Raw genomic sequence first — 144,179 nt, forward strand, 5'->3', positions numbered from 1 at the left:
GTACTCATAGTGCCCGCATCTAGTGTTAAATGCCATTTTCCACTCATGATTTTCCTTGATTCTTACCAAATTGTATGCACTCCTGAGATCCAGTTTGGTAAAGATCTTAGCACCCTGGAGTCTATCAAACAATTCGGAAATGAGAGGAATAGGATAGGCATTCTTAACAGTAATCTTATTTAATGCTCTTTAATCCAGTGGTGTATCCTGGTTTTGTGCTGCCCTAGGCAGGACAAAACTCAGGTGCCCCCCCCTCCCCCCGCGCCACCCCCACCCAACCTTTCCCCCCGCCCCGCATTCTAAATACACACACACATTCACTGACAGATATGCATACACTAGCTAACAGAAACACACACTCGCTAACAGAAATACACACACACTAACAGACACACTCACACTCAGTAACAGACAAACACACTCACTAACAGACACACACTAACAGACACACACTCACTCACTAGCAGACACAAACTAGCAGACACACACACTCACAGGCAAACACACACTAACAGACACACACACACACACACACTAACAGACACACACACACACTAACAGACACAAACACTAACAGACACACACTGACACACACACTAACAGTGTGTGTGTGTCTGTCTGTTAGTGTGTGTCTGTCTGTTAGTGTGTGTCTGTCTGTTAGTGTTTGTGTCTGTTAGTGTGTGTGTGTGTGTCTAACAGACACAAACACACACACACACTGACACACACACTAACAGACACAGACACACACTAACAGACACAGACACACACTAACAGACACAGACACACACTCACCCACCCACATTAACACATTTTTTGAACATTTATTTTTAACACATTTATTTTTAATTTATGTTTAACACATTTTTTTTTAATTTAACTCCCCCCCACCCCAGCCTCCTTACCTTTGGGAATGCTGGAGAGGGGGGGTGTCTCTTCCTCCCTGGTGGTCCAGTGGCTGCTGGGCGATCGGGCGGCACTGCCTGGCGGGCGGCTGGCGAGGGAGCACTTCCCCTGAGCTGTCTGCTCAGCTCCCTCGCCGGCCGCAGAGTGAGGCTGGGAGCCGGAATATGACGTCATATTCTGGCTCCGCCTCCCAGCCTCACTCTGCGGCCGGCGAGGGAGCTGAGCAGACAGCTCAGGGGAAGTGCTCCCTCGCCAGCCGCCCGCCCGCCCGATCACCAGGCAGTGCAGCCCGCCGGCATGTCTGTTAGCCGCAAGGCTAACAAGACATTTGCCTTGGGCATTTGGGGGCGGCTTTTTTTGCCGCCCCCTGGAAAATGCCGCCCAAGGCAAATGCCTTGTTTGCCTCGCGGCTAATACGCCCCTGCTTTAATCAATGCATGGACGTAATTCTCCATCTTACTTTTCTACAAAAAAGAAGCCTGCACCAGCAGGTGAGGATGATTTCCGTATATGGCCCTTTTTTAGTGAGTCTTTGATATATTCTTCCATTATTTTACTCTCCTGTGGCGATAAGGCATATATGACCTGTGAGGAGGTAAGATATTGGACTGACTCTTACTAAATACTTCCTTAACCTCCCAGTATTTTATGGGAACTTCAGGGGTTTGAGGTATAGTAGTGGGTAATGTAATGGTACCCACTCTCTTGGTGAGGTGTAACATACACTTCCCATTACAATCCTTGCCCCGTTCCAATATTTCCCCATTCGCCCAGTCGATATGAGGGTTGTGCTTACTAAGCCAAGGAAAGCCTAATATGATAGGGGAAGAAGGAGATGCAATAACTTGGAATATTATATCTTCTTTATGTAAGGCACCAATAGACATGTTAATGGGCAAGGTTTCATGGGTAATTAAGGGTTGAGAGAGTTGTCCCCCGTCAATAGCCTCAACGGCCAGAGGTGATATTCTCTCCTTGATAGGTAAAGCATTACTTTTAACAAAATGAACATCAATGAAATTTCCTGCTGCACCTGAGTCCATCAGGGCCTTGCATGAAAAGTTCTTTTTGTCAACTATGATCGTAATATCAAGGAGAAATCTATTATTGTTATTCCCAGAGGACGTATCCATTACACCTAAGACCTGTCCCCTTAAGGTTCTTAGGTGCGGTAGTTTTCTGGACTTATGGGACAAGTACTCCTCATATGTCCTTTTTCACCACAGTATATGCATAGACCCTCTCTTCTCCGATGTTGTCTTTCTGCCTCGGACAGTCTAGTGACCCCCAACTGCATAGGTTCAGGTTCGGGTTCGGACTGTATAGAGAGGTCAGGAACAACTGGTCTGGAGAAATGAGGGGCTAATGGCAAAGTCATATGTCTGGTTTTATTTCTGGTTCTGAGTCTATTGTCAATTAGCATAATAAACGTAATAAACTCATTGAGTTTTTTGGGTAGTTCTTTGGCAGCAATCTCATCTAACATAGTCTCAGATAATCCCTTCTTAAATGCTGAGATTAATCCGCTGTTAGTCCAGTCTATCTCGGAAGCCAAGGTGCGAAATTCTATGGCATACTCCGAGATAGACCGGTTCCCTTGTCTAATATGCATTAGGGCAGTGGAGGCGTCATCCTCCCTGCCTAATGGTTCAAACATAAGTTTAAATTCCGCAAGGAATTCCTGGTAATTGTGTGCAATGCTCCTACTACTCTCCCATAACGGACTAGCCCAAGCTAAAGCTTTACCTTTAAGTTGGTTCATCAGGTAACCAATTTTAGCTCTGTCAGTGGGAAAAGATCCCGGTGAGGCTTCAAAATGATACTCAATTTGGTTAATAAATCCCCGGCATTCTTGAATATTACCATCAAAATGCAGGGGAGGAGATAGGGAGATAGTAGGTGCCTTATGTACTACAGGTGACACAGTTGGAGAAGCCGCAGGTTGCAGATGCGCTGCTCGAGTAAGGAACTCAAAGCCTGGGCAAACTGATCCATTCAGTGATCATTCTCCACTAGCTTTCTCTCGCAAGCAGCTATGTGCTGACACAATTCTACAGGATCTATGTCGTTATGTCAGGATTACTAGTTGATCCAGCACGTAGAATTGTGTCACACAGATGACTAATAGGTAACGTATTACCGGGCCTTAGAATACCAAAGAATAGTCAGGATACTTGCCGAGGTCAGGGGATACAGAGAGAGACAACGATAAGAGAAAGCCAGAAGTGAGGGATACAGAATACAGACAAAAGTCAAAATCAAAGCCAAAGTCAAAAACCAGAAGAAACTTGAATCAGGAACGCGCTCTCGACAACCACACGGAAAACCGCGACAGGGCACTGAGCAGGATGAGAACTGGGCCTAAATACCCCTCCTCTAGATCTGATGGGCTGTAACCGGCCTTTGACCCCAAAGGCAGTTACCAGGTTCCCATTTGCATAATTGCTGCTCAGCATTAACCCTTCTGTGGATTTGGTTGCTGCTCGGCACAACTTTTTCTGTGAGGACAGTAAATTCCATTAACCACATTTATTATAAGCGGATGAATACGTGACAAGAAGCTGTTGATGATCAACAGTGTCAAAAGCCACAGAAAGGTCAAGGAGAATTAGGATAGAGTAGTGACCATGAGATTTTGCAGTGAGTAGATCATTGGATACTTTGGTCAGTGCCGTTTCCACAGAGTGCTTAGCTTGGAAACCAGACTGAAGAGGGTCTAGCAGAGAGTTGTCTTGAGGAAGTCTGTCAATCTCGCATACACAACTCTTTCAAGGATCTTGGATGCAAAAGGCAGTAGCGAGATAGGATGGTAGTTGGATGGGGAGTTAGGGTTAAGGTTGGGCTTCTTTAGAATTGGGGTTATAGTTGCATGTGTGAAGGGCGATGGAAATATGCCAGAGGAGAGAAAGAGATTGAGAATTTTAGTTAGAGGTAGAGAAAGAGAAGACAGGGTATGGATGAGATGCAAGGGAATTGGATTTAGGGAGCAGGTGGTGGGGCAGGAGGACTGGGGCAGGGCAGAAACCTCTTCTGCTGTAGCGGGTGCGAATGAACAGAGAACAGCAGAGGGAGTGAGGTTAGGGGAAGTATTGTAAGGGGAAGAAGGAAGATGAGAGATCTCTTCCCTGATTGTAGAAATCTTGTCAGTGAAGTGAGTTGCAAAGTCTGAGGCGGTCAAGTTAGTAGGTGAAGGAGGAACAATATGGTGAAGAAGAGAGTTAAATATCTTAAATAGTTGTTTGGGTTCGCAGGAGAGTGTGGTTATGAGTGTATTGAAGTAATTTACCTTTGCTGAGGAAAGAGCCAAGCTGTATGAACACAGCATACATTTATAGTGGAGAAAGTCAGACGCACAGTGAGACTTTCTCCAACAGCGTTCAGCAGTTCATTATAAGTGTATTTTAATATATATATATATATATATATATATCTCAAAATACAGTTAGAATAAAATTACATATATATTTATATATTTATATATATATATATATATATATAATTAAAAATATATATTTTTAGTTTTTTATTTCTTTTTAATTATTAATTTTTTATAATATATATATATATATATATATATATATATATAGAAACTATACAATTTCTGGCACTCTTCCCAAACGATAGTACATACCAGGTGCTTCTCTGTGCAACCAGTGCCCACAATCAAGTATTATCTAAAGGACTTACATTTGTCCCGACGGCCAAACCAGACGAATTCAAAATCCAGGTTGAATTGTTCAAAATGAACAGAATTTTAAACATGCAGGCTACTCGGGATACAACGACATCAAGACCACTCTCACCATTGAAAACTGACATGGATACTATACTCGCACAACAACAAAAGAAACCGGATAATTTAACCCGGGCAGAAAGAACTGCTCTCATAGATTTGAGCAGGGACGATCAACTTGTGATTCGAGCAGCAGACAAAGGGGGAGCGATAGTCCTACAGGACTATACGGATTACAGGGAAGAAATTTTAACTCAATTGTCTGATACCCAGACATACAGAAAGTTAACTTTTGACCCTACGAGTAAGATCAGCACTAAAATACAGGAGTGGATAACATTGGGAACAGCAGCAAATTGGCTGGATCACAATACAGCGGAATATTTACTCAATATACACCCTAAAATTCCGATCCTTTACACACTCCCTAAGATACACAAGGGCGCAAGGAAACCACCTGGGAGACCAATTGTATCCGCTCGAGGAGGTTTATTGGAACCCATAGCTAAGTACGTGGATTTTTACTGTAAGCCCACAGTTTCCAGATTACCCACATGCCTAAGGGATACCCAAGATTTCTTTAACAAAATCACCAGCTGTGAATTAAATGACACACAGTACATCTTCGCAACGGCAGATGTAAAAAATTTGTATACAGTGATTCCTCACAATATGGGGGTGGATGCGATGCGAACACTGCTCTCACAATCAGATGTCTATGAAGGTCCCCCCATTGAATTTTTGTTAGAAGGGTTACAACTCACATTGGTTAACAATTATTTCCGGTTTGAAACATTTTTTTACATTCATGAGACAGGGACTGCGATGGGATCGGCCATAGCTCCAACATATGCTAATAGTTTCATGTATGCATATGAGAGCAGATACATTTTGTCCACATACAAGGAACATTTGATACAGTATCACAGGTTTGTGGACGACATTTTTATTTTATGGCAAGGCACGGCAACAGAATTGGAGAAGACGATTGAGGAACTGAACAATTTAGATTCTACCATTAAACGTACTCTGACGCACAGCACGGATAAGATCCAATTTTTGGATGTTGAGATATATCGGAAGGGTCGAAACATTGGATATCGATTATTTAGAAAACCCTCAGACCGTAATACGCTGCTACACACCAATAGTGCTCATCCCAAAGCCTTGAAGGAGTCTTTACCTATTTCTCAATACTTAAGAGTGTACAGAAATAACTCAGATGAAAGTACATGCAAGACTCAACTGGAAGATATGACCAGATCCTTTGTGGAACGGGGATATGCACACAAAGTGCTTCAAGATTGTCGAATAAAAGCAGAAAACATATTCAGAGGCATATCCACTAAACAACTTCAAAATCTGCCCAGAATCACGATCCCTTTATTATACCACGCGGAGAGCCAGAGATTCTCCCATAGGATTAAAGGGAGATGGGACATCTTATCCAGCGATAAGACACTTAATCCGATTTTTATACAGAAACCAAGGGTTGCGTATTCACGCAACAGAAACTTGAAGGACATCTTAGTAAGAACAGATACACCGCGTCAATACAGCACACGAACACTGTACACCAAGAAAGGCTGCTTTAAGTGTTCAGGCTGCGTTACCTGTGGGCACATGCTAACAGGATCTTCCTTTGCACACCCACACACAGGCAAGAGAATTCAGATCAAACATCGGTTAACTTGCATGAGTGATCATGTGGTATACCTCATTTCATGCCCGTGTGGCAAATATTATGTGGGAAAGACAGACCTCACAGTGAGGGATCGCATCCGCGGCCACAGATCAGGAATAATGACGGCATATCGGGATGGGAAGACTGATAAACCTGTGGCAAAGCACTTCCTAGAATTTCAACATCACTTACCCACGCTTAAGTTCACAATGATAGACCATATCCCACCGCTAATTAGAGGGGGCGACAGATCAAAGCTATTATTACAAAGGAAAACCTTTTGGATCAAACATTTGGACACTGTCCAACCGAAAGGACTGAACGAATACAATTAATTTAGCTGTTTTTTGGATATCCGCTGATCTCGCTGATCATCAAACGACCTTGATAGACATATGAGACTTTGACTCAAGGTTGAATGGCTATCTTGTAACAACGATGAGGCTGTGAACTATTCCTTTCTGGTTACTTTCCGCTGGGATTTACAATATGCAGCTCCAAGAATTGATTGTGGACTTTAAATGGGTGATTGGGGATACTATACACACCCCTTTATCTTTGCACCATTTTTCCTTTTATAATACCTAGTGGCATAAGGTTCTCACAGTATGGCCCCGCCTCCTTTTGCCTTGTCTTTTCTTTACGATCTAGCATTCTCAGTATGGAGGCTTAACTGGAACACAGTTAGATTTATTACTTTATCAATCTTTCTATTCTATTTTCCTGACAGCGTATTCACATTGTTCACAGTCCACAAGTAACAGCACATACAGGGCACATCACACTTTATAATTATGTTTAAGTCGCACATTTCTCTCATTCCTTATGGCCCAGCTTTTAACCTTTAGAGGTCTGGCAGTAAACACACTCCTCGTTACATTATTCACACACACACCGTAGATTGGTCTAAGCAACATGAGTCTTACGTTCCCTCTTTGCAGCTTTACACATCCAGAGGTTTCACTACTTTATTTCCTCACCATTTTTTGTGGCAATTATAGTTCAGTATTTATTTATCACACATATGCTGACCACTTTACATCACAAAGGATAGCGGTAGATATGTGGTCAGTATCACACACATCCATTCACTGTCACACGCTGGCAGGTTCTAATCATGCTAAGCCAGCCCGTTTTTTTACTTATTTCCATTTTATTTTAGTTTTGTTGCTTGGCAATACACATGTTGCTCCAGCTATTGTCTTCCACTTAGTAAGGAGTTAGGCAGCATCAGAGTCTGTTGAACACGACCGTACATGTCCATAGTTGCAAACGCACCAGATTCTCTAACAGAGTCCCGGCATAAGTAATCTTCCAAAGTTACTTCTAGTTCACTTTATCGTCTAAACTATCATCTAGGTAGTTGCCAAGGCACTTAGGAACATACACATGTAATATGCAATTTTACTTTTCCTCCGTATTGATTTTAAATCTTTTTTGAAATTTGTTTTTTATACAGCTTCGCCATCTCTAGGCAACACATGGTGATTTCACCACATATTACTTTACGGCAATTAACACAAAGGCCCGCGATTTGCGGCTTCATTCACATGGCAGATTGGACACATAGGGAGCACTTGGTGATTGGGTAAGTTTAACATGGGTTTATGTATATATTTGAGGTTTTTTTATGTCACAGCATCTTGATAAAGACCGCTAGACGGTCGAAACGTCGATTTTTTTGCGTGTTATTTAAATATATTACTTACTTTGATTTACTAAATCCACGGAGTGCTCTCATTTTTTGCTTTGCTTATATATATATATATATATAAGCATTTGACACTGTTGATCATCAACAGCTTCTTCACATTCTTCGTAACTTTGGTCTACGGGATACTGCTCTCTCCTGGTGCTCCTCCTACCTCTCCCAGCGCTCTTTCCGTGTTTCTTTCTCTGGTTCTGCCTCTTCTCACCAACCCCTCTCTGTCGGCGTCCCCCAAGGATCTGTCCTCGGCCCCCTATTGTTCTCTATCTATACTGCCTCCCTTGGTAAACTCATCAGCTCCTTTGGTTTCCAATATCATTTATATGCAGATGACACGCAAATCTACCTGTCCTCCCCTGATCTCTCTCCGCCCACCTTGACTCGTGTTTCTGACTGCCTCTCTGCTATTTCCAACTGGATGGCTGCTCACTTCCTTAAACTCAACCTGTCCAAAACAGAACTTCTAGTTTTTCCTCCCTCAAGTGCTGCTACTCCTGTTGTCTCCATCCAAGTCAACGGCGCTACTATCACCTCTACCTCGCAGGCTCGCTGCCTAGGGGTTCTTTTCGATTCTGACCTCTCTTTTACTCTCCATGTCCAATCGATAGTCAAATCCTGTCGCTTCCAACTCAAGAACATAGCGCGCATCCGCCCATATCTAACGCCGGACGCGGCTAAGATATTGGTTCATGCTGTTGTTCTCTCTCGCCTCGACTACTGCAATCCCCTTCTGATCGGTCTTACATGTTCCCTGCTTGCACCGCTGCAATCTGTAATGAACGCGGCTGCGAGGCTTATTTTCCTGTCCGGTCGCACCTCCCACGCCTCCACGCTCTGTCAGTCCCTGCATTGGCTTCCAGTTAGATATAGGGCCCAATTCAAAATTCTGGCACTTGCTTACAAATCCCTACATAATGCTGCTCCAACATACCTATCCTCCCTCATACACAAGTATGTCCCGTCGAGACCCCTGCGCTCATCCCAAGACCTACGCCTATCCTCTGCCCGGATCCCCACCTCTGACGCTCGCCTTCAAGACTTCTCTAGGGCTGCACCTATTCTGTGGAACTCACTTCCCTCCTCAATCAGACTTTCACCCAGCCTCCACTCCTTCAAAAAATCTTTGAAAACTCACTTCTTCGTTAAAGCGTATCAATTAAACTGTCAGCAGGCTTCTCAACCCCCACCCCATGACTCCTTTCCTGCAACTGTCAAAAATGACCTACCAAGCACTCAATAAACCCTTCTCTAACAAACTATTTAATTCCCCTACTTTAACCCGTTTGTGTCACTATACCCCACTCCCTCTAGCATGTAAGCTCATTGAGCAGGGCCCTCAACCCCCTCTGTTCCTGTACGTCCAGTGGTCTGATCTCAATTATGTGTCTGTTAGTCCACCCATTGTACAGCGCTACGGAATTTGTTGGCGCTATATAAATAATAAAATAATAATAATAATAATAATATATAAATGCCCAACCTCTGGCACTCGACCTCCAATGCGTTCACAACCAGTAATATAAACCCAGGTGCTTCCCAGCAATTAAATAAACAAAATAGGAAACAGGAGCACTCACTTGGATTTCAAAAAATATATTTAAAAAAATCACCACCTCCACATCAACGTTTCAACCCTTCAGGGTCTTTATCAAGATAATGATAGTGTCAAACAATGCCAATATATACAGAGATAATAAATCAGTAACTTACCCCATCTGTGTGAAAAGATTTCTGTCTGATTCCGTGTTTGGTGTCAGTGCGCATGTGTGAAAACGTGTTCCAGGGCGTGATGACGTAATCATTGTGCATCCAACAGAACTAGCGCACTGACGTGATAATTGCGCGTCCCGAAAAAGAAAGAGTGAATCGTAACCATGGAAACACCAACACCTCCGTGAAAACCCTACAAGGAGGAAGCTTAATTGTTAAAAATAGAGTAGTAGGACAAGATACAATCCGCTGAACAGAGCGGACTAGAAGGACTGGCCAGTGTTAGAGGCAATAATGAAAGTAGATAATATACATTATATATGGGGCAGCCATGATTTACATTATCTACTTTCATTTCATTATTATTCAAATGTATATATTAATAAAAAAATACACTTAGTATGACGTCATATTTAAGAAATATATATGTATATATATTGTATATACATATTTATTTTTTAAATTGATTAACTTTATTTATTTTTTAAAACTTTTTAAAAACAATTTTCAACAGCAGGGGGATAGCACAGGACCCTCACCTACTTTACGAACACCTGTTTTGGACAAGGACTCTCCTGGGCAATCTGGGTTTCCTGATCAATTATGAGAAGTCGGTTCTCGAACCTTCTCAATCCATAGAATTTCTGGGATTCACCATAGATTCCGTGTGTGGGGCACTCCTACTGCCTCCCTCCAAGGTCAAGTCCATAAAGAACGAAATTCGTTGCACGCTAGCCTGACCTATACTGACCTCGAGACAATTGGCCAGAATCATCCGCCTTCTCTCAGCATCGATTCAAACTCTATTTCCTGGCCCATTACATTACAGAGCATTTCAACGCCTAAAAGCCAAACACCTTTGCATGGGTTCCTTGTATTCAGACTCTGTTCCCCTTGAATGCACAGCCAAAGAGGATCTCCAGTGGTGGCTAAAACACATGGAAGTGTGGAACAGGCGAGCAATCTTTGGAACCACGCCGGACTTCGTAGTAGAATCATAAGCAAGTACGCTCAGCTGGGGTGCGCACTGCGGGCCTACCTCCACCAGGGGGAAATCGTCCATAGAAGAACAGAGGATGCATATCAATTGCCTCAAATTACTGGCAGACTTGTTTGCCCTGCGGAGCCTGGTGGGTGTGGCAGTCAACTGCTCCATCCTATTGCGTATGGACAACATATCAGCGGTTCGTTACATCAACCATCTTGGAGGTACGAGGTCAACAGTCTTGACAGACCTGGCGAAGGAATTCTGGCAGTTCTGCCTAGATCATAATATCTCGGTACAAGCAGAGTACATTCCGGTGATGTCCAACGTAGTGGCAGATTGGAACTCCAGACATCTATGTGATGCCAGTGATTGGCGACTGGATCCTTCCATCTTCCTATGTTTGCAGTCAGAATGGGGACCTCTGGACATTGACCTATTCAAATCTCGCTTGAACTCCCAATTACCAACGTTTTTCATCTGGAGACCAGATCCAGGCGCCCTGGCATCAGATGCCTTCCTATAACCATGGCCGAACAGGACCCATTACCCTTTTCCACTATTCTCCCTGATTGCCTGGACGTTACTACACCTCAGACGTTCTCGGAACTCCTTGATCCTCATAACCCCATTCTGCACAGTTCAACCACGGTTCCCTACACTCATGGAAATATCCATGGATATTGGTATGTACCATGGATACAAACACACAGATACACATACAGGTATACAGACACACACACTAACACACATACAGATGCACAGATACACACAATGAAAATACAGATACACATACTGACAGATACATTGACACACATACAGATGTAGACACACACACATATACAGACACATACAGATGTACAGTCACACACAGATACACAGAATGACACAGAAGTACACTAAGACAGATACAGATGTACAGACACACACACACACTGACACACAAACATATACAGACACATGGATACACATACTGACACATACAGATACAATGACACACATACAGATGTACAGACACAAATACATACAATGACAAACACACAGAGATGCACAGACATACCGATACACACAATGACACACACACATATACATACTGACACATACATATGGACAGACACACAGACAAATACACACATAGATACACATACTGACACAGATATACAGACGCACACACACATATGTACAGATACAAACAATGACATATACACAGACTTACAAATGCAACAATGACACACACCGATACAATAGACACACAGACGGATACAAACACAATGACACACAGACATACAGGCACAATGACACACACACAGATGTACAGACATGCATACACATACAACCACTGACACACATACATATAAAGACACATAGATGCACATACTGACTAAAATATACAGATGCACACATACTGACACACAGATACAAACAATGGCCCCAGGTACAGCCATACTATATACAATTGCAGTGAAGATAGTAAAGCAACTGAGCTATTAAAAATTTGAATGTGTACAAATTTATTTGATTGAAGTAAAAAAACAAAATAGGCAGTCATACAGTACTCACTTTGTGGTAGACCTACCTATTGTGTTGGTACAGTATGTTACAGGTATAACTGTTAGCGCCTTTTCTCTAAGAACACTACCACTTGTAAATTGGAAACCTGTTGATGTTTTTTTGTACGCTTTTCTATGCCAAAGAACCTTGTAGCGTCTTTCCTGTAACAATGGCTGTCCAAAAATAAAGAATTAAAATAAAAGGATATATTTTGTCCATTAAACTAGCATTAAATTGGTCAGAAATACAGTGTAAACATTATTAATGTTGTAAATGACTATTTTTAGCTGGAAATGGCTACATAGGTGCACAGAAGCCCATTATCAGCAACCATCTGTCCCGTGTTCCAATGGCACATTATCTTTGCCAATCCAAGTTTATTATTTAAAAAGGCTAACTGATCAATAGAAAACCCTTTTGCAAATATGTTAGCACAGCTGAAAACGGTGTGCTTATTAAAGAAGCAAAAATAGATTAGTTTCAATAGACTAGATGAGCATCTGGAACATCAGCTAATGTGAATTTAATTACAGGGTCAAGATGGCCAGAAACAAAAATCCTTTTTCTGAAACTTGTCATTCTATTCTTGTTCTTAAAAATGAAGGCTATCCCATGCAAGATATTGCCAAGAAACTGAAGATCTTTCTACACTACACTGTGTACTACTCCCTTCACAGAACAGTTCAAACGACTCTAAACAGAACAGAAAGAGGAGTGGGAGGCCTCAGTGCACAACTGAGCAAGAGGACAAATACATTAGAGTGTCTAGTTAAACAGACGCTTCTCAGTTCTTCAATTAAATAGTAGGAGCAAAACACCCGTCTCAATGTCAGAGAAGAGGCAACTCCGGGATACTAGCCGTGTTGGCAGAGTTGCAAAGAAAAAGCCACATCTGACTGGCCAATAAAAAGAAAAGCTAAAGATAAGCAAAAGAACACAGACAATGGACAGAGGAAGATTGGAAAAAAGTGTTATAGAAAGACAAATCTAGGTTTGAGTAGTTCGGATCACAAAGAAGAACATTTGTGAGATGTAGACTTTATGAGAAGATCCTGAAGGAGTGCTTGACGCCATCAGTAAAGCACAGTGGAGGCAATGTGATAGACTGTGGGTGTTTTGGTGGTGGTAAAGTGAGAGATTTATGCAGGGTACAAGGAACATTGAAGAAGGAAAGCTATCACTCCATTTTGCAAATATTTTGTGGATTTCTATTTTTACTGTCATACTTTTGTCATGTCATAGAATCTAAATATACAAAACCAAATACAATACAAAGTTATATATAAAAATAAAGCAATGCAAAGTTAGTTGTCCATGAAGACATATAGCAGAAACTTCGTTTTCCTGGTTTAAAGATGGTTGACTATGGTGCAGAAAAAAACCCAAACCCTAGCCTGATGTCAAAATTGTCATTATACCAGTAATAAAGATGGCCACTATTGTAAGCTGATAAGAGCATTAATGATGGGGAACTCACACTTTGAAAAAGACTAACTTTTGAAAATAAATGATGTACTACTTTTCACAATACTCTTCATTTTTGTACATGTTCACCTATGACGATCACCTGAAAGATGGGCTTTTACATGATTGAACTAGGCTAATTATATAGAGCTGGAACTCTGGCTCTTGACAAAGTGAGTGTATTGTGGAAACGATAGCCATTACATCTCTTAATAGAAAGAGCTATTGCATATTGCATTAGGGGACAATTGCTTATTAGGAAACTGTCCAGCAGAGGGTTGTTACTGGAATAAAAGTATCTTTATTTATTTTGATTGATTTTATTCTTGTAAGTGCATCGCTGTGATAAAGGTGTGGCTTTCTACATATAGTGTTGCACGGTATTATTTTTTTTTTTTTTTTTTTTTTTTTTTTTGACTTCAGAACAATTTTATTATACTTGTACTAACGTGGCAAGCAAATTGAATGTCAGACAGCGGTAGCAAAAGCCAGTATGGCGATGTCATGTGTAAAAAGGTGTGTTCATTCAGTGAAGGTGAAGTTGTAACTTTTTATAAATTAGTATTAAGATCCCACCTTAAGGGTTGCAATTTTGAAATTCAGTTTTCAATAGTGGCATCTAGACATATTGATCTGGAAAACATGTAAATTTAGGTTTCAAAATGAATAAAGGTAATGGAAGATTTTAGTTACGAAGAAAGGATAAAATAAAATTTAATTTGTTTTCACAGCAAGCAAGATGTCAACATTATACAAATACATACAGGGCCAATACAAATGGCTCTCCTGTGACCTATTCATTTATATGATTCTAGAAAGGACGAGAGGTCATCAATTGAGACTGTGTAAAGACGATTTCTGCTACACCAGAGAAAACGTTTCTTCACAGTGAGAACAAAAAGTAGATACAATATTCCTATAGACGTTATAGTCCTGTTTTAAATTCAGTGGGCGTCTTTAAAAAAAACATGCATGAATGTTATCTGATTTTATTTGCCTTTTTTTTTTTTATAATTCTTTATTTTTGTAGTGCATTTGCGGGAACAACTCACATGGGGTACCCCGACGGCAATCCACATGCTTTTTCACACAATTATAACAGTAAGGGTATGTTAGAACTTGCACAATTTTATAGTTAGTATGCGATTTGTCTAGAGCATTCACATTTTAGTTTCTATTAAGCGTAAAGTCGAGATATTACATGGGTATGTCAGGGAAAATAGGCATAACATTAATAGGCTTGCTTAGGTATTAAGTAAGTAACGAGTACTATGCTAGACAATACATGACTGTCGTTACTTGTGTAATTTCCGTTCGGTTACATGCTAAGTACAGTATAGTAGGTATTATTAAACTAATATTTGGTTGATTACATGTTAGACCATTAAGATTGTCAAGAGTTATAACGTAGAGAACAGACTTAACCGGCTGGTTCTCCTAGGAGTGGTTGGGGACAGAAGTCCAGCAATGCGAGTGCGGGTGAGTCTTAGGTCAGAGAGTTCAGTTTGCCCCGCAGCATCTGGGATCTTAGTGCGTTCTCAGCCGATTCCCAGCTTGGGGGGGGATTTCAGGGCTCTCCACATTCGTGTCCTCGCTGGTGGCGTGTCGCCATTTCGGAGTGCTGCTTGGGTGTATGCACCATATTGCGACCTGTACTGTGGTTGTTGGGAGTTGCTGTCTCTGAGCACTTTTGGGGTCGCCGCCCCTGTATCTTGGACCTTATTCCGGGTTTCCGCTGTGGTCTTTCCCCGGCGCCTCAGGTGACCAGCTCCTTGGTGCTTTCTTGGCATCCGCCTTGTATGTGAAAGGACTCGTAGTAGGCCTCCCAGCCGCTGTCTCCCACGATCATGGCTCCGGGCTTGAAAGGGGGCCAGTGCCCTGTGTACATTGGCCCGTCTACTGCCCGTGGTAAGACCTCTTGCCCCCAGGGGTCCTGTTACTCCGGTGCCCCCTAGGGTGTATGGACGGCTACCTGGTGTGTGTTCCAGGAGGGACCCCGGCCCAGGAGAGTGGTGGGAAGCTGGCATAGCTGTGGGCATTGGAGCGGTAGTACCTGGAGGGGTGAGTATCTGTTTCGTCCCTGCACCGGTGCAGTGGGTCATCGCGGTGGCTCTTAGTGTTACAGCGTTCCCAGGCTGCGTTAAGTGGCTGTTCTCCGCCAGTGCGATGGGGACATACCGCCATTTTGGGCCCTTCATCCGTGTTGGGACTGCATGCATCCGTCGTTTGGTTAGCAGCGGCGGTGGGGGAGAGCGTTCGTTTACTTGCTGTTGGGCAGAGAGCTGCATTTTCTCCTCCAGGTTGCGCCAGAATGTTGCAAAGGCTCTGTCCAGTCTGATCTCGATGTCTGCCATTACTGCTGCATTGTCAGGTTGCCTCGTGGCATCCGCCATGTTGGCTGAGTCAGTAGATGTGCCCATAAGTGTAGCCCCTCCGTCCCCCCTATGCTGTGGGTCGGAGAGTTCTCCCAGGGCTGGACCGGGATCACCCCCGCCGGTCCAAAGGGGGGGGTAACGGGTTGCCTGCTCCACCATGTATGTCCCTGTGCCTCTCAGAGCTGGGAGGTCGGCCGTCCCTCCCGCCCGGTGGTCAGAGGGCCGCATGGCTCGGAGTGTGCCGCTCGTCGGTTTCGGTCAAGCTTCTGCCCTTGGTGGTTCCTTGCTGTTCGGTTCCGAGGCAGGGAAGGTTGTAGCAGGGTTTGTCTCCGATTTATTTAGGCTAAAAATCGCTTTTTTGCCAAATGCTATGAGGAGCTCATGTAAGTCACTTCTTTACAGCTCGGCGGTCAGGCCCCGCCCCCCTCTGCACGGTATTATTTTATCCAAGTTTCATATCGATGTGAATTTGGAGGAAAGAAGAATTGTTCATGCTACCTTGTCATAGAATAGCAAAAATATATTATTTTTGTTATGAACAATGCTATTGTAAGTATGGTTTCTTAGCCTTTTTTTAATATTCTTTATTTTTGCAGTGCAAGTATTAAGAAACATACTTGTTGTGCCACAACAGCAAACCAAGCATAATATTGACAGCCAGTATAAGATATAGCATTGCATTCAGGGTAAATGCACAACTTTTAGTAGTAACACGTTAAATCAGCTATTGAAATCTAAAATGTTTTGAACCACTGGGTACTAACAAGACAAGTGAACATACAAACAGGCATCTCTGTATCACAGAAGAGTATCATCCTGGTTTGGTGAAGATTCTGCCTAGGTCAATCCGCCTATGGCAATCAAAGTCCTGATTAGGTAGGGCAGTTCGGAATCTGATTTTTCTTCCCTCACCTCCACCACTCGATGCGGAGATGGGCTGGCTTGCACCTTAAAGAGCAGGAACAGTCCCTCATGCCAGGTATGTTCAGTACTTCAAGCCCAGACCTCATTAGGAACTAGTGCCTGAGGTCCAAGGATCTCTTCTTCCCCAATGGAAGGCTTGCGAGCCCGCAGATGTTTCAGCCTTTGGGTTGCCCCTCGGTAATGTGGACGGCGATGTGGGATAGCTAGTAAATTTGAGTAGTACTTTTACAGCACACTCCTTTCTACCAATGTCTTCAATTGTAAAATCACTGGTCTGTCATATCGATGTTCACATTCTTTACTAATTGTCTAGGTCAGCTAGTCCTCCAATGCCACTTTAGTTACCTACTGCCCAATAGACTTAATTAAAAAATACATTCTACCATGCACCACAACCGTGCAGTTTATTATTCCCATTTGCAATTTCAGACCCTTGGCAAAGGTTAAGATCACAAAGGTATCATCACTACTACCACTAATTAACTGGCCCTGTTTAGGCAATTCCAAGCCAGTAAACAACTGCCAGATATGCTGGTATAATTACCAGATTTTACTAATTTCATGACGTAAAGTCATGATTTTATAAAGGACACGGAGGCGAGTATTATGCTTATCTCTTTCTTTATTCCTCAGCAGCAAAATAAAGGATATTTTAAATATTGTAGATATTCAACGAAAAAAAATCAATAACATCATTTACCCTAAAGAGTTAACCACACATAACATATTAACCAATGAGAGTATTCCTAGCACAATAATGTCCCATGTGACCCTAAGCCACTCCTCTTTCTTGATGTTGCCGATGAACACTCCCATAGACAGAAACAATGTAATCCAACAGATGTGTAGAAACTGTGATTCCAGGGAGATTATGGTAACGGAACTCCGGAGAACTGGCAATCTTCTGCGTGCACTTGTATGGACAGACATGGACCAGTATGACAACCCAATTAGGAGGCAGTAAGACAGAGAAACTAAATGGTAAAATACGTTCTTGGATAGTATTTCCACATCTATATTACAATATTAACCTAACAATATGTCAGTTCAGTACTAGTCAATCAGGTGAAAACAAAAATCACATTACCACACGGCTCGTGCCCCATTACGTGACAGTATATTCACAGGGAGGGCGCAACTTACCTGGATTGGGTGGGATAATACTCGCCTCCGTGTCCTTTATAAAATCATGACTTTACATCATGAAATTAGTCAAATCTGGTAATTTTATTAAAGGACACGGAGGTTCCTATTATGTTAGTTCAAAGCTGTGTGATCACTGAAGTGGAAAAATGAGAAACTTGACGAAAATAAAATTCCCGGAACGTAGATTCACTGGATCCAATCAGCTGCACAGGGGAGATCTTCCAGTCTACATCCTAGAGAAAAGGCTTTTGATGTCATAGCACCCCTCACTGAGTGTGCTCCGTACGTGGAGGTATCAATGCCAGCCGACTCCATGATCCATTTAACCCAACGAGATATGGTAACTGTAGAAACCGGATGGTGCGGTTGTCGAATTGCCAGAAACAGATCTGGATACAGGGAATCACGAATCGAAGCTGTCCTTGCTTCAAATTTCTTGAGTCAGACTACTGGACACAGCTTAACGTTATGTGGAAAAGCTGGGTAGCAAACTGATGTTTTGACAAACTGCCATTTGCCACTGGGCATTGGAGAGGACTTATTGCTAGCCTCCTGCCCTGCGACTATGGCCCTGGAAGGTATTGCCCTTTGAGACTTGCATTTGGGCCTAATGGATCTTGGTATACTGTTTCTGGCCCTTTAACTGTGTTGTACAAAGAAAGGGTTTGTACTTTTAAACTGGCACTTCGAATGCAGTCGAAGTGCCGAAGCCGTCGAAGTACCGAAGTCGTCGAAGTGGCCGCCATTTCAGTCGAACACATGGCGGCGGCCATTTTCATCCAGTCGAACTCGGTGAGCTGTACCTTCCCCTACCCTTCGACACTGCAGCTGGAGACTAAGTCCCGTTCGAAGATTCGAACACACGTTCGAACGGGACTTTGTCATTTCTGGGTGTAAAATAGACCTCTGGTAGACAATATAACATCATGGAAACACAACCCCGGTTTCACTTCGACAAAAGTCGAAGTGAGTTCGATAAAAGTCGAAGTGAGTTCGATGATTCGAACGCCGCCTTCGGATGGGACTTTGTAACTTTTCAGGGCAGAAATAGACCGACCGCACAGCCTGAATCTGTGGAACTATTTTGGGCATGAAAATGTGCTTGCGGTCGGTCATAAAGGACTTCCAGTTAACTCTTTAACCCCTGCATGGAATTAGCTGAATTTTGGATATGTTTGTAAGTAAAGTATGCTGATTATTAATATGACGTTTTTATGAAGATTGAATGTATAGTTTTGGAGTTATAAAAATGTATAAGTTTTAGCTTGGAGATAATTGAGTAGATACAGTAAGAAACTCAATTATCTCCCAAGCAGAGGGGAGGGAATATGTGGGATGTAACCGATATGTGATTGGTTAATGCTTAATTGCCTGTGGGCGTCTCCCTTGCAGGGGAGCACTGCATAAAAGCAGATTCCCTGTCATTAAACATCAGAGTTCTTCTTGACCCTCAATACGTAGCCTTGTCTCGTTATTGGAGGGAGCTGCTATATCACACTGGGGATTGCTATGCTCTGCATACTAGCTTTAATCACTTAGCTCTTTTGAGAGCTTGTTCTTGTTCCTGATACGCTCTCCTGGAGGAGAGGTCTTCCCCACACAGTCCTGAATGCTGGAGGATCATTCCAGGGTGGACAGAAGACGGCGCGGCTCCAGTTAAGCTACGGCGGTTGTGGAGTCTGTGGTGGTTGTGGTGTCGTCTGCAGTGCTAGGAGTCCTCAGGAAGCGCTAGGAGCATCCGTCAACGGAAGGCGTCCGTTACAGATGTCTTTGTGCGTCTCGATATGTCGAAGGAGACGCCTTCTGGTGTAAATGAGCGAGGTCCAGTGCTCGGACATCTGAGACACGTTTACTGCAGATTAGACAAAACATCATAACCAGTTTAGCGGTGAGTTGCTTGATCAATAGGTCCTCATTCTTTGGGCAATTTTCAAAAAGTCGGAGAACGAGGTTAACATCCCACAAGGCTGCGTGTTTAGGTCGTGGTAGGCGTGCAAACTTGATGCCACGTAGAAGTCGACATACCACTGGGTGTTTCCCTGCTTGAAGTCCATTCCAGCCTTGGTGGCCTGCCAAAATAGCTGATCTATATAAGTTGATTGCATGAAATGCCAGGCCATGGTCGAAAAGTGAAGTAAGGAAACTTAGACCCCGACTCACATTTGCAGATATGGGATCCACGTGTTATTCCATGCACCAACTATTCCATGCGTTACAGGCATGTAGGTTGTTCCTGGGGCCCAAGCCCCTGCCAGGAGGTCCAGAGTTGTTTGTGGAACATTTGGGATGTAGCAGGGTCCCCTAAAAGGAGATGTCCCTGAAGTAGGAGGGGGTGTGAGTTCCCGTTGGGGTCCAGTACGAGGTTGGTGACCACCGGTAGTAACCTCGGGAGATCTATGGACATTTCCATGAGTGTAGGGAACCAGGGCTGAGACGTCCAGAAGGGGTATATGAGGATCAAGGAGGTTCGGTGGCACCTGAGGTGTAGCAGAGTCCGTGCGATGAGAGAAAAAGGAGGGAAGGCGTAGTGGCAGGTATTCGGCCACCGCTTGGAGGAAAGCATCCGTTGCCAGAGCTTCCGGATCCGGCCTCCAGCTGAAAAACTTTGGCAAATGAGTGTTCAAGCGTGATGCGAACAGGTCGATGTCCAAGGGGCCCCAAAGTGACTGTAAGTGGCTGAAGATGGCAGGGTTCAGTCGCCAGCGTCTCATAGGTGTCTGGAATTCCAATCCGCCACTACGTTGGACATCCCCGGAACTCCGCTTGTACTGAAATGTTGCGATCCAGACAGAATTGGCAGAAATCTTTAACTAGTTCCGCTAGTGTTGTTGACTTTGTGCCCTTGAGGTGGTAGATATAGCGGACCGCTGATATATTGTCCATGCGTAACAGAATGGAGTAGTTGGTCGATATACTCAAAAGACTCCGTAGGGCAAACGATCCTGCTAGCAGTTCAAGGCAGTTGATATGTAGTCCCTGTTCCTCTAGGGACCATTTTCCTCCGGTGGAGGTAGATCCGCAGCGCGCACCCCAGCCGAGCATACTTGCATCGGACTCCACTATGATGTCTGGAGTGGTTCTGAAGATCGCTCGGCCGTTCCATGCCTCCATGTGTTGTAGCCACCACCTGAGTCCTTCTTTGGCGGTGCAGTCGAGAGGAACAAAGTCTGAGTACGAGTGCCCCAAACAAAGGTATTTGGCCTTCAGTCGTTGAAGTGCCATGTAGTGCAGAGGGCTGGGAAATATGGCTTGGATTGACGCTGAGAAAAGGCCGACAATCCTGGCCAGTTGTCTGAAGGTAAGAACAGGACGTGTTAACGTCCGCCTGATTTCCTTTTTGATGGATTTGACTTTGGTTGTTGGGAGGAGTGCTCTGTTCACGTGAATTCTATTGATTGAGCGGGTTTGGTGACCGACTTCTCCCAATTGATTAGGAAACCCATCTTTTCTAGTAGAGTCTTCGTCCAAGAAAAATGTTCGTGGAGCAGATGAGGGTCCTACGCCATTATGAGGATATCGTCTAAGTATATAATGAGTCGAACTCCTCTGCTGCGTAGGAGGGCGACCACCGGTTTCATGAGCTTTGTGAAGCACCAGGGTGCCAACAAGAGGCCGAACGGTAGGCACGTGAATCGCCACACGGTCTCCTTCCATTGGAATTGTAGGAATTTTTGGCAGTCTTCGGCCATTGGAACCGTGAGGTACGCGTCCTTCAAGTCGAGCTTGATCATCCAGTCCCCTGTAAGCAGGAGGTCTCGGAGAGAGTGTATACCTTCCATCTTGAAGTGGTGGTATGTGACAAACATGTTTAGAGGATGTAGGTTGATGACTGGACGAACGCCTCCGCATTTTTTGCGGACCAGGAATAGGTTGCTTAGGAAACTTGGTGTGAGAGGGTGAATTGCGGAAATTGCACCCTTGGAGGCTAAGGCCTGGATTTCCTGCGATATCAGATATTGATCGTGAGTGGGAAACACCAGGTGGTTGGGGGGCTGCATTTGAACAGGGTATTGTACAAAATCTATAGAGTAACCCTGGACAGTGTGAAGGACCCAGGCATCTGCAGTGAGCATGCGCCATACATTGACAAAGTGACACAGTCTGCCCCCCACCATAGTTAATGAAGCCAGATGAAGTGGCATTGAACTTACCATAAGGTCGTCGGCCATAGGAAGAACCTCTGGGTCCCCGAGACTGCCATGGTCTGCCCCGAACTGGGAAGAACGGTGAGGTAGGTTTGGACTCAGGTGCTGTAAGCCTGAACTGTATGGGGCCTCATTAGCCCCGGTATGAACCCCGGGGTGAGCGGTCGGCCCCGATATCTGCTGGCCCCGCCAAAAACTCTCTGGTGGAACACTCGTTTCATGCTGGCTTGAGCTTTATCAAGTGCTGTAAAGGTGCCTTCATACGTGCTTAGCTCTTTAACAAAGTTATCTCCAAATAGGAGGGCTTTTGCCTTGGGTCCAGGCTCTGAAATAGCTAGGTTCACTAGCTTAGGTTCTATTTTAATCAGGATTGCCTTGCGCCTTTCAGTGGCCACCGCAGTATTGGCGTTGCCCAGCAGACATACGGATTGCTGGATCCACCCCCTGATGGCTTCCAAGTCCACCGGTGTACCACCTGCTAGTGCAATTTTGACCATGTCGAACAATTTTGCAGTTGGCCCCAGGACATCCCAGGCCTCTGGCAATTCCGCCAGGCAAAGTCCAGGCCCTTCTTGGCCTTCCAACCTGATTTCCCCAAGAATTTGGCGATCTTTGGGTCTATGTCAGGGGTGGCGCATGCCATATCAGGAATAGTGGGGCGTGGGCATTCTGCCCGTAGCTTGTTTCGTGCCACCTTGTCAAGTGGCTTTCTAATGCGAGCAGCGATATATTTCCCTACGTGTTCTAGGGGATACCACTCTGAGGATCTCGGGTGTTGTAAGGTGTCGGGATCAAACATCGTTTCGCCCTTAGGGTCAACCAGGGTAGAGTCGTTAACTCCATCTTTGGGGTCTGTTCCCGCTACTGTCAAGGAGCTGTGCTCTGGAAAATAAATGCTGGAATCATAAGAGTCCTCTTCATCGGACTCGCTCTGTGCCTCCTCTTGCTCCGATTCAAATTCGGAGGATTCAATCAGGGCTTTTGCCCTCTTCCAGTTCCTCACCGATTTTTTTGCCCGGTTGGCGGCTCTTAGTTGTGGTGCAACCACAGGTTCTGTGACAGGATATACCCTGTCAGTCTGTAGGATTTTGGAGGCTTACGCATCTAGATGGTGAGACTTTTTGGCGGCTTTACGCCCACTAGGGGTCACCGGTTTACTCTCCGGGGGGTTAGCAGTGAGAGTAGGAGGTAATTGAGTGGACCTCCGAGCACTGGTGATTGACTGGGAAATATTATCTGACATGGCTCCCATAGCAGTATAAATGGCTTGAGTTACAGACTTTGCCATAGCAGCATCTAGGAGGCAATGCAACTCTTCAGAGTCCATTTGCTCTTGTGACGCTTCAACTGTGGGTGGTTTGGACCCTGCTGGGGGCGTTGGGGTTATGGTGGCACTAGTTGCAGGGCTGGAGATATCAAACTCTTTACCGGATTGCATGTTTCGGAATTTTAATTGTAAGTGTGACAGACGGCAAATTATTAAAAGGAGGGCCAGGCACTACAGAGATTGTAGGGCAAGGATGATTTATCCTAGTGACAAGGATTACAGTGGGAAATGTAAGACTAATAGGCACACTAAATCTGTTAAATAAGCACAGTAGTAATAGTAAAGCAAGCTCACCGAGTGTTCCCTCAGGAATAAGCTCCTGGGGAGCACGGGTAACTTGCCTAGCAACTGAGACGTCTAAATCCCGCCCCCAAATGAGCAGTATTGGCCGCGTTAGAAAAGCGATGTAGACACGAGCGGCATTAGCCACGGCCAGAGCCGCGAACTGCCGGGACCGCGGAAAACGGTACCCAGTGCGAGGAAGGAGCTTCAGGCTGAGGTTTCCAACTAGGCAGGAGGCAGAGGTTCCCAACCTGGTCGGAAAATAATAAAAGAGACCAGGTGACTGAGGGAAAGCAGGGGTGGGGGAAGGAGCGAATGGAGGAAAAAACTATAATTTACCACAAAAGGACAAGTAAAAGCATAAATAATGCAAACAAGGGTAAATTAAAGGCAAAAGTACCCAACTATACAGACATAATTAGACGATTTTCCAGATCATGAGAGAGATGTAAAAATTGTACTTAGCTGAGGAGGCAGCAGCAAAAGAAAGAGGAGTGGCTTAGGGTCACATGGGACATTATTGTGCTAGGAACACTCTCATTGGTTAATATCTTATATGTGGTTAACCCTTTGGGGTAAATGATGTTATTTAATTTTTTCGTTGAATATCTACACTATTTAAAATATCCTTTCTTTTGCTGCTGAGGAATAAAGAAAGAGATAAGCATAATAGGAGCCTCCGTGTCCTTTAATAAAATTCAAGTCCTCTAATTACTGCCGCCACAGTATGCTAGTATGCTGCTTATTGCAAATATGATCATTGTGTTACTAGCTGTTTAACAAGGGAGAGACATATCCATGAGTTCATGAGAATTCAAAGATGTCAATATCCTACGATAAATTGAAGGGAGCTTATTTCATAGAAAGAGGCCCAACAAATTGCTCCTCTCAACTATCTCACCTCGCCAGCTTTCTGCCCACAGACTATAGTCCTGATCTCAAGAGCCCCTAAAATGGGTATGGGGCCCAGAACACTTACTGTGCTTGCCAGCTGGATACTCTGGATATATATTGTGTGGTGGTATGGTCTAGGGCAGGGGTAGGCAACCTACGGCACGTGTGCCATGCACGGCACTCAAGGTGTCTTTGCACGGCACTCAAGGCTGCTACAGCCAAACAGGCTCTGGCCTTTCAGGAGTCCCAGTGAAACTTCAGATATCTGCTAATACGAAAAGGTTGTGAAAGACAATCCTCAATTTATGCATTGCAGCACATAGAGGAAGTGATCTCAGATCACTTCCACCCAGCGCTTGTGAATGGCAATCCACACTATTGTAGAGCAGCCTTGCAGCTCCTGTCCTTGACCTGTACCTGGCCAGCCTCGTTCCCACTGGAACCCAGGGAAGCCACCCACACTGCTAGATTTACACAGAAATGCAGAATAACCCTCCCCTCATACAAATAAGACGAACAGCCCACAAACAAATATACCTACAATCCGCACAAACGTAACCTGCTAACAATCCACATATATGCACACAACCCCACATGCAGCCTCTCACATGCAATACCCCAAACAGTCCCCACACATACACACACTACCAAACACACAATGTGACATGTCCATCCACACACACAATTCCACAAGCAGCCCCCATACACAGCCCACATTCATATGTATCATACACGATACCACAAACTACTCCTGAGCATATACAATATAATAGCTCATATAAGCACAAATACAACAATACAAAGCAATTACAGTATAAATAACACAAACAGAATATGTCAGCATACACACCTCAATTTAAAAAAATAGGACTGGCACGCTACGGGACATCACAATCCTATATCGGCACAGTGCTGCTAAAAGGTTGCCTACCCCTGGTCAAGGGAAAGGGGGTTCAGGCAGACATTTTTGCTGGCCATCTTCTGGCAGGTGGGGCTCCGGGGAGGGGGTCTGCCTTCCTCCCCATCTTCAGTTTGAGCTTCCGGGAGAAGTAGTCAGCCTCCCTTCTCACAATCTAGGGAGAGAAAAAAGTTGGCCTCTCTCCCCAGCAGGAGAATGGACTCCAGGCCCCCTAAAAGGGTATGGGGGCCACAGATGCTTTCTGTGCCTACCAGCCATACTTTATGAATTGGACTCTTTCCACAACGAGTGCCTGACTAGGACATACTCAAACTATTCCTCGTATTGGGACTGTGTCATGGTCTGGTCAATCTTTAAGCTCTGTTCTCCGATATCCAATGGAGGTCAATTGTGCGGTCTCTAGGACTGCGAGGGCACAAGAGGAAGCTGATTGTATGAGCTGTAGATAATGTCATTAAATCCCCCTGTCAGAGCGATTGCTTTATATGGATCAGCCACTACATTAAAATTACTGACAGGTGAAGTGAATAATATTGATAATGTTACAATGGCACCTGTCATAGGCAAGGGGTATATTAAGCAGCAGGTGAACAGGCAGATCTTCAATTCCATGTATTGGAAGCAGGAAAAAATGGGCAAGTGGAAAGATCTGAGTAACTGACAAGGGCCAAATAGTGATGGCTAAACAACTAGGTCAGAGCATTTCCAAAACGGCAAGTCTTGTGGGGGAGCTCCCGGTACGCAGTGGTTAGTATCTACCAAAAGTGGTGTGAGGAATGACATACATTATCAGAGTCATGAGTGCCAAAGCTCATCGATGCAAATGGGGAGCACATGGTCCGGTCACACAGGAGAGCTACTGTAGCTCAAATTGCTGAAAACCTTAGTGCTGGACAGAATATAAAGGTGTCAGAACACACAGTGCACAGCAATTTGCTGGATATGAGGCTGCAGAACTGCTGACTGTCAGAGTTTCAATGAGGACACCGCTGAGAGCGGCTTCAGTGGGAACATCAGACCTGGATTATGGAGCAAGGTTGATAATTTACGCTTTCTTTTAGATCTGCTGGATGGACAGATGCGTTTACCTGGGGAAGAGATGGCAGCAGGATACACTGTGGGAAAAAGGCAGGCCGACAGTGTTATACTCTGGGCAATGTTCTACTGGGAAACCTTGTGTCCTGGCATTCATGTGGATGTTACTTTGACACCTACCTAGAGATTGTTGCAAAGATCATGGCCTCTTTCAGCAGGATTATGCACCCTGCCAAAATTGTTCAGTAATGGTTTGAAGAACAGAAAGAGTTCAATTTATTACCTTGTAGGTATCAACCGATTGTCGGTTTTGAACCTGTGCTATAGACCAGGAAATACCCTCTAGTGGCTGTCTAGTAGACAGCCACTAGAGGAGGAGTTAACCCTGCAATGTAATTATTGCAGTTTATGAAAATTGCAATATTTACAGTTGCAGGGTTAAGGGTAGTGGGAGTTGGCATCCAGACCACTCCAATGGGCAGAAGTGGTCTGGGTGCCTGGAGTGTCCCTTTAATAAAAAGATTTGCAAAAAAAAAAAGTTTCTTCTCAAAACGGTAAATGTACAGAATATCGGTAAGCTATCAGCCTGAACGTTCACAGATTATCAGTATTGGCTCGATCCCTATTACCTTGGCTTACAAATTCCGCAGATCTCAATCAAATTGAGTATCTGACGAATGTGCTGAAACAACAAATCCGATCCATGAAGGCCCCATCTTGCAACTTGCATGATTTAAAGGATCTGCTGCTCATGTCTGGACACATTCAGAGGTCTTGTGGAGTTCATGTCTCGACACATCAAAGTGTTGTGGCCACACAATATTAGGCAGGTGGTTTTAATGTCGTGGATGATCATTGTAAGAATATATGGTCAATAGACCGAAGCAGTGTTTATTTAAAACTATAATTTGTGTAGGATGCCTATGTATTTCACTGAAGAGTAGGCCCACACAGGAACATCTTGCTATGGTATCTCCATACTACACCTGTATGTCACAGAAAAGTTCATGATTTCACAAACTCCCTCACTTTCGCTTCCCTACCCCACAATTTATCATATTAAAAATGCCAGAACCAAAACTTTAACCCCTTAAGGACCAAACTTCTGGAATAAAAGGGAATCGTGACATGTCCTTAACGGGTTAAACAAGTAAGTGAAACTAATTGAAATGCTCTCAATTAAAAGATGTCAGAGAGGTATATATATATTAGGGTTAGTCATTGAAAGTAGGGCATTACTGAAATTCTTATTTAAGTAATTAAGTCTTATTTACTCAAACATACTACTTCAAAGCAGTGTTGCTCTCAGTATTATTGCTGTATGGTGCAGCAGAATATTGATTTGTCTAGTTTTACATTTATTTCCTACACTTCTAGTTGGTAAAAGAGGTTATATAAATAATAATAATGGGAAGTCTATTACAATTTGAAGGTCTCAAGCTGCAGAATGCACCAATGATCAGACCCTAAGCTGCCAGTTCGTCCAGGAGGGAGGGGAACCTGCTCAGTGTGCCAGTACTCCAGCAGCCACATGGTGTGAGGGGTACAATAACACAAGGCGGCCATTTTTAAAACGGGCAACCTCCCCAATATATGGGGGGAGGGGAGAGAGAGAGAGAGAGAGAGAGAGAGAGAAAAAAAAACAAAACAAAAAAACGAACGAACGAGAACGCGGGTGAGTCGGGCAGTCATGAACCGCGCGCGCCTGCTCTAATGGCGGGAGCCGCGCTCTCGCGCTACTTACTCTGACTCCACCCACTCCCTGAATCCCTCCCACACCCCACCTCCCGAGCGACGTGAGCGCGCGTGCACCGTGCGCGCCCCCGTGCACTCTCCTGGCTTACGCGCGCCCCCCGTACAATCTCCTGTGTGTGTGCGCGCGCGCGTGCTGTCAAGAGAGGTCTGGCGGGCAGGGGGAAAGGCTCTCGGAAGCTCAGTAACCGGAGATCGAGGAGTGAGAACGGGAGAGGCTCAGCGCCACAGAGTAAGTAAGTGAGTGAGTGATTGACTGAGTGAGTGACCGTCCTATCTAACCCCCCCACCCGCATTGCCAGCACGCTGCCCACAGTGATCCTCCATCCGCCTGCATGGCAAGAGAAGCACACGGAGAGTCACATGTCTCCCCCGGTGCTGTGCGGGCTCTGATACCGGGTTGTGATACCGGGCTCCTGGCTGTAGCTGCTGTGCGAGCCTGGTAACGGGAGGTGTGATTGCAAGCTTCGCGGGTCAGTGCTGCCAGCCCAGGCAGCTGCTATCACTCAGACATCCCATGCATTGCTATATGTAGCTATAGATATATAGAGTGAGAGATATCATGTTAATACTGAAAGGAGGAGGCTGGATCCCACATAATAGGCGAGGATGTGACTCATGGGCTGCAGAGCTTGCAGTCTGTTCCTGGAGGCTTTTTTTTTTTTTTTTAATTATTTTTTTCAGGGAACGGAAATCGGGCTTGTCATTTCTTGCATGGAATGGGAGTATTGCACATGAAATGTGCCCAGTGGTAGCTTTAAAACTGAATTTGACACATATATATATTTATTTTTTTTATTATTATTATTATTATTATTATTTTTTTAGGTCTGAGAATTGTTCTATAAAACTCCCAAGCTGGCGATTTCGTTTTTTTAAAATTATTTTACATGTCACAAATTGGTGGCTTGTGCTTTTTGCTTCTGCATTTTCTATTTGTCACTGCAGCCTTCTTAGCAAATAGCTATTGGTTGCTCACAAATGTCACAAGAACTGCAGCTAATGGATGCAGTCATGATAGTTGTGTGTTTTTATTTTTTAATCTTCAAATAGATTGTTGCATTACATTAACTGCATGGAAGATCTTAAAAGATCATTTTAAAATGTCATAGCATTCCAGTATCCCTTTTTTTTTTTTTTTAAACCTGTAATCCTCCCGAGCTGTATTTTCCTGAATGATATCCTGTTTCTTAGTGTGTGTGCATGCGTATTTTTATTATTAATATTTTATAATGTTTGGGTAGCATCTGTAGTCACATGTATGTTTCAGAAATATTCAATTGTTTACATTTAAAATACACTGCAAAAATGTCAAATCAAATGCAACATGTATGAGTTATGTTGAATGTTAACACCCAGTATCCCCAGTACTTGGTCTTAGGTTGCCTTTACTTATATATTTAATTTTTACTAAATACATATACAATGAGGAGGAATAATTTTGTCATTTACAAGGTCACATAAGCTCAAGATGAAGTTCGGTTCTCGGACCAACTCTTTATGCTTTGTTGTGCATGATCACACATACCCATACGAGCAGCTAGCTCATCAGGAGTCCTGACGTACTGAAGCGACTCTAAGACACTTTGTCTTAGTGTAGAATGAATCACCTTGAAAATGACCCACGGATGAATTGTTATTCTTCACAAACTTGTTTTCTCATAGACATTGTTTAGAAATGAACCAGTCAAACATTTTCTAGCACCTTGTGATTTTATTTTGCATTTATTTATAAAAAAAAAACCCAAAAGGTCAATTTGAAGATGACATTGACACTGTGCATGTTTTACCTGTTAAAGGCCTGTGATGAGTATTAAACGTGCTCTTCCAGTCATTGAAGGGCTGCAATAAATAGCTTTTCACAAAATAAACGGGTAACTCCATATAGCATCATCGTAATAAATTACTCCACTCAAAAGAAACCTCTGGCTGGCTTAGATTATTTGATATAATTTGATGAGCTATCCCTGATTGTGAATGCCCTCTAGCATGTAGGCTCATTGAGCAGGGCCCTCAACCCCTCTGTTTATGTGCATCAAACTTGTCTGGTTACAATTACATGTTTGTTAGGCCACCCATTGGAAAGGGCTACGGAATTTGTTGGCGCTATATAAATATAATTGGTTGGGAATTCCTTCTGTGGGTTGGACATGTCCAAAAATAATATATTGGGGTTCTCCAACCTTAGAAACCTCTTTATGTGTGCGTGGATGTATTTTCCATGTGTCTGCCTTTGGCATATGTACATGTAAGTGTAATATTAATAAAAAGGTGTTCCGATTTTGTATGCAGCAGAATGACTGTTGCGCAGTGGTGAATTAGGCAGTACACTATCTGTAAAAGGGTTAAGTATTTTCAGCAGTTTATCTCCTCCTGTCTTGTGTTTCATATCTGTAGAGCTCCTGTCAGGATCTCTGGCATGGAGTTTGGGAGTAAATTGGAGACTAATCTGTGCCATTATTTCCATTGTACAATTAATAAACAAAATCTCCCCGTTTGCAGTAGTAATGCTTTATACAAGGCTGCTATGTGCATGTTTGAATAGGTAAGCTCTCTGTCTTGAGGGAGGGGAGCACTAATGTTCTATTAAATCTAGGAACTTAGTCTTTTTTGGTTTACAGCCAGGAAATAGCACATGGAGGGAGAGAAATGTTATGAGGCCAAAGAACTCAGCAACTTGTTAATTTTTCTAAATTGGATGGAACATTAGAGATCCCATAACTACTTAATCTCAGGGACGTTGTTATGGTTTTTGGAGGACGTGTGCACCGTCTTACTAACGGTTTAACACCCAAATTACTTTAGATAGTGTACGTATGTTTCCAAAACATTTCTCTCTATCATAGGCGAATAATAGGCTGAGAGAATCAGCTGACGCTCTCAGCCTATCACCAGCACTGAATGAAAGGTGTCTGCGTTGAAACCAGAGGAGGACAGGTGCCATCAAGAGCACTTTAACCCCTTAAGGGCCAAACTTCTGGAATAAAAGGGAATCATGATATGTCACACATGTCATGTGTCCTTAAGGGATTAACGCTAATCTGCTTATAAATTGTTCAACCCTTCACGGCAAAATAGGGCCCAGGACCTCCAGGCACCATAACAACTTCATTGAGATGATGTCAATATGGTGCTTGGAGTGTTCTTGAAGCTTGCAGACATGGTATACCCACAACATTGACTGCAATGTTTACTTTGTGGCATGGTACTGAATATATTGCTATAATTTGTTGTCATAACATATGGGCAAAAGAAAATTCTTTGTTATATCTGCAGGGCGCGCTAACCGCTGCCCCTGTGTCGGCAAAAAAAGTAAGTGCTTTTTCCTAAAAGTGTTTTGCGCTCTAAATTTTCAAGTATCTGAGTAGCTGTCAAAGCTCAGGGGTGCTTGATCGTTTTACATGAAGATTCGGTACAGTTTTTCTGACATTTTTTTTTTTTTCCTCTAAATTGTGATATCCAGTTATAATCATGTGCTGTGAAAAAAGTCCAGCAATACAGTAAGCCTCTAGTTTCCCCGGGAAGGCTTACCCAAGCACGTGTTGGAACAAGAAGTTTAAAACACAGTATAGATTTGTTAGCACAGGCAAGAATTCACAGATTGCCTCATTTTTGCTAGCTTTAGAAACGCTCATGTTTGCTGAACATAAGGCAGTTCTTGGAAAGATTAATACATTTTGTACACCGGTGCTTAAGAGGAAAAAAGGGAGTGTGCAAAAGTTTTAACTGTTTTAAAAACCTGGATGTTGTACTAGTAACTTATAGATGACATTGATAATTGAATAAGTATATACTATTGCCTGTAAAATAACAATTTTAAGCGCAGTTTTGGGGGAAAGTTTTATTTGAGCAGTAACAATGGAGACAAACGGTATATACTAGCTTATTTCTCCACTTCACTTTATTTTTTTTTTCTTTGCCCCGTGATAATTTCTTATAAATAACCTACATCGAAATCATCTGTTTCTGACTCATTGTGTAGGAGTTTTGGAAAAGTTTAGAAGATTAGTGTTTGCTTGCACTGAACTAAAGAAACCATGGAGAAGGTTCCTGTACCAACATGACTGTGCTGTTGTGCACAAAGTGATATCTATGGAGACATGGTTTGAGGAGTTTGGCGTGGAGGAACTTGAGTGGACTCAGACAGGGCCCTTATGTCAATTCCACTAAACACCTTTGGGTTGAATTGGAACCCTGGTTGTGAGTCAGACTTTTTCGTCCATCATTAGTATCCAGCCTCACACATGCTCTTCTGGCTGAATGGCTCACAAATTCCCTCAGACACATTTCTATATCTGTAGAATAAAAGGGGGAGGAAATTCAGGTAGGCGAATATGTAAAAGAAAGTAAGATAAAGTGCAGAATATAGTATGTTGAAGTTCATGAGAATTAAATCAGAAGTAATGCACTTGGTTTTCTGGAGCTGATAACTAGCTCCAGATGTATGCGCCTGTACGGTACAATCCCCGCCTGTGGATATACTTGGTGTCTTGATCTAATGGGGGAACTCCGGATGGTATAGAACAAAAACAAAAAGAACAATGTAGTATATTCAAAACACCAGAATATAAAAAAAAAGTATTTATGTGGATGTACACTAACAATTTACTGAGCCCACTATTGGCTCTCAGTGATGATATATAAAAATATAGTGCTCACTGTTAAAACAGGTAAAAATAATAAAAGGAGATGTACTCACAAGTGGAGAGCAAGACGGTTTGCTCAATTCATATGGCATAGGTGACATAATCCCCTCCAAGGAATTTGCTCGTACAATCTTCTGGTTGAAATCAGGAAGGTCCAAAATTAGGTGTACAAAAACACAAATTTTATTGAAAATAAAATGTAAAAGCATGAAAGAGTAACACACTAACGCTTTTCACCTTATTGACAGGCTTTCTCAAAGTGTCTTGTATCTAAAGCCTTCCCAGAAGGCTTCATATTTAACTTCATATTCATATCTAAAAAGTTCATATACATGTAATGAATGGCCAGTTGTCCACCTACTTAGGCCATATAATGTATGTCACTGCTTTGGAAAAGCATGCTGTCTCTGCCGGTAGTGATATATTTAAAGGTTGTATTCTGTCAGTGTGCTGGGAGGAATTGATGTCCTACTGGCACTGAGTTAGAATTTCCCCCAGTCTTTTCTTCCCAAGGAGAATATTTCTGGGAATATATTCCTATCTCTCCTTACCATTGTTTCCAAGAAGGGAGACACATTTTTGACATCTTGACCCATTTATTACACTGTAAAATTGTCAAGCTCTGCATAGTTGGGTTGTTGTGGTGTTTTTTTGTTTTTATTACCCATTAAGAGAGAAATTTGTTAAAGCAGAAGTCACTGTGAAAACCTATAGTGTTATTCACTCTTCACCTTTAGAACTTTACCCTAGAATGTCATTTTATAAACAACCCCTATGTTTCCTATCCAGTTCTACTTGTCATTGTTTTCTAAAGTGACTTCCACCACACGTCTCTACATTAGCGATATACCTATGCTGAAACTAAATCCTAGCAGAATAAAAAAAAATTAAGCTTTACATTTTTTGTTAGATGTAGGATGAGATTTGTCGTGTAGGATTTAGATTTAATCATGGTCTTGAATCAAGGCGTAACACATTTCCCCTAGAATCTTAAGAAATCTGTATGTTCATACCACCAGCAGAGATGGCTTTGGGGTTCAAATGTACTTCTGAGCACCTGCATTCAGTTAGTGACGGGACAATGTAACATTACATCTTCTTGACGGGCTGAGTCTAAATGTCTGAGCCAGCTGTATGCATGCGAAACCACTGATTTGTTTCCTTCACTTGTACATGCGTATTTATGTCGTCACCTGCCTACCTATTCTGCAGCATGCTTGCAAATTATGCTCACTCTTCTGTAGGGTAACAACAATATCAATTGATTCAATCGTCCATCCACACATGACTGTCCTTTATGACCCACACTGGAGTCAGAATCAGATGTGGTTGTTACTCTATCCTGGGAATGCATTAAAGGGCCTCTCTGACTACCATACTAACTTTTCAACATTGCAAAGTTCTTGGGGTATCAGGTACCCTGTCTTACTTCACAGTGTTGTTTATTAAGTGCAGCATTTTGCGACAAGCAATGCATCCATAAGACTTGATGGAATAAAATTGCTTCATACTTTGCCATTTAACTTTCATGCAATCTGGATGGATACGCCACTCACCCATTTCCTCTCTTTATGTAGTAGACCATGAGATTAATGCCCATAGCCTGGTTCACAAAACTGTGACCTGAGTTGTAAATCGGCTTGTAGCAGCCATGGTACTGCCAGGTTATTCATCAGGTCCTCTCATTATATGTTGAGTGGAATTCTTTTTTGGGAGGTGGTTAATTATCTACATAAAGCACTAAAATGTCAGTCACATCTTGTCTAATTTTTATAACCACTCTCATGTTTGTCTACCCTAATTCATCAGTATGGTAGCTGGTGCCTAGGATTATATATCTTTTTATCTGTGTTTGCTCTAGTAGCAGAGATCATTTCAAGAAGCCCATGCACTTATATTCATGTGTACTTAACTTAATATGGTGCTGGGGTGTTTTTATTTAATTCATTTGTCACTTTTTGGAGAACCACCCGTAGGAGGGTTTTCCTTCTGTCTTCTGTAACTCTGTTGTAGATTGTAGATCGCTATGCCATCTAAAGCACAATATATAGGTTAATGGGAAACTCCATGCACCAAAACAACTTAATCAAATTTAAATTGTTATGGTGCCATGAGGTCCTTGACACTTCCTTACCTTTAGGGATTAAACTGTGCATGAACGATTTAACCCCAAAGTCTGCTCTGCAGTGCCATTTCTCTCTGTCCATGTACATATCCGCTTTCAAACAATATTCTAAAGGAAGTCTACTGGCTTAGATTGGCTCCTCATTCATGAAAACGGCTTGAGAAAGTTGCGGTCAGCTGATACTCTAAGCCAGTCAGTAGCTCCCCATTCATAAAAATGGCTTGAAAAAGGAACGCACCGTGCAAGGTTTGCTCACTGGCTAAGCGCGTCAGTGCAGGGAGTTTCTTGGTCACAAGAGGAGGCTACCAGCACCTGGTGGACAGCAGGTAAGTTGTCATTGTGAAGGGAGGGCACTCTGGTTCCCATCCTACTACAGCAGTCTTTAGTGGTTAAGTTGGTTAGAGAGTTTTCCATTAACCCCTTAAGGACCAAACTTCTGGAATAAAAGGGAATCATGACATGTCACACATGTCATGTGTCCTTAAGGGTTTAAGGGGGTTTTCAGAACAGATAACAGAACTGTCACTAACTGATTGTCTTTTTTGATGGAGGTTCCAAGAAAGGGTTGGCCTTCACTCAACAGAAATTGAGAGAACACTTACTTTGAGTGACTATGGACACTATATAACTTGTGATGTGCTGAGATCCATGCTTTTGGTAATGCCCATAGTGTCAGGCACACTCCAATTTTATGAAAATATTGTTCTTATGTTGTTCTTCACAATGTTGCCATGAACTGTATTTCCCGGATTTTTAATCTCTTTTCCAGTAAATTACTCTGGTCAATACTCATTCAGGTCTGTTCAGTAAAGTGACAATTCAAAGTAAATTCCAAATTTAAAACCAGAGTAGCTGAGTGGACAGCATAGGTGACAGAGAATGTGTCCATTTTGGCTATTTTTGAACTTTAATTTGAAATTCATCTTAAATTCACTTCAGTGAATAACCCTGATAGGAAAACTATGTCTCTGTCCAAATGTCTTTATCTATGCCAGTCACTGGCTACTGTGAAAGTTGCATATAATTTTATGTTCCTGTGTACAGATAAGGGGTCCTTTTTGTCTTATCTTAGCTGTACTTCGGGCTGTGTTAGGATGTGACTGCACTGATAAGAAGATATCGGGTTATGTGTGTTTCTTTCCCTACTGTGAAAGAAGAAAGGAATTCTCTTAAAATTTAGATAATTTGCAGTTGTGTAACTTATTTTTCAAACACAAAGATGCACTATTTGAGTTAATACACTATATCAGTGATGGCGAACCTATGGCACGCCGGGCCCGCTTTGTTGGCACGCGGCCATAGGTCGCTGTGAGAGAGGGGGCTGCTCTGCTTCCGGGTCGGGAGGCAGGGGGGGAGGGCTCTAGGAAGCAGCTCCCCTGTCCTCCTGCGCAATGCTGTGTGGAGCGTTGTCGCGCGTTACCATGGCAACACCCCACACAGCATCACGCAGGAGGACAGAAGAGCTGCTTCGTAGCTGCCAGAAACAAACATACCGCCGGACCACCAGGGATGACTGTGTTCCCCCCCCTCCCCCCCCTTCACCAAAGGTAAGAGGAAGGGAGGGGGGGGTATACAGCATTAATATAGCTTTTCTTTTTTTTTTTTTAAATGTATTTTTACCCTTACCACCCTCAGCACCCCTTACCCCCAACTCAGCACCCCTTACCCCCAACTCGGCACCCCTTACCCCCAACTCACCACCCCTTACCCCCAACTCACCACCCACAGCACCCCTACCACCCACAGGACCACCCACAGCACCCCTACCACCCACAGGACCACCCACAGCACCCCTACTACCCCTTACCCCCACAGTACCACACACACACAACACCCCCCCACACACACACACAACACACACACACCACTCCACACCCTTACACACACGAACTGCACCCCTCAATGCAGTATGTGTGTGTATTCAGCAGTCTGTCTGTATGTATGTGTACTCAGCGGACTGTATGTGTACTCAGCGGACTGTATGTGTACTCAGCGGACTGTGTGTGTGTACTCAGCGGACTGTGTGTGTGTACTCAGCGGACTGTGTGTGTGTACTCAGCGGACTGTGTGTGTGTACTCAGCGGACTGTGTGTGTGTATTTAGCGGACTGTGTGTTTATGTATTTAGCGGATGGTGAGTGTGTATTTAGCGGACGTTGTGTGTATGTATTTAGCGGATGGTGTGAGAATGTGTTCTGCAGTCTGTGTGTATGTATTGCATTTGTTGGAGATACTAATAAATATAAGCTGAATTTTATCTATTTATATCATTATTTAAAATCTGTATCATTGATCTCTCTGTTGTGTCTTCTTTTAAAACAAAAGTTGTTAATTAGTTCGGACAACTGTACAAGTTGTTTTTTCTAAACTTAAACCTCAGTATTCAGGTTTAATTGCAGTGTTGGCACTTTGAGGAAAAAAAAGTTGGCATATATTGCGGTTTGGGCACTCAGGCTCAAAAAGGTTCGCCATCACTGCACTATATGGACAAAAGTATTGAGACACCTGACTCTTTCACTAACATGTAGTTGGTCCCCTCTTTGAAACTCTAACAGCTTCCACTGTTGTCTGACGTTTTTTCACAAGATTTTGGGATGTTTCTGTGGAAATGTTTGCCCATTCAGAAGAGCATTTGTGAGGTCAGGCACTGATGTTGGACTAAAAGGCCTGGCTCGCCATACCCTTTCCAGTTTATCCCAAGCCTGTTTAAAAGGGTTGAGGTCATCGTTCTGTGTAGGGCCAGTCAAGTTCTTCCACACCAAATTCATCCAACCATATCTGTATGGACCTCGCTTTGTGCACTGGGGCACAGTTATGCTGCAATAGAAATGGGCCTTTCCCTAAACTGTTACCACAAAGTTGGCAGCATAGATTTCCCTTCACAGGAAGTAAGGGGGCTTGCCCAAACCCACGGTCACACCTCCTAAACTTTACAGTTGGCATCATGCAGTCAGGCAGGTAACGTTCACCTGGCATCCACCAAAACCATATTTGCCCATCAGGCGGCCAAATAGAGAAGCGTGATTTATCTCTCCACAGAACACGTTTCCACTGCTCTAGCGTCCACTGGTGGCGTGCTTTACTCCACTTCATCTGATGCTTGGCATGGAAACCCATTCTGTGAAGCTCCCTGCCCACAGTTTTTGTGTTTGATATTAATGCCAGTGAAAGTTTGGAACACTTCAGCTATGGAATCAGCAGAGTGTTGGCAACTTTTACACACCATCTACCTTGGCACTCGGTGACTCCACTCTGTGACTTTACTTGGACTTTATGGCTGAGTTGCTGCTGTCCTTAAACGTTTCCACTTTCCAATTATAACATTTACAATTGACCATGGAATATCTCTCGAACTGACTTATTGGAAAGGTAGCATCATATTACTGTACCACGCTTGAAGTCACTGAGCTCTTCAGAACGACCCATTTTTTTTCCACAACTGTTTGTACATGCAGACTGCATGGCTAGGTACTTAATTTTATACACCTGAGGCAATAGGTCTGATTGAAACACCTGAATTCAATAATTAAATTAACACGAGTGTTCCAAAACTTTTTTCCATAGCGTGTGTGTGTGTGTGTGTGTGTTACTTGTCCTGGCCTTTGACAATTTAAGTTTTATTTCTGCACTTTTTTTGTCCTAGTTTTGCAGTCACTTCTAAACCCCCTCATATGTGATAAACTTGCATTGTTGTTGGCTTTTCAGTAATACTTCTTAAAGTCTTGAAAGAAAAACCCAATGGAAGATTATGCTGTCTTGTGACTCAGCTATGTCAGTTGCTTGCCCTCATTACGTGTATACGTGTTAAGCTAGTGAATTCAATGCCAGGTGAAAGCTGATCTGGTAGTTAGGTGTGTTTTTAAAGAGAAATGCCTTAAAGGGAAAAATACTTTGCAGTACTTAACACTCCTTTCTGATATGGTACAAATTGCAAGGATTGTTCGAATCTGTTATCCAGATCTTAAAGGTGATGCCACATTAATGGCAAAGGTCTCCAAGATAGTGAGACTTCCCTCTCCCTTCCCACTTGCCCGTCTACTTGCTATGTTTACATTGAAGGGTTAATCCTACCTCTAGTGGCTGACTTCCTGACAGCCACTAGAGGCGCTTCTGCGACGCTGGAAGCGAAAATTGCATCCAGAGTGCAGGACGTCCATAGGAAAGCATTGAGAAATGGACTGTTTGAATGCGCGCGCGGGGCACTTGCCGCGCATGCGCATTCGGCTCCACTCGGGAGCTGACGTTGGCGGGGAGGTGAGGTCACCAGCGCCAAGGGAGCCCGGCGCTGGATTAGGGTAAGCTGCTGAAGGGGTTTTAACCCTTTCAGCCCAGCGGGAGGGGGACCCTGAGGGTGGGGGGACCCTTAGGATTGTATAGTGTCAGGAAAACAGGTTTGTTTTCCTGACACCATAGTGATCCTTTAAGACTTAGCTTGAATATGAAGCGTGGCTGTAACAGGGCATTTATTGATGATAATGGGAAGATGGGTGCAGGAACATGGATAGCTAGGAAGAGGACAATGGCTCCAGGGGATATACATTGCTTGGGAGGTGAATAAGAATACAGGGGAGAGAAACACAGCAAGCAACATGGATGGCTAGGAGAGAAACATGGATCCAGGCGTTTAGGTGACTTGATGGACATGGATGGTAGGACTAGGGATGGAAATAATGTGGGGGCACATTTATTGCTGGAGAGAGGACTTGAGGTCATGGGGCATAGATTGGTGGTGAGGAAACGATTAGTTTCGAAGAATCCTCTTTTAAATGGTATTAACCATTTTAATGTCAAGTCAATGACTAGTTTTCCTTTATAAAGCAACGTTTATCAGATTCTGTGGTCCGAACATTTTTGTATAGGGCTAATGTATTTTCATATCGTGTTTGAATGCATCTCAATACTGCCCTTAGTGACTGACGTTTTTTTAAAATTCTGTGCACTTATAACTAAGGCCTCTTTAGCACTTTTGCTATGTGTTTGTTCCACTGTGTACCTCCCAAGTGTCCTTATTTAGGAGGGAAAGTCTCTATTTTGGGTACAAATCTCTGTCCCACTTTTGAGGGAGCAAGGCAGATGGATACTGTGAGCACGGACACTCTTAGGAGACAGGAGGCCTGTGGGAGGTGTGTTGGTTCTACTGGCTGGAGTTTTTGTCCATTGCAACCGTTCAGACATGCGCAACTGGCAGGAAATGGGGATGGAGAGGCACACTAGCTCATCTCTATAACAAAGTTATTGCAGCCTTTGCAAGCCCTAACCTTTTGACCCGGAAGGCGAAACAGCCTGGGGGATGTTTCATTATTTATAGAAGTGTTGATTTCTCATAGAAATGGGCACTTTTATAAACTGTCATTATAATGGGATACTCCTCACCCATAAAGCACTTTAGCAAGATAAAGTGCTTCATGGGTACGGAGTGGTCCTTTAAGGATAAGGGCAATTGTCCAACTGCTGAACCAAAATAAAACTAGAATTTTTACCCTAACCCAAATTTAACATTAACCATATCCAAATAGTAACAGTACTTAGAGGGATTCCCTCAGCTGACATCAGTACTGTCATCAGCAGACGGGTATCCCAGCTCATACAGTACTAAGCGTCTTCTACTGATTGCTGCATGAAAAGGAGATTTCCCTCTCATGCTGCAGCTCCCGCACACTCTCCTTGCCGATCACACAGTGATTGGTTCTGGGCACCTGACAAAGTCTGGTGCTGATCACTATCGTCAGGGGGTCATGCAGGGAAAGCGTGTACCTCAAACTGGGGACAGGCTGAGAATCAATGTGTCTCAGTGTGATTGTGCAGCCGTGGTGATTTAAGGGCTATATCCAGGGCTCACATTGAGTTCTGCATACAGCTCAGCAGTCAGTCTGGGCCTACTAAATATAGCTCCAATTGGTAGAGGGGAGCCCCGAGTATCTATTTCGTACTGGAGTCTCCTCTGTGTGAGCAGAGACTAAACCCTGCTCTAGCCAAAACTACAGGATGTTCCACTCAAGATTTGGATTTTACTGAATCACCCAAACACAGAAATACCCCATATACATACTTTTGTCAGGATGTTTGGGAACTTTATTACGGTCAAATCGTAGACTCTAATTTTGAGATGTCTTTTTGCTTGCTTGCCAGAGATGCTGTTTATTAAAGTAGCCCTAGTTTAATATGTGTTTTAGTATTTTGGCCGTCTATCACATTGATCACATTGCCTCAAATGACAGCTAAGCCATGGCATTATTGGGATTGGCTTCCATACAGATCACAGCATGTGCCGGAAAGCTGTGACAGCCTGTGTTCCAGTGTTTGAGCATCTTCTGGAAAGCTATTACTTGATGTGTCATATTTGAGACATCCAGCAATATCCCAATACATACACTTCTGTGTGCCACCAATGAATATCTACTGCAGCCAGCAACCGATGACTATGGTATTTTGCAATTGGATGCCTTGGGTAGCTTGGGGGAAATTTTATTGCCAATCAGTCCTACTAGTGAGAAGTCTGGAAATATATCAGTCTCCAGCTTTGGGGTGGGTGGAGGGTTTAACGGTAGTCATAAGTTGTATAACTTTGGCCACCATCAATTTTATTTGTGACAGGTATGTATACACTACAAACAAAACACAGTGTGTAAGGTGCTTCACAATAAAGTTAAAAAGGTGACCACAATTAAGTGAATTGTGTGACTGATATAAAAGTGGTTCCTCCACACTAAGCATAAAATACCAAGAAGAAAATATATATACCGTATATCTGTATATACACAAATGCCTGTGAGACAAATGGTGTCAAATAAATAAAAATGATAGAACATATACAAATGTAGTAATGGGAAATACCTAAATGAAATAAACAAACAACATAGTGTGAATTGTATAAAACAATGATCATTCAAGCAAACGTAGGACTACCACTCACATGGCCCAGAGCCGTACCAGGCTCTGTATCACAGGCTTGAGAGTGCCAATACTGGCTTTCGGGTCTACTTGGTAGATAGTAGGAGATGGGACTTTAGACATGTAGTCACATTTTATTGGATATTACAAATAAAAAACTCAAGGTACATAGGTTGAATGAGAGTGGAACTAAAAATAAAAAATCAACTGATAAAAACAAAGTTCTAGTCAGCATAAAGACAAACATTTTGATTTGCTATCAGCACTGGACGAAGGCTTATTAAGCCAAAACACATCTGCTGTATTTAATCTTTTTCATTTGTTTATTATACACCTGGTTACTGCTTCTGTGGTGGTGAGTGGAACTTTGTTGTTGCAACTCCTGTCATTGACCTGTACCTGGCCAGCCCGGTCCCCACTGGACCCCAGGGACGCCACCCACACTGCTAGTTATACACAGAAATGCAGAATAAGCCTCCCATCATACAAATAATATGAACAGCCCACATATAATCCACACAAACGTTACACCACTAACAATTCACATACATGCACACAAACCCACATGCAGTCTCTCAAATGCAATACCTTAAACAGACCTACACATACACACCAAACACACAATGTGACACATTCATCCACACACACAATTCCACAAGCAGCTCCCATACACAACCCACATTCAAACTACACATATTACTCATGAATATATACAATATAATAGCTCATATACGCACAAATACAATGATATAAAGCAACTGCAGTATAAATAACACACGCAGAATACGGCAACATACACACCTTAATTAAAATAAATAGGACTGGCACGCTATGGGACATCACAATCCTAGTTCGGCACAGTGCTGCTAAAAGGTTGACTACCCCTTTACTAGGAGTACCCTGACTCCCAGGTCAAGGGAGGATCAATTTTTCATTGTTTTCCTCGTACCAGGATCCAACCTGTTACCAAGCCTTTTCTCATACCGGCTGAACGACATCCTGACTTCTGCAAAGATGTAGACGCTCAATGCAGATCCTGTAGTTAATCCAGTCAGCCTCTGTGCACATCATTAACATGTGCCAGCTCAGAAGCTGGCTAATTAAGGGTGCCAGAGGTGGGATTGGAAACTGCATCAATACTTATTAGAATGAAAAAAAAAATAACACAACTGATCATGGTCTACCAGGTTGCTTGCAAACAACACCTCTTCTGTGCTGTAGTGGTTATGGTGCCAGTAATGCCCTGGCACCCCTTCAGGGTAAGTAGCCAAATCGTTTGCTAATGGTTTGACTTATTACCCACGCTCTGCTGGCACTGGTCACTGCGTCTCTGGCATCTGTAAACTCTCCGATCTGATCTAAACGCTGCAAACAAAAGGATGCTTCCGACTCTCCATAGAGAAAGTGACTTGCTCCTGGCGAACCCCAGGTTAGAAGTAAAACGGTTTGATTACTTCCACTGGAGGGGAGCTATGGCACTCGTGGCACCATAACCACTACAGCGTATTCCTTTACATGTTTAGATATAGGAAATTGATAATTATAAACATCCTTTGCAGGAACAATATGTATTTTATAATATGTTAAATATGCCTCTTAATTCCAATATTGTTTGCTTGTAGCCATGTCTTGTAGCCATTCTAACTTAATATGATACTAAGAAATATCTGACATATCTTTCTTCTAACATTGCCAGATGGACTTTTTTGCTAGAGATAAAAATAAAGTAGTTTTCAATTTGTAATATTTGCATGTTAGTGATAATTTATACCACTTCATCTCAATATTTAAACAATCAACAGGATCTGTTTTGCTACACTGTGACAGGCGAATGAGTATTTGTGAAATACACTGAGAAAGAAGTCCTCTATTAAAGGAACACTCTAAAATTAGTGTTGTTATCACTATACAGAATTTTAGTCGCCACAATGTGAAATAAACAAAGCATTTACTTACCTTCATTTCCCCAGGCGTGCTCATCTCTGGAGGCTAGTGCACATGCACAGCAACTGTGGAGATGCGACCACTTAGTATCTCCTCATAGTGATGCATCTACTCAATGCATCTCTGTGGGGAGCGTTCAGCGTCTTCATAGCGTAAAGATACTAAACATCAGTCCTGCAATCTTTGCAGGACCAAACCTAGGATGTCCCTCTAACGCTGTCAGAGTGACAACCACTAGAGGTGGGGCTGGCCAGCAGAGTTTTGACTGAGTAAACTGGAAGTGCCAATGTGTAATGACAATTCAAAGCTGCAGAACACATTTTTGCCCTGCGCTATACACAGCTCGATCTCATGAAGGTAGAGAAGCAGATTCTGGCTTTAACTGAACTGTTGCACGTTTTTGAAAATCTCACGGAACTAGTATAATGGCATCTGCTACAAATCTAGACTGGTAGATAATAAAGCATGCACTTCCGGAACATGAGTACGACATCAAATGGATCCTTTACTGGCAACTTTGTGTATTTGTTTTGTTACATTCAGCACCTGTGATGCGCACACACACTGAACAAAATTATACACGCAACACAAAGACTTTTCCTATGTACACAAAAGGCCTATTTCTCTCAAATATTGTTCACAAATTTGTCTAAATCTGTGTTAGTGAGCACTTCTCCTTTGCAGTGATTATCCATCCACTTCACAGGTGTGGCATATCAAGAAGCTGCATGATTATTGCAAAGGTGTGGCTGGCCACAATTAAAGGCCACTTTAAAATGGTCATTTTTATCACACAGCACAATGCCACAGATGTCGCAAGTTTTGAGGGAGCATGCAATTGGCATGCTGACTGCTGGAATGTCCACCAGAGCTGTCGCCCATGAATTGAATGTTTATTTCTCTACCATAAACCGTCTCCAAAGGTGTTTCAGAGAATTTGGCAGTACATCCAACCAGCCTTACAACCGCAGACCACGTGTAACCACACCAGTCCAGACATCCACATCCAGCATCTTCACCTCCAAGATCGTCTTGAGACCAGCCACCCGGACAGCTGCTGCAACAATCGGTATGCATAACCAAAGGATTTCTGCACAAACTGTCAGAAACAGTGTCAGGGAAGCTCATCTGCATGCTCGTCGTCCTCATCTGGGTCTTGATCTGACTGCAGTTCGTCATAACCGACTTGAGTGGGCAAATGCTCACATTCGATGGCATCTGGCACTTTGGAGAGGTGTTCTTTTCACAGATTAATCCCGGTTTTCACTGTACATGGCAGATGGCAGACAGTGTGTATGGTGTTGTGTGGGTGAGCAGTGTGCTGATGCCAATGTTGTGGATCTAGTGGCACATGGTGGCGGTGGGGTTATGGTATGGGCAGGCGTGTGTTATGGACAACGAATACAGGTGCATTTTATTGATGGCATTTTGAATGCACAGAGATACTGTGACGAGATCCTGAGGCCCATTGTTGTGCCATTCATCAACAACCATCACCTCATGCTGCAGCATGATAATGCATGGCCCCATGTTGCAAGGATCTGTACACAATTCCTGGAAGCTGAAAACATCCCAGTTCTTGCATGGCCAGCATACTCACTGGACATATCACCCATTGAGCATGTTTGGGATGCTCTGGATCAGCGTATACGACAGCGTGTTCCAGGTCCTGCCAATATCCAGCAACTTCGCACAGCCATTGAAGAGGAGTGGACCAACATTCCACACGCCACAATCAACAACCTATCCGAAGGAGAAGTATTGCACTGCGTGAGGCAAATGGTGGTCACACCAGATACTGACTGCTTTTCGGAACCCCCCCCCGCCCCCATATCCCTCTAATACAGTAAAACTGCACATTTTAGAGTGGCCTTTTATTGTGACCAGCCTAAGGCACACCTTTGCAATAATCATGTTGTCTAATAAGCATCTTGATATGCCACACCTGTGAGGTGGATGGATTATCTCGGCAGAGGAGAAGTGCTCGCTAACACAGATTTAGACAGATTTGTGAACAGTATTTGAGAGAAAAAGGCCTTTTATGTACATAGAAAAAGTCTTAGATCTTTGAGTTCAGCTCTTGAAAAAATGGGGCAATAAACAAGTGTTGTGTTTATAATTTTGTTCAGTGTGTGTGTCTTTGTGTGTCTGTGTGTGAATGTATGTATGTGTATATATACTCTGTAATATGTGCATATTGACATTATTAATATCTCACTCATCTCTAATGCTGGGTTAGATTTTTGTTTTTTTGTCTTTAGAACAAACTGCTGCTTTTCCTTGACCCTATTGAGACCCAGATCACCTTATCTAAATTAAGTGCCACATCACTGTTTTAGCTTGCAGGTTAAATCATTACTGTTATGCAGGAATGGCAATTTTAAATTGCAGGATAAATATGTCTATAGTGCCATTCACTCTGACAGCCACTAGAGGCACTTTTGCGCATGTGCACTAGCCTTCTAATACTTTCCTATGAGAAAACATTACTTTGGTTGAGATCATCAATCTTGACCGTCCCTGCGAGAGGGAGAAAAGGTAAGTAAAACTATGGTTTTACTCCTTACAAGTTGGGGTCTGGCACCTGTACAGACACAATTGTATTCCTAACGCTTTAGTGTTTCTTTAAACTATCTCACAGTTTTAGTAAATATGTGATCATACACTTACTATAAACCTCCCATTACCTCTCACCAATTTGTTTCAAGGAAATATGTGGACTGTGCAAACCATTGAAGTAAACTGAAATCACTGGTGAATTATTCTGGTAGAAACAAGCTTTCGAAAATATGAGGCCTGTGGACATAAATGGATATGTATAAAAATTGTATTTATTTTTCTCATACCAATACATTATAAAGTGTCAGTTGCACACGGCAAGACAAATTAGTGGTTATGGTTTACACCAAATTCTAATCTTGATGATCTCAGCCAATCCAAAGCGTTCCCATTGTAAAGCATTTGGAGGCTGATGCACGTGCGCAGCAAAACACTGAACTTCGCCAATCAGCATCTCCTCATAGTGGTGCATTGAATGAATTCAACTCTATGGGGAACATTCAGCACCTCCATACAGAGCACTGGACTAAGAAGCACAAAGTTAAGGATGCACTGAAATTAAAATTCTGGGCCGCAACCGAAACCGAAAATTCAGGATGCCTGTGGCCGAAAACCGAAAATGATTTTTTTTCCCCCCAAATGATTAAAAAAAAAAAAAAAGCTTTTTTTTTTCCTATAACTTTATTAATATTAGACTTTTTAATATTAATCCAATATGGAAAACTTACCTTCTCCCTTCTCTTTTAGTGGTCCCTCCCTTTAAAGTTCCTCTCCCCTCCCTCTTTTTTTTTGTGTTCTCTCCTCCCCAGTCCCAAAGTGCTCTTTCCCCCCTCCTCCCCAGTTCCATAGTGCTCTTTCCCTCCTCCTCCCCAGTCCCATAGTGCTCTTTCCCCCCTCCTCCCCAGTCCCATAGTGCTCTTTCCCCCCTCCTCCCCAGTCCCATAGTGCTCTTTCCCCCCTCCTCCCCAGTCCCATAGTGCTCTTTCCCCCCTCCTCCCCAGTCCCATAGTGCTCTTTCCCCCCTCCTCCCCAGTCCCATAGTGCTCTTTCCCCCCTCCTCCCCAGTCCCATAGTGCTCTTTCCCCCCTCCTCCCCAGTCCCATAGTGCTCTTTCCCCCCTCCTCCCCAGTCCCATAGTGCTCTTTCCCCCCTCCTCCCCAGTCCCATAGTGCTCTTTCCCCCCTCCTCCCCAGTCCCATAGTGCTCTTTCCCCCCTCCTCCCCAGTCCCATAGTGCTCTTTCCCCCCTCCTCCCCAGTCCCATAGTGCTCTTTCCCCCCTCCTCCCCAGTGCCATAGTGCTCTTTCTCCCCTCATCCCCTATCCTATAGTGTTCTTCTCCCCTCCCTCCCCTATCCTATAGTGTTCTTCTCCCCTCCCTCCCCTATCCTATAGTGTTCTTCTCCCCTCCCTCCCCTATCCTATAGTGTTCTTCTCCCCTCCCTCCCCTATCCTATAGTGTTCTTCTCCCCTCCCTCCCCTATCCTATAGTGTTCTTCTCCCCTCCCTCCCCTATCCTATAGTGTTCTTCTCCCCTCCCTCCCCTATCCTATAGTGTTCTTCTCCCCTCCCTCCCCTATCCTATAGTGTTCTTCTCCCCTCCCTCCCCTATCCTATAGTGTTCTTCACCCCTCCCTCCCCTATCCTATAGTGTTCTTCTCCCCTCCCTCCCCTATCCTATAGTGTTCTTCTCCCCTCCCTCCCCTATCCTATAGTGTTCTTCTCCCCTCCCCTTCGCCTGTCCCATAGTGTTCTTCTCCCCTCCCCTTCGCCTGTCCCATAGTGTTCTTCTCCCCTCCCCTTCGCCTGTCCCATAGTGTTCTCCCCCCCGCCGTCCCAAGTGCAGTATTCTTGACTTTTCATGTTATCATTACTATCTTTCATTGTGATATATAATCATCTGAATTGTTAATGCAAGCATGTCTGTTAAACTATGCACTACAAAAAAAAAAAAATTTTTTTCTTCTTCAAATTTCGGCAAATTTTACCAGTTTTCAGCCGAAACGGGATAGGTCAATTTTCGGCCGAAATTTCGGTGCATCCCTAGTCTGAGGGACTACCACTAGAAGTGTTACTAGGCAGCAATGTAAACACTACCTTTATTCTGAAAATGCTGTGCTTTCATTAAAAAGCCTGCAGGGGCAGGCTATACACTCTAGAACCACAACATTAAACTGTAGTGGTTCTGATGACGATCGTGTCCCTTTAGGATCTGTTATTTGTGTTAAAAATAATGCTTTGCTAGTTTAACCCCTTAAGGACACATGACATGTGTGACATGTCATGATTCCCTTTTATTCCAAAAGTTTGGTCCTTAAGGGGTTAAAGAAAACAAAAAAAAAAAAACTGGCTTCTATTTTTTTTAACTGGCTCCTAGATACAAAGTAAATTTGTCAAGCTCAGTGATAACCTACTATTTGACATACAGGCAAGTGACTTGAACTACAAATCTATTAATGTGCTAACTTTTCTGCTAAAGAAATAATAAAAAAATTTTTAATCTTTTTATATAAAGCCAAGTTCTGCTGGGCATGACAGATACACTTTGAAAGCCACAGATTCCAGATAAGAGCGAAGCATAAAATTTAAATTTCAATTGCACAGGTGACTACTCAGTATATTTTCTAGTTACTCATAGCTCAGATCAACATCTCTATACCAATGAATTCGTATTTTAATTTACTTATTCAGAGTTGACATTTTCTGACATCTGAAGGGACACTTCAAATGGATTTTTATATAAAGATATCTTTCAAAGGGTTTATTCAGTAAATATTGAATTGTTTGAAAACAGAATTTTCTGATATAGGCAATAATACGGAGACTCCCTCTGCGTTTCTCACCTCTCTGCCTCCCGCGATGTCACGGAGGAGGCATGGTCTTTCCACTGATCTCCAATCCTCGGCACCTCATGGTGCAGCAGTTGGGACATAATGCATGAGCATTCAAACTTACGCATAGGAAACCATTGAATCCATGCTTTCCTCTGGGGCTTCTAAATCACGTGACCAGGTTTTACTCGGTCAGTGCAGCAGATGGGCCTCTAGTGACAACCACTAGAAGTAGACTAATCCCTGCAAAGCAAACATTGCAGTTTCTCAAAAACTGCAATGTTTTACATTGCAGGATTAAAAGTACAGGGACACTTCACCCAGACCACTTCATTAAGATGAAGTGGCCTGGGTGATTATAGTGTGCCTTTAATTGAAGAACTTATTTAATTTAATACATATTTTACTTTATTTTCACTGAAATCTTAACAAATCACTGTTTGCTTAATTAACCTACCTTTCATTTATCTAAATAAATATTAGCCTCCTCAATATTGAGATAGTCAATTTATAACTATTGTGGAATAATTGGATTTCTAACCTTTTTATTTTTTTTGGTCTCTTCTTTTTCCTACTAATAATTTGGTTATTTTATATATTTTTTTTAGGGTTATTGTTTACAATGATACGTTATTGAAGCAGATCTATTTTAAATAGGATGTTATGTATTTATTTGAAATTGGGAGAGGTTTTGCTACTTTTTTTATTTAAAAATGAAGAAAGAATAAAAAATACAACTAACTATTGTGCACAAGCATTAACAGTAAAGCCTTTTGACCAGTTAATACTCAGATTATGGTGACTCAGTTGCAGGTGACTTGTTTCTGTGCATAATTAACTAAACCACACAATTGTGGCTGGATGCTAGTGTAGATCTCATTTGGTGTCTCCCTATGATTCCCACACACTGGCATGTTTCTTTTCCATAAAATAGTTTTTGAGGTTGTTCTTTTGGGTTTGTTTTTTTTACGGAGAGGATGTGTTGATTTTATGGGGAGATAAGAGCCCTGGGAACATAAATGTTTCCTGTGACCCTACTTTAACTCTTTAACAATTCAAGGAACACTCCAAACAACTCGAGCACCTTTGCCTACTGAAATGCTTTGTGTGAAGAGTGTCTTTTTTAGTTTTTATTTTAGAAAAGTGTGTATTCCAATAGAAATTAACCTTGTTATACACACTGTTCGTTCCTGGTTATTTAGCTCAGGAGAGCTAATTTCAAGAGGCAGGAAAATACTCCGATGCACCTGCCTTGCAAAGACGTGTCATTGAGCTGCATTGAGAAGTCTGCAATTGGACAGCCATATAAAGTCGGGGTTGGGTTAGAAACAGAAGGCTTTCAAGGCGGCAGACTGCAAATCTGCTCATTATGCGAGCTGCTTTTTGATGTACCTCCAATTAAAAAAACACCATTAAATGCATGTATGTTTCTTGTTAAATTGTGTGTGTGTGTTAGTGTCCCTGTAATGGTACTTTGCAGCTGTACACAGAATCTGTTTATTGTAGCTCATATGTTGAGTACACATGATATGTGAGGGAGGGTGAATGCTCACGTGCCCTTTTCTTACAATTTTTTGATCATTTCATTGAGAACTTAAGTGCTGGAACAAGCATTCTATTCAGAACTACTCTACTTTGTGGCAGATTCCTTAGGGCAGTTTGTGTTTGAAAAACAGCTTTGAAAGCAATGTCTGTAGAATACATGCACAGTATTTTCATTCTTCTATTGAAGCTGGTTGCATTTTCGCATCATAGTTTACTGTGATCCTTTCCAGGGCTGGGACTATTTTGAGACAATTTTGGTGACCTGCTGATGACAATCGATTTAACTAAAATGTAGTTTATAACCAGAACAATGTATCTTATATATACTGATTGCTAAACACATTTATTGTAGATAAGACACATTACTGTGCATATTATTGCTATGGAGCTTTGTTATACACTTAGACACACCAACAATATGGAGGTCCAAGAAAAGAGGGACATTAGGATAGAAAAGGGGTAGCAAAGGGATATGTGCCCAAAATAGGGAGTGTCCATCCTAAATAGAGACACTTGGGAGGTATGTTCACCTCATTACAGGTGCAATTTTAAAGCGGCACTGTCATGCCGAACTTACCTTTCTTCAATCTCTTCCTCTTCTCCCCCTCTCTCGAGATCTGTAATTTTTTTCTTCCTGTCTTCTTTAGTTTTCTTTAAAATCATAAGACAAAGTAGGGACTCTTTGCCTTATGGAGGATTCCTCCGCTTGACCAGCTCTGACCAGCGGAGGAGCAAAGTGTGCTTCATTTCCGCTGGTCAGAGCAATTTTCCCATAATCCTTACCTTTCCTCTGTGTTCCCGCGATGCTTCCTGTCATTTTAGATGAAACTGCCGAATTGCGTTCTAACTGAATGAGAACAGTATGTTCGTTTCTTTTAGAACGCAATTCGGCACTTTGTTCGTATCGGAATTTCATTCTAATGAATGAAACTCCGATCCTATTCATTGCCTCGACTGCATCTTGCAGCCGCTTAGTAGATAACTCCCTAATTCCCACGGTATCAGGGAGCTATCTACTAAAAGGCTGAAAGACCTAAATTGGTCTTTCAGCCAAATTTACTAATACTAAGTAAAGATTACTTAGTATTAGTAAATAATAATATAATATTAGTTAATAATAGTAAATAATATGGCATGTGTAGTAAGCAGTGAGCAGCCTATAGCTGCTCACTGTAAAAAAACCTAATAACCCCCCACCCCTGCGCGGTGGGTGGGGGCCCTAAATAAAGATGGGGGGGGGGACACCTACTGTCCTGGCCCCCACCCCTGCGCGGTGGGTGGGGGCCCTAATAAAACAATAAGGGTGGGACCTACTGTCCTCCCCCCCTCGGCCCCCACCCCTGAGCGGTGGGTGGGGGCCCTAAATAAAGATATGGGGGGGACCTACTGTCCTCCCACCCCTGAGCGGTGGGTGGGGCCCCTAATAAAACAATAAGGGGGGACCTACTGTCCTCCCCCCTGGCCCCCACCCCTGAGCGGTGGGTGGGGGCCCTAAATAAAGATATGGGGGTGGGGGTCCTACTGTCCTCGCCCCCACCCCTGAGCGGTGGGTGGGGGCCCTAAATGAAACACACCCCCCCAATCAAGGTGACTGGGGGTCCCAAGCCCCTAGTCACCCCCCACCCAAAACAAACTATCCCCTACCTACCCCCCTCACCCTAAAAATAGTGAGGGGGGAATAAAATAACTAACCTGTAGCCATTTGACGTCTTTTTTCTAAAATCTTCTTTCTTCAGCCCCCAAAAAGGCCAAATAAAAATCCATCATACCCGTCGCACTTAAAAAATAAAACAAAAAAAATAATAAAACAAAACAAAAAAATGAATCCTTGTTCACCCTTTGAGGGCACGCCGCGAACGGAGCTCCGCAGGGCGGGTCAAGGCTTATAAAGCCTTGCCCCACCCTGCAATTAGGCTTAGAACACTGATTGGTTGGTTTAAGCCAATCAGAGTGCTCTGTGTCATTTTACACAGCGTGGGAAAATTCAAAAGAACTTTCCCACGCTGTGTAAAATGACACAGAGCACTCTGATTGACTTAAACCAACCAATCGGAGTGTTCTAAGCCTAATTGCAGGGTGGGGCAAGGCTTTATAAGCCTTGACACGCCCTGCGGAGCTCAGGACGCGGCGTGCCCTCGAAGGGCGAACAAGGATTTTTTTTTTTTTAAAGTGCGACGGGTATGATGGATTTTTATTTGGCCTTTTTGGGGGCTGAAGAAAGAAGATTTTAGAAAAAAGAAGACTTCAAATGGCTACAGGTTAGTTATTTTATTCCCCTCTCACTATTTTTAGGGTGAGGGGGGTAGGTAGGGGATAGTTTGTTTTGGGTGGGGGGGGGGGGGTGACTAGGGGCTTGGGACCCCTAGTCACCTTGATTGGTTGGGGGGGATTTTCATTTAGGGCCCCCACCCGCCGCTCAGGGGTGGGGGGCCGGGGGGGGGGAGGACAGTAGGTCCCCCCTATCTTTATTTACAGTAGGCCCCCCCTTATTGTTTTATTAGGGCCCCCACTCACCGCGCAGGGGGGGAGGACAGTAGGTGTCCCCCCCTTATTGTTTTATTAGGGCCCCCACCCACCGCTCAGGGGTGGGGGCTGGGGGGGAGGACAGTAGGTCCCCCCCTCTCTTTATTTTGGGCCCCCAACCACCGCTCAGGGGTGGGGGCCAGGGGGGGACGACAGTAGGTCCCTCCCACTTCATTATCATTATGGCCCCTGGGGGGGAGAACAGTAGGTCCCCCCCCCCCCCCTCATTATCTTCATGGCCCCCACCCGCCGCTCAGGGTGGGGGAGGGAGGGAGGTCAATAGGTCCGCCCCCCCCCCCCCCCCTTATTGTAATTTATGTAATTTTTTTTCAACAGTGAGCAGCCACAGGTTAGTTTGTTCAGCTGATTTTTTTCAATTTATTTGTCTGTCTGATGAATGAATGAATAGATGAAGTTCCCGTTCGCATGTCCAGGTGTTTCACTGGGCATGTGCGGGAATCTTACAGTCTGTCTAGTGTGGGCAGATGACATGTCCCTCAGGGACTTCACCTACCGACACAAAGATGGCGGCGCCCTGAATATAGATTGGGGCAGAAGATACAGATTTAAAAAGAGGTAATCTGGGGGGCTTAGGGGTATTTGGGGGTGACTAGTGGGTCAATTGGATGTAGTGGAGGTGGGAGGGGGGTTAAAAAAAAAAACGTGATTCAGCATGACAGTGCCGCTTTAATATTTTTATTTTTTTACTTTCTGCTGCTTTTAAAGCCATGCACCATCTTGATTCTTCGTACTCTCCATTGTATTCTTCTTTCCCAGCTCTCCCCAGTGTCTCTGCCATTATATTCTCCCTGCCACTTTTATTTCCACGTGTTGTACCCCAAGCTTATTTTCTCTGTCTGTTTTCATATAATTATACCTCTTATGGAAAACCTATGTGTCATTCTCACTTGGACTCAGTGTACTATAAACTCTTCACCTCTAACCAGCTGGCTGGGAGTCATCGTTTTAATTTTCTTTTCACAGCAAATCACTTGGTGAACTGATGAGTTTTCAATCAATAATATGAACTAAAATTGAGTGAAAACTCTTTCTAAACATCATATGTAATTTTCCTGATGACTAAGCAAAGTTTGTATTAGTGCACATATAATCATGCTTTACGCTCTTCATGTCCATTATTCCCTTATGTCACAATTCCCATTGAAGGAAATTAAAGATGGTACTATACATAATAATAATGCATGAACAGATTTCAACGTCCTGTATAAGTATGCAAAATAAACCAAAACCACCTCACTGGCATTGCACTGTTAAAGTATGTTAACACGAGATTTTTTTAAAGATATACCAGTACCTCTGCACCGTATATGAGAAATAGTTATGCTGATGTACAATGTTAATAGCTTGTAGGTATTAAAATCACATTTTATTATTGCTTCATCACCATTTGTAGTCTATTTCCCCTGTAGCCAAACTGTGTGTTAAGAGGATTGGTCATAGCTTGACGGCAGCCCTGCAGTGTAAAGAAATTGTTATACTTTTGACTGACAGCAGAGGGTGTGGAGACGTGTTTTTTTTTTTTTTTTTTTTTTTTTTATTCTGGGGGAGCGAAATTTTAGGTTGGGTAGATGTCAAAGTGATCTGCCTTTAAATAACCACCCCCATTGCCATGATGTTATTTATGTTGTCCTACTTGGATGCCTTTGCCTGGATATAGAACAGCTGCTCTTAGGAGCAGAGAATAACTTTTTTCTAGACTGATTTTTTTTATTTTTCAAGAGCAGGCCTGGTCTTCGTGCAAGAACAGATTAAGTGCTCCAAGGTAATTTTCTTGTTTGCAAATATCGATAGACAATAATAGATTATTTTCTAATATTATCTTTCCCTTTTAAATGTTTTATTTGTTCTTTTGTCTGGGGTTCGATTTATTTTATTTATTTTGTAGTACAAAGCTGGCTGAATTTATTTAATTTTTATTCTATTTTTAAAAAACGTATTTGTATTTTTATCTTTGATATATAAGGTTCTGGAGCACAGATGATCAGATTTTTAACTGTTTATCAATCCGAGCCTTTTGTTATTCTTTTGCATTGTTGCAGTGTTTTGTACGAATAAGGAATGGCTGTATTAGAGTGAGAAACCTAGTCACCACTTTAGTATTTGCTTAGTTTATCTTGAAGGCGCTTGTACATTTGCAGTCAGTGCAGGCTTATCTTTATTACAGGAAATAAACATTTGTATATAAGACAAATCCTAAGACAGCTTTTATTGGTGTGCTGATTGCATTGTGGAAATTGAGATTTTTATTAAAAAAAATGATGTATTTTTGTTAACTTTTGTTACAGCTGCTGTCTCTCTACCTAGCTATATACTATACATTATCTGTTTAGGTCATAATATTTGTATTATAGTTTTTATTTACGTACTGTTCTATAGACTCAAAATGATTAAAAAAAAAAAATTCCTCTAACAGACAAAAAAAAAGAAACGAGACAGAACATGTAATGATTAAACACACCTTCAACAAGCTTCAACTGAAAAGATACCAGAGACAGCCTGTGTGGAGACTTTAAAACAATGGGACATTTTCCCAACGGCCCAGTACAGTGAAACGCATAACACATTATGACTTCTGTGCACTGTGACTAAAAGGTAGAGGAATCACTTGCTTGGAATACGATTTTGCATAGGCACACTCCTTCCTTCTATCCCATGCTGGCATGGTCTTGTTTGGTACATAAACAGCAACAGTGAGATAAGTGTTCCCCTCTTGTGAGTCTAATGAGGAATTATGTGCTGTTTTTCTTTCACGCATTGATCATTTTAGCATCTGAAGTTAGTTTTTCCACGCTGCTTGGCAAGACTGCTGATATTGTGTCTTCAGAGGCTTAAAAAAAGAAAATCTGGTTTATGACAAGTCCTGAACAAAACAGAGGTGAAAGAAATGAATACTGTTCCACTATCATAAGCGTCCTCCATATTAAGCCCAATGTAAAAAGTTATTGGATTTAAAGAACAGAGAAACACTATATAGGGGTTTCTACAGTAAACACCAATTTGTGGTGAATTCAAAATCAATAGGTAAAATAGCCAAGCTATGGATATTTTCCCAAATCAGCAGCTGAGGCTTAGATCTTGCAGTTTTGTTTTCAATTCATTAGAGTTTGGGTTTTACTAAATAAAATACCATGTTGTCAATCACTTTAGTAGTGTAAGAAAGAGCCTCTTAAAGAGACATGTACTAGACATCTCCCAGACATGTACTAGAGGTGCTTCCTAGATTTTTTAAAAATTGAGTTTAACTCGTTGAAACAACGCTGGACATCTTTCCGTTTTGCGCGAACCCTATAGAAAAGTATTGATTTCCTATGAGGAAGGACTAATGTGTCCGTGTCACTTGCCGCGCATGTATGCGCTTTAGGTTGACTGATCTCAGTGACATTAATGGAACCTCGACGCTGGAATCGCGTAAGTTGGGGGGAAGTTTTGTTTTTCCCCACTTTATTTGCCAGCCGGGGAGGGTGGAGGGGAAGGCGGACGCAGACAGTTTTGTATTCCTGACACTATAGTGTTCCTTTCAACCATTGAGCTCACATATTGTGACACTTATAATCAGGTTTTTGTTGCTTTTAGGTAAAGTACCGTATATACTCGAGTATAAGCCGACCCGAATATAAGCCGAGGCCCCTAATTTTATCCCAAAAAACTGGGAAAACTTATTGACTCGAGTATAAGACTAGGGTGGGAAATGCAGCAGCTACTGGTAAATTTCTAAATAAAATTAGATCCTAAAAAAAATATATTAATTGAATATTTATTTACAGTGTGTGTATAATGAATGCAGTGTGTGCGTATGTGTGTGTGTATGAGTGCAGCGTGTGTGTATGAGTGCAGCGTGTGTGTGTGCATGAATGCAGTGTGTGAATGCAGCGTGTGCAGGGCCGGTGCAAGGATATTTGCCGCCGTAGGCAAAAAAAAATTTGCCGCCCCCTCCCCCCCCATATGTCCTGACTTCCCCTCCTCCTCCCTTATTGGTCCTTACCTCCCCACCCCCGTGTTCCTTCACCCCCCCCCAGTGGTCCTGACTCACCCCTCCCCTAGTGGTCCTTACCCTCCCCTCCCCTAGAGGTCCTTACTTCCCCCTCCCCTCCCATAGTGGTCCTTATCCCACCCCCTCCCTCTCATAGTGGTCCTTATCCCCCTTCTCCCTCCCATAGTGGTCCATATACCCCCCCCTCCCTCCCATAGTGGTCCATATACCCCCCCCCCCCTCCCTCCCATAGTGGTCCTTATACCCCCCCTCCCTCCCATAGTGGTCCTTATCCCACCCCTCCCTCCCATAGTGGTCCTTATCCCCCCCCTCCCTCCAATAGTGGTCCTTATCCCCCCCTCCCTCCCATAGTGGTCCTTATCCCCCCCCCTCCCTCCAATAGTGGTCCTTATCCCCCCCTCCCTCCCATAGTGGTCCTTATCCCCCCTCCCTCCCATAGTGGTCCTTATACCCCCCTCCCTCCCATAGGGGTCCTTATACCCCCCTCCCTCCCATAGCGGTCCTTATACCCCCCTCCCTCCCATAGTGGTCCTTATCCCCCTTCTCCCTCCCATAGTGTTCCTTATCCCCCCCCCCATCCCTCCCATAGTGGTCCATATACCCCCCCTCCCTCCCATAGTGGTCCTTATACCCCCCCCCCTCCCTCCCATAGTGGTCCTTATACCCCTTTTTTTTTGTATTATTAATTTTTTATTAGTATTATTATTTTTTTATTATTTATTTTTATTTATATATTTTTTTTTTCGTCCCCCCTCCCTGCTTGATATATGGCAGGGAGGGGGGCTCTCCTTCCCTGGTGGTCCAGTGGCAGTTCAGTGGGGGGGAGAGGGGGGCTGGCAGAGCTGTAACTTACCTGTTCTGCAGCTCCTGTCAGCTCTCTCCTCCTCTGCGCCGTCCGTTCTGCTCTTCTGTCAGCTTACACTGGAAGTCTCGCGAGAGCCGCGGCTCTCGCGAGACTTCCAGTGTGAGCTGACAGAAGAGCAGAACGGACGGCGCAGAGGAGGAGAGAGCTGACAGGAGCTGCAGAACAGGTAAGTTACAGCTCTGCCAGCCCCCCTCTCCCCCCAGTCTGTATTATGGCAATGCAAATTGCCATAATACAGACCTTGACTCGAGTATAAGCCGAGTTGGGGTTTTTCAGCCCAAAAAATGGGCTGAAAAACTCGGCTTATACTCGAGTATATACGGTAATACATGAACAGAAATATGAACATTAAATATTTAAAAAATATATATATTTTTGAGAAATCGGTGGTTAGTTTAACAGCAGCAGTAAATCTACTCACGACTATAGTACCTATTTAATCCGGGGTTCGTAGCTTTTTTTTTTTTGGGGTGACACTAGAGTTTTTGCGTAACTATGAGCTAAGCACTGCTCATTTTGGGTTAGCTCAGTGAAGAGAGCTTCTGGCTGCCGAGAGAAGTATTGCATGGCGCCCAGCTCACCTAGATCTAAATAAAATCAAACAGTAAACGATTGGACTACTTAAATTTGAGGGAGAAATGATTCGCCATGGAACTCACAGCACAGTAACCACTACAGTATGTCCCTTTATAGTGTTTTATAAGTCTCAGAGAATATTTCTGATTTTTGATGTTTATACACAATTGGCAAAATGTTTTAAGGAGAGTATATAATTTCCAATATATTAAATGAAACATTTTGAAGAGTTAAAATTTATGGTTAAAACATTTGTTTTAATCAACTTTTTATATTAATGACCTGCTGTCACTGACAGAATTAAAGGGACACTATAGTCACCTAAACAACTTTAGCTTGGGAAGCAGTTTTGGTGTATAGAACATGCCCCTGCAGCCTCACTGCTCAATCCTCTGCCATTTAGGAGTTAAATCCCTTTGTTTATGAACCCTAGTCACACCTCCCTGCATGTGACTTGCACAGCTTTCCATAAACACTTCCTGTAAAGAGAGCCCTATTTAGACTTTCTTTATTGCAAGTTCTGTTTAATTAAGATTTTCTTATCCCCTGCTATGTTAATAGCGTGCTAGACCATGCAAGAGCCTCCTGTATGTGATGATTAAAGTTCAATTTAGAGATTGAGATACAATTATTTAAGGTAAATTACATCTGTTTGAAAGTGAAACCAGGTTTTTTTTCTCCATGCAGGCTCTGTCAATCATAGCCAGGGGAGGTGTGGCTAGGGCTGCATAAACAGAAACAAAGTGATTTAACTCCTAAATGACAGTGAATTGAGCAGTGAAATTGCAGGGGAATGATCTATACACTAAAACTGCTTTATTTAGCTAAAGTAATTTAGGTGACTATAGTGTTCCTTTAACATACAAGCTATAAAAAAAAGGATTGGGACAAGCACTGTCTTCAGCTAATTTTCTCACAAACCATTGTCTGTATCCAATATATGGGTCAAACCATAAGTCCTGAGAAAGTTACCAAGACATGGATATCCAGGAATCGCCCATCTCTAGTGTCCACTATAATAAAATTAAAGAAATATGTTTGATGTTTCAAATAAAGTCACACTAGTGGTGGAACCTTGGATTTTAAATTTGTTGAAGTATAGATTTCACTTTTAACAGCAGTAGCCTCTTCTGCTACATAATAAGAATAATCTCTTCCTTTTGGACTTGTTAATTCTAAATTGAAAAATTGGTTGGGGCCCGATAAAGTAGGAACGCAAATAACGTGTTTTAAGTTTTTCATGTAGACCCAGTTCATGTATTCACAAAAAAAAAAAAAATCTATTTTGTTTCATTATTTCTGTTAAAACACGGATGATTTAAGCAAATAACATTATATAGCATACATTTCTTTTTATTATTTATGTTAAATAAAACAGTTTTTGCAATTCTCCAAAATGAGTGATTAACTTATTAAATTAAGATCAGTTCTCAGGCAGGTTATTATTTTAAATATGAAATCTTCATCTGGTTACAAAGATTTAACTACCAGCAAGAATGAGTGTTTACATTTCAAAATCGTGATTTAAATCGATTTTTACGGACAGGTAATTTACGGTAAATCAAATACACCCTGGGAACGAACTATGCTTTCTCTTTTTATATATATTTCTTTTCTCATGAGTGATACACTGCATAGGCCTGAATTGAAGGAACAGATCTATTAAGCTCTTTTTATTTTTATGAATTTATATTCTTGTCATGCCAGGAACTGATTACTGGGAATAATTTAGCTTTCACTGTACCAAGCTGCCTGTTATACCTGAGCTGAAATGATCAAATTGCCGAGCTATTTATATATACCGCTTTGTTTGCACCTTCAACCCAGCTTGCTGTTTTCGCAGTAAAAACTGTTCATGGTATCAGCCCTGCGACTTGTGAGACTGTAATCATTAAAAAAATGTCCTGTGGAAAGGCTTCCACATACTAAAATAGATTTAAAAAAATACCCAGATTAACTAACTCCATTAACAACTGGTCAAAGCAGAATTGAGTGATGTTTTTATTTAAACCTCCTTCCTGTCTTCATTTTGTTAAACAATTGTTTTTGGGGGGTTTTGTTTTGTGTTTTATAGTGATGCCTTACTTTTGAATTTATTTTTTTTGCCCACACACCGCTTTTACCTGAAAGCAAACTTCAAATACAGCATGCTGGAAAACTCCCCCCTCCCCCTTATCCAAAATGCTCCCACATACCTTTGCGTTTCAGATTTACATTTACTTCAGACATTTCTCTCCTCCCTCACATGTTTTTCATCTAAATGTTCAGTAGTTTATAATTCATTGTTTTTAATTTTTTGTTTATTATGTTGTTTTAAGGTGTTGGGGCAGATTGAAAAAAATGTAAAAAGAAATGATGCAAATGTGTTTACCAGTCGGTGGCTTCTCTGTTGATTTCTCCCCTTCTTCCTGCCAATGTTAGATAATTGTTTATGATTATAGCAAGTCGAATAAGAGAACTTGTACCATCGGTCATAAAACCGTTTGGTACCCAGTTGGTACTAAACAATAATTTGGTCAGGCTTACTTCAAGAAGTAAATGACCCCTCTATTTAACTTCATATTTGTTGAAGGTACATCTTTTGTTGTGCGATTCTGTTGAGTTGATTGGAGAAGAAAGCATTATTTCTGGTTATATATTATAGTCTGCTCTTGTGGGGGGTGGGGGTGGGGGTGGGGGGGGGTGTCTTTATAAAAGTAACAATTTTGATAGAAGTCTGCACTTTTTGTCAAATTTCAAAAAGAGGACACACTCTTCACATATAACACACTTTGGAAAGCGAAGGTGCTTTAGGTGTTTGGAGCATTCCTGTAATATTTTCTCTTGGAATTATTTTTTAAGGTTGTTTTTGTAGATTTTCCTTTGCTGTCAAGGACAGTTCTAATTACCGGGACACTTTTTACAGCATATCTCCAAACATACATGTGACGGAGCATCAGGCAAATAATGAGCCAAAGTGTTTTGCATTATGAAGAACAGTTTTGATGTGCTTGCTTATTTCATTAAGCGGTACATTGTTTAAACACAATGCTTCTATGGACTGGAGTAGATGTGTCTGGTTTAGAACTCATTTTCACCTCAAATACCCCATATTAAACAGAGCAATTAAACCTTGCTTAAACTTAATTATGTTATCTAATGCATGCTTTTTGTCTTCGTCTGCACCTCATAATGTGGCTTACATTGTTCTGTGCGTCTGATTTTCTCGAAACTCTGGATATTTGACCAAGCTTTCCCTTCCTGTGATATTTGGTCTTGTATATTGCTATTCAGTGTTGGTCACTAGTGGATACCTAACCTTGGATTGGGATTCAAATGTGCTCACCGTGCCCTGCCACAAATTGTATGTCACTGGACAGAACGTGATCATGTGCCAGTTCAGTGCTCTTTGACTCCAATTCCAGTTCTATGCTTCTAATGTTGGACTTTGTTGTATTTTAAAATGTGTGAAATTCAAGATATTGGTCTTTAAGAGTTTAATCCTCAATAGGAGAATAAGGCATGGTGAAATTGGTAAATTGCTGTAATTTTTTATTAAAAGGCAAAAGAATCAAACATGACCAAATCATACTCATTACTCCTTATATCTTGTTTGAGTGTTGCGATCCCTCAAAGAATGAGCTCCACACAAGTTTAATGCAAGACATATAAATACCGTGGCATTCCAAACAACCCCCACCATCTTAATTTTCAGTGCAAACCCTAACCTGTTGGTAGCTTTAGCCACATATTAAATTAAATACCGGGTTGTTCACTAAACACCAACTTTTGTCTGGATGACAACATTCGGTGAAAAGGACTAAAGCACATTAACTTCCAGTATTGCCATCCAAACAATGAAAATGGCTTTATCATTTAGTCTGAGAGGAACCTTGCTCTATATGTAATCGTTTCTAGTTGTTTATTAATGTTGCCATTTCAAACTTTATTAATCTTGTGACGTCTTTTACACACCAATAGGGGAAAAAAGACAAAAACCCTTTGCAATCACCGAGAGAGCTGAAGTAACTTCATTCGGAAAGCACGCTGTAGAGGATCAGGGTGACCTGCACTGTATTTAGCTAATCAATAATTCGACATTCATTAACTACTACTTTTAAGTAACCTGCATTTCAGACCTTTACACACCAATAAGATAAAGTCCAAACTTTGTGTACAGATGAATTTTTTTTTTTTTCCGCACAATAGAACGTTTGATGGACATTCTGTTGCAAGGTAAGGCCAACTGTAAAAGCAGAGAGATCAATGAGAAGGATTTAAAGATTTGCAAGATTTTCACAGTAAAATGTTACAGGTCTGTCAGTTTCATTGTTGTACACCAAGCATGTCAAACTCAAAGTCTGGATCGAGCCACACAAACAAGGTTTAAGTTTATGTGGGCCGGCAAAAAAAAACAAAACTTAAATGTTCATAGAAACGTAGGTTTATTATAAAAAGTACAGTATAAACTCCCCCACCCTAGCACCCCCCTCTACTAAACCACAGCACCCCCGTCTACTAAATCCCAGCCCCCCTCTACCACTCTGTGCCAAATCTGATCCTCCCACTGACACACACACATTCACTGACAGACACACACATACTCACTGACAGACACACACATACTCACTGACAGACACACATACTGACACACACACACATACTCGGTGACAGACACACACACGTACACATTGTTGCACACTCATATATACTTTTCTTTATTGCCCCTTACCTTATGGAGCCGATGTGGGGCATCTCCTTTGGGTCCTTCCTGCTCCTCACTGCTCCCGTGCGCGGTTTAGTGATGCCGGGTGCTGGAATATGATGTCATATTCCGGCGCCCGGCTTTACTTCAGACGGCGTGCGAGGGAGCAGTGGGGAGCAGGAACACTGAGCTCCCTCGCTGCTTCCTCTGTCCCCTCCTCCCCGGCCGGGAAAGTGTTAGAGTAGGCACCTGCAATGTGGGGAAAGCAGGTGCCTACTCTGATACAACACCAGCATGTACTCGCGGCTCGCTGGGCCGCAAAGATGACCCTTGTGGGCCACGAGTTTGACATGCTTGTTGTACACTAAGCACCCTATTGTAGTAAATTAAAATCTACAAAATTGGGGCAAAAATAATCAAGCTCTAAGTAAAGCTAAGTTGGAAAGTGTTTTTTTTTCTGTTCAACTATTTTTATCTAAATATTTTTGGATTTCAGTTTAATACAGTTCTGAGTTTGACTAATCTACTTTATGTGTAATTGCTTTATGTAGGTAGTGCTAGAGATCATTTGTTTGTTTTTTGTTTTTACAGTTTGCCGTACGTCTGCGGCAAATAGGCTCCATTTACTTACCTGGACTGGCGATCCCGGTCGGGGGGACTGCCAGAGAGCCCAGCGGTGCCCCTGCAGCAGCTCCGACCTCTTCGGCACTCCAGGGCCATGTGATCACCATGATCACATAGCCGCAATAGGAGTCTATGGAGCTGCCAGCAAGGGGACTGTCTGAGATTATATATACACCAGTCAATCAGATTCTGGGTGGGCATATGCAAATTAGTTCAACAAAGAATCACATTTTTGCCTCATTCCATTTTAAACATGGATTCCTTTGAGTCTGTGTTTGCTGTATACAACAGCTTTGAAACACAACTAAGGAAAAGATGCAAAACCAGTGAACCACTCATGGACAGCTGTTTCATTGTTAATGCAAATCATCAGCATGAGGTTGGTTACTGGTTTGCTTATTGAGGCTTGGTAGTGTTTACCCCACGGTCCTTTAGGTAAATTTGAGCGCTGGAAGCTGGTCTATGGGTATTGCACGATGCCTCGATATCGAGGCATTGTGGAATACACCCCCTCACACTGCCGGGCACCTGGGTTGCCGCACTTGGCGCCCGGCAGTGTAGGCAAGAGCATCGGAAGGGGTCGAGGCAGTCCGTTAAAATAAAAATAAAAAAATAAATAAATGTAAAAAAAATTAACCCCTACCCTCTCTCCCTCCCACTCCCTCCCCATGTACTTACTGATCGCCACCGTTCCCCCGCCGGCGATCGGTCTTCTTCTGAGATTGACCCTCTCCAATTTAGGACCCCGAGGGGCCCTAAAAATAAATTATATGTAATTTTATTCTAGCTGTATTTTGATATTTGTATATATTTATATCAAAATACACTTAGAATAAAATTATATAGATATATATATATCCCGTGGACATACTAGGTACGTCCGACAAAAAAAAACGGTCGTTAAGTACTGCAGATATATCTAGTACGTCCATGGCAAATAGGAGCCTTGGACTTACCTGGACCGGCGATCCACGGTTGGGGGGGACTGCCAAAGATCCCAGCAGTCCCCCTGCAGCAACTCTGGCCCTCCAGGGCCATGCGATCACCATGATCACATCGCCACAATAGGACTCTAGGATCTGCCAGCTGGGGGACTGTCTGAGCTGTCAGGCAGTCCCCCCGGCTGCTAAAAAGTAAAAAAAAAAAAAAAAAAAAAATATTTAGCAACCTACTTGTTTTACGACGGCTTGCACAAACGACCAGGCGTAAGTGCGAGCCGTCGTGGGGATTCCCTACTCTGGTGCGCATGTCTATGTTCGGGGAAACTTCCCTGAACATAGACTAACGCACCAGAGCAGGGAATCCCTCAAATTGATGTTCAGGGAAATTTCGTTTTGGCCAATCAGGACCTCCTCATAGAGATGCATTGAATGAATGTATCTCTATGAGGAAAATTCAACGTCTCCATGCAGAGAATGGGGACACTGAACGGCTGGGCTGATTACTGTGCAGCCTCTGAGCAAGGAAGCATGTCCAGTGGCCATCTAAGGAGTGGCCACTTGGAGGTGTCCCTAGGGGCAATGTAAACACTGCCTTTTCTCTGAAAAGGCAGTGTTTACATGAAAAATGCCTGAAGGGAGCTATTATACTCACCAGAACAACTACATTAAGCTGTAGTTGTTCTGGTGACTATATTGTCCCTTTAAATGTTATCCCGGGGTGTATGTAGATGAACCAAGGAATTTCTTTAACTTTTTATGGATGCATCGGCGCTGCTTTGTAGGTCTGTGTTATTTGTAATTTAAATAGCACAAGTTAGGAGGCAAAAAAAAGTTGGCATTGCTTCACTAGCTTAGCTGAACCGTAACCTTTTGCCTAAATTCAGACGAGTATCAACAGTAATCAGTACTGTTGAGGACAGGCGTTAATTCCACGACCTTGTTTAAAGCAGATATTTATCCCTGGTTAACACTAGTGCAGCTGTTTAACCCCTTAAGGACCAAACTTCTGGAATAAAAGGGAATCATGACATGTAATGTGTCCTCAAGGGGTTAAATATTGATCAGCTTAATAAAATGTCTTCTTACTAACTAAAAACTGAAGTAAAAAAAGAGCCAACAAATGATATCTAGTAGGCTTGGCTCCTTTCCAGTTTATGGTATATTCTCACAGTCCTGAGAAATGAGTGGTAATTTAAACCAGTGTCTTTTTTTTTTTTTTTTTTATTTAAATACAGTTTTAAATATTTACATAGCTTGACTATTGATCCATGCATAGTTTTGATCTATTTAGAGATGAGCCACCGTGGAGAAAATGCATTGAAATAATAATAAAAATATGGTTATTTACCCTTTTCTCATGATTGCTGCCAATCCTCATAATTCAGAAACCGACAAATGAGAGATGTTTCTGAGTGATCAAGATTGGCAGCAATGAAGAGAAAATGGTAAACAACCATATTCTTATTAATATTTTTATCTTTCTTTCAATAGTTTAATTGGTGAAAAAAAAAAAAAAGCATTTTGGGGCTTTACGAGAAAGTTCATTCATGTTATTTGGGCCCTGTTATTTTTCTATGCCATACAAGTGACATTAGATGTTGGTGTCCATCAGAAGTTTTTGCAAATCTAAGAGTACTTTATAACCTATTCAAAAAGCATAGGCACTAATGGCACTGTATTTGTTTCCGCATAGACTGCACAGTTGAAGGCCATCTCTGTATCTAGGGATATCAACATTCGTTGTTGATCAGACCTCCAGCCAACTGAGCTATGTTAAGAACTGACCGCATATTATCAGGTCCCTTTCATCCAGGTACAAGTTCCACCTGGTCAGGGGAGACTGTTCCCCAGACAATAGGGGAGAGATATCTCCTTTCTTTAGTATTCGTATTACCAGTATTTATAAAACACCGTCAAATTCTGCTGTGTTCCACAGTTTGAGAGAAGTACACTACCAAATTCACAGACAAGTCCATAGAGGAGCATTGGGCCCATGGGAAATTATTGCAAACTGACTTTAACCTATCCATTTCCTAGTAATTTGTTTTGAGCAGTGCATAGATGAAGTGCTATTCACATTCAGATAATACCATGTTGTTGTTTTTTTAAAGGACCACTCTAGTGCCAGGAAAACATACTCGTTTTCCTGGCACTAGAGTGCCCTGAGGGTGCCCCCACCCTCAGGGACCCCCTCCTGCCCGGCTCTGGAAAGGGGAAAGTGTTTAAAACTTACCTTTTTCCAGCGGTGGGCGGGGAGCTCTCCTCCTCCGATCCTCCTTCTCCTCCCCGCCGGCTGAATGCGCACGTGCGGCAAGAGCTGCGCGCGCATTCAGCCGGTCACATAGGAAAGCATTCATAATGCTTTCCTATGGACGCTTGCATGCTCTCACTGTGATTTTCACAGTGAGAATCACGCAAGCGCCTCTAGCGGCTGTCAATGAGACAGCCACTAGAGGAAATAGGGGAAGGCTTAACCCATTCACAAACATAGCAGTTTCTCTGAAACTGCTATGTTTATGAAAAAATGGGTTAACCCTAGAAGGACCTGGCACCCAGACCACTTCATTAAGCTGAAGTGGTCTGGGTGCCTAGAGTGGTCCTTTAAGATGGGATTCCCCATTTTTGTTTGTTGGGAAGTATGCTTTATATGCAGTTGGGTTATTGGACACATGCATATAAAATTTCCAGCAAAGCTCGGCAGCGTTGGTAATTTCTACATATTATCCACAATTCCAGATTAGGCAAGACAATCCTGATTTTTTTTTTTTTTTTTTTGAAGTCCTGTGGCACCTAATCCACATCTGGGGACACCAACTGGCACCAAATGCCTGGTGAAATACTGTGCAAAGTCTGCTCAGAGCAAGCCCATGTGAGAGCACTTCAGTAAAGCTCTGTGCATGTAAAGCCTGGCTAAATGTACGTCCGACCAATACAACCCCAGGTTCAGCATATATGGCATTTTCTTGAGTGCTCTGCTCTTCAACACACCTTGGTCCACTCACTCTTTTGAGCCTGACAGCTCATTGAGAAGTCTAGCTGAAAGTGTGTGTTTTTTAATTCACCCTTCTAAATGAGCTGTAGTATGGCTCATTGAGCAGTATTAGCAGGCACAATCTAGCCAAGCATGCCTACTGCTTCTGAGAACCATCTATGGAGGGATTTCAACAGTAATTCATAAAAGTGCTAAATTTAATCGAAATTTAGATATTTGGGGGAAAAAGAAGCACATTCTAAATGCATACAATACCTCTTTAGCAGGCTGAAGTGCTTTTTGGGTCTGGAGTGTTTCTTTAACTCTTCTATGTGAAGGATTAGGCAAATTGTATTATATGTGGACAGTCCATGTACATCACATCATGCAACAAAAGGGTTAATGGGTTTATAAATGAGTTTCACTTGCAGGTACATGAAGCTATACCTTTTATTGTTGCTTCCCTTAGTAAACCTTTCTCTCCTGTGGTAATTTTGTTTGCTCGAGCTATTATTTGGCAGTGAGTTAACATTCCCACGCATACACAATATATGTGAGAGGTGTAATTAAATTAGTAATAAACGGTTAAATGTACATTTTTTTTTTATTATTCTTTATTTTTGTGTGCAGCAGGTTATGACAGGCTTGCAAAGCTCCAACATACATATCAAACAGTAGAGATCATGAAATTTGTACTAACGTTGTGGCACATATTGTACTAGCATGGTGGGGACAGGTGTTCCTGCCCTCTGGGGGTTACAGTGGTGTACCTTAAGTGTATAGCAGGAGATGGCTGGTTGTGGCTAAGGCTATAACTACACCTCCGTCACACCTAGGTAACTGAACCCCTGGGCCAATGGCGTCAGAGGTGGCGGTGGGGAGAGAGGTCAGGGCTTGGTTTAAGCCAGGTAGGAATTAAGCATAACTGACCAGTGGTGCTTGCAGGTGGGCCTATAAAACGAAAAATCAAAATGGAGAAAGGTCCAGAACAAAAAGTCTAATAAAGTTTAACCAACTTCGAACCGCAGTGTGGGAGAGTTCCATGCATTAGAGGAGGTAAGTTCCTGGCGCCTACTTCACCATCTCAGGTAGTGACTGTAGCGGCTGCCGCTGGTGTAGTTGTTTTCGGGATAAATGGTGTGATCGTGGTTGGGTCCCATGTATGGGTCGCTGAGGTCTTTGCCTGTTTGTTGGAGCGGTGTAGGGAGTCCTCTGAAGGCCCAGCTTGGTGAGGAGTGGGGGTGCTTCAGAGATATCTGGGATGGAGTGTACCGCGTCTCCCTGTCTTAATTGTAAGGCCCGTGGTTGCGGAGCAGGGCTGTGAGGGGTTGTAGCGTTTTGCGCCATTGTAGCCTCTCGCCGGAGAGATCTGCAAAGAAAGAAATAGCCATGTTCTCGAAGTTGAGCTAGGCTGTCCCTGTAAGTGCCGCTTGCACCAGCATCTTTTTTGCTACGTTGCAAAACTGCAGTATCAGGTCTCTGGGTGCTGATTCAGGCACTTTCTTGGGTTTTAGAACCCGGAATATGCCCTCCAGGTTTACACCTCTGGATTGCTTGAGCTCCAGTAGGTGGGCCACGAGCCGCCGGTTGAGATGTGGAAGCTCTACCGCGGGTATGCTCTACGCTATTCTCCAGATTTTTTTTAATTGTTGCTGCGTCTCGAGTCTTCAAGCAAGGCGAAGCGCAGATCGGAGGTTGCTTGACGCTTAGTGAGTGTGTGGATGTCTGGTTGGAGCTGCGCTATTGTTTGAGCACTCCTAGGTGGCTTCCACTATGTTGATGCGGTCTACCAGGTGTGATATCAGTGCGGAGCAGGGCCACATGCTCCTGTATGGACCTCTGAAAGGCCCCCAGCATGTTCTCGAGTATTTCTGCCGTCACCGATCTGTAGTTGCTGGTCTTTGGTGGAGGCTGCAAGGCCTCCCTCTTTGTCTGGGGACAGCTTGTCTGAGTAGTCGTAGAAATCTCCCAGGTTGGTGACCATCTTGGGCCCACTCGCGTCATGCGGTTGGTGGAGAAGATCTCCTATGTTCATACCCGGCTTTGGTCTCTCGGGTTTCAGCTTGTGGGTTTAGGGGCTATGGGGCTGCGGTATTTAGGCTTGCAAATAGGTTATTTTTGCCATGTTTTGGTCGATCAGCCCAGAGTCCGCTCAGGTCAGTTGCTCAGCTCTGCCCCCCAGAATTTTCTTTTTCAGTTGTATTTTGCCTTTTAGCTTTATATATTTTGTTTCTTGTGTGTGTGTGGTTTTTTTGGGGGGAGGTGGGGCGGGGAGAGTCTCTGAAAGTTTGTACAGTATTTTCTTGTTTAATTAAGACATTGTACATCAATGTTCCTCTTTACCATCACATTATTTTAGATTTCTTTTTGAATGTGTAACTCCACAAACCGCATGAAAAACCAGTTTGCTTTTTTTTTTTTTTTTAAATATGTGTAGAGACTTCCCCTTCATACTGCTTAAAGGAACAATCCCAGTATTACACATAAATATATTTCAATATAAAGCTCGAGTATTCTAATCCTGTTGCAGTTGCTTACCTCTAATCCAGCAACAAGATCCCCGGCAAGGTCGCCAATACAATATATACCACATGAGAAGGAGTACTCTCTTGGCTCTCTGACAGTTGAAGGGATGCAACATAATACCTTTATAAAAGTACTGATTTCTCTGGTAATTGACACTTTTATAATCCAACAGATGAGACTCTTTGTTAACCTTTAAAGCATCTCAGGAATCTGAAGAGCTTTTAGGGTTGAGTGTTCTTTTACTATCTCTTGTATAATTGTTGTGCAACAAATTACATTTAACACTTTTTTTTTCTTTTTTTTTTTTTTCAAAGTTATGTTCTTTTCTTTAAATGTTCTTTCATAATTGTACTTATTTGGATTATGCTGGCAAAACGGTTGCATTTCATATGTATTTATTTAACAAAGAGTTGTTCAAATTGTAATCTCATTTATGTGCTTTCATGGCTAAAATGTCACATGCTGAAGCCGAAAATCCATTAGTGGATTTGTGTTTGAGATTTTTTTTAATTCTTGTTTTTTTGAAGGAGAGTGTTGGTTTTTTAATAACTAATTTTACTCTAATTTCTCTCTTCCTTTTTTTTTAGGAAAGAATAATATTCGGCTAAGTCATTTGGACGAAAACTATGGCATTCGTTTTATTATTGACTGAGCACATCAAAAAGAACTTTGACAGTATTTTGATAATTCTCAGTTAGCAGTGTATCCCATCTCTTCAACACTAAGCAGTGTTTTTCAGAGAGAGAGCACATACTACTTTATGTAGCTCTACTCATTAGGATTTCGAGCCTTCGAGTCCAGTACATTTGATTTTTAATTCTTAATTATTTTTAAATTTTCTCTTCGTGGCCAGAAGAAAAAACAAAGGCAAGATGGTTCTGGACGAGTATTTGTGGATGGTTATTGTCGGTTTCATCATAGCTTTCGTCTTGGCATTTTCAGTAGGTGCTAATGATGTTGCCAACTCTTTTGGCACTGCAGTGGGATCTGGTGTGGTGACCTTAAGGCAAGCATGCATATTGGCTTCCATCTTTGAAACAGCTGGCTCAGTACTACTGGGAGCCAAAGTTGGTGAGACTATCCGGAAAGGAATCATTGATGTGAATCTCTACAATAATACAGTTGATTTGTTGATGGCTGGAGAAGTTAGCGCAATGGTTGGTAAGTAATTATTTGTAATCTTCTAGATTCGTCACTGGTTAAGTATTGGCTCGTGGAATAAAAAGCATTATTTTAGAGATTCCAGAATTTACTGAGGTTTAAATGTATATAGGTGTTTTTTAATTTTTTAATTTTTTAAAAAGTGTTCCTTAAAATAATTGTTATACTAAATGTAGCCAGTAGAAGACGCACCTTATGAATGTTATGCCTTATATAGTGTTCAATTCCAATTGTGTGTGTGTGTGTATGTGTGTTTATATAAATATACATACATACTAAATTGCAATATCCAGTACAATTATTTTGTCTCTTTCCTCTGTGAGTGTAAAACAGGACTGGCCTTAGATATGTCAAGCTTTATTATTGCAGGGGGTACCCACTCAGGAGGAGTGTGACAAAAAGAGGAGCTGCTGTTGTAATGTGATTGCCATTGTGTGCACCCTCTGCCCTGGCATCCTCAGCACAAACTGAATTTATTTTCCTCACTAGAACATTGTTGAGGAAGACTGTCAAGGAATGGACAGTCAGGGTTGTGCTAAAAGTGGGTGGGAGATGGTAAGAGACATGACCACATAAGGAGAGACTTGAGATGGGCACAGGGGAACTTGGCAATGGGCTTAGGTGAAGAACATATAGGTGGACACAGGATGGTTTGGATATGGGCATATAAGAAAACATGGGATGGGTACAACAGGATGGCATGGAAGTGGGCGCACAAGGAGGGGATCGAAGCGCAATAGGAGAACAACTGCATTAAACAATTATAATAAATTAACATTTACCATATTTTCCGTTTTATATATAATAATAATAATGATGCATGGCCCTCCTAAGTTTTTGCACAGGCAAAACTTACAATATATGTAGGATATTGAAATCTCTACTTTTATAAACCGTTGCTAAAGACCTTTGTAGGTCGAAACGTTGACTTATTTCATGTGAATTTAAATACACAGAATTTTGTTTTTCATCAAATCCAATGAGTGCTCTCATTCTTTTGATTTATACATATTCTCAGTGCTGTGCAACACCATGGTCCGTTTAAGGAACACGTTTATTTTTGGGAAGAGTGCCAGAACTCCTATATTTGTTTATATATAACAATGATTTTAATTAAATATGTTTTTATTTTTTTATCCCTTCAATCAATGTACACTCAATACTCTATAATGACAAAGCAAAAAACAGTGTTTTAAAAAACTTGCAAGTTTCTTAACCCCTTAAGGACCAAACTTCTGGAATAAAAGGGAATCATGATATGTCACACATGTCATGTGTCCTTAAGGGGTTAAACAGAAAAATACTGAAATATCACATTGACATAGGTTTTCAGAACCTTTTCTATGACACTTGAAATTTAGCTCTCTCATCTTTAAAAAATTTCTACACTTTGATTGGTGTCCAGCTGTTAGGAACAACCAAGGCTATTCCTAGAGCTTGCCGTCCGACCAAACTGAGTGGTGGTGGGGTAACTTTGTGTGAGCTACATAGATCATGCGTGGACGTAACAATAAGCATAAAAGGCTGCTTGGAATTTGGAGAAAAATAATGCACCTAAATAATAATAATAATAATAATAATAATAATTATTATTATTATTATTATTATTATTGGTATTTATAATACGCCGGCATATTCCGTAGAGCTTTACAATATTATCAGAAGGGAAGATTTAACAATAAATGAGACAATTACAAAAACATACAGGAACAATAGGTTGAAGAGAACCCTGCTCAAATGAGCTTACAGTCTAGAGGAGGTGGGATATAAAACACAATAGGACAGGAGATAGCAATCAAACAAGGTGGAGTGAAGCAGAGCTGGAAGAGAGAATAGAGTGCTGCCCTTTAGGAGAGAGCAAGGGAAAGGTATGTAAGGTAGAAGTTACTCTGGGAGGCCGTAAGTTTCTTAAAGAGATGGGGTTTGAGGCACTTTTTAAATGATTGAAGACTAGGGGAGAGTATGATGGTGGTAGGCAAGCTATTCCAAAGCAAAGGAGTCACCTGTGAGAAGTCCAACAAGCGTGAGTTGGCCACATGGGTGCAAGCAGCAGACAGGGGAAGAGATATGAAGGACTAGAATTGTTTAATGCTTTATAGGTGTGGATTAGTACCTTGAATCGACTCCTATAGGATACAGGAAGCCAATGTAAGGACTGACAAAGGGGAGAGGTGTGAGAGGAGCGACAGGAGAGGAAAATCAATCTGGCAGCAGCATTCATTACAGACTTCTGGGAAGACCAATTAGGAGAGAGTTGCAATAATCCATGAGAGAGCTTAAATTAGTCGGACTGTGAGAATCCAGATTATCTGGTTTTATGAAATGAATATTAAACTGTTTGGCCCCAATTCAAAGCATCATGTCTGCAGGAAACCAGGCACCACTCATCGCCTGCACAATACCATGTTAGCGGTGAAGCATGGTGGTGGTAGCATCATTCTTTTGGTTGGGGCAGCTGGTACTGGGAGACTGGTCAGGGTTGAGGGAAAACTGAACACCGCAAAATAGAGAGATCCTTAATGGAAACTTGGTCTGGTGTGGTGAGAACCTCAGACTGGGTTGAATTACAAACTTCCAACAGGACATTGACCCTAAGCACAATGACAAGACAAGAGTGCCCTAGGGCCCACTCTGAGAATGACCTAGCCATTGCCTGGAACATACCCTGGAACAATTGAACATCTCTAAAAAGACCTGGAAATTACTTCTGATTGATGGCCCCGTCCAACTAGACAGAGTTTAGCAAGATCTGCAGAGATGAATGGCAAAAATTACCCAAATACAGGTGTTCAAAGCTGATTACATCATACCTAAAGTGCTCAAGGCTGTAATCGCTGTCAAGAGTGCTTCAACTACATGCTTCAATGTTATATTTCAGTTTTTTCTTCTTAATATATTAGTAGTGTAAAATTTTGTTTAATTTTTTTTTTTTAATATTTTTCATTATGGGTTATTGGGTGCAGATGAAAAACAATTAAACAAGTATGGCCTAAGGCTGCAATTTGAAAAAAAAATGAAGGGGTTTAAATCCTTTCTGAATGCATCATATGAAAACATAAGTGAAAAATAGCTTTTGAGGACTCCAAGAAAATTTTGCCTGGTGCAACTATAAGCAGATAATCCTAATAAATTGCACAGCACTTTTTGTGTTGCAAAAAGACCCTGAGTGACGTTTTCTTGTTAAGCATGTATCTATCTATCAATTTAAAAAAATTTCCATAGCCCTGTATGAGAAATTTATTGGGATCTAGAGTTAAATTTATTTGTTCATGCAGCTCACCCTGCTTGTGACTTACACAATCAACCTACATACTTCCTGAAAAATAAATCTAAAGATTTCATCTTCTTTTATTGCACAGCGTGTAAATTTGGATTTGTTTTTTCTCCTGCTCTGTTAATTATTTGCTAGAGCCTGCAACAGTCCATTGTGTGTGTGTGTGTGTGTGTGTGTGTGTGTGTGATTAGAGTTCAAATAACAGCATGATCTAAGAACCTTCAAAGTAAACACACTGTGCTCTAACAATGGATTGAAAATTAGATCATTGTTTTATGCAGGCTATGTGAGTCACAGTCAGGAGAGGTGTGGCTAGGGCTGCATAAACAGAAACAAATGTGATTTAACTCCTAAATGGCAGAAAATTGAGCAGACTGATCTATACGCCAAGACTGCTTAATTAAGCAAAAGTTGTTTTGGTGATCAGTGTTTCCTAGTTGAGATTACTACCCGCCTCTCCCCATTATTAAATAATAATGCTAAAGTTGTTAAACTTACCTTTATTGCAGGGTTGGGACAGTATGTTCTCTACATCCACTCCACCTCTGATGACTTTTGTCCAACTCATTGAGCACTGGGGACATTTGCATTGGACACATTTGACATCTTTATGTCAAAGCACACTTTTACAACTGTTTTCTGTTTCTTTGCAGGTTCTGCTGCTTGGCAGTTGATTGCATCTTTCTTGAAACTCCCCATTTCGGGCACACATTGCATTGTTGGCTCAACGATTGGTTTCTCCCTTGTTGCAATTGGTACTCATGGTGTGCAGTGGATGCAGCTTGTCAAGATTGGTAAATGACCTTTGCTTTTATGAGTGAGGGTATGTGTTATATGTTAATAGATATCTCTGGTATATAAATATACCCTATCTAAATGATGGATGTGAATGGTGGCTATTGTAAAATTACGCTAGCCGTCCTGACATGATCACACGTATGTCATATGTATGCAGAAATATTACACTCAAACAAATTAAAATTTCATTACCTTGAAAGTGCTCAACTATATCTCTGCACTCACAGAACAAAAGTTACACTCCAGAAATAATTGAGTTGAAAGATAGCTATTCATACAAAACAAAGTTTTGTTTTTTTTTGGCAATCCTGATATTATTTGTGCATTTAAACGGGTTTACCCTAAATGTATTTATCTTCTTTCATTGAAATAGGAAAGGAGTCCATTCATCCATATATACAGTATCTCACAAAAGTGAGTACACCCATCACATTTTTGTAAATATTTTATTATATCTTTTTATGTGACAACACTGAAGTCATGATACTGTGCTACAATGTAAAGTAGTAAGTATACAGCCTGTATAACAGTGTAAATTTGCTGTCCCCTCAAAATAACTCAACACACAGCCAAAACCAGTGGCAACAAAAGTGAGTACACCCCTTAAGTGGAAATGTCCAAATTGGGCCTAAAGTGTCAATATTCTGTGTGGCCACCATTAGTTTACAGCACTGCCTTAATCCTCATGGGCATGGAGTTCACCAGAGCTTCACAGTTTGCCTCTGGAGTTCTCTTCCACTCCTTCATGATGACATCATGGAGCTGGTGAATGTTAGAGACCTTGAGCTCCCCCACCTTCCATTTGAGGAAGCCCCACAGATGCTCAATTGGGTTTAGGTCTGGAGACATGCTTGGCCAGTCCATCACCTTTACCATCAGCTTCTTTAGCAAGGCAGTGGTCGTCTTTGAGGTGTGTTTTGGGTCATTATCATGTTGGAATACGGCCCTGCAGCCCAGTCTCCAAAGGGAGGGGATCATGCTCTGCTTCAGTGTGTCACAGTACATGTTGGCATTCATGGTTCCCTCAATGAACTGTGGCTCCCTAGTGCTGGCAGCACTTATGCAGGCCCAGACCGTGACACTCCAACCACCATGCTTGACTGTTGGCAAGACACAATTGTCTTTGTCCTCCTCACCTAGTTGCTGACACACACACACTTGACACCATCTGAACCAAAAAAAAGTTTATCTTGGTCTCATTGGACCACAGGATATGGCTCCAGTAATCCATGTCCTTAGTCTTCGTGTCTTCAGAAAACTGTTTTCGGGCTTTTTTGTGCATCATCTTTAGAAGAGACGACAGCCATGCAGACCAATTTGATACAGTGTGCGACGTATGGTCTGAGCACTGACATGCTAACCCCCCACTCCTTCAACCTCTGCAGCAATGCTGGCAGCACTCAAACGTCTATTTCCCAAAGACAACCTCTGGGAAATAGTGCACTCAAATTCTTTGGTCGAGCATGGCGAGGCCTGTTCTGAGTGGAACCTGTCCTGTGAAACCGCTGTATGGTCTTGCCCACCATGCTGCAGCTCTGTTTCAGGGTCTTGGCAATCTTCTTACAGCCTAGGGCCTAGGCTATCTTTATGTATAGCAGCTTTTTTTTTTTTTTTCTTCAGATCCTCAGAGATTTCTTTGCCATGAGGTGCCATTTTGAACTTCCAATGACCAGTATGAGAGAGTGTGAGAGCGATAACACCAAATTTAATATGTTCACATCTGAGACCTTGTAACACTGAGTCACATGACACCGGGGAGGGAAAATGGCTAATTGGGCCCAATTTGGACATTTCCACTTAGGGGTGTTCTCACGTTTGTTGCCAACGGTTAAGACATTAATGGCTGTGTGTTGAGTTATTTTGAGGGGACAGCAAATTTACACTGTTATACAGGCTGTACACCTACTATTTTACATTGTAGCAGAGTGTCATTTCTTCAGTGTTGTCACATGGAAAGATATACTAAACTATTTACAGAAATGTGAGGGGTGTACTCACTTTTGTGAGGTACTGTATTTCAGTTAAAAATAGCCAAAAATGTTAGGGACCACTGTCAAGTATTACTGAAATACGTTGTTCAAAGCAGTGTATAGTACACCTACCCAGCGCTGCAAGTCACAATATTTGACATAGTTTTTGTATAGAAAACATTGAATATCCAGTCTGCTGTCCTCGAACTGTATAACAAGGTATTAGAAAAGAATAGAAAAAAATCTAAAGAGTCTTTATTTATAAAAAAAAAATATATCTACTCCGTATACTTTCTAATATATTTTCCTGTCTCTACTTAAAACCTGTCCCACTTTCTATTTAAATAAACATGCTCTTCATAGAATGATTTCAAAGAAAGTGGAAGGATGTTGCCTTTTTCACACAAGACTATCACAAATAACAGCTGACTGCTAAACTGTTGTAACCGATATCTTATTAACTTGATTCAGAAAAAATATGAAAGATAACATTATTTACTGTGAATATCCGCAGCCGCAGGCCACCCTGCTGAAGGATCTGTGGTGCTTTAGGATTTGGATTCCTTAACTGTACTCTATTGATCTTATTTGCACGCACTGGCTTTAAACCTGAACTAGATTGCTCTAAACCTATGTGCATATCCTGGCAAACCAGAATCAAAAACCGCAAGGTGCTGCTTTAAAGATTCCCTTTTTGCATTTCATTCCTAACTTTATATATATTTTTTTCTTTTAAAGAATTCTGTGCAAAAAATACGTTTTAGAGCGGCTTGGCAATAATCAAGGCTGTTCCAATACCTAAACCACAGACGTTCTTCTGTAGCTCACATGGCAGTAATAGACTGCAAGCCTTGGTGGCAGCTTAACACTGTGCTGACGGCACATCATTGTGCTGACGGCACATCATTGTGCTGACGGCACATCATTGTGCTGACGGCACATCATTGTGCTGACGGCACATCATTGTGCTGACGGCACATCATTGTAGTCCAGTGTTGACCGCTAATGCAGTGTTAACTTTATCAGAGACTGTGCTAAGAGAACCACAGTTTGTCACCCACTCATATGATTTGACACAAAGTGGGGGAAGACACCCAAAGAATCTTTACCCCACAGCCAATACAATGAGATGTAAATTCATAATACAGTTGTACATTATTAGGATACTTTGTTTTGATTCCATGACTTGCATGTGGGTTTCTAAACCTGCTCTAACATGTGATTCTCTGTTTCAGTGGCCTCTTGGTTTATTTCACCATTGCTGTCTGGTATGATGTCTGCAGGGCTGTTTTTCCTGATCAAGTTTTTTATCTTAAATAAGGTAAATCAATTCTTTTTAAAATTATTATTCGGTGCTTATTTACTTTTTTTAAGATTGTAGAAGCTTAGCTCTTTCATATTACCCGTAGCATATTTTAAGTGTATTCTATTTACACGTCTGTATGCAAAAATAACCCCAACAGACACAGCTTGAAGAAATAATATTCTACTTAAACAGTTTTGCATTTTTTTTTCTTTTTTTCTTGTTGGATTTGCGGTCGACTTTAGTTGTTGTTTGCCAGTATCATCTTGAAAATTGTTTCTCTGTTATTCAGGAGGATCCGGTACCTAATGGACTACGAGCACTCCCAGTGTTTTATGCTGCTACGATAGCAATTAATGTCTTCTCTATATTATACACAGGGGCCCCATGTAAGTAAGAAATGAACACAAAACTCGTTTGCATTGATTGTAAAAGGAGATTAGATTATTTAGAAAGTTTCTTTAACTTAATGTGTATTCACAAATAAGGTTTAGTCTACTACCCTTCTGTGTGTGTGTGTGTGTGTTGTCTTTGTCCATACAATTAGATGAGTTCTAAACCTACCCCCAACACTCTAGTTAAATAATATGTATATGATGAAGCCTTTCTTCTTGTAGTTAAATTAATCAAATAAGAACATTCAGATGATTCCTATTGGTTCTGAACCACATTCCAGAACTCTCAAACAAAGAAAGCCTTGTGACTTATTGATACCAACTGTTAATTATGCTCAACCCAGACACCTATATCTAATTTGAATAGAATACCTCATTTGAGATTATGCAGGAGCAGCGCTGCCCCAGGAAGCACCTCTAGTAGCCATCTGAGGAGTGGCCATTGGAGGTATCCCTAGGCTGTAATGTAAACACTACCCTTTCTCTGAAAAAATAATTTTTACTGCAAAAAGCCTGAAGGGGATGATTATACTAATCAGAACAAATACAATAAGCTGTAGTTGTTTTGGTGACTGTAGTGTCCCTTTAAATCCTAGAGCGTATTCTTGATTGGTTTGACAGTTTAACATTTTCATCACTACTGGAAGTATTTGGACCACAGAAGATCAGGTCAAGAGGGCTCACCCATTGTTTCTAAGCTCATCTCTGCATACTTGCTTCAAAAATTACATTTTATTTTTATTAACATGATGCCTTTTTGGCTATGTCTTTGATCAACCTTTCTGACTTTGTTGGCAGTGACACTTGCTGCCAAACGTGTTGCGAGAATACAGAAACAGATTTTAAATATCACGTTTAGAATCACTACTGCACAATTTGTTGGCTCTCTTATACATACAAAAAGGAGTCTGCATTTTATCTACCCAGTCATTGTTTTATTTAAAATACAGTGTGCTGGAGTGCAATCTCCAAAATAATAAAAAAGCTGTTTATGTTGTGTATGAAATCGTATATCAAATGGCTGGACAATGAGTGATGATTCATCCAGTTTCCTAGAATATGTCCCCCAATTTCTTGAAGGAGTTGGTTACTGTTCAAGAACTTCAGATAAAATTTATTAAGATAAACTTGTTAAACTTCTATCAGATGTGGATCCATGGTTTGCTAAGCTGCTAGTTCCACACTGCTATTAACCATTCATTCCCAACCTTTTTTGGATCAAGTCACTCTTTGATAAGAGGAAACATTTTCTAGACACACCTATATTTTTGCCTTCATCAGTAGAAATAAAGGTCGCAGGTATTTGCAGCCTCTAAGAAAAATAAATACTTTAGGACTGTATTTAAAATGTAACTTTTTAGATCACTGGTCCTCCCTGTAATGGTTAAAAATAGCTTTTTACTTCTATCCTGCTGGGAACTTTTCTTGATTTGGTTAGCCATGCCTTCTTGGCTGAGATCAACCTAGGAAAGAATTGCAAGACTAGTACGTATGCACATCAAAGTGCCACTCTGGGTCAATCGGCATATTATCATAGAGATGCATTGTATCAATGCATCTCTATCGGGAGCGTTCAACTTCTCCACGCAGAGGATACAAGCAATGCAGGACCTAACCAAGGAAACCTGTCTAGTTGATGTCTAAATGACAGCCGCTAGAGGGGTTACTAGGCATCAATGTAAACACTTCCTTTTCACTGACAAGGCAGTGTTTACATTGCTGAGTGTGCAGGCACAGGCTATAGACACCAGAACCACTACATTAAGCTGTAGTGGTTCTAGTTACTATAGTGCCCCTTTAAGCGTATATTAATTTCACCCTTCCTTGAGGATGATTGTTCAGGACAGAACAGTAGTTTTAAACCTTCTGCATGGTTGTGCAATGCGCATCTGGTAAGTTTTGTTTGGAGTATTCTTTTGCTGATTTTGTAAGTATCAATCTCTTAAATGTGTTGTGTGACATTTGGGTGCTACTTATAATCTTATTGTCTAGTGGTTGCTATGTCAAAGCTAAACAAACTGAAGATAGTCCAGAAGTAAATGGCAGCTAAATAGTTCTTCTCATAATAAAATGAGTGTAGCTCTAGTCCTTTAAACCCCTCTATCCTTATATTTCTTAATTCGGTAGAAATTATGCAGTGCAGCAGTGTTATAAGTGCCTTTTGCTATGTGTATGAGTTTACCAGCACTCCCAAAGTAGAAGATCGGATTCTCAGCACAAAGATATATATATATATTTTTTTTCTTCACTCTCAAATAGGGAACTTAGAAAGCAACCAGCATGCAACTAACTAGCAACATGGTCTGAACTGGGAGTGTAAATGGCTCTGTGTACTGATGAAGGAACTCGTTGTATAAACACATTGATCTGCAGGACCAATGTGCAACAGCATAATGTCGCTACATAAATGTTAATAGAGGCAACATGCCAATCTCCAACTCAAGTTTAGATTCATAGGGGACTGTAGCATAGGTACAGCCAAGTAACAAACACTTACAAATCGATAAACTACTACGGTCCTTTCTGTTCCTAAGAACATGTGTATGACAGTTGTACCTTCAGGTAGGTACAGATGTCGTTTTAAATTGTGCTTACCTTATTGACAGAAAATGCATGTATTCAAATATATTTTTATTTTACATTTTCAGTGGTGTAAAATTTTCAGTGGTTTCTAGGGAAGCAACAGTTCCTCTCAAATTTAACCATTCGTTTTTGCCATTTTATTTAATAGTTTGACTTTTTACAACTCTTATCACCTTAGCCACATGCCAATTTAGGTTGTTCAAATCTTCTTATTCTCAATTTGTGTCCTGTTACGACCAATAGGCATCCCCTTGAGTCAATGCATTTCTATAGGGAGCATTCAGCTTTGCTGGGAGACACTTAATGTAGGTCCTGCGATCTATGCATGAGATCTTGTCCAGGAAGTTCTTTTAAATGACAGCCACGAGAGTTGACCTTGGGCAGTTTAAACTGCTGGCCTGCAGGACTGGACTTTTATCCCAGGACCATTACATTGAATTCTAGTGGTTCTGGTAAATATAGTGTCCCCTTAATCAATCACTAAAACGATACATGTGAGTTTGAGTATCTGTGCTTAATAACTGAAGACTTGGAGTGTAACAGATTTGTGCTGTGTGGCCCAACTAATACAAGAGTGCATGAAACCAGTGATCATTTCTTTCCTGCGGCTTCATACCTTGCTCCTAGGTATAAATTATGTTTGTCAAGCCTGTTCTGTATGATGTGGGTGTGACATGAGCTGTGTTATGTGGGTGTAATGATATTGTTATTGCAGAGAATTGAGATATTATTCATATCATTCTTGCAAATATATATTTTGTTAAACGGGAACATTGTTGTCTAACTTTTTTTTCTTCTTTTTTTTTTCACAGTACTTGGACTAAGTGCCTTTCCCGTGTGGGGCACTGCTCTCATTTCGATAGGCATTGCTGTGTTGTTTGGCTTATTAGTGTGGTTCTTCGTATGCCCATGGATGAGAAAGAAGATCGCAAGTATGGTTTCCATTTTCTTGCCTTAATGAACTTTAATTTAAATTGGCTTCTTTCCCAACTAAATGCTACCTTACAACTCTGTGTAGATCACATAGGGATATTCGTCAGTCTTCTGCAAGTAATGTGTCTTTATGAATTTCAAGCTGAAATAATGGCTGTGATATTATGCCCATGTCTGTAAGGCCCACGAGGGATGTTTCTCTGTTTTATTAGCTTCTTAAAGGGATGCTCCAGATTCTAAAGTCTGAATTGCTTTTAGTGGTTAACATGATGTACCCCTTGTCTAAATTCATAAAAGTTCAGATTTTAAGAGAAATGCACACTTTTAAGAATTAATTTGGCTGACATCCACGAGGGCTTCTTGATTCACTCCAGTTGAGCAATTCTTTAAATAGAAGTGAGAGCTTATATAGCAAAGCATTAGTCTGTTTTCCTAGGAAAATAGCAGCATTTGATTGGTGCATTTATAACAATTACTGTGCACGCACCAATTTTGGCTGAAAGGAAGGGTAGATTCATGTCATGGGCCATCTCCCAGGGGAGGAACAGACTTGTGGCTGGAGAAACGGGTAAGGATATGTTGTTTTTATAAAAAAAAAATTCTCATTTATGAAGTGTACGAGGCATTTAATGTATTAAAGGAACACTCGAAACATTAAAACCAAATAGCATGTTTTAGTGTTACATTAAAGTATCGGGACCCAGCACTCAAGTAAATATTTCTGATTAAACAATATAAAAAACTTTAATATAGTTGTAAAGGAACACTATAGGGTCAGGAACACAAACATGTTTTCCTGTCCCTGTAGTGTAAAACCACCATTTAGATGGCTCGTCCTCTATTTACCCCCTTAAAAGAGTAATAAAACTTGCCTTATTTCCTGATGGTGCTGGCCCCGTCCCCGATCGGCCTTCTTGCTGACATCAAAATTTCTGATTTTTAAAATGTTTTTTTTTTTTGCCATCCCTATGGGAAAGCATTGGATTGGCTGAAATTTTAAGGGCGTGTGGGCGAGGCCAAACGCCAGCCTGGCCCATCAGCACCTCATCATAGATGGTGCGCAATGATGTAGCATTTTTGCATGCCACGTGCGCGCTCTGAGATGAGGGGACGGGGGGGGGACGGACGGATACCGCGGTGGGGATGAAATGCTGAATCTACGTTGACGAGCAGGACGACAATGGTGGAGGGTATTGGAGGAAGGAGAGCGAGTTTGGACTGCAGCTGACTTGACACGATGACTGAGGTTGTAGCGGTCGCTAAGAGGTGAAGGAGGGGGGGAAAGCCTAGACGTTTCCAGGAGATCTCTAATTGGAAAAAGAGAAAATAAGCAGAGGGAAAAGGGAAGTAGGTCACAGATAAGCTAAATCTAAGAGGTGTACAGTTAAGTTAAGTAAACCAACATTCTCTTTTAATCACATCTAAATTCCTCTGCGCTTTGCTGATCTATATTTAGCAAATAATATATAAATCAAAAGGGATAAAAATAAAGAAAAAAATGGAATAAGAGAGGGGAGTAACAAGGGGGAAGAGAGAGAAAGGGGGAGACAACGTTATATCACAACTTTGTGTTAAGCTACAATATCATTATTAAACAAATCTCATCTTAATCTGATAAGCACTATATTACTATTAGCAAAGAAAGTTATGAGGTCTCCCTGAAGAATTACCCACCTCTCTACCTAGCTTATTTAACTAAAGTTGGAAAATAGATAGCCTCATTATCCCTCAACTCTGTTTACTCTCTACTGTGTTCTACTGGCTTTTTGTTTGTTTGATTTTGTTTTTTTTCTCCTCCGCTTGCTCCTTTTTTTTTTCTTTTTTCTTTTCACACTAAAAATGGCTTCTAAAAGCCATACTTTTAAAAGAGATTAAAAAAAGAAACTAAAATGGACAAAAGTATGATAGGCTTTTTCTCCACAAACTCTCCTAAGGATCAGAGAGAACAAAAACTCCTAATTTGAGCGTTGAAAGATCTGCAAATGTCAGCCTTGCTTCGCAAGCAGAATTAGAAGAAACTCAAGTGTCATCTTCTTATTTAAAAATCTGTCTCGATTCTATATTAGAGACAATCAAAGAAGAAATAAGAACCAGTGCAGCAGAAATTAAAGGAGAAATCACATCAACAGGCAATAGATTAGCTAGCTTGGAAGAAAGAATTTAATACATTGAGAAGAAATATCTGGATTCAAAGACCGGACAATCAGTTGTGGAACAAAAACTTATAAGGTTGGAAGATAAATTAGCAGATTATGAGGATCAAGCTAGAAGACACAATCTAAGGTTCTGCAATATACCAGAAGAAGTGACTACAGAAAAACTGCAGGACTTTCTACAGGAATTATATAAGAAACTAGAAATAAATATACCTGGTCAGTACCCTATTATGAATCGGTGGCACAGAATGCCTAAGCCTAAAGGTATTCCTGAAAGATCACCAAGAGATGTTATAGTTAATTTCATCTCGTATCAAATGAAAGAACAAGTCTACAAGCGGTTAAGGACTTCAAATAAACCAGAGATTTTCCAATTTACTCGTCTTTGAAGACTTTTCATACATTACCAGCCTTAAAAGAAATCCTTCGATTCAGCTGGAAAATTGAAAAACTGGATAATACAGAAGAACTGGGATTAATGTATAAGAAGATACCTATTGGAAGATCTAGAAAACGTCAGAAAGATAAGATCTCAGATCAATGTCGTTGAAGAGAAGGACTTTCCCCCTTTCTTCTCTCTAAAGAAGCTATGATCTAACAATAAGAGGCATTTTAAATATTTTTTTTTAATGCATATAATCAGCCATTATTGATCCACTATTTGCTTAGTTATCGAGGAGTTATACGTGTTTATAACTGCACATATACATGTGGAATCTTATTTTATTTTTATTTATTTTTCTTCTTCATTTTTGCCATTTCATTCTTCTTTTTTCGCCATTTGCCCTAAAGTTTTTAAATTTGTTGAATGAAAGGTGGATCAGATGTGGATCCTTTTCTGTTTTTGTAGTTGGATGTCTTTTAATGTTTTTGTATTGTTTGGTGGCAGAGCTCACAGAGTAAAAATTGATCTTAATGGTTAAAATATTATCGGTCAATACACAGGGGTTAAATTCACCTCACAAAAGGTCTATAGTCTTAACATATCTGACAAACGTAAGGGTAGACATTGCTTTCGTTAAGGAAACTCACTGCAGGGAATGTGATAGAATGATCTGGAAATCTCAAAAACATCCAAAGCGGATAACTGCCTCTAAACAAAGCAAAAAGTCTTGCGGAGTTGCCATCCTCTTATCAGAAAGACTGCAAGTAGACATACTTTATCAATACTTAGATGTAGAGGACCACTATCTAATTGTTGTATGTCTAATCAATTACATCAAATATACCCTGGGGGATGTTTATCTTTCAAATATTACTCTGACTAGAACATTAAAAAATATTCTGGATAGAATGGAGGAAGTTAAAGAGGGTATTTGTATAATCACAGGAGATTTTAATTCTGTTTTAGATCCTACTCTAGACAAAAAAAAACGCCTGAAGGTATTAAAGTGAATAAATTGGTTACCGAACAAGCTAAATCTTTGTACAACATTCTAAATCAATACAACTTGTTTGATATATGGAGATTAATCCACCCCTTTGACAGGTATTTTACCCATCTTTCCAAAACTCATATTTCTTATTCACGGATCGATATGATCTGGGGAAACTCACTACTCATAGAGGACGCTAAAGCAATAGAGGTAATAGACAATGCGTGGTCAGATCATAGTATAATAAATATGGAAATACAAAATAAGTATCCACAACTAAATAGATCTACTTGAAAGCTTAATTACTCTCTTTTGAAATATGAAGGCAATTATGAATATTTGAAACCGAAAATAGAATTTTTTCTTAGACCATAATATTCAGGACACTTCGCCAATTAATAATTGGTGTGCTTTCAAGGCCGTTATGCGTGGACAACTCATTAAGCTTCAGAGTAGATTCAGTAAAAAAAAAAAGGTAAAATATTATCAGCTTTTTACCATACGCTTTATACCCTGTCTAAGAGGAGTAAGATTCTCCCTACAAAATAAATTGACTGAAATAACTCAAGTCCAAAATAAAATCCGACTGTTAGATCGAACGATTACAAATTTAGAAAAATTACAGCTAAATTATTATTATAAGGGAAACAAAGCAGATAAATTGTTATCCAAAAAAACTAAGAAAGCAACAAACAAGTAACCGAATATTTAAAATAATTGATGGAACGAATACCTATATAAATCCCAGAGATATAGGGAAATGCTTTAATTCCTATTATTCTAAATTATATAATCTGATCGATCAAATTAAAGCATATTTGAAGAGATCTTCTCTCCTTTCTTTGTCTGAAAATCAAAAAGATTATTTAAATAGACCTATTTCTACAGAGGAGATACAGGCTGTAATTACCCAGCAAAAAAAAATACAAGACCCCTGGTCCCGATGGATTTACCATCCAATTCTATAAATTATACAGTCATAAAGTTATTGGAGCTATGGTTTCAACTTTTAACAGCACCATTCAAATAGAATTCCCAGCCGAAATGACCAGAGCTAATATTATACCAATTCTAAAACAAGGGAAAAACTCCACAGAGGTTGTAAACTATCGACCAATATAATTAATAAAAATGTCGATGTTAAGATTTTTCCCTTAGTTGTAGCTAACAGACTTTTTGATAGAATTCTTAATCCATCGGGACCAGGTTGGTTTTGTCCCGGGCAGAAATTCTGCAACAAATGTTCAAAGGGTGGTGGACATTTTTGATTTTGCTAAAAAGAGACGCCTTCCCCTCCTGACTCTGTCACTAGAAGACGAGAAGGCATTTGACAGTCGGGTGGGATTTTATGAAGACTTCTCTGGAGAAATATGGTATAACAGGTTTTTTTTCCAAGAGTTATTTTTTCACTATGTAAAACTCCTTCTGCTCGCACTATTGGACCTAATATTACTGTAGATTGGTTCAAACTTTTTAACGGCACACAACTTTCTCCCCTTCTTTTTATTTTAACCATCGAACCATTAGTGGCTCATATCCGAGACTGCTCGGAGATAAAGGGACTAATGGTAAATTCCAATGAAGCTAAAATTAACTTATATGCTGTTGATACTCTTGTGACTATGATAGAACCTTTAAATTTCCTGGGAGCTCTTATGAAAGAAATCAATTAGTTCAGCCAAGTTTCAAATTTTAGATTAGATATGTCTAAATCTATTATGATGGTAATACATGCGAATAAACTCCACATTGAGGAGATTCAGTCTCAATATCACTTTTCTTGGGGTAAAAAGGTGTTTTGACTATTTGGGTGTTAAAATTGTCAAAGATGTAGATGGAGAACAATGGAGGTAAATTTTCTCCATATCTTCAGACAAACTAATGCAAAAATGAGGGAGTGGAGACAAGAGGATATCTCGTGGATGGGCAGAATGAATACCATACGTGCATATATTTCATCCGAATGGCAATACCTGTTCCAGATGATTCCCCTAAAAATCTCAAATAGTTGGCTATTTATGATTGAAAATATATTTGATACATTCATATGGAGATACAAGAGACCAAGAATCAATAGAATGGTATTGGCAAACAAAACAAAAAAGGGTAGAATTAATATGCCTCTGATTGTCCATATTTACAAAGCTACCATAATAACGCATATCTATAGATCCCAATTGTTTTCCTCTAGGGAGGAATCTTGGTAGCGAATTGAATGTAATCTCACACGGGTGAAGAATTGGGATATACTGATATGGAATCCTAAAAAAAAAAAAAAAGAGGAGAACAAAATGGATCGGAATAATAGCTTGGTATTTGAAAATGTAATGAATGAGTGGGATAAACTAAAAAGGAATTTGAAAATGGATAAAACAATCCTACCTATAGAGGATCTTGGCATTAAAACCTGGATAGGTTATATTAAATAGTTGATTCAAGGAAACAATATCAAAACTTTTACCCAATTACAAGAGGAATTTCCTTACCACGCCAAGAATTATTTACCTATCTAAGACTCGAGTATTTTGTTAATATCTATATTTTGGGACCCTCTTTGGTTCATGGTTGCCCTTTTTCAGGATTGTTTAATTATAAGGATGTCAAAAGGCCCATCCCCAAAGCCATAGATTGTATCAGATTAACCTCTCAAATTTTGTTTCTTCAGCAATATCTAAATGGGAAAAATAATTAGTTTGTAATATTGACAAGGACAGTTGGTATAAGGTTTTTATTATGTCACCAAAAATATACAGTGTTTAAATTAGGTAGAAACATTCTATAAAGTAACCAACAGGTTGTAATATGTCCCAGATAGCTTGTATAAGATCTACCCAACTTATTCTCAGGTTTGTTGGAGATGTAACCTAGAGGTGGGTACATATGAACATATCTAGTGGAAATGTAAGGATATAAAAACAATATGGAATTGCATATTTGCTTTATTAGGAGATATGGGTATTGAACTTTTTTAAATCTACAACTGTAGCTTTGTTACTTCTTGACTGACCTATTTTGGAACAACTAGATCAATGCCTAATTATCCATTGTGTTATTGCGATCAAAGTATTGATTGCTCATTCATGGAAAGACTCATTAGTTTTTTCATGGGCATAAAAAAAAAAAATTATCTTGCAAATGAATATGGAGAAGAAATATACCTATATAACCTCCCCTTCTGGAAAAAAAAAATAATAATCTAGAAAGATGGTCTCGCTACATAGAACAATGGTCCCCACTCGTCTGAGTAGATGACCAAAACAAATTTTTAATTATAATTTCTGCTGAAAATCAAAATAGGGATATCTATGGTAATCTGTGAGCTCTGACCGCCTTTTTTTTTGTTCTTTTTGTCTGTAATTGATATTTGTATAATGCATACAATATAGAATATTGATTCTTCTATTCCCTTTGGTAGAAATGTGCATTATCATTGGTGTGTATGCTTTGGTCTTTCTATGTCAATCCTTTTTGTCAATGCAAAACTATAAATAAAAATAAAAGTAAAACAAATGAGACTTTTTTTTAGACAAAGCAGAGAAAAACAGGAGTGCGTGTTGCACATAGACATAAAATAATGGTCAATACTCAATTAACGGTGGACAATCAGACTCATAGATGCCACCTCATCATAGGAATGTATTAACTTACCTGGAGATGGATCTATCTGTCCCGCTCCGGAGAGCCAGGCATTTCACTAGCTGTGTTCTCCTCTCGAGATCAGGCATAGAAAGGTTGCAAAAATATGGTTGTGTTGCTAAGAGTATCGCTTGAATACTTGTGAGGGCGCCACAGATGCCACCATCTTGTCTGTCGCTGTAGTCATTGGTCGCATATCTGAATATATGCCCTCAGATGTAGGTGGAATTTCAGGACCGGGATAACCCCCACTGGACCAAAGGGGGATGGGGATAAAGATTGCTGCAAATTCAATCACTAGCCTATGCCGTCCTTCTTGCGCCAAGTCAGCAAGAAGGCAGCCAAAAGTGACCTGCCTAAAGTCCCCAATCAATAGGTGACTGAGGTTAGTTGCTTAGATCAGTTATATCTGCTTATTACACAAAAAATCTGCCCTGTGCATCCTCTCTGCTTGGCAGCCAAGCCCCCCCATTTAAATTTTTTTTTTTTTTTTTTAAATAATAAAATTCTCTAGTATTTCCCTTTTCTCCTTTCGTAGAAATCTCCGATTGCACTCCAAAGTATATTTATACTGCATAAAAATGCAATCGACGTAGCAAGCTACATTATGCTGAATATTGAATGCAATCTTTATTCTCCTACTGGCTTATTAGCTTCATGTAATGTATTATATGCAATTGTAATGCTACCTATTATTAGAGACAGTAAGTGACCTTTTTTGGTATTTTCAAATTTAGTATCATATGCTGTAATGTCTCTGCTTTTGATGTTTCAACAGGTCGATTAAAGAAAGAAGCGGCATTATCTCGCATATCAGAAGAAAGCCTAGATGAAAAAAACCAAGATGAAGAGACTCCTGTCTTCAAAGAACTGCCTGGTGCAAAGGGAAATGATGAAAGTGTGGTGCCTCTCACTAGTTCCACCACTGAAGCAGCTGTAGGATCTGATCCCATAGCCAATGGAAATACGAGAATACCATATGGTATGCTTGGCTTTTTTTTTTTTTTCCCTGTCTTACTATTTTTGGTAGCTCTGATTTTCTCATTACCGTGTCTCTCGTAGCATGTGTAAAATAAGAAAGGAAGGACACTTGGGATTTGTTTGCTTTTGTTGCTGCCAGATAGGGCTTATGGCATTTCATACTTGTGTGTCACTTACATTTTTTACTATTTGTAATAACATTAAGCATAGAGCTGTTAAGGGCGATATGTATGTATGTATGTATGTATGTGTGTATGTGTGTGTATATATATATATATATATATATATCTATCCAAAAGTACAAGATAGCACTCCAGGGACTTCCAAGTCGAATGAATAAAGCTTAGCTTTTATTAGCTCAAAATAAAAATCAACGTTTCAGTCTGTATCCCAGACTTTCATCAGGATACAGACTGAAACATTGATTTTTATTTTGAGCTTGGAAGTGCCTGGAGTGCTGTCTTGTACTTTTGGCTGTATCTGTTTGCTGATAAGCACCGGGCAAGTACATCAAGGAAGGTGGAGTGCATTACTATTTTTGTTTTATATATGTATATGTAAATGTTTTTGTTGTTGTCTTGTTTTCCCATATATAATAGTAGAGCGAAAGGTGTGTGTGTGTGTGTGTATATATAAATCTGTATAACAATTTGCACAGTTGTGTGTGTGTGTGTGTGTGTATATGTATATCAATAGATAGGTAGGTTTGTATATGTATACAGTGCTGCAGTATAAGTTGGCAATATATATATATATATATGTGTGTGTCTAGTGTTCAAGTAGAGATTGTAGCCGAATTAGTCCAGTGAAAGATGTAAAAACCAGATAAAACTCATATCTTGTAATACCTTTTTTTATTAAACTAACAGAATTTTGTAATGATACGCTTTCTGGAGAACCTCCTCAAATCTAAAGCATTTCTGGGCATTTGCTTTATATGTATTTTTTACAAGGATTTTTTACTGCCAACTTATACTACAGCACTGTACAAATAACAGAACCGTAGGTGAAGACAAAACAAGCTTACTATATATGTATATTTAGATTTATTTTAAATACATATATACTAACAATACATTATCGATAAAGTTTTTTCCAAATCCTGTAATGCACAGTTAAAGATCATTGCAATTTTAGTTATTAAAAACTGTTATGACTAACTGTGAGTGGCACTGTATTTTGGCGTTCACAATCTCAGAGCATGCATGTCCCTGCCCACCTGAAATTATTGTGCGTTTCACTCCCAGACAGCAGCTGCTATGTATGACTGCTGGCATTAAGTTGGCCCAAATACTGCATGACTATTATGTTCCATTACAGAATGCAGTTGCTTAGAACGTTCATAATAAAACTTGCATTCTATACTGTATAGACATTAAACCTTTGTTGTTTTCATTGTTACCAGGAAGAGCTGCGTCCATGACAAACGGCTCTATCAGATCACCTGTTTCCAACGGCACATTTAGTTTTGATGGGCATAGCATGAAAAGTGATGCTCACGTATATCACACTGTTCACAAGGACTCTGGGCTTTACAAGGATCTTCTGCACAAAATACACCTCGACAGAGTAACGGATGACCGCCCCTCACATGACAATAACTACCGGGTACTGAGGCGCAACAACAGTTACACGTGTTACACAGCTGCTATTTGTGGCATGCCAGTGCACTCAACCTTCAAAGCGGTTGATCCAGCCACCCCGGAGGATAGTGAAAAGCTGGTGGGAGACACTGTGTCCTACTCCAAGAAACGAATACGGTATGACAGCTACTCCAGCTATTGCAATGCAGTTGCAGAGGCAGAGATTGAAGCTGATGAAGGTGCTGTGGAGATGAAGCTTGCTACTGAACTGGCTGACTCAAATCCACTCCCGGATGATGCGTTGGAGGAGGACAAAGAGGAGAAAGACCAGTCACAAGTCCATCTCCTCTTCCATTTTCTCCAGATTCTGACAGCCTGCTTTGGATCCTTTGCTCATGGAGGAAATGATGTCAGGTTAGATATGTTCATGCCGTCAAGCAGTGATGGCTTAGTTACTCATTTACGTATATTATGTACGTATATTGCTCTGCTGCCCCTCTTTGGGAAAACAAAAGTAGTAACCTGAAATTCTTTTTGGAAATTATTTGTCAATGCATTATTAGAAGCTGTTGATATATCTTACAACTAAATTATCCAACAGTTGAAGTTATTTTCTTAGCATATTTGGATATAAGCTATTGATCTTAAAATGTATATGATCTACTCCAACCAAAAACCAGTGTTTTCATAATGAATTTTGTTGGATTAAGCCCTCCTGAGGTGGTGTACCCCCACCCCGATCTGTTCTCTCTTAGCCCGATCTTCCTCCATTGACATTTTAATTCCTATCCCCCCCCCCCCCCCCGCCCTGCCCGAGGTAAAAAGGGGTTATAGAGGACGGACTGGGCAGGGGGTGGAGGGGGATTCAATGCTGCACCAGCTGTTTAAATGCACATTTAATAGAATGCAAAATATAGAGCTCTTGGGTGACAACTTTCAAAAACATATAGCCTCTGATAAAGTTGTAATTTTTGTTCACGGGACCTTCAGAAAACAATGCTGTATATGTTTGTTTATTTATTTATTACTGGCATTTAGAAAGCGCCAACATGTTCCGCTGCGCTGTTAAATTAGTGGAGAAAGTATACAGACAAATACAAAAGGTAAAGAGGAACCTGCCTGTAAGCTGAGATCTAGCCATTGAAGCGCTTTTATGCAAAGTGCTTTAAATAGTGAGGCTAACTCCTGTATCGACCCAGTTTCAGCTTCTGAGCAATCACTCATGACACAACTAGGTAAAGCTCTAAAGGAGGTCTGTGAATGTGCCAAGAACTCAGATCCTGTTTCCACCAAGTATCCAGTGTATTTAGTTATCAATCTTTGAACCTAAAACCAGTCTTTGGAAAAAAATAATTATATATATAATTACATCTGAAACAGTTTTCTGCACAAGTCTTACAAGCAGTCAGCCATTGCTGGGTATTAAGTAGCAGAAGGTTAAAACGCTGAGATTAATAATCGGACTAATAAAATGCATTGAGCAGAGGCACAAAGCCTTTCTTATCCTCCTGTGACGTATTTGTTAATTTTTGTTTGATTCTTCTCTGTATGGAAGCCCATTCTAAGCACAGTCACTTGAACTGGATTTTGTCACCACCAAGCATTTTATAGCATTAAATGTAGCTTTGGAAATTTCCTATACCTTGTGTACATTTCAAACTGTGAAATGCTGCATGTTTATGTATTCACATTTCTTATTTGTATTCCCCAAGTTACCGGAACACTTTGTTCTTCAAACTGGTAAATAAATTAAATTTGTTTTTGTTTCACTCTCTCTCGCACAGTAATGCTATTGGTCCATTGGTTGCACTTTGGCTAATTTACCAGCAAGGTGGAGTTATGCAAGATGCTACAACGCCTGTGTGGCTGCTGTTGTATGGTGGAGTGGGCATCTGTGCTGGTCTTTGGGTGTGGGGTCGGCGAGTAATCCAAACTATGGGAAAAGACCTTACCCCGATTACACCATCCAGGTAAAGTAAAATATAAGTGTATTGATTAGTTGGGACTGACAGCATTTTTAGAAGTTTAGACCACCTGTTTGTATAGAACAAGTGCATATATACGTTGGACACCAGTACTAAAATGTTTTGAAATAAGTCCGCAAGTAGCCAGGTGTAAGGTGGACTTGTCAGTGTTTTTTTTGGCAGTTTTGGTAAAATACTCAATTTTTGTAAACTAAGAAAAAGAAAAAAAAAAAGATTTAAGGTTCAATAATATCTGGATGTCAACAGCTGACAAACTATCCTTTACATTGCTACCTTCCAGTTAAATGGTGACTAGGACACTATGTTAGGAATACACATTTGTATTCTTAATGCTGTTATGTTGCTTTAATTGTAACTTTTAAATAATGCATTAAAAATGGCAATTGATAGAGGTTTTAGTAAAGGGTTATGTTTTTACACTTAAGAATTGTCCCTGTTTAATGGTTCGTCTATGAAATTATTTGTTTTATATACAATGTGCTGCGGATCGATTCTGTCTGTTGGTGAAAACTACATACAGCCTTATGCAATACTAAGGCTGCAATTTCAGTGCTCAGAATTTTAAGTGAAATCTATTTGCTTTTGTTCGTGCATACATTGTTTTCTGCATACATTTTTGTGCACGCAAGGATTGGTAGATTGTAGTATTCTTGTCAATGTGCTAAAAAAAACTCTTGAATGTTATAATGTCTATTGCCATGTAGAAACACTTTTTTAACTTAAGATCTATTACAAGGGATGACAATTGTTTATAAAACCCTTAGATGCCTCTTTATAAAGCTTATATAAGTGAAGAATCAAATGTAAGATAAAGGGATTTAGAATTGCAATTTACTTGTGTTCTGCAATGTATTTTTATATTTTATGACTTTAATTTGTACATTTAACAATTAGAGATAAAATATTTACTTGTTCTCAAACTACGACGTCCATAATCCCTACTCTGAGAGTGCTTTCAATAATAAAAAGCTTTAGAGACATGGTTTCCCCTTCCCATGCACCATATATAGTTTCCTTTTGTCCAATGTCTGAAAACTGTTTATAAATCTAAATATGCTGTAAAATCTTGTACAAATTTAAAATATCCAATGTTCCATAGTACATTTGTCATAAAGCAAGATATGAATGATAAAGCGCTCTCTATCCGTTACTGGACCAGACCATTAAAAAGTATTTTTTATCAGTAAAAAAGGATGTCTCTCTGCTAGCAGAGAGACCGTGATTAAAATTAAATTGTGACTGTAAAGTGTTTTCTTATGCTCCCTGCAGTGGATTCACTATTGAGTTGGCTTCAGCGTTCACAGTTGTGGTAGCTTCCAATATTGGACTCCCTATCAGTACCACACACTGCAAGGTATGGCTTTGCCAGGAGACTGCAGCGGGGGTAGCCTTGACTATCCATCCACGTTGTTTTTCTGCAGTTAAGATCAAAGTTTAGTGGCATGAGAGCATCTTGCAGAGACAAGTCTGAAAGCTTTCACGCAATTGGTTCCCAAGGTTAATGCTTCACATCTTTTCCTATCTGCAATAGCCATTTTAGATTTATGCCAGTCTTTATGTTGTGTTTAATTTGTACTATGTAGCAAAAATCTTAAATGGCTATAATAAAGATCCTTATAACTCTTAGAGGACCATTTTTGGTGTCCTGCTACTTGTGCCACTAAACTGATCTAGGAAGTTCACCTACTGCTGCTTCCTGCCTCATCATATACCATTCACTTCTTCTGATGCATGCATGCATGGCATATGGTCTCCTACATACACCTCAAACTGTGTCTTCTCTTTTTTTTTCATGTTATTACTTTTGTTCTTCTTCACAGTGGATTTTGCATTGAAGTTACGTGTGCAATAACTGTATTAGTAGCCTCTAATGTGGGTATACCCATAAGCTCAACTCATTGCAAGGTATTGGGGTTTGTAGTGCCCTCAAAATTAAAAACAAAAAAAATCACATCATTTTTTATTCTTTTATTTTTATTTTTTTTTGCCTTCAACTGAAAATTAAAGAAACTGCTGACTATTGCAATTGCCTTCAATAAATATTCCCTCTCTGTAAAGAAATCGTCACGCAGGAATACATGATAGCGATCAAAAACAAACTTTAAAACTCTGTGATAGCTTACATAAGAGCGTAATAATTCTAACAAGCGTGCTTTACCGTAACTTGAATTTGACATGTTGTCTTTCAAAGCATTTTTTTCTCCACATAATGCATGCATGATATGACTCTTGTGACTGGCCAATTTTAGAATTTTCATCTATTTTTTTTATTTTGTTATTTTTAGGTTGAGGGAATTTGTAGGGTGTTTTGAAGGCAAACTGCACACATCATTAGTTAAAATCAGGGATGGCCAACAGAGGCGGCTCTCTTGCCATTGTGGAACTAGAGCATCCACAAATTCTTGTCGAGCTGCTTTCTTTTGCCGTTGGCCACCAATGGTTTTTTTTAGTAAATTATCGATGCTTACAAATTATTTCTAACTTGCTTTATTTTCTAACTTCTTCTCTTCTTTTTCATAACTAACTACTAATAACTTAATGTATACTTAACATAGGTCATAACTCTAGCAAGCTCCTTTTTTATGTGTATTACAGATCTGTAGCCCATTACTTACATGACGATAATCACTTTCATTAAAATAAACAGTGTACAAGTTTAAAAATTATTTCAATGCTAAGAAAGGAAGCTGTAGCAAAAATACAAGTTTATTCTATGTAGTAATATATTTTTTCGAAAGCTTTTATACTCTAAGAGAATATTGATGTTCTGTTTGTTATTTTTCAGCAGGCTGGGGGGAAGACTTTTTCCACTGCACTGTTGTTTACTGTAACATCCATTTCCTGAAAGTCTGTTTAGTACTTTCTAAATCCCAATTGAACACGTTACAGAGACATAACTCCCAACATTTCAAATGGACGAAGAGGCACGTGTTAATTTTAGGGGTGTGGGTGGGGATACGGCCAGGGGCAGGGCTGTTCTGAGACATTTTAGGAAATGTACTGATAATTTATACAACTAAAATATAGTTTAGGACAAGAACGATGTGTCTTAGTTTTAAGATACATAACTGTGAAAAGTATTTCTCTGGAGCTCTGTTATATACACAGATACAACAATAACATGGAATTTCTAGAAAAGAGGAACAGAGGGATTTGGGGCCAAATATATATTTATAATTTACCCATTAACTAGGCACACATGGGAAATATGCAGAGGGTATTGGAATAAACGGGGAAAAACCTTGTTGGCCAATGACAACCTTCTCTATTGAATGGGTTTGTTTCATGCAGGTTAGTGGAACATGTTCAGACAAGTTTAGGATTTACTACAAATGTGCAGTAGAAAGGTAGGTTATTTGCCTGGAGCTGTTCCTCAAAGCCGTCGCCATCTTGTTCCTGGGGACTTCTACAGCTCCTGACAAATTCTCTGCCATTAGGTGCTTCCGTGCTGTACTCTCACTCATACAAGAGAGTAGAACACGGAGGTCTATGAAAGATCACATCTCGCGATGAGCAATACAATACCTGAATCCAAAAACCACCACTTGCAACTTTCGCTGGGACTGGATAAAAGTTGACGGTGGAGCTCTTCCCTTTGTCAACTTTTGTTAACCTCGGTCTTGCCCACAAGACAAAGTATCTTCTGATATCTTTGGATTCTGTTGGAATTTCAATGAGATTCCATCTCTGAATGTATTTTTATAAAATACAAGTGACAGACCTACTTTGAAGGGACACTTTCTAAGCACCGGAACCACTACAGCTTAATATAATGGTTTTGGTGTGAAAAGACTTTTCCTGCAATTTCAGCAATATAAATACTGCTTTTTTTGAGAACTAATGAGTAGAGGTTGGCATTGCTATATATAATAGCAACTTGTATTTTGGCTACAGTTTTAAAGTGCATCTGTCAACCCAAACCCATAATTTTATTTAAATGATTATTATTTTTTTTTGGTGTATTTGGAGTGGATGTTTGCAGAGAAAAACTACACTTGTTCATCTTTGTTGTCACTGCATACACATACAAATATGTTTTGATATGCATGAAAAGTGGCACATTTATTTTTATTATCACTTAACGTGCTTTCTTATCAGCCACTTTTGAGTTCACTGTGGTCTTATGCCCACATCTATTTTTTATTGATATTATTATATCGTTTACAAATTTCCCTCTGACTCCAAATCAGAAATCCTTTATGATCAATTTCCACAAATAGGCTTCCAGTTCTTTAACATTTAGTGGTTTTCTCTCTGCTAACATTAAAAAAAAAAAAAAAAAAAAATACGTGGGTGACATATTCACTTTAGGTTGTCTGACATAGTAACAAATCTAATTTTCTTGTGTTATGTGATTCTTGTCTTACACGTTTTTTTTTTTTTTTTTTATTTCCCCCCTGCTCTCTGAAGGTTGGATCAGTGGTATCGGTGGGTTGGATTCGATCACGGAAAGCAGTTGACTGGCATTTATTCCGCAACATTTTCCTTGCTTGGTTCGTGACGGTGCCTGTGGCCGGCCTATTCAGCGCAGCAGTCATGGCTGTAATGCAGTATGGCATTCTCCCATACGTTTGACCGTACTACCTAGACTTAGAAAAATAAAAGCCTATTTCAATGTTCATGCATACTGGAAACATCCTAGGCTATAGCAATATTTCAGGCTGCCCGCTTTGGTTGAGGAGGAACATAAAACGGAAAAAAACAAAAACCTTCTTATCAAAGCATCATATCCTTGATGTATCTACTCTATCTGCTGTATATAATATATGTCAAATTGGTGGGATGTGCCTCAATACTTATATTTAAATAAATATATATACGTATAGTAGATAACACTACCAGAGTATTATAATTTGGGATGAGAATATTTGCATAGATCTTTTTTTATCTAGATAAGAGCTGTACATAATGTATTATTTTTGTGAGCTTTTCTTTCTTTTTATTTTTTTTTTGTTCTGATTGTAATCTTTAAAAAAAAAAAAAAATGGTATAGATTTTAAATAAAAATGCCCATGTCTACTTGATATCAAGCGAGGTACAAAAGACAAAGCTTAAATTTTGTAAAGATGTATTTAGGTCTGTGACGGTCAGTCTGTGTGCAGCGAGAACTACAATACTGGAACAAATTTTCAAAAATAAATCAAATAGGTGCAGAATTACTTTTATGGAAAACAAAAATGTCACATCTAATTTGCTTTGTATGTATAATACTGTAATTTCTAATTGTAAATATGTATAAGCATATTTTTATTAGTGCATTCATTTCCCTTTTGACATTTTTGGGTAAAGAAGTTTAGGAAGTACCAAAGACTGAGTGGAATTCGCCTGCCAGTATTTAAATAAAGTCTGCTCGTAGTCGTATGTTATGGTTTGAGAAATCTTTACGTGGTCCGAACAGCCAAAAAGTCGTAGATCACGACGAGTGCGTTTCCACACCATGGGTTGAATTCTGCTAAATAATTTGCATATGAAGATTGTTTTACAGCCACAAGTGTCGTTCCACTTGTAACTTCTAACGCACATAAAACTGTCTTTACTGCACTTAACACGTTTTGTTTGGAAATATACATTTTTTTTTTTTTCACATATGTAAAATTACTTTATGTAATCACTGGAATTCTACAGCAATACAATTTGAATATTTATTAAGGCATTAGCAGGTAAAGTATGCAGTCAGAGCATAGAGACCTATTAATGTCTAGCTCCTTACCATTGGGTGCTTAAAGGGACACTACCATGAAAATGTATAATCAATAGTTAGCTTGTTGCTGTGTGTAGCAGGTAATCGGGGTCCGATTAGCAATATCTCTTTGGTAAACTGTTTTATATTGGTGTTTTTGAGCCGCTTTCCAACTATCATACTAGTGACAGAATATTCTACAGAAAGTACACTCAATATTGATCTTTTATTTCAAATGGAACATATCTAATTTCCACCAAACACAAACTTTTTAATTAAATGAATGTTATTATAGCCCACAGGGCATAAGTGCAACAAATAAATCTTTCGATTATGAGTAATTTGTATTGGGTTCAGTGTAGAAATGTATTCAATTAGATAAATATCATTTTTAGCAGTGAGGAAGCAGACAAAAATCCCCTAAACTGCCATCAGGTAACCAGGTGAAGTGGCGCAAATCTAATTCAATCATAGTATTTCCTGCTCAGTTTTTTAGAATGTTAGAATGCATCACTGTTTTTGTTTTGTTTTGTTTTTTTATGGTAGTGTCCATTCAAAATAAACTACTAAGATGTGATGACAGCCTAATCGCGAATATTCTTTCACCATTAGTTCACCGTAGAGACTGCAATGTAGTATATTTTTTTTGTTTTTGTTTCTGGTCGTGTCTTTAGTGTAATTTATAAAGAGACTATTGGAAATTGCAATCTCTGTACCATTCAATATCAGTAGAACACCAGTCCCAGCCTAGTCAATTTACTATAAACTGTACATGTTTACAATGAGAGATGAATTGTTTAAGGATATTAAACGTTTACTCCTAATGTTATCACCACCAGCAAACAAGTTTATTCTGTGAAATCTCAAAGCCAGGTGAATTGATCTGAAAATATAGTGTAACAGAACTTATTTAAAACCGTTATTTTGTTGCAAAACTTTCCAAATTCATTAAATTCTTTTAAGAAAGAAATTGAGTCAGCAACTCAATGTTATAACAGAAAAAGTACTACCCTAGTTTGCACTGATATATCTAGTATACCTAGATCAGTGTGCTTGATTCTCCTCTATTTAAGAGGTAAATGTCAACTCTTTTATAAATCCAATTAGATTTTACATTATAACTCTTGTATACAATAATTGCAGAATTTGTACAGTGTTCTTCTCAAACATTTTACAGTGTATGTACAAAGCAGTGTATGTACAAAGGTGCACCATATTTTAACCTAAAACTAAATCTATGTTGTCAAATAATTGAATAAGTACAACAAACAATTTTTACAATTTGTCCAACATGGAAGTACATTTCAAATTATTTTTGTGTGTATGTGAGAGAGAGAGAAACACTATGTATGCGCACACATGTACATACTAAATATATAAAGAATGTAAAAGATGAAAATATTGCAAAGGTTTCATGTGAGAATAAATATACAGGTGACACTAGTGAGATTTTCCCAGTGTAGAACTTACGAACATACATTTCTTTTTTTTTTTTTTTTTTTTTTTAAGTTTTGCATAGTACTGTAATGTGTTCCGTTTTTTTAAGTGGGGCAAATAAAGTTTTTACAAATGCTGCCATTATGATGTTCTCGTGGGTTGTCTTCCATTGTGAAGGTGACCTTCAAAACCTGAAGATCTTAAAATGTTAAAATGCAGATGCTGCTATATATAATTTTTTTTCCCTCTCTTTCTCCTTGATGAAACCTGTTCTTGGTACATGTAGGTATACATAAATGTAGGGGGTTATTTATTTTTCTTTTTTATTTCTTGAGGGCTTTAACTTTCATTAAGCTACGTTATTTGTGGTCTGTTACTTCAGTTTGATTGTGTCTTTATATTCACCCATAATGCACTGCTTTTCATCGGGGCGTTCCAATATTAAAGCTAGCTAGGATGTTGTGTTGTTTTATCATTATTTTTTTTTTTTTGTCCGCTACGCGAGTATGTTTCAATTTATGGGCTTCAGGTTTTTTACAAAAATAAATAAAAAAAAAAAAGTTAAAAACACAAACTTTCCTGTATTTCAGTGCCAAAACAGACTTCTCACTTCAGCCCACTCCTCTTGATGTATTTTGTCCAATCAAATGTTTCTCATAGGGAAGCTATGAAGACATACAGAACATGTGCCGCATTTTGTACAATCTTCCAAACTAGTGCTTATCTACGAGAGGGAGAAGCATTGGAAGCACACTCAGCATTTGGTGTCGGCATACTTTGCACGCTGAGGCCAGATGTAAAACAGATTTAAGTAATTAAATCTGTTTTTGTGTGAAGCCTCCAGGGCAGGGCTGTCCAACCTGCGGCCCCCCAGATGTTGCTGAACTACAGCTCCCATGATTTCCTGACTATCTGTTTCATTGAAAGAATCATGGGAGTTGTAGTTCGGCAACATCTGGGGGGCCGCAGGTTGGACATGCCTGCTCTAGGGGCTGTCTGACAGCTAATAGAGGTGTCTGCTTTGCAAAATGTAAACATTGCTGTTTTACAGAAATGGCAGTTTTTGCAACATCTATGCCCAAATATCATGTAATTATCCTTTCTGTTTTACAGAAAACCTGCATAGCTATTTTGTTAACCCACTCTAGATTAACTTCCAGGGTTAGTATTAAAATGGCAAACCATAAACTTACAAAGTTTTAAAGACAAAAGCATCAGCCTTGGGATTTTAGCACTGCCAAAACTCGGGACAAGCTGTTTACAGAAAGATGCATGTGCAAACAACCTGCCTCATAGGAAGCACTTAACATCCCACAATGATCACTGCGTGGCTGGCAAGGATAGACATTGTCAGCCCCTTGAGGCTTGCAGCTTGCTCTCCACACTGGAATTCAAAACCAATTTTCCATTAAAGGAACACACCAGGCACCAAGACCACTTCTGCCCATTGAAGTGGTCTTTGTGCCAACTCCCACCACCCTTAACCCTGCAAGTGTAATTATTGCTATTTCTATAAACTATAAGACCACTAGAGGGACTTCCGTGTTTTAAACGACGCTGGACGCTATGCATGAGGACCTCTGGCATCGCCGAATCCCCATAGAAAAGCATTGAATAATGATTTCCTATGTGGAGGTCTAATGCATGTGTGCGTGGCCATTAGGTCTCCCCTGCTGGCTGACGGTGGGGGAGGTGCGTGGGCGGAGCCTGTCCAGCGCTGGATTCAGGTAAGTCACTGAAGGAGTTTTAACCCCTTCAGCAACATGGGATGGGGGGTGGGAGGTAGAGGGACACTGCAACGGATATGTTTTCCTGGCACTGGAGAATCCCTTTATGTACATATTTTACTTTGTATGTTATTGGACTTTCTTCAGCACAGTGGAGAGATCAAAGTTGTTGAGCTACCTGAAAAGGACCTTGTCATCCAAGAATTGTATGTAGTAGATTCCCTTACATCATAATGGGAAATCTATTAAGGAGCTAAACTACAGCCAAAATGGGCAGGTTTATTGAAGTATTTTTTTATTTTTTTTTGTGCATTGTATGCAAATGTGCATTGAACTAGAATAAGTAACCCTGAAATGATTTCTCACTACAAGTTGACCCGTAAAAAGTTTTTAGTAATGATCCAGGAAAAAAAATTGCGCTACATTTGGGATAATAATTTTTTTTTAAAAAAAAAAGACTGCTAGGTCCCTTATTTTAGACATTTGTCGAGTGCATTGCCCATTTCTTCTTCACTTTTGATGTAAGTTAAATCCGTAGTCTATCTTCCAAAAACATAAAATAAAATAAATGTACACAAGCCTACACATTTAGGTTTTTTTTTTTGTTTCTACCTTGTGCAGTGTAGCTTTTCTTTATTTACAATGTAGTAACTGGATGTTACTCTAAATAGTCAACTGCAGGAACCTTGTTGGCCTAAGTCTATTTTTGTCTATGCTTTGCATTCTCAGTGGTGTTTGTCATGTGAGTTATATTCGATCCAGTGAGTAGTTGACCTTTGTGAGTTGAATTGTGCCATAAAGCAGGCTATGCTACACTTAAACCAGCACGGATTCAAAATTGTATAATACAGAGCAGATCTTGTGTACTGTAATGTTATCAATAAAATGTATGTATGTGAATGCCTTGTTAGGATGGACTGCTGTTTCAAATCTATGTAATGTCCTAAAAATCCAACTGTTCAAAATATCAACATACCTAGTATCCCATTGACTTAATATAGTCTGCTTTTTTTACGTGTGTTAAAACTAGCACATTTTGCTTTCTTTTGTTTTGTTTTTTCAAGAAAAAAGAACCAGCAGAATAAAATATAATTATATGAATTGCTTTGTGTTTCTTTAACAGCCAAGAAATTAAGGGTAACCTACAAAATGTGTTGATTTTTTAAAACTGTTATTTTTATTTTGGCTTATGTAGGGCAGTTTAGATAATGTATTAGCACTACAGCTGGCAAACTGTTATTTTCAAAGATGGGGTGGGTAAAAAGACAAAACTTGTATTCTCAAATGGTTACACTTCAAAACACAGATGGACCAGAGCAACCATGTTTCTTGTTAATTTGGCAGTTTATTGCTTGTTTATCCCTTTCGTGATAGACCGATCTGACACCATTTCAACTGGGCTATTTCTTGATGCCTCTGTAGTTCTGCATCTTAAAAATAGCCTTTCGGAAGTCCTTCAAGGCAAGAGATCCTACGTAAAACTGCCCCACCAATTGCCATGGCCACCACCCACAGCCAGCAGATGGTACACACAGTAAACCAGGCGTGTACTTGCCATTGCTGGGCAGCTTTACTCTTGATTGTCCAGTAGTACCCTGAACGACTCCAAGACACCATAGGAACACTGTGGCAACCAAAGCCAAATAGATTCTACATGAAGCACGCAAAGAGTTCTATCACAATTGGTGCAGTTCTCTGATTTGATACTATAAGTTACTCAGAAAGTTGGTAAAGAGATATATATGTGAGAAGTTTCACTGAAGACCTTGAAAAATACATTTTAAAGTTACCACTAAATTCAGCAGAAATTGCTGACAAAATAGTCAAATGAAAACACTTATTCCCCATATAAAATAGCCCAAGTTGTCTTATTTTACAAATGGAACACTGTAGTGGATATAGTGTAGCTTGGCCTTACCATTTTCTCCTAAAAGTGAGATGGTCCCATTAAATGAACAATTAAAAACGGAAAATGTTAAAACTGAAATTTGACATATCTATAAACTGACCCTATATATATAAAAAAACTCTGAACGGGGTAGGGTCAGGAGATTGATGATGAATTTCATACTGGGATACATATGGTCACATTTTAGTTTTGATGATGAATTGTTTCAATAAAAAGTGTCAGAATGCCCTTAAGTACCAAGGTGGTCTGCTTTCTGCTAACTTATAGTTTTATGTTAAATTCTTAGTTTACGCAACAGCTATAATCTAAGTTATAGTCTCAGCAGCACACATTTTAGCAAACGTTTAGCATTAAAACCCTAAATCGCTCATGCTGTTGTGGCATTTACACAAATGTTTGTACCATTTTCAATGCACCAAAAATAAAGAATTAAAAAAAAAAACTAAATCGTGCATAGCAATGTTGGTCCTATAACTTCCCAAAAGTATTTTAAGTCCTGGACAAATGCACATTTAAACATTCAGGGCTAATAAGTGAATCTATTTTGAGGTTTGTTTGTGGTCTTGCACTAGTTTCATAGAAATGATTTTAAACAAACCTATCCAACCTGTCAGGATTATAAATTTCACAACTATGCATTTTTTTTTTTATGTGTGACAAAAAAAGGAAGTATATAAATCAACACCTTTTTATTCTGCAACCGCGTCTCCATATACGCTCCCTGTCAATTATTGATATAAACTCAGTTTTTGCACATGGCAGTCAGCATAGAGAAAGCCTACAGAGAAGAGGACAAATAAACCAATGAGTCAATTCTTTCTGCTCATTTGCAATGTTTGCTAAGGCTGACCTAGATTGTGATGAAAATTGCTTAATCTTTAATATTTCATTTAAAAGAAAAACAAATAAGTGTGTGGGGGGGGGGGGGGAGGTTAACACATGTTATAGGTGATTTGTGATGGTTCCCCTTTAACCCCTTAAGGACCAAACTTCTGGAATAAAAGGGAATCATGACGTGTCACACACGTCATGTGTCCTTAAGGGGTTAAATGCTTTTGATAGGTTCTGGCCTCATAATCATGCTGTATTGTGCTCCCTGTTCAATTCTCTTAAAGGGACTCTGCACGCATTATCACCATTTCATGTAATTGAATTGGTTATAGTGCCTGAAGTCCCCTAGCATTGTCCCTCCATTCAGCATTAAAACTATTTTCAAGCAGTTTAACATAAAATAAGTGTCTATGGCCAGCCACAGCCCAGCCCCCACTGGAGGTTTGGCTAAAGCAGAGATTACACACTTCTGTCTAGTCATACAAATTCATACCATTAATGGGTGCTGTGATAGGCTGAATGTGGTCATTTAACACTCACAGCCAATCACAGCTGCTTAGGGTAAACTGCTGGGGACTCTTGTTTTGCATTAAAAGTGGTTTAACACTGAATGTAAGAGCAGCACCAAGCAGACTCCAGACACTATAACCACTTCAATGAGATGAAGCAGTTACAGTGTCTGCAGCATAACTCTGCCAGCTTAGCCACACCTTCCTTTTTCACAAAACCTCTTCTTGATTTGAAGGTAAATAGGGTAGCTCAACTGCTATTAGATTACACAGGGGAAAAAAAAAAGCAGACTGATGTTCTAGCCCTAAAAAGGGCTTTTTGGGGTGCTGTCCTTACAGCAGAGATCAGATGAGTCCTTCAGGACTGTAGTGGACACTGAATACACTAGCCTAGCTATTGATTTCCCTATTAAATCAGCAGCAGCTACACTGTCCCTCCTCTCACTAAGAATGCAGCTTCCAGGGGGCGGGGCCTAGCTGTCATGGAGGAAAGACGCACTTATCCCGGTCCACCCCTGAGAGGCTGTCTGGAGCTAATGGACGCACAGAGCACAGCCTCCCAGGCTGACATACTCATCTGCGACTCTCCCAATATGGCGGCGGCCGCGTGTCATCCTGGTACCAGCAAAGCATGGCAGGATATTGAGTCTAAGCTGGACAGACTCTTTAATCAATTTTGGAAGCAAATAACAAGCAGGAAGCCCCAACAAGCTCCACCACAGCCCCAACAAGCTCCACCACAGCTGAGCGAAGCAGTCCCCATTAAAATCCACCAACGCAAAAGGCATCGAAGACAGGACCGGAGGCACAAACAGAAATGCAGAGCCTGCCCCACTTCAAGCACTTGCCTCCACCTTAAGCCACCACAATCCCGCACCGGACGTGAAGCACCACCGGAACAGATCCGACCACCCGACAAAACAAGCTTCCACCACCTCAAGCCGCGAACCCGGCACTCAGCCAGAGACTTGCCTTTGTTGTTCCAGGTATCAGGGACTCCCAGGGTCTGCACCTGGTACCCAGAAGGGATCGGATGAGCACAAGCACTAAACAGCAGCCTGCCAAGCATGTCCCACTATAGCCGATCCTCCACACCATGCCTTTGATCACATGAACTGCTCTCTGCACATTAACTAATCGTAAAGTAGCATGCGTTTAAACATGTCATTTTTCACCTCCTAAAGAGTTTATTGTCGTAGTTCCTTACATGCCTTTACCTTAAACGTTCATGTATTATGTTATTCACTAGTCTCATCTCATGGGGCGACTCACACTTGATTTATAACTAGTGGTGGAGCTGCTGATATAAATACACAGTTGATAACATGCAAGCTACACCCTAAACATGACAGCCATCTTTCACAACAATGTACTGCTATATATTCATACCCTCAGTGCAACTAGCCATGATATACGCACGTTCAGCCTAGCATGCTCAAATATAACACACTTCTGTCTAAAAAAAAAAAAAAGAATGCAGCTTCCGAATGAATCTAAAATGGATGCTGTCCAGGAGGTGGGAGGATCTGGGAGGGAGGGTCTGCTGCTGATTGGCTGGAATGTGTCTGCTGACTGTGAGGTACAGGGTCAAAGTTTACTCAATGATGACGAATATGGGCGGGCCAAACATCGCATATGTTCGCCATCTGTGGCGAACGCGAACAAGCTATGTTCGCCAGGAACCGTTCGGGACATCACTACTCATTAAATTTTTTTGTTTGTTTGTTTTTTTATGTTCAAATCTTTTATAGTTTTTTTACACAAAAAATGTTTTGTGGAATGCTGCAGGACATTTTCTAGTCTGAACTGAGTTATTGTATGGAAAATTCCTGGTATAGACAGGTCCCAGTCTTTTACTCATGAACGTTTGACCCGAAAATGCCTTATTCAATAAATTAAACTTCAACCTGGCACATATTTTCCACTCACTTCCAATAATTTCTGCAGTAGTCCTAAAATCCCTTAAAGAAAAAAAAGAGGAACTGATTTCCATGCTATCCGTCTGCCAGAGTAAATATTGGTTTACTATGTTTGAGTAAGTGGGGGACCAACCAAGGAATTCCAATTCCATCCAGGCCTCTTATTCCAGGGCCTTCTGCTTCATATGAATCTTTATCCCCATGGAAACAGGAGCACATGTTAAATTTAGTTTTGGACCTTCATTTCATATTTTCTCATTTCTTGCTGCTATATTTTGGATTTCTGTGCCACCCTTATCTTTTAGTTTGGGTATTACCCATTGTTTATAGCCAGGATTAATAAAACATATTTTAATACTTGCTATAATTTCTTTTCTGATTATTCATGACAGTGCTACATGCTATGAAAGTAAGTAGATTCACCAAAGTACATTTTACCAATACAGCTTATTGAATTTGTTCTGTTGAGTAGAATCATTACCTTCAGGCTTTTTGCTGTAAACACGATCTTTTCAGAGGAAATGCAGTGTTTACATTACAGCCTAGTGATAACTTCACTGGCCACTCCTCAGATGGCTGTTAGAGATCCTTCCTGGGTCATGGCTGCCTAAAATGCATCCAAACATTCAATGTCTCCTCCCTCTGCATGCAGACCCTGAATTTTCCTCATAGAGATTCATTGATTCAATTCATCTCTATGAGGAGATGCTGATTGGCCAGGGCTGTGTTTGAATTGTGCTTGCTCTGCCCCTGATCTGCCTCTTTGTCAGTCTCAGCCAATCCTATGGGTAAGCATTGTGATTGGAACAGGCTACCACTTCTGATGATGTCAGCAGGCAGTGGGCAGGTCTAAAGGAAACAGACAAAATAAGCAGCTGCAGACTTGAATACAAGTACAATTTTACTATATTTAGGGAGGCAAGGGGGGACCAGGGTGGCTAGATGGTGGTTTTAAACCTATAGGGTCAGGAATACATGTTTGTGTTCCTGACCCTGTAGTGCTCCTTTAAGCGCTCAGGCCCTGAAACGGGTTGATCAAAAGAGGTAAAAAATCAACATCAGTAATAAAAAGGAGTGATGGCTTTGAGTGCAAATGTCCTGAAGTGGAAGTGTTGATTTCCCTTTTTATCTCATGTGAAATCATTCTTCACATTTTATCTAGGATATTTTAGGCCGATTCTACTGCAGGCTCTGTGCAGCAATTCTATATAAATTTTTCCTGCATGGTAAGATGTTTATTTTTTTTTATATATATATATATAAAGTTTGCTAATGTAGCTTTGACCCTGCCTTTCTAATCTGCAAATGTCTAAAAATGGTAAAGCTAAGAAAATGTTTTAATAACCGATGCCATTTTTGTACCTAACAAGGGGAGGAAAAAGTACGTGTCTTATTTTACCCAAGCACAAAAGCAATAACTACACGATTTGTTCTATGGCCTTTATCGTGGCAGAAATATGGATTTTGTGCTGAAGAAAGATAAATTGGGACAGTTAAAAATAGCACATCTGATAATATATGGAATGCAAGGCTTCGTTCTAAATATTGTCTTTATATTTACAATTCCTTATTTAGCACTTTTGTGCATACGAAATATGGGAGAGCAGAAAATAACTCGACAGTTTTTTGTTTTTTTTCTAGTTAAAACAAATGTCTTGTCCATTTTAATGTTTATAAAACTAGTTTAAAAGCTCTTGTATATGTAAATAGATGTTGCAGTCTTTGTGGAGGTGTTTTTTTTTGTTTTTTTTTTTAAAGGAACAGAAGGTATTCAGTGGGCCCAAATGTTTTTAGAGTAATCTTTGTTTTATATGGGTACTTCACTGACTTTACAAGTCTGCGTATGTTTTCTACTTTGGATCCTAGTGTTGTATAATGTAAGTCTTCTTCAGGAGTGCTTAAAGGGACACTATAATCAGCACAATCCCTACAGCTTAAAGGACCACTCTAGTGCCAGGAAAACATACTCGTTTTCCTGGCACTAGAGTGCCCTGAGGGTGCCCCCACCCTCAGGGTCCCCCTCCCGCCCGGCTCTGGAAAGGGGAAAGTGTTTAAAACTTACCTTTTTCCAGCGGTGGGCGGAGAGCTCTCCTCCTATGATCCTCCTCTTCTCCTCCCCGTCGGCTGAATGCGCACGCGCGGCAAGAGCTGCGCGCGCATTCAGCCGGTCACATAGGAAAGCATTCATAATGCTTTCCTATGGACGCTTGCGTGCTCTCACTGTGATTTTCACAGTGAGAATCACGCAAGCGCCTCTAGCGGCTGTCAGTGAGACAGCCACTAGAGGAAATAGGGGAAGGCTTAACCCATTCACAAACATAGCAGTTTCTCTGAAACTGCTATGTTTATGAAAAAATGGGTTAACCCTAGAAGGACCTGGCACCCAGACCACTTCATTAAGCTGAAGTGGTCTGGGTGCCTAGAGTGGTCCTTTAATATAGTGGTTCTGGTGTCTATAGCCTGCCCCTGCAGGTTTTTTTTAATGTAAACAATGCCTTTTCGGAGAATTGATGTTCAGCGCCTCCATGCACAGCCTGGTGATGCCGCACTTTCCTCATAGAGATGCATTGATTCAGTGCATCTCTATAAGGAGATGCTTTCTTGCGCAGCGTTTTCATGCGCAATAGCTTAGCAATTCATTTCATAAGGGAAAGCATTGGATTGGCTGAGATCGACAAGTTGGATGATCCCAGCTAAGGGGGTGGGGCCAGCCACGTGGAGTCCTGCACGGTGCTGGAAACAAGGTGTGTAAACTCAACTTTTACTTTACTGAAATGGGTCTGGAAACCAAAACTGTATTTTCACAGCTATAGTGTCAATAATATGTTTTTATTCCTGTCACTATAGTGTTCATTTAAGACATACTTTACATTTAAATTTGAATACAAAGAAAAAACTACGTGAATTAATTATATTTGGTGATATGTCACTGGTATGTAGTGTTTTCTTTCAAACTTTATATATTGGAAATATAGACTGGAATAAACAAAGTCTAAGTTCCAGTTTTGATCATTTTACATAATATATGTCCAATTTTCATCATATGTAATAAAAGAACAGTCCAATATAAAATATGAGGAATGTTAAAATAAACAAACATGGAAGGCATTTGAACATACAGACTACGATAATTTGAGGAGGACACATTTCATCAATATCACAGTGTCAAGAGCTTAAATGCTGAGACCTTGATCAAATGAGACACAAATACAATATAAGTAAGTGCAAGTCCTGAATTGGATGTCTACAAACAAGGTAATTTACCAAAGTGACAATACAAAGTGAATTTTATATTTAAGGTCAAAATAGCCAAGACATACATACTCTCTAAGTCAGCAATGTTTTCAGTGTGGCTATCGATGCCTTACATTTGAAATTCACTTTGAATTCTTGACAAAAAGTAAGGGATGAGCTAGGTACTAACAAACACTCCTACAGGGGGTAACCCTAATTAGAATGAGCAAAAGAAAAGGAGAACAGAGTGTTTTGAGAACAAGATATAAGGTAGTGAAATCAAATAGGTAATATTTAAAACTTGACTATTATGGGGTATGTCCTAAAACAATAGACAAATAACACTCTAAAGATAAAGAGAACACAATGTGAATAAAAATAGGAAAGGAAAGGGAGAGGGAGATAAATCTCCTAAATCTGGTGTCTAAAGAGCAGTAGTATTAAACAGACAGGTGTGTATGTGTGTGTGTCTATGTGTGTGTATATATATATATATATATATATATAAAATTGATTATTAATAAATCAAATAAGTAATAGCCATAATCAAAAGTCTCTATAACACTACCTCTGTAGTCTAAGCCCTTTCTGTGCCTTCGAGGGCGCATTGAAAAGAAAGTCCCAGTATAAGAGCTAAATCTAATAGACTCCCTTCCTCCTTCAGTCTTAAATGCTAGCGGTGAAAAGGAAGATCCCGTCTGCTAAAGTCTAATCGCCAGATCGAACAAATGTTACTGATCTAATATGGAGTCCCAGAGCCCCTGCGGCACGCGTTTCGCCAACAGGCTCATCAGAGGGGCACAAAAAGGGTTTAGACTACAGAGGTAGTGTTATAGAGACTTTTGATTATGGCTATTACTTTCAAGTAATTTATTAAGAATCAATTTTCATATATATATATATATATATATATATATATATAATATATATAATTACACACACATACCTTTGTCTGTTTAATACTACTGCTCTTGAGACACCAGATTTAGGAGACTTGTCTTCCTCTCCTTTTCCTTTACTATTTGTATTCACATAGTGTTCTCTTTATCTTTAGAGTGTTATTTATCTATTGTTTTAGGACATACCCCATACAAGTCAAGTTTTAAATATTACCTATTTACTTTCACTACCTAATCTATTGTTCTCAAAACACTCCGTTCTCCTTTTCTTTCACTTTGAATTCTTATCAAAAATTTTTTTGGTAAATAACCCTGATAGCTTAAGCAACTATGAAAACTAGAGATGCAGCATTTACGGCTTGCAAAAGCCTTTGCAAGCCCTCCTCTTCTTCCACAGCCCAGACTTTCTGTGGCTGTCCAATCACAGACTTCCATATGCAGCTCAATGAGAAGTCTTTGCAAGGCAGGTGCTCTTAGCAGTTTCCTAGAGTTTAGTTCCACTGAGCTAACGAAACCCGGAAGTAACGACTGGATGTTAAAAATTTTCTATTCATGCTTAATGGGAATCTCCAGTGCCAGGAAAATGATCCGTTTTCCTGACCCTGGTGGGTCCCTCTTCCTCCCACCCACCAATCCCCAGGTACTGAAGGGGTGAAAACCCCTTCAGTCACTTACCTGAGGGAGCGGCGATGTCCCTCGCCGCTGTCTCCTCCTCCGCGACACTCCTCCTCTCCATTGCGTCGGCCGGTGGGCGAGACTGATCCTGCCCACCGGCCTAGGAGACCTAATGCGCATGCGCATTAGCGCTCCCCGTAGGAAAACATTGAAAAATAATTTCAATGCTTTCCTATGGGGATTTAAGCGACGCTGGAGGTCCTCACACAGCGTGAGGACGTCCAGCGATGCTCTAGCACAGGTTTCCTGTGCTATAGAGCAGGGAGTGACCTTGAGTGGCTGTCTAGTAGACAGCAATTAGAGGTGGAGTTAACCCTGCAATGTAATTATTGCAGTTTATAAAAAACTGCAATAATTACACTTGCAGGGTTAAGAGTAGTGGGAGTTGGCACCCAGACCACTCCAATGGTCAGAAGTGTTCTGGGTGCCTGGAGTGTCCCTTTAAGTAAATAATCCCGAAAGAAGGATGTCTACCTCGAAACCCGATTTGTTTAGTAAAATCCCATGTATCACGCAGTATGCCAGAAAATAAACCGTGACACTCCACCAGAGCGTTTAATCACCACTATACATTAAAAAAAAAATGTAAGAAAATAATGGTCACACCTGTGCACACATTTTGCTCTGATTTCTGCTATATCCTAGTAATACATTGCAGTACTACAATCTACAGTACATTCAGAAAGTATTCAGACCGCTTCGTTTTTTTTCCCTGCAGCTTTATGCTACATCTGTTCTAATTATTTGTTTTTTTTCACATAAGTCTTCACTCAATACCCCAAAATGCTAAAGTGAAAACCAGATGTGACACCATAGCAAATCTATAGAACAGAACATTTTTAAAAATATCACATTGATATATAAGTAATCAGACCCATAACTCTGTACTTAATTGAAGCACCTTTGGCAGCAATTATAGCCTCAAGGCCTTTTGGGTTTGATGCAACAAGCTTTGTGCACCCGAATAAAATGTGCAAAACGTTAAAATAAGCAAACATGGTAGGAATTTGAACACGATACGATAATTGTGACAAACATTCTTTCAAGCTGTCACTTTCAGGTCTCTCCAGAGATTTTATTGTGTTCAAACCTGGGCTTTGGCTGGGCCAATGAAGGCCACTCTTGCATTGTGTTGGCTGTGTAATTAGGGTCATTCTCATTTTGGACGGTGAACCTGTGGTCAGTGGTGTATCCTGTTTTTTTGCTGCCCTAGGCATGACAAAACTCAGACGCCCCCTGCCACCCACCATTCCCCGCCTTCTAAATACACACACACACACACACACATTCAAAATGAAAATCCAGCGCACTCCCTTATCTACTAAACTGCTATTTTGGTACCGATTTTGTTAGTTCTATTAAAAACACCTAATAAAGGCAAAAAATAATGGGGGTTTAGTTACAGTATATGATCATATATTGCATAAGCCTGCCACAATGTCAATGTACCCCATCTTTGGCAGGTCCTACTCTGTCTGCTAAATGAGCTACTCACTTCCATCTCGAGTTCTCTGCAGTACAAGGCTAAATATGTCCTGAGATGAGGCACCTGTGACAGGGAGGGGTACAAAACCAATGGGGTGCTGCGGGGGGCCAATAAGTACAGTAAAAATGAATAACCAGCGCACTCCCTTATCTACAGTGCTGGATTTTCAGTTTTACTGTACTTCTTGGCCCCCAGCAGCACCCGATTTAAGCATGTTCAGGTGAGTGCAGCCAACCCCTTGTTTTCTCCTATATGTATATATTTAGGAGTCTGGCCAGCTCCTTGGTTTTGCACCCCTCCCTGTCACAGGTGCCTCATCTCAGGACCCTATTTAGCCTTGTACCTGGTGAGTGAACTCTAGCCTGCGGGCTAGAGTTCCCTCTCGCGAGATCCGGTCGTTGCCATGGCAACGCGCCGGATCTCGCGAGAGGAAGCCGGCGGAGCTGCAAGCTAGAGCTCCGCCGGGTCCTCTCCCTCCCTCCACAACCGTAGGTCTATTTAAGTGGGCTGGTGAGGGAGAGCTTTGATCTCCCCACCGGATCTGCATGGAAAACAGCGGGGCCGGCGCTTGGATAGTGCCGGCCCTGTATAGACCGGCAGGGGAGATCCTATGACCTCCCCTGCCGGCCTCGGCCCATGGCCACCGCGGGCCATCGGGCATTTGCCCGGTGTGCCCGATGGCCAGTCCGGGCCTGCTCGGGGCTAATACGTCCCTGCCTTTGGTCCAGTCTGAAGTCCTGAGTGCTCTGGACCAGGTTTTTCCTCCAACCATGACCAGTTTCAGAGTCCTTTTGGTTGAAAAGCACTCCTTTAGTTTGATGTTTCCACCAGCATACTACACTTCTGGATGGTATTGCGCACTGTTCAATCGTCATTTCATCAGACCATATAACCTTGTTTTGCTCAGCCGGAGAGTCTTTTTTTTCTTTTTTTTTTGCAAATTCAAAGTGGGCTTTCAACTGACCAATCTGCCATAAAGGCCAGAGTAGTGGAGTGTTGCAGTGATGGTTGTCCTTACACAAGTTTCTCCCATCTCTACAGATCATCTCTGGAGCTCACCCAAAATGACCATTGGGTTCTTGGTCACATCTTATACCAAGGCACTGCCCCCTTGGCGATTTTTCAGTATGGCTAGGCACTAGGCAGTCAGCTCTAGGGAGAGTCCTAGTTTTTCCAAACTTCTTCCGATTTAAGAATTATGGAGGCCACTGTGCTCTATGGAATCTTCAATGCAGCTGACATTTTTACAGCCATCCCCAGATCTGTGCCTCTACAAAATCCTGCCTATGAGCTCTGCAGGGAGTTTCTTTATGTAGACAGATGTGGTGTGCCTTTCTCGATCCCATCCAATGAATTGAATTTTCCACAGGTGGACTCCAATCATAGTGTAGAAACATCTCAAAGTTGATCCAGAGAAATGGGATGCATCTGATCTAAACGTGTCACAGCAAAGGATCTGAATACGTATATGAATGTGACATTTACGGGGTTTTTTTTGTTTTTTGTATTTTCTTTTAAGAAATTTTCAAAGTTTGCAAAAATCTGGTTTTTACTTTGTCATTTTGTGGTATTGAGTAGATTGATTTAAAAAAATACAATCTAAACAATTGTAGCATAAGGCTGCAACATAAAGAGTGGGAAAGAAATGAAGCAGTTTGAATACTATCTGATTGCACTGTATATGCTATCCTCAAGGGAATGTCGCTTGGAGAAGATAAAGCAGTAATGTAGGCAAGTAATGGAATCGGTGTTGTATTTATCTCCCATGCTAAAATTAGGTTAGGATCCACCAATATTGGATGACTTTGACGTAGTGATGGACCTAACTTCTTGGCCATATGGCATGACTTATTCTAATGTATTTTTCATTTGTGACAGGGGATTTTAACTAGCCTTGAAAGATTTGAAACTATGTGTTTTGTGTGTGTTCTGATGAATATTTTAATTATTTTAATTTAACAAGACTTCTTAACAAGACTGTCCTTCAGGAATTGCCAAAATGGTAAGCAAAACAATGATAAAAAGAATAGTTTAAACATTTTCTATTATAGTCAAGAAATTACAAGCCGAAGAATATTACACAACATTATGATAAAACGCCATAAAGCGAATACTTTTAATATTCAGTATTGCATATTTGCAAAAAAATATATATATAATGCCTATTTTATTGTTTCTGATATCTTGCCTTGATCACATGAAAACTCCTCGTATGCTAATCTTCTGGAACAGAACATTAAACAAAATCCTTAAAAAAAAACAAAAAAAAACCCCACAAACAAACTCTTATTAAAAATAACATTGCTAACGAGTTTCTAGGTAAGACAGGAAAACTGTCACAACAGACCAATGAAAAAAGATTTGTTGCAATAAACGTGTATTATGTTGTGATGAATATGTAACTTCTTAGACCTTTTTAGTGCATTTCCTGGCTTATCCTTGCTCTGTGGGGTCTTTGCTCTGTGGGGTCAGTAATTATTTTGCTCTATTTAGTTAGAAGCACCGCTTCTTATCTACTAAGACCATGTGCAATATTAAAGTTTGAGACCACCCAAAATTAATTTGTGTTTCGGTCTTCCTCGTTACGTCAAGGTTTGTGAATGCACTCTAGATCAGATAAGCAGGCATTCATCCAAAGAGGACTAAAAGTTGGATGCTTTCGTAGTGCAAGGGTAAGTCAGAAGGTGCAACGAAAAGAGGTTTTAACTTACATTTATGTATTACAAAATAATATACACAGATGTTGAAAGTCATGTATCATTTACCTTAAATTATAATAAAAACAAAGAATGTGTTCCTTTATAATTTAGTCTGTTCGAATGTGTTTATCTGACCTAAAATTAATATTCTAGAGACTATTATACCTGACAATGTTGTAATGTCCCCCCTGCAAAATCACAACATACATGTTTTAGGCAGGTAATTTTCTAGCTACGCACAGGTTTCTGTTTTTTTTTTGTTTTTTTTTTTATAAATTCTTTCTAGCTCTTTAAAAGATTACATTGTACTGTCGTATGTGGATAATTTATTTTCTAAAAATGAAGCGGTATTCAATTTTGTTATTTTACTGTTCAGGGAGAAAACACTTTCTTTAGTAGGCCGACAAAAATGTAATGACTTACCAATCATGTAATATTATAACCTATAACTGAGCTACGGTAATTTGTTTGGTTCCAAATGCATCTAGGTATGTGATTATTTCAGAGTGGCTATTTAAATTCTTATAAATCTAAATGGCATGTGTGTCAATTTATATGAATATACCCCTTTCCTATATTACTAATTAAGGGGGGAGGGGGTTAAAAAATGGGAGAGTGCACGCTCTATATAATTTAGATTTAGAAAAGGTACCGTAGTCCTAGGTAGCTCTGCTCTCTCATAGATTATTATATACTTTATAAAACTGTCTCATTGGGAAACATGAGTCCAGTTACTGATAGCACCGCCTCTCAAAGTACACATCTAGTACTGTGTTAATTGAAATTAGAATACAGAATAAAAGCAAATGACAAATACTAACAACATTCCAGCTTTCACAATTATATTGTAATAGTTAACGTTTAATGGAGAACTGTCACCTTAACACTATTTTCTGATCTAACGATCCTTTCATCACGTTTTGTAAGGAAATAGATTTTTTTGTTAAATTAAGTGTATGTATATTATATATATATATATACACACACACACACACACACACATGGAAAAAACAAAAACTTATCCCTACCTTTAGTATATGACAGGACCATTCAGCCATATACATTCAACTTGGGTCCAACAGTGTTTGAATGTGACAGATATTTGGTCTAATGTGCAGTACGTGAAACAAAAAAGACCACAGAGACTACATTTAAGTTTTCAAACACTGTCTGAACCAGGGGAGGGCTGGCAGCCTTAGGCCTGGGGGGCAAAACCAGTCAAGTGGCCCATTGCGCCACCAAATCAGTTCACCATCCATGCCCACCTTTTTCTGGTTTTATAACGGATATTGATGTAATGCTAATCAGTAGCTCTTTGCCATACCCGCTCCTTCACGGCTCTGACTTTCAATGTTGTCAGAGCACAGGCTGAGAATCTCTGAGCCTGTGCTCTGACTCAGTAACTGAGCGCCGGAACCACGAGGGAGAGGATATGATCTGACTGCACCTACTGCTGGTGCGCACCAGTGGACCACCAGCGAATCGTTTAAATTAAATATGCTGGTGTACCCAACTTGTGAGCTGTGTTGGCCGCCGGGCGCCTCTGTGGTCATGGCACCCTGCGTGACCGCACAGCTTGCCCACCCCAACGGCTGGCCCTGCTGACACACACTGATGTTACTACTTAGACATCCCTCAATATTAATACAGAGATGAGAGTAAACACAAATAAACTGTGGAAACTAGAGCTGATCCCCCCCAAATGTATAAAGGTTTGCTTAGAGGATTTATTCAAGATTAAATCATGCCTCCTCCTCTCTCCCCCATGCGCTGCTCTGTAGGCTGGGAGGAAATGAAGAGTAATCACAGTCTCCCAGCACAACGCCACCTGTGGCTGCATGGGGAACAGCTGTTTAATGTAATGCTTGCAGGACGGCCAGCTGCCGCAGAACCTCTTTGTTTCCGTCTCTGCAAAGGGCTCCAGGCACTGCTTGTTGTGAGTGTGAGCCACTGTAAATTAGGGGCAGAGGGCACTTGCACTGCGGTCAAGACGGGTCTGGGCAGGAGGAGAGTGCAGTGCAATCAGTGCACTCCCCTCCTGTGGGTCACCAGTAGACTGGTGCACCTGCCCAGGATCAGAGCCGGTGCAAGGATTTTTGCCGCCCTAGACAAAATATAAATTTGCCGCCCCCCCCATGTGACATCACAATGCCCCACCCGTATGATCTGCCATATGAACTAACGCCAGTGCTGCACACAGTGTGTGTTTACATTAAAAAGCCTGCAGGGACCAGCTATAGACACCAGAACCACTTCATTAAGCTATAGTGTCCCTTTAATGTGAGGTAAATTATAGATTAGTGTCACTAATAATATACTAGATTGCCTACTTACAATTAGATGAGGATGATGATGGGCTGCAGTTTGGCTCCACTGGTCTGGTGTAGAACAGGACCTCTGGAGGCTGTTTGCAACTGTGGTCACAAAATTCAACGTTCTGGGAGAATTGGAAGCAGCTCCATTTTTTGGGGGCCTCTTACACAGCTCAAGGTCTGGGCTCCAGTGCCTGACGGTGAGTATGCCCATAAGGCCCACTCATAAGTCCACTTGTATGTTCCACCCACCCATGAGCTCGCTCACAGGGAGTGGAGTGTGTAGGGGATGTGTTATGTGTTATCTAATATGTGTGCTTATGGTATGTAGTGTATAGGGATACCAGTTAGTGCAGGTGATGCAGTGTGTTTGTGTGTAGTGGAAGCAGTGTGTATTTGTGTATAAGGGATGTATTATGTGTTTCTGGTTGTGTGTGAGGGATGCATTGTGTGAATCTGTGTTTGTATGCATAAGGGATGCAAGGTGTGTGTCTGTATGTGTGTGCATTGAGTGTAAGAGATGCATTGTGTTTCTGTGTGTATGTAAGAAAAACAGTGTGTGTGTTTGCATGTGTGTGTAAGGGTTTGCATTGTATGTTTCTGTGTATGTGTGCAAATGATGCATTGTCTTTGTGTGTAAGGGTTGCATTGTGTGTGTGTGTAATGGATGCATTGTGTGTTTCTCTGTGTGTAAGGGAAGCATGTTCTGTTTCTGTGTATGTATAGGGATGCATTGTGTTTCTGTGTATGTATAGGGATGCATTGTGTGTGTGTGTGCGCGTAGTGTTAAAGAGCTCCCTGTCTTGCCCCCTGTCCTATAGAGCTGTCCCTTCTGTCCCTTAGAGCTCTCCTCTGCCCCTTAGTGGTCTCTCCTCTCCCCCACCCTCCCCTAGCGGTCTCTTCTCACACTCACCCACCCTCCCTGTGCTCTTCTCATCCCCCCTCCACCCTCCCTGTGTTCTTCTCACTCCTCCCTCTGTGTGTTCTCACCCCCCCGTGTTCTTCTTACCCCCCCTTCTCCCTGTGTTCTTCTTACTCCCCCCCTTGTTCTTCTTACCCCCCCTTGTTCTTCTTACCCCCTTCTTCTTCTTACCCCCTTCTTCTTCTTACCCCCTTCTTCTTCTTACCCCCCTTCTTCTTCTTACCCCCTTCTTCTTCTTACCCCCTTCTTCTTTTTACTCCCCCCTCTTCTTCTTACTCCCCCCTCTTCTTCTTACTCCCCCCCTTGTTCTTCTTACCCCTTCTTCTTATTACTCCCCCTTCTTCTTACCCTTCTTCTTACCCCTTCCTTCTTCTTCTTACCCCCCTTCTTCTTCTTACCCCCCTTCTTCTTCTTACCCCCTTCTTCTTCTTACTCCCCCCTCTTCTTCTTACTCCCCCCTCTTCTTCTTACTCCCCCTTCTTCTTCTTACCCCCTCTTCTTCTTACTCCCCTTCTTCTTCTTACCCCCCTCTTCTTCTTACCCCCTTCTTCTAATTACTCCCCACTCTTGTTCTTACTCCCCCCTTCTTCTTCTTACCCCCCTCTTTTTCTTATCTCCCCTTCTTCTTACTCCCCCCTCTTATTATCCCCCCTCCCCTCTTCTTACTCCCTCTCTTCCCTCTTCTTACTCCCCCCGCCCCTCTTACTCCCCCCTCTTCTTACTCCCCCCTCCCCTCTTCTTACTCTCCCCCCTCCCCTTTTCTTACTCTCCCCCTCCCCTTTTCTTACTCTCCCCCTCCCCTTTTCTTACTCTCCCCCCTCCCCTCTTTTTACTCTCCCCCTCCCCTCTTTTTACTCTCCCCCTCCCCTCTTTTTACTCTCCCCCCTCCCCTCTTTTTACTCTCCCCCTCCCCTCTTTTTACTCTCCCCCCCTCCCCTCTTTTTACTCTTCCCCCCCTCCCCTCTTCTTACTCTCCCCCTCCCCTTTTCTTACTCTCCCCCCTCCCCTTTTCTTACTCTCCCCCCTCCCCTCTTTTTACTCTTCCCCCCTCCCCTCTTTTTACTCTTCCCCACTGCCCTCTTCTTACTCTCCCCCCCTTCTTCTTACCCCCCCCCCCCCTTCTTCTTACCCCCCCCCCTTCTTCTTACCCCCTCCCCTCCCCCCCCCTTCTTCTTACCCCCTCCCCTGTAGGTGGCCGAGCTGGTCTCCGGTCCACGGTCCCGGCCGGAGTGATAGGAAAGTGCACTGAGTGTGCACCTTCCTGTCAGTCCGGCCGGGTACAGGAAACAGAAACTCCTGTTCCGCGCGGAACAGGGGTTTCTGTTTCCTGTACCCGGCCGGACTGACAGGAAGTGCACACTCAGTGCACTTTCCTATCACTCCGGCCGGGACCGCGGACCGGAGACCAGCTCGGCCACCTACAGAGGAGGGGAGGGAGGGGAGAATCTGTTCTGCAGCCGCCTGAGCGCTCTTTACAGAGCGCTCGGCGGCTGCAGCATTTAAAGGGCCGGCCCGCCGCGGCCGGTCCTAAAAGAATTTCGGGCGGCCTGGGGGGCAATTGCCTCCCTGCCCCCCGGCCCAGCCCGCCCCTCTGAACCAAAGGGAATGCATATGGGGCTGAAGGATCCTATCATATAATAAAGGTAGGCATGAGGTTTTCATCATTATTTTTTTTTTAATTGTACCTCATTTATCGCAGAATCTATTTCCTTTCAAAACTTGATGAAAGGGTCATTATTTAAAAAGTGCTGAGACAACAGTTCAAGGACAACCGTTCTTTAAAGTAAAATTGCCATGACAGGTATCCTTAAATTTCTCTCTTTTTTTGCATTCTTTATTTTTATTGTTCATTGAAAGGTAAACAAGCACATCGTGACATGTCATCAATAAGGTAACATATATGCATGAGAAGCTGCACCAACTGCATATGGCATGTCAAGAGTGTTAATAAAATAAAACAAAATAAATACAAGATAATGAAAAATAAACATGTTGTAATAAAACTTTAGAGCAATTAGACTGGTAGTAACCAAGGCACAAAAAGCAATTTGGCCCTCACACCCTCTGCTTCTCGTCTCTCCCGGCGCCCTCCCGATTCACGTTCAGATTGGCTTCCACACGCCCCTGTAGCTGAGTCCAGAAGAGACTGAAAATTTCATCCAGCCGCAACAGGCAGTAATTAATAGAGCAGCAGTGTGCTCTGCGAGATAGGCCCGATTCATGGTTATATAGTTACATAGGCTGGTACATGCGTCCATCAAGGTCATCCTTCCTCACATCTGTTTTTTGCTGTTGATCCAAAAGAAGGCCAAAAAGAACAGTTTGAAGCACTTCCAATTTTGCAGCAAATTAGGAAAAAAATCCTTCTTGATCCCAGAATGACAGTCAGATTTATCTTTGGATCCAGAAGCTATCATCCTACAGTTGAAAAATTACATCATTGAATATTATGTTTTTGCAAGTATGCATCTAGTTGCTGCTTAAACATCTGTACAGGCTCTGATTCCTGCTTGCTTAGAGGATGGGCATCCACCGTTTTAGGCAGATGAAGTTTGAGTCTGTGACAGCCATTGACAAGAGGTAGGTGCAGCTAAAGCAGGCAGATACTGTTCAGCAGGGACTGGGATATCCCCAGCCGCTCCAAGAGGGTTATAGGAGTTCGGCTGGGCTACACCGTGAGCTGATGAGCGAGAAGAGGGTCATAGAAACATAGAATGTGACGGCAGATAAGAACCATTCGGCCCATCTAGTCTGCCCAGTTTTCTAAATACTTTCATTAGTCCCTGGCATTATCTTATAGTTAGGATAGCCTTATGCCTATCCCACGCATGCTTAAACTCCTTTACTGTGTTAACCTCTACCACTTCAGCTGGAAGGCTATTCCATGCATCCACTACCCTCTCAGTAAAGTAATACTTCCTGATATTATTTTTAAACCTTTGTCCCTCTAATTTAAGACTATGTCCTCTTGTTGTGGTAGTTTTTCTTCGTTTAAATATAGTCTCCTCCTTTACTGTGTTGATTCCCTTTATGTATTTAAATGTTTCTATCATATCCCCCCTGTCTCGTCTTTCCTCCAAGCTATACATGTTAAGATCCTTTAACCTTTCCTGGTAAGTTTTATCCTGCAATCCATGAACCAGTTTAGTAGCCCTTCTTTGAACTTTCTCTAAGGTATCAATATCCTTCTGAAGATATGGTCTCCAGTACTGTGTACAGTACTCCAAGTGAGGTCTCACCAGTGTTCTGTACAATCGCATGAGCACTTCCCTCTTTCTACGGGTCCGCCTCTCCCAAGCTCCTTCCACAGCATGCTCCGGCCAAGTGCTTTGGAGTCCCGCTGGCTGTGTGACTCGGGTAAAGTCTAGAACGAGTCATCTGTGCATCCTCGACTTGGGTACTACACCTTTGTAAGATTTAGCTGGATGGTCGGGAAAATTTCCCCAAGATTAGCCAAATAGACAGAATCACATGCTTCAAATGTCCTGGCAGCTCAAAGGTCAGACTCTGCCCCCCTTACATTTATTTCAATATAGTATATGCACAGGCTGAAAAGTGCAAATAATGGGGCAGTTATGCCGGTATAGTATTAAGAGAACACTTCAAATACATAAAACACTGTTGGTTTACGTGAGAAGAATGTGTCCTCTTTCATTTTATAAACGTGCTGATTTCAGTGAAAATGGCTATAATTCTATATTCCTATATTTATACATGAAAGACTTGCCATGTTAAAAGGATCTGCAAGTGTTATTATACCTAGAAAAATAGTTAAATTAAATATTAAAGTCCAGATAGCATGACAGCAGGACTTAGTATTTTAATATGTTTTCTTTCTACATGTGGATTCTGCATAAGTGGAATTGTAATCCTTGAATATGAATTTATATAATCCATTTACCGCATCTGAGCTCAGTCGTTTCATAATTTTTTCCTTGTTTGTTCCACAGAAAATCGTGCTGCTTGAGTATGTTGTTTTTTGTTTTTTTCTCCCGTTAGAATTTATTCTAAAAATAAGTTAAAAATGGGTAGGATGTTTCCTGCTAATAAGACATAACAAAAGGGAAAATGCTTCATAATTTAATAAATTGGAATAAGAACAATCCAGATGATGTCAGCTGTCCTGCTGATTGCTGGTTATACAAGATGGATCATAACTAATAATATTGTTTTGATTTTTTTTTTTTTTGCGAGTCACATTAAAAATTATGAAAAATGCTAGGTTATGCATTTAGTTCGGAGATTAAAATTGAGCACACAAAATGTACTGATCAAATTAGCAACAAAAAGTAGATTAGAGAAATCTCATATCACTCAAAGCACATGCCAAATATCCCTTCTCTAGCAATAATACAAAGGGGGAAATGTAAATCAGAACAAAGCATTTCCACGTGGGTGACCTCTCTTTTCTGCTTACACCCACCCAATAATATCAAAGTGTGTTATTTAGTACCGAAAGCTTTTAGCAAATTTTCATTCCTTCAGGTACCTTTTAAAGGGTTAATCAGACCCTTGTTAAAGTCCTGGAAGGATCTTGTCAAGAAATAAAACCTCACAGTTTACGATATTTGAACGTTAATATGTCTTGCTTTTTTCCCCACTTCAGTTTGCACATCACTGTCACATGTATATTTTACATGAATAAAGAATTGTTAAATGATGAACTATTAAAAATCAAAATCAAATCTATGTTAAAAATATAAAAATATCGGGGGGCGGAGCCTGACCAGCATCCTGACCACACGCATGGTTGCAGAGCTCCTGCAGCTAAAACTGGAAAACCGCTTAAAAATCGGCAAAAAAAGCTCTCACCTACACAAGACTACCCTACCTGAGCTCAGTGTGCCCCACTGAACAAACGGATACCCGTGAGAGAATCGGTGCACGGAGTCCAAGGATGCATGGCCGCGGCCTGCCGGCGCGGCAACTGGGGAGAGACGGACGATTTCCCCGTCCTCTGGCTAGCAGCCCCGGAGGCATGACGCTCCCCCCCCCCCCCCCGGATCGGTGGGGGTTATCCCGATCCAAACCTGGGAGAAAGCCTGGCTACCCAGGAGACAAGCGACGAACCCACGCAGCAAGCCTGCAGCACCAAAATCCAAGGCAACATGGGACCGTCCAGGCCCAAACAAAATGGCGACACGGACACAGCCTACCACAAATCGCACACTAATCAAGCCTCCTAAGCAAACACGGGAGTTCTACGAGTGGATCTGCACCAGCCTTTGGACAAAGCTCCATGCCCAGAGACGATCCTTTAAGATGGCGATAAAAGCGGTGGCGGCATGGATCCCCCTGGCAATTCGGCGCCGTCTGGGCGGGTATCCCTCTCGTACCTCCAGGGAGCTTCCCCGCCGGTGACCAGCATGGAGGGAAACAACACCAGGTATCTTGGGCACCAGCACTCGCGCCCCAATGCCTCAGGGATGGTCCCGCCAACATGCCCGACCCGCCCGCACCTCAGCGGCCCCAACTACCCTCACCCAGCAGGGCGCAACTACACACTTGACAACTCACAGTGCCAGCCACGACGCTGACCGGGAGGCAGTGAAGCTGGATACCGGTGTGAGATGCAGGTGGAGAGCCCCTCCGCGGCCTACGGGGGGGTGAACCTCGACTACTGAACACTCTATAGGGGAACCAGGACTTTGCCTGACTGGCGTGGGCTGAATAAAGACTCACAAAACTGCCAGCCTCGAGGACTAGAGTCATTTGTACATATTAACCCACTAACACCCAGCGGTATTACCCTCATTTTACATGACTCTTACTTGTTTGCTTTCACCAGTGCATATCCTCAGCAAACTACCCATTATCAAAGTTTAATATGCTTGCTATGTTCAATGCTTACAGGCATAAGGGCACCCTCCAGCACCAGGGAATAAGTCATAGACCTTCCCTCTCCCATGTTATAAAAGGGCCACAAGCAGGACCTTAACATAAGAAATGTGGTAACGCTTGAAAGCCTCATCCTAGCCTACCTTGGCATGTTTTAGCCCATGTCCAGCAACCTATCAGCACCTACCACACGTTTCACAAGCCTGTATATTTCGATGTTAAAGTGTATTTTATAATCAGTGCAGTGAACTAGACCTGTAACGTACGCCACTAGCTCACACTCTCTGTTACCAATCGACTAACCATAGATGGAAGTGTGTCCATAACCATTATGACTCTTCTTTACGCTAGTTATTTTAGCTAAATCTTACTCTGACGGAATAACTGCGTAGTCAAGCTTGAAAACTAAAAAAATTGTGTGAATTACCATGCCACTGTCTAATCTATGTGAACTCTAAGATACGCTGTTGTGGTGTCAGTTGATATGTCTGTAACCTCCCGCACAACAAAAATAAAGAATACATTTTTTTTTTTTTTTAAATCTAATTTTACAATGTATTTCTTAATTATGTTATTTAGGTGTGAAGATATTTAGTTGACTTTCATCCATTTGCAATTAATTGTCCTTACAATGACACACACACACACACACACACACTGACAGACACAACCACTCACTGACAGACACACACACGCACACACTGACAGACACAAACACACTCACTGACACACTGACAGACACAAACACACTCACTGACAGACACAAACACACTCATTGACACACTGACAGACACAAACACTCACTGACAGACACACACAATCAGGGACGTATTAGCTGCGAGGCAAACAAGGCATTTGCCTTGGGCGGCATTTTCCAGGGGGCGGCAAAAAATGCTGCCCCCAAATGCCCAGGGCAAATGTCTTGTTAGCCTTGCAGCTAATAGTCCAGGCAGGCAGGCGGCTAGGTAAAAATCTGTGCGGGCGGCGCTGACAAGGGAGCTGAGCACAAAGCTCAGGGGAAAGTGCTCCCTCGCCAGCGCCGACCACCCAGCAGCCACTGGACCTCCAGGGAGATGAAGAACCCCCCCCCCCCAGCATTCCCAAAGATAAGGAGGTTGGGGAGGATACATTTTTAAAAGAAAAAGTGAATGTGTTAATGTTTGCGTGTGTGTGTATTAGTGTGTGAGTGTGTCTGTTAGTGAGTGTGACTGTTAGTGTGCCTGTGTGTGTGACTTTGTGTGTGTGTGTGTCTGTTAGTGAGTGTATGTTAGGGAGTGTGTCTGTTAAGGAGTGTGTTACTATGTTTGTGTCTGTTAGTTTGTGTGTGTCTGTTAGTGAGTGTGTATGTCTGTTAGCTAGTGTACGCGTGTCTGTCAGTGAATGTGTGTGTGTATTTAGAAGGCGGGGAAGGGGAGGTGGCGGGGGGGGCGCCTGAGTTTTGGCATGCCTAGGGCAGCACAAAACCAGGATACACCACTGCACACAATCACTGACAGATATATATACACACACACACACGCACTGACAGACACAAACACTCACTGACAGACACATTTTTGAGGCCCATCCAGCCTTCCTACCTCTCGCTGGTGTCCAGTGTGGGTCTGAGCTGTAGCAGTTTCTCACTCCTCCCAAGCGTTGTTTAGCATGCCAGGGCTGAAATGACGTCATATTCCGGCTCCCAGCATCACAGAGGGTGCGCGAGAGAAGAGTGGAACTGCAATATCAGGGGAAATCTTTTACAATGCAGAGTTAAAAGGACAGGACCACTCCTTCTTCATTGAGATGAAAGGGTCTGGGTGACTATTCATCATTCAACGCAGGACACTTGCCAATAATGAGTGGAAAGGTAGCCCCCCCCATTCTTCTTACTGTTGCCCTACCCACCATGAAGTCACTGTGAATGCGCCATTTCTGTTTCGTGAGCGCATGGAGGCTGCATGACTCTTCCGCTGAACTCAACAAGACCTTTTTTTACAACCCAGCAGTGAGTGTAAAAAACTGCCAGTAATCCAACAGTTGTTAGTCAACACAGAAACTGAAATGAATAAATAAAAAGCAGAAGCCGTAAAACAGACAGTTTGTTAGTGCTCCAAGCGCTAATTGCCAGCATAATTTGTGTCTAACTTCCACATAATATGATACCATAAATGTAAAGTGTTATTTTTTTTTTGTTTTGCAATCATGTTCTTTTTTTAATTAATATATTATGTTAATAGTAGCATTGGATTTTTTTTTTTGCCTTTTTTAGAGCTGAAGACAGGAAGATTTCGAAGAAAGACAATATTTCATGGTTAGTATATATATATATATATATATATATATATATATATATATATATATATATATATATCTTTACAGGCATTATATTGGGTATTAGATTTATTAGCCTTTCGCTCCCTCAGCCCTTTTTTTTTTTATAGTGGATAGAGGTTTGGGGACCCCTAGCCATCAGTCGGTCCCCTCTATGGTTATAGTAACTTAATAGCCCCCACCCACCAGAGGCTTTTTTTTGTTTGTTTTTTGTTTAACAGGGATAGTCATTAGAAAAGGCTGATTAATATGCTTCCAATGCATATTCAGCAGCATTTTTTGTTTGAGCTGCCGAACCATTTATTGAATTAAGATGATTGGATTTTGGCTGGCATTATAACCACCCGAAATTCGAAAAACACAACTGGACAAAAACTGTTGGTAATTATCGACTGCATTTTGCAGTTACGATCAAATATAGCCCAAAGTGGCTTAGTGCTTGGAAAAAATTCCTTTTGTCCATAGGATAGAATAGAATAGAGAGAATCCTTAAAGGGACACTATACCCACCAGAACCACTACAGCTTAATGTAGTTGTTCTGGTCTCTATAGCCTATAAACACTATAAGCACTATAAACATGTCTTTTGAGAGGAAGGCATTGTAACACCTTTAGGTGCAGTCACTCAGACAGCCACTAGAGGTGCTTCATATTTGAGTGCTGCATTGTGTGCAGCACTTACATTCAACGTCTGTAATGGCCAGTCCGGGCCTGCTTACTAATGCAAGTAGCCTATATAACAAAATGGGGGAACTGGAGGCAATAGCATACACTAAACAATATGATATAATAGGCATAACAGAAACATGGTGGGATGAGACATGACTGGGTACACGTTATTTATGAAGGATAGGAAAAACAAGAAGGGTGGTGGGGTATGTTTGTATGTCAACCATGAGTTAAAGTCAAATCATAGGCATGTGGAACGTGAGGAGGAAAATGTGGAGGTTTTATGGGTAGATATCTGCTTGCGGCAAATGATGGGAAATCAATTATTGGTTGGGATATGTTATAAACCACCTAATGTAAATATTAATGCCGAAGAACAGCTGTTAGAGCAAATTGGGAAAGCTGCAAATCAGGGTAACACGTTAATTATTGGAGATTTTAATTACCCGGACATAAATTGGGATAGAGTGACTAGTACTTCTGCAAGGGGAATCAGGTTTTTAAATGTGTTAAATGACACCTTCATGTCACAACTGGTACAAGCACCAACTAGAAAGCATGCTTGTCTGGATCTCGTTATAACAAACAATGTTGATCTTTTGACCAAAATTCAAATAGGGGAGCATTTGGGAAATGGTGCTCACAATATGGTAATCTTTGAAATTAACTTAAAAAAGCCAAAGCATGTGTGATATACTAAAACGTATAATTTAAAAAAAGCCAATTTCAATAAGATTAGGCCAGCTCTACAACATATCGACTGGCATAAACTCCTTAGTGAAAAAAACACAGAGGATAAATGTAAACTATTCAAACAAATATTAGAAAGGTACAGTATACCATTCATAGGCATGCACAGCCTATTGCATTAGGGTGTGCACCCTAAAGCACAAACACACACCGCATGTATGTATATATATATATTTTTTTGTTTGTTTTATATATATATATATATATATATATATATACATACACACACACACACACACTGCTATTTGTGTGTATGTGTGTGTGCTGTTAGTGCGCTGTGCGAGGGTGCTGGTAGTGTGCTATGTGGGTGAGGGTGTTGTTAGTGTGTTGTGTGTGAGGGTGCGGTTTGTGTGTGAGGGTGCTGGTAGTGTGCTGTGTGTGAGGGTGTGTTAGGGTCCTGTTAGTGTGCTGTGTGAGGGTGCTGTTTGTCTATATGTGTGTGTCTGTGTGTGTGTGTGTGTGGGTGCTGTGTGTGTGAGGGTGCTGTGTGTGTGAGGGTGCTGTTAGTGTACTGTGTGTGAGAGTGTTGTGTGTGTGACGGTGCTGTATGTGTGCTGTGTGTGTGAGGGTGCTGTATGTGCGCTGTGAGTGTGCTGTAGTAAATATCCCCCCTCCCTTCTTACCTTATGATAGGGAGGGGAGATCCTTGCTGCCATGTGCCATCCCTGGTGGTCCAGTGTAGAGTATACTCTAGCCTGCGGGGCTAGAGTTCACTCTCGCGAGATCTGAGCGTTGCCACGGCAATGCTCAGATCTCGCGAGAGGAACCTGGCAAAGCTTCTGTCTAGAGCTCCCCGGATCCTCTCCTGCCTCCCTCTATGCTGCTGTGGGCCGGTGAGGTAGATCTTTGATCTCCCCGCCGGCCCATGGAGGCTTAGAGCAGAGCCGGCACTCAAATAGTGCCAGCTCTGCATGAGCCTACAGGGGAGATCCGGAGATCTCTCCTGCCGGCAGGGGTCAAGTCCTGGGGAATAAAGTGTAAGAACTCTCCCAAGATTCCCACCCCCCCAAAAAAATAATATACACTCGTGTATATATACGTGCACACACACACTGACACACACACACATATATATACGCGTACACACACACATACACTCACAGACACACACACTCACACAGACACATACTCACATACTCAGACACACACATACTTAGACACACACACACTCACATACATACTTAGATACACACACAGACATACTTAGACACACACACACACAGACATACTTAGATACACACACAGACACAGACATACTTAGATACACACACAGACATACTTAGACACACACACACACACACACACAGACATACTTAGATACACACACAGACATACTTAGACACACACACACAGACATACTTAGATACACACACAGACACAGACATACTTAGATACACACACAGACATACTTAGACACACACACACACACACACAGACATACTTAGATACACACACAGACATACTTAGACACACACACACAGACATACTTAGATACACACACAGACATACTTAGACACACACACACACACACACATACTTAGACACACACACACACACACACACACACTTAGACACACACACACACACACATACTTACTTAGACACACACACACACATACTTAGACACACACACACACACACATACTTAGACACACACACACACACACACACACACACAGAGACACTCACAAATTATAATTTTTTTAATAAAAAATTGTCCACCCAGCCTCCCTACCTGGAGTGCTGGCGTGGACTTGTCCCTGGGGTCCAGTGGGTCGGGTGCCAGTCTCCATCTCAGCCGCGGCAAGGGAGCAGTGTGCTGTCTGCTTCCTCTCACCGCGCGGGCTGTCTGCTGTAGCTGGGAGCCTCCGGCATCAGCGCGCGGCGCGCGGCGCGCGGCGAGAGGAAGCACACAGCACACAGCTCTCTCGCCGCGGCTGAGATGTAGACCGGCGGGGGGGGTCCATTACCTCGTGCCCTCCCCCCCATGACAGGGGGAACTCGGGGGGAACTCGGAGGGCATTTGGGGGTGGCAGAGTGCCTGCAGGAACGCGTGGGAACATTGTTCCCACGCGTTCCTGCAGGACTCACAGGCGTGCCGCGGGGATTAGGGTGTGCCTAGGCACACCCGGCACACCCCGTGCGCACGCCTATGATACCATTACCAATAAATATAAAAGAAACAGATTGAAACCAATGTGGCTTAGTAGAGAAGTAAAACAAGGGATTACAAATAAGAAAAGGGCAAAATCTGTGACATCCTATATAAGATATAAGGAAGCCAATAATGCTTGCAAAAAGGCAATTAAAGTGGCTAAACTAGAAAATGAGAAATTGATAGCCAAAGAATGTAAAACTAACCCCAAAATCTTTTTCAAGTACATCAATTCTAAAAAAAAAAAGAAAATTAAAGTGTAGGTACACTTGAAACAGAGATGGGTCTGTTAGTTAATGAAGACCAGGAAAAGGCAGAAATTTTAAATAACTATTTTTCTTCAGTATATATTAATGAGGATCCAATGGCAAGCGATATGCAAATTATTGCTCCAAATTTTGAAGATAACTTGTGATTGGATGACTCGAGACAAGGTGCTACAGCAGTTAAAGAAAATTAATGTAAATAAAGCTCTGGAGTTAAGTGGGGAAATAAGTGAACTTCTGTATTTAATCTTTTGTTTCAGGTATTGTACAGAAGGATTGGAGGAAGGCAGATGTTGTTTCTATATTTAAAAAGGGTTCAAAATCCTTGCCTGGAAATTATAGACCTGTGAGCTTAACTTCTGTGACTGGGAAAATATTTGAAGGGCTATTAAGGGATTACATTCAAGAATTCATTGGGAAGAACTTAGTTATTAGCAATAATCTGCATGGTTTTATGTCACATAGGTCACTGCTAAGGCCAGTAAGGTTTTGTCATGTATAAATAGGGGCATAAATTCTCAGGATGAAAATATAATTTTACCTCTTTATAAATCGCTGGTAAGACCACACCTTGAATATGCTGTGCAATTTTGGGCGCCTGTTCTAAAGAAAGATATCATGGCACTAGAAAAAGTCCAGAGACGAGCTACAAAATTGATAAAAAGGAATGGAGCATTTTAGTTACGAAGAAAGGTTAAAAAATTTAAATCTCTTTAGGATGGAAAAACGGCGCCTCAGAGGGGATATGATAACATTATACAAATATATTTGGGGCCAGTACAGCCATTATATGGAAATCTATTCATAAACAAGGCTATACATAGGACACAAGGTCACTAATTTTGGCAGAAAGAAAGGAGATTTCATCTAAGGCAAAGAAAAGGTTTTTTTTACAATAAGAGCAATAAGGATATGGAATTCTCTGCCTGAAGAGGTACTTTTATCAGAGTCCATACAGATGTTTAAACAGCAATTGGGTAGATACTTGCAAAAACAACATAGTATACAGGGGTATTATTTCTAATTAGTGGGGTAATAGCTGCTTGATCCAAGGAGATATCTGACTGCTATTTTGGGGTCAAGAAGGAATTTTTTCCTAGTTTGTTGCAAAATTGGAAGTGCTTCAAACTTTTTTTTTTGCCTTTTGGATCAACAGCAAAAACATATGTGAGGAAGGCTGAACTTGATGGACGCTAGTCTTTTTTCAGCTATGTAACTATGTAACAGGAAAAAACAGATGTGAGAAAGGCTGTACTTGATGGACACGTCTCCTTTCAGACTATGCAACAATGTAATCTGGTACTCCAGCACTATAGTGTTAGAAATGTGTTTGGGCAGGGCCAGACTGGCCCACTGGGTGGGGCTATAGGGACACATGAAGGGCTGGGAGGGGACCTATTGGGCCCATGGAGAGCTGAGAGGGGGGGATATAGGGACACATGTAGGGCTGAAAGGGAGACTTTAGGGACACACGAAGGTCTTGGGGGTATAGGGACACATGTAGGGCTGGGGGGCTAAATAACACATGAAGGGTTGGGAGTGGCCTATTGGGACACATGGAGGGCTGGGAGGGGTGCTTTAAGGACACATGGAGGCCTGGGAGGGGGGCTATAGGAACACATGAAGAGCTGGGAGGGGGCTATATGGACACATGGAGGGCTGGATGGCTAATGGGACACAAGGGATGGGGCTACTGAGACATGTGGGAGGGCTAATGAGACACATACAGGGCTGGGAGGGGGCTAATGGAACACATGGAGGGCTTGGAGGGGGTATGGGACATGTGGAGGGCTGGGGGACTAATGGGACACATGGGGGGCTAATGAGACACATTGAGGGGCTACTGAGACACATACAGGGCTGGGAGGGGGCTAATGGGACAAATGGGGGCATATGAGACACATGAAGGGCTGGGGGGGGGCAAATGAGACACATGGAGGACTAGGGGGGTTAATGAGACACTGGTGCCAACTAGACACATGGTGGGCTGGGGGGGGGCAAATGAGACACATGGAGGGCTGGGGGGGGGCTAATGAGAGACATGGAGGGCTGGAAGAGGGCTATAGGGACACAAGAAGGGGCTGTGGTGCTAAAAAAGACACATCGAGGTCTGGGGGTAATGAGACACATGGAGGGCTGGGTGGATGGATTGAGATACATGGATGTCTGAGGGGGTGGATTGAGAAACAAGGAAGGCTGGGGGCTTATAAGACACATGTAAGTCTGAGGGGTGAAATGAGACACATGGAAGACTGGAGAGGGTGTAATAAGACAGATGGAGGGTTTGGTGGGGGTAATGAGACCCGTGGAAGGTTGGGAAGGGGGCTATAGGGACACATGGGGGGCTACTGAGACATATGGAGGGCTGGGGATCTAATAAGACACATGGAGGGGCTGAGGGAGCTAATGAGACACATGGAGGGCTGTGGTTAATGAAACACATGGAGGTCTGGAGGGTAATGAAACACATGGAGGGCTGGGGGGATGGATTGAGAAGCATGGAGGGGTGGGGGAGACAGAGTGGCTGGGAAAGAGGAACAGAAGACACACGGAGGAGCTGAGGAAGATGAACAAGAGACACACAGAGGGGCTGGGGAAGGGGAGAATGAGACACACAAAGAAGCTGTGAAGAAAGAGACACACAGAGGTCTGGGAAAGAGACCCAGAGAAGGGATGGGGAAAGAGACACTGGGGCTTGGGGGAGAAAAACACAAACAAAATGCATCTTCCCTTGTGTCTCCTGCTCTCCCTGTAACTCAGAGTCTACCGGTGAGAGAAAGACGTCATATTAAATGGACACTATAGTCACCAGAACTACTACAGTTTAATGTAGTGGTTCTTGTATTTATAACCTGTCCCTGTAGGCTAAGCACTGTAAATGCTACCTTTTTTAGAGAAAAGGTCGTGTTTACATTGCTGCCTAGGCACATCTCTAGTGACAGTCACTCAGACGGCCACTAGAGCTGCTTCCTAGTCCAGTGCTGCACAGTGTGCAACGCCTATGTTGAGCGTCTCCACGCTCTGCATGGAGGCGGTGAATGCTCCCCGTAGAGATGCATTGATGAGAAGAGGCTGATTTTGCCACACAAATGCGCAATAGCCTCCCAATGCTTTCCTATTGGAATTAAATTGTTGTCAGACAAAGTGAATTGTACACTCTTATTACTTCAAAATAAACAAGATAACGTCATTTTTTTTTACTGCTGTGCAATAGCATATATTCACAATTTCAGTCCAATTACTAAACTATTCTTAATATGTCAAGGTAGTTGGACTGAAACATTGATTATATGCAAATACACATCTGCTTACAATAAATCCGCTCTTTTGTTTATTTTGAAGCCCAATTAGTGCTTTCTTTTACATTTCAGAGATAGATTTAAATTTTCAGGTTTTTTTCCCGCTTCCATAGCTGCACACTATGCTTTTCATTCCCAGTCCGGCCCTGTGTTTGAATTCCTAACACACTATAGTGCTCCTTTAATACCGACAGTGTGCTCTGCAAATCTTACAGAGTTTCCCCCTGTGAAGAAATTGGACTTTTATTTGACATTTTATTCTGTATTCGTTTGTTTCCTCCATTCACTGCATGAATATTGAATATTAGTTCGGAAGTTTGAAACTACCGAACACCGACCACCCTCCTGGCTCATTAAGTTCAAAAGAACCGTCGATTAAGTGCTCCCTGAACGGCCGCTGTTCGTATAGCCGAACCCCACGTGGAAAAGAAAATGGCGGCCATCTTGTTCGCACAAGGGGAGTCAGCGGGACTTGGTCGTCGAGTGTCTGGAACTAAAATCGGACACTCGATCTCACGAACCACCGCTGAAACTACCGAACGCCGGCTTCTCTTACTTACCGAACAGCCAGAAGAGCGGCATTCGGTAGTTTTGTTCGTACAGACAAGGGGAACAATCGCTCCTATGAGCCAGGAGCAATTATTCGGTATTTTGTTCGTTTTTTGCCTTTTTCTTAATTGACCGACCGCACACGCTGAATTTGTGGAACTGTTTTGGGCAGGAGCCTTGTGTGTGGTCGGTAAAACATGACTTCCACACTTTTTAAGAACCCCTGAACCGATCTGGGTGAAATTTGGATATGTTTGTCCCCCAGATCGGGGCTATCAGGGGATAATTTGTGGGGATACCTTGTGGGGAAAGGGGTGTTCTAACTTTTGGGGAAATTGTGTGCCCTCTGCCTTTAGATAATTGATTTATTCCTTAACTTATTTCAATATCTCCCAGGCAGAGGGAAGGCGTGTATTACTGTAAAACTGTATGGTGATTGGTTATTGTCTTTGTTTGCTGTGGGAGGTCCTCTTGCAGGAGGATTTCTCATAAAAGCCAGTGTGTTTTCAATAAAGATCATTCCTGTTACACCCTTCATGAAGTCTAGGCTCATGTTTGGGGAATATTCTATTTGCTGGGGAGAATTGTCTTGGAAGCTGCATTCATCTATACTATTCCTCTACTCCCTGCTGCAGCTATAAACACTTATGCTCAGCTGTTGGGAAAGGAATAGAAGACCGCAGTACCATAACCACTGCAGGTCTTAAAACCCCCATTAGCTCCTGCGGTACTGTCTCAGGAATAAGCCGCTAAGCATAATGGATATGAAATATTATATTATCATATTTCTAAAGCCTATAAATAACCTAAGTATTCCAGTGATTTTTGCAGTAACCAAAAGTTCATCAATGTATGATGCAAGCACGTGGCACATCTGTTAATTATCTTTCTATATGGAGGCAACGTGAGATCCTACGTAATTAACACTTCTGAACTTCCTAGAAAACATGATGAATGTGCCCCTATCTACGCCAGCATTTACATGGCACCGCTTGCTCAGCAGGATCTCATAGTCCCTATGTCAGTTCTTCCAGGAAACTCAGTTGTAACTCTATCAGTATTAAGTTCACAGCGAAGTACAACTGGGTAGGATTGATTTCCAAGATAACACAACATGAAAGCATTGGTAAACATTACTGACCTTTTCTCTAAAGAGACTGATTGAAAGAAAAAAAACGTATTCTGTTTTCATCTGACACCCTGATCGCCCCGTACCCTATGCTCACTACAATATTTTATCCATATAAAGAATGCAAGGGCTTTCTGACGACGATGTGACCGCAATAAAGGTTTTAGGGATCAAGTAACGCATTTTTTTTCTCAATCTTTGTTTTATTGCGGCATATGAGATGGGATACAGAAGAGAAAAGGATAATGTACGGTTTGTTCACAAAATGGGGTTAATACAACATTTGCATCTGATAAATACACTTCCTTGTTCAGTAATGCCACATTTTTGTTATGTCGATTATCAAAACAGATATAATACATTTTAAAGGTAAGTAAACAGCGGTTATGTGAAGTTACTACCATAATGCTGCAGCCACAGTTGTCGCCCTGCAGTCAATGTAGATACATTACAGATTGTTTAAGGTTAAACTGTAGCATGGATTTTCAGGCTATGGATTGTTTGATCCAGTATGTAACATGTTAAATTAACAGTGCATAAACTAGTCTTAATATTTCAACATTATAATACCGAGTAGGTTAAACCATGAGTCAGCTGGTGTGCCTTTGCCAGTCATTAGGGTAGTTTATAACAAGCTATTATGGTATGATTGTTTAACTGCTGCATATTGAGATAAATCACAAACACAAGCTAGATTAAGTTAAGACAGTGCGTGACAAGGAGAGTAACATAGGTGTGTGGTACCGTGTGTGAGCATGCTGAGGCACTACAGCGATTCGTGAGCGTGAAGCTGCACTATCCGAGTCTGCTGAGCTGGACATTCTCGGGGTCAAGCTGGTGTGTCATTATATTTGTGCGGTAAAAAGCCATTGTGAGCGCCATGCAGGTGGTGAGGGTAGTGTTGCTTTTATGTGTGGTGCCTGCGTACAGCTAGCTGTGTCGGGTGAGTGTACTCCCTTGGTAAGGATGAAGTATGTGCTGCTTATGGCTGGGTCTGATTACCACGGTAAGTGGCATGCATTAAAGTCTATAGTTCAGTTGGGTAAAAGGTTAGTCTCTGCGTTGTGGGCTGGGTTGTTGGTTGCAGGCCGCGGCCTGTATGAGTCCGGATTGCCTCACCATATGCCCGTTCTGATGCCTCTGCTTGTGCGACCGGGTGCGTGTCGACCGCTCAGGCTCCCTCTGGGCGTGAGTTCCGGCAGTTTTTTCAGGTGGGTCAGCGAGGGGTGGAGGTGGTTGCGGCAGGGGGCTTCTCCCTCTTTCCTGGCATCAAGTGGGGTTCGCACCATGCGGCCAAAGACTCGGTTGCCTCTCGGGGCCGGGCCTTTCCCATGATGGGCGCTGTGGAGGGCCCTGGTGGTTGTCCGCCACCAGCGGCGGGCGGCTCTCCTGCGGCGTGGCCGGTGTATAGGAGGGGGTCTCCTAATGTTCCCCTGCCTGGGTGGGTGGGCCGTCTGTCGGTGCGTGGCGGCTTTTCCCGGGGTCTGTCCGTGCTGCCTGAGTCCGCCTCACCTCTTCTTGGTGTTGCAGGGTTAGATGTGCCGTCCGACTAACCAGTTTCTCCCAGAACCGGCGGAACAGTGCGTCCAGACGCTCGTGTAGAGGCTGGGTGGGAGCGTGCTCTGCAGTGTGGCCTGAGGTCGCCATTTTATGAGCGTCCGCTTGTCTTTGTGCTTCGTCCGTTTGGCAGTCTACATCAATTGCAGCTAAGTTTGGCTTAAGGTACATGCTTGTACGGACCAGGATAACCCCCACTGGTCCTGGGGGGGGGTAGAGAGGCCCGATGCTGCGGGTACCGCTTGGTTTGGCCGGTCGGGAGAGCGGCCGTCTCTCCCCACCACCATGCGTTGTAGGCCCCAAGTTCCCAGCCCGGACTCCCAGCGGGTTTGTAGGTCTGTGAGGTGTCCTTCTGTACCCCTGCTGTCACAGTGCCAGTTATGGTGGGCTGAAGGTCCAATTTGGTTGAGTTTCCCTCCGTTTTCCGCTGAAAATCGGGCCCAGGCTCTGGAGCTCACAAAAAGCGTGTCTGCTCAGCTCCCTGGTCAGGCCCCGCCCCCAAGTAACGCATTTTTAACGTTGATCCAAATGACTTATCTGAACCCTTGGCCAGAAAACTGGCAGAGTATTTTACTAAAGTGGGAATTCAAAGTGAATTTTAATGTTAATGTCACAGTAGCTGACGTTAATGCATAGTTGACTTTGAGAATTTTTCCAGTTTAATTATGTTTGAAATTTAGTTTGATTCTCATTCTCTTTACTGAATAACCTGGTCAGTTGCAGTAAACTACTTACCTCTTCTACCATTTGTCTCAGAATGTAATACTCAGAGCTCAGACATAACATACATATCAAAAATGTTTATTGTATCTTATGGGATTACAGCATAGGCATCTGTGTTTAAATTAGTTTACTAATTTGTCCCCATAGACTGGGTGCCACATATAAGTTAAAGACAGGGGTTAAAGGAACACTATAGTGTCAGGAACACAAACATGTATTCCTGACACGAAAGGGGTTCCTGGCCCACCTTTCTTTACATTAGAAAGGTGATTTTACTCACCTTTCCCTCCCCCCCCCACGCCGCTCTTACTGCGTCAGGCCCTGCCTTGCTCTGCCTCTGTTGCTGAGATCATCAGGTTTCACAATCTCGGCCGATCCAATTCTTTCCCATAGGAAAACATTGGAAGGCTATTGCGCAAATATAGCACAAATCGCTGTGCTACACCAATCAGCATCTCCTCATAGGGATGCATAGATTCAATGTATCTCTATGGGGGGCGTTCATTGCCTCCATGCTGAGCATGGAGATGCTGAATGCCAGTGCTGCACACTGTGCATCATTGACCCACGAGGCACCTCTAGTGGACTCTAGTGTTACTAGGCAGCAATGTCAACACTGCCTTTTCTCTGAAAAGGCTGTGTTTACATTAAAAAGCCTGCAGAAACAGGCTATCGACACCAGAACAGCTACATTAAGCTATAGTGGTTCTGGTGACTATAGCGTCCCTTTCACAGAGCAAAGTGCATATTCTGTTTCGTGGTACATCTCTGTACATGGTACATTTCTTTGACTCTGTTGTATTTCCTTCATTTAAATGATGGGCCACTCCATACGCCATAAATGAATAATAGACACAAAGAAAATTGTGCGCTTTATGTTACATTTTGTGACAAGATTTCAGATTACTGATCAGTACCCTAACATAGATAGGGTTGACTAGGTTCAGACTTTAAGGATAAAGGAATTATATTGATATTCTTTGTCTGAACGGTGCTTACTCTTATAGGACTCCAAGCAATCAAAACAAAACTGGAATTTATCTAAGAAAATTGAAACATGCTGTGAGAAAGTTATTATAACACAAAAGTTCAGAGAATCCTGAGATGGCATTATTTATCCTTAATGTACACTACAGCGTGTTTCTTTTATATTGTGATTTTTTTTTAAGGTTAAGATTGAGAACATCTACACTCTGGGAAGCAGCTGCGATTTGCTGTTCATGTCCTAAGTCAAACGCGTTTTCAGTGATCACAACTAGACTTGTGCATGGCAAAAAAAAAAATCAGTTCGGCCCAACCACTTTATTTAAAATTTAAATTTAGTTTGCGTCCACAGAATATCGTCCATGTGGCAATTTGGCTAGTTCCGAATATCGGCCATATTTAGACAAGAAAATAAATGGAGGGAGGAAGACACCTACTGGTGCACAGCAATTCAAAAATGGATGCATTATCGTCTAGCCTGTGATGGTTATGGTTATGCAATATCAGCCAGTTTTGCAATGCCAATTGTAAGCGGTCATAATTATGTTGTTATATCTCTATAAAAATAAAATGAAGTGAGGGACTGCTTCTCCCGACTCTCCTCTTGTAGGTGCTCTGGTTCATAGATCAGTAGCTCCTGGGACAGTTATAAATGCTATCTCTGCAGTTTTGGGTGAAACACCAATATCATCACCATTAAGACCAGATATCGGGGACACTACTATGGTACTCGTCTCTATCTGTTCAGTAGATAGTGCCTCTGATGGCACCCACAAACTACATTCTGCTATGCTCTCCATTAGTTGCTTATTGGGGTTCTACAACAAGGTGTAACACTTGAACAAGCTTTGGTAAAAGGAACTGCAGTGCCAGTGGAAGTGGCAGCAGATGTTATTGTGGAGCTGGTGGTAGTCTTTGTGGACCTAGGTGACTGCCAATACAAGTACAGATTCTTCTGCTGCTGTAGACTTTGAGTTACCAAATGCAGCATAAAAATACCTACTACTACCAAATAAATACTACTAGCAGTAGTGCTGGAGGTGGCAGCAGTCCTCATGGCTGAAGAAGAGGTGTTAGGACTCTGAGAGGTCATGGCACCACTGTTGATAGTAAATTGGGCAACACAACCTCTACCCCCCTTTATTTCATTTTGGAATTAGGACGTAACATTGGTGATAATATAAATGTGTATTGTGTAATCTACCCAAATAGATGTTTGTGTTGAAAAACGAGTTGTTACTTAGTGGATTTACTACTGTGACATTATTGTGCTAGACTTTAAGAAACACTCACTGCTCACAACACACCGTGCACTGCACACAATGGACTGAACACACTTAAAAAAAAAAAAAAAAAGACCCACTACATTTAGTGCAGCAGTAATGGCACTGAACTCAAATAGTCTGTTTAGCATCTAGATAGATAGACAAATAGGTAGGTAGATAGGTATGTAGGTAGATGACAAATAGATGGTAGGAAGGTAGGTAGGTAGATAGATAGATAGATAGATAAATAAATAAATAGACAGGTAGGTAGATATATAGGTAGGTAAGTAAATAGATAGATAAATAAATAGACAGGTAGGTAGATAGATATATGAAAGGATGGATTGAAATATGGAAAGAAAGACAGATAGATAGAGAGATAGATAGATAGACAATATGGATAGATAGATAGATAGATAGATAGACAAATAGATAGATAGATAGATAGATAGACAAATAGATAGATAGATAGATAGACAAATAGATAGATAGATAGACACATAGATAGATAGATATATAGATAGATAGATAGATAGACAAATAGATAGATAGATAGATAGATAGATAGACAATCTGGATAGATAGACAATATGGATAGATAGATAGATAGATAGATAGATAGATAGATAGACAGACAATATGGATATATAGATAGATAGATAGATAGATAGATAGATAGATAGACAGATAGATAGATAGATAGATAGATAGATAGATAACCTAATTTCTACTGTTGAAAAACAGGCCTTCAATATTAAACATCAAGGTCATTTAATTTAAATTTTCATGAATGTCATCCATAAAATAAACAGATGTTCATTTCATTCATATCTGCTGTGGATCACTGATTGTAATTAGAACTGGCACATCATTATTCCATTCATGTACAATAACACCATGTGATGTGTGCCAAGAGCTTAGATGCACAATACAGTTACGCTTATTACCCATGATGTATTTGGCACTGCACACACTACTGCTTTTAATGTTTTCCTGTAGTCTGTGTGTAGTTATTTTACCTCAGAAAGAGTTAGGCTGGATTTTCTTTTTCATTATTTCACACAAGAAAAAAAAATCATAGAATAGTACTAGAATAGAATTCATTTATACTTAACAACCTTTTGGCCTTAACACCATACAGATTTTCTGATACCGAATATAAACAAAAACATCACCATTAAGTAAGTCATGGAAAATGATAATGGCACAGGAAATTTAAATCAAACCTGGCAGGAAATGTTGGCATTCTATGTCATTGTCACATTTGAGAATTGGGTTCACAATATTTACAAAAGGTGTAAAAAAAAACGAAAAGGCAAGAAGAACACGCATTTCACGCTAACGCAGTGGGGGAACTAAAGTAGAGAGGTGCAAGACATACTTACACAGACATATACACTGACAGACATACACACACAGACAAACATCCTGACACACATATATTCACTAACATATATATTGACACTGACAGACATACAGGGACCCACATAGACACATACACTGACAGAC

At 41.3% G+C, this 144,179-nt stretch overlaps 1 protein-coding gene across 5 annotated transcripts; it reads left to right on the forward strand.

Annotated features, from left to right (window-relative positions):
- Window positions 1–28,573: 28,573 nt before the first annotated feature.
- On the forward strand, window positions 28,574–104,175 carry SLC20A2 (solute carrier family 20 member 2). 5 transcript variants are annotated; one of them, XM_063455790.1, is made up of 11 exons: window positions 28,574–28,780; window positions 71,388–71,961; window positions 75,889–76,029; window positions 79,239–79,324; window positions 79,599–79,695; window positions 83,097–83,216; window positions 91,164–91,367; window positions 92,772–93,363; window positions 94,734–94,919; window positions 96,204–96,288; window positions 99,345–104,175. In XM_063455790.1, the coding sequence occupies exons 2-11, from the start codon at window positions 71,673–71,675 to the stop codon at window positions 99,507–99,509; spliced, it is 1,965 nt and encodes a 654-aa protein (XP_063311860.1). In that variant the 5' UTR covers window positions 28,574–28,780; window positions 71,388–71,672; the 3' UTR covers window positions 99,510–104,175. The 5 variants fall into 5 exon arrangements, with proteins under 5 accessions (XP_063311860.1, XP_063311859.1, XP_063311858.1 ...); XM_063455789.1 differs by having other exon boundaries at window positions 28,574–28,776; XM_063455788.1 differs by having other exon boundaries at window positions 28,574–28,772.
- Window positions 104,176–144,179: the final 40,004 nt, after the last annotated feature.

Source organism: Pelobates fuscus, chromosome 5 (assembly GCF_036172605.1).
Source record: "Pelobates fuscus isolate aPelFus1 chromosome 5, aPelFus1.pri, whole genome shotgun sequence".
Lineage (NCBI taxonomy): Eukaryota > Metazoa > Chordata > Amphibia > Anura > Pelobatidae > Pelobates > Pelobates fuscus.

Coding starts and splice junctions, on each gene's coding strand:
- SLC20A2 (XM_063455790.1), top strand. CDS start 71,673: ATGGTTCTGGACGAGTATTTGTGGATGGTTATTGTCGGTTTCATCATA. Junction 76,030..79,238: donor GATGCAGCTTGTCAAGATTG/GTAAATGACCTT, acceptor TCTCTGTTTCAG/TGGCCTCTTGGTTTATTTCA. Junction 93,364..94,733: donor CATGGAGGAAATGATGTCAG/GTTAGATATGTT, acceptor TCTCTCGCACAG/TAATGCTATTGGTCCATTGG.